General features: G+C 38.0%; 1 protein-coding gene and 1 long non-coding RNA gene across 8 annotated transcripts; one reads left to right on the top strand and one right to left on the bottom strand.

Moving 5' to 3' along the window:
• Positions 1-27,896: 27,896 nt before the first annotated feature.
• ADGRG6 (adhesion G protein-coupled receptor G6) lies at positions 27,897-141,873 on the top strand. 5 transcript variants are annotated; one of them, XM_064708286.1, is made up of 25 exons: positions 27,897-27,950; positions 34,475-34,554; positions 35,162-35,262; positions 71,648-71,989; positions 77,496-78,116; positions 84,115-84,183; positions 94,438-94,523; positions 95,903-95,955; positions 96,036-96,089; positions 105,417-105,559; positions 106,258-106,372; positions 109,436-109,497; positions 110,925-111,132; positions 111,596-111,761; positions 115,013-115,153; positions 118,325-118,441; positions 119,543-119,588; positions 121,462-121,568; positions 124,314-124,441; positions 125,726-125,994; positions 127,567-127,681; positions 128,712-128,995; positions 132,897-132,998; positions 134,953-135,105; positions 139,184-141,873. In XM_064708286.1, the coding sequence occupies exons 3-25, from the start codon at positions 35,163-35,165 to the stop codon at positions 139,357-139,359; spliced, it is 3,657 nt and encodes a 1,218-aa protein (XP_064564356.1). In that variant the 5' UTR covers positions 27,897-27,950; positions 34,475-34,554; position 35,162; the 3' UTR covers positions 139,360-141,873. The 5 variants fall into 5 exon arrangements, with proteins under 5 accessions (XP_064564356.1, XP_064564360.1, XP_064564358.1 ...); XM_064708290.1 differs by lacking the exons at positions 27,897-27,950; positions 34,475-34,554 and adding exons at positions 29,380-29,567; positions 87,235-87,318; XM_064708288.1 differs by lacking the exons at positions 27,897-27,950; positions 34,475-34,554 and adding exons at positions 29,380-29,567; positions 137,091-137,137 and having other exon boundaries at positions 139,184-139,310.
• Positions 120,313-125,642, bottom strand: LOC135445594 (uncharacterized). 3 transcript variants are annotated; one of them, XR_010439557.1, is made up of 6 exons: positions 125,534-125,607; positions 125,184-125,298; positions 124,571-124,661; positions 124,380-124,480; positions 121,590-121,627; positions 120,313-121,489 (listed from the first exon to the last, which is right to left on the bottom strand). It is a non-coding gene; the product is annotated as an uncharacterized LOC135445594 (long non-coding RNA). The 3 variants fall into 3 exon arrangements; XR_010439558.1 differs by having other exon boundaries at positions 124,571-124,725; positions 125,534-125,575; XR_010439556.1 differs by lacking the exons at positions 124,571-124,661; positions 125,184-125,298 and having other exon boundaries at positions 125,534-125,642.
• Positions 141,874-144,179: the final 2,306 nt, after the last annotated feature.

Raw genomic sequence — 144,179 nt, 5'->3', positions numbered from 1 at the left:
TTTTGTGAATAATAGTGAGTGTGGGGTAGAATGAAGAGATATTTAGTGATTGTATTGATTCAATACCTAATGTGCGTTTGCTTGTGACTGTGAAAGAATACTTACAGTTAGTATCCTTCTCAATGCAAACACCTTTTCAATTTCAGTATGAAACACCTTTAAAGCTTTTCAAAGATTGATATGTATAGCATATTGTTGAGAAATGGCACTGCTCAAGATTGAATCCATATTTCTTGGTGTGAATTCAGCTTTGCGGGAATGAGCCCATACTGAAATCTCTGTAAACTGTTGTAAAAAGCAGTAATATTTCTTTTGTGCTGAAGTTAATCAAGTGTATCTGCACAGTCCTGGGGAAAATACTTCATTCAGTGTCAATACTAAATCCGTGTTTGTAGAACAGGCATGCAGGTACTCAAAACTGCTGCACTTCAGCTCAACAGCTTTTGGTAACAGAAACCACACAAATCTGTCCTTCATCCCACACTTACTTGCCTGAGTAACTCCATCCATTTGAATGGTCTTAGTGAGGCAGTAAGAGTGCTCATGTTTATAAGTGTTTGCTGTGTTCAGAAAGCTTTGCTTGCTGTTGAGTAAAATACAAGAACAATAGCAATGGCATTAATGAACCCAAGTGTGGTATGCTGATAGCTCTCCAGAGTGGAGGTTCTAATCTCATAATCTTTATACTGGCATTTTTTTCAGCCATTTTTCTAAAACTCTCTATTAAGACTTAGATTTAAAGTAGTTTCTCAAAAATTTGGCATCAAGTGGCAAAAGTACTTTGCAAGGATAGTATGCTTTATCACCCTGTATCTTGGTAGGTTCTTTCATCATCACTCCAAAGCAAAGGTCCTGCTGACCGAATCTCACTGGGTGGCTAGGTTCAAAATACTCAGAAAACCAGGAACTTTGACAAAAAGTACAAAAGAGTGCAGAAGAGGCTTATTTTGTTCATGTGACCAAACACAGTGGCCGCCATGTCTGCTGCTGAACTGAGGGGCTTTGTTTATAGTAGGACCTGTCAACCACTTGGTGACATTTGAAGACTCACTAAGTAATTTCTTCTGGGATTTGGCATAAAGCAATTTTCATGTGATTCCTTGGCTTCCCAGGAGATTACCAGAGCACATGCATTAATGTTTACTCTGTGTGCATCTGATTCCTTATTCCATGAGGAATCTTTAGCATTTGTATAGTGAAGTGGTCATTTTGATAAGGAGAGCTGCTGGACACTTTTTGTCACTAGGGGACTTCACTCTAAAAAATACTAAATCTGATGGTTTTGTTGAATGCAATTCAAATTGTTTATTTTCTGTGTGTTATGACTTTATTGTAATATCATTTTGGATGCCATCTATCTCCAGTGTTTGACACCTGGTAACCTCAGATATGTTTGAAAATATGAAACTGTTTTTTCTTTGCTAGAACTCCTCCCACGAGACTCCCATTCCTCTGTTAGACTTGCTAACAGAAGCACAGGCTCATCATATGTCATTACTAAAACAACCACAGCAGTTTTTCTTGTTCTTGCATCTTCATGTTCAGGAAGATGCAATGTAAATTACAAACTTAAAGTACATGCAAAATATAAAATTATAGAAAATTTAAGGGGACTACTCATAGTCATCCTTTTTTCCAGCTATCCTCTGGCTGTGCCCAGTAAAAGGACTTTATATGGAAAGCACATCTCACATAAGAATTTCCACACAGAAGTGGAAGGAAGAAAGGAAAAATTAGCCTGCATTCTAAAATAAATGTAGAAAAAATAACTGCCTACATCTTTATTGCTGTAAGTGTTTGGGGACACATGTATGTTTATTTCAATACTGTGAGCTTCTGGTTTTATTCTGTGTGGGAATATATGCTTCATTCTTGTAAGTGTAAAGGAAATTAGAATTTTCAATGTAATTAATATTTCTCTCTGGCAAGGTCTACCTGAAAGCTAAATTTTATGTATTTGAAGCCTCACAGTAGTAGATTAAAAGAGAGGCTGAAAGTGGGAGGGGAAACTATATCAACACAATTCACTCATTCTTCAAATAATTTTCATAGTGGATTACACTGTTGATTTATTTGATTGTCCACAATGAGAGATTTGCACATACCTTTTTTATTCAGTGTTTACTAAGTTAATGTGCTCAACTAATTACTGTTGTACTTAACATTGTATTTTTAGATAGAGGCAAAGTAAAAAATTTAGAAAGTGTTGATGCAAATTTGTTATTTGCTTCATAAATATTCAAACATAGTACATCCATTTCTATCTGGCATTTCGTTAAATGCTACACTTGCCATCAAATGCAGGTTCATAACCTGTGTTATGGCATTCACAAACAAGCCAATGGTCATCACACGGAAATTTGTTGCAAGCATTCAGCTGTTAAAGGCAAATAAGTATTTTTTCAGAGATTCCCTTCCCCAGCACCACAGATTTTAATTAGTGTCATCAAAATAGGCAGGGAGAGAAGAAAATTATTTGGTCCGATCTACATGAAAAGAAAACAAATAAAGTTCAGTGTATGAACATTGGTCCCTCTTTTAGTAATGTCTGATTCTATCATATCTAATTTAGGGTCTAGGTATCAAATTTTCTGCATGTGGGAGGAGAAAGCTACAGCCATAGGGATCTTTGACTTAAATTATTAAATTAGCACTTCCATAGGGACAAAATTAGGACTTTCCATAATTCTGTGGACTTCTCTGCAGAGAAGATTATGCAATATGAATATTTATGTGGAATAAAAATTGTTCTTCCTATTCTGTTTACCACTATCTGACTGCTTTCAATTACTGTTCCATGCATGTAGCCAGGGTGTTTGTTGCCATGTGTCATGAACAAGTCATAAACAATTCGAAAGCAACCAAATCCCACCCCTACAATGTGGCAACAGGAATGGCAGGTACTTTAGAGTTGTCAGTAGGGGATTTTTAATAACAGTGAGTTGTAGCAATTTGTGAGTTGGCTGGTGAATAACTGGCTTTGTTCTCTCTAGGTGGAGCACAGTCATACAAATGTGTGCTGCTTTATGAGTTTCTGCAAGCGTGATTTCCTTGAACCCCTGTGACTGCTACAGGAATGGTGGGTTCATGGAGGAGAGATATTCTTTGGTGACATGATTGCAGAGCATGAAAAAGAGAAGAGAGGAAAAGGATGGGGAAGGGGCAGGGGGAGCTATAATTTGGGGATGCTGGAGGACTTCTATCTGGATTGGCTTAATTGGAAGCAAAGGTGATAAAAACATACTATTAAATATCAGTTCAGAGTTTCAAGACAATTTGTTGTGAAGACTTTAGATATAAAACTGTGCTTCCAAATCTTTTAAGACAGGTTCAAAGTCTAGAAAGACCAAATGTCAATGATTGTCATGATTTTGTCCGTTTCCTTTACAATATCAGGGTCTGGTGTCTGTGGAGCACATGGTATAAAAATAACTGTATATATTAAAAAGGTTTTTCTCTGTCATGTTTGTACCTGCACCCATTATTTGCCATTTCTGAAGTTTGCTTGGAAGTTGTAATTGATAGGGGCTGACATAAACTTACTTGGGCACTTGTGGAGAGTGCAGTGTTCTGCTTGTGTCATGACATTGGCATGCTCCAGAATTGCCATTTTTTATTCTCATCGGATACAGGTTTCCACAACTTCTCACTTTGTGTTTCCGGCTGGCATTCTTACTCAAAGCAGCCTAGCTCTTGCTGGAGTGCTTAAAAGTCAGCAGACTAACCAAAGGTGATTTTTCTTTTTTTCCTTTTACTGTATTTTTCTTGGGCATCTTATACAAAACAGGCAATTCATAAACTGCAAAGAGAAAATTGTGGCACTGCGTATGATTTTTTTAATATAATCTTATTCCATGTTGGCCAATACTTTTTTTTCAGTTGTTCCTTCCACTACAATTTTGAGAATATTATTTCTTAACAGGACATGTCATTGTTTATTTTCTCTAATTACAGTTTGGGATGTGAAACTTGACTAGATTTGCCAAAATGACACTCCAGTGAACTAAGACTAGTTTAGGAGGATAGGGCAAGAATTGGTATTTTGCAGTGCAGATTCCATTTTGATTGGGTTCTGCTTTTTTTTAGAAGATTCTTGGACAGCAAAACCTGAGGTTACAAACCCCCATTAACCAAGGAGGAAGTTGAAAGCAGGCCATTGTGTCAAGCAGCATCATAAGCTTTGCATAGCTCTGGCTGTTATTACCCTACATAACTGCAGCCTGCTTTCTAGAGGATTTATCTATCCAACAGATGTGCTGCTTTTATGTTTTGGGATTTTTGGTTTGGTTTTTGTTGGTCTTTTTTTTGTCTTTAGTTTGGACTAATTTCTTTCAAACTAGAGTGCTGTTTGAAAACAAAATAAGATTTGAGTATGTATTAGTTTAATCTTGGAAGTTGCTCTGATGGATATACAATAGCAGCACTTCTGGCCACAGTATGATACATTGCAAAAGAAACAGGATGTAAGCATGCCAGAATTTTACAAAGCTCCCTTTTTTAAAAATGGGAGTGTACAAATGTGTTGAAGTGTATCCAGTGTCAAACTACAAAGGAATGGCCATCCCTTTGCAGACTAATTAGACTTCCTACCCTTGCCGATTTGGAGTCAACAGTTATTCTGTACTGCTTCCTTGGCAAAACTAGGAGGCATGCAGAGAAGAGGATCAGACAGAGCTGTGACTTTCCTGCCTTCATAAAGGATCTGAACTTCTAAAGGGAGAGCTGTGCGTTTTTATATGATTACTTTGCAAATGGTCACTAACATGGAACTAGCACCAAAGGGGAGAAAAGAAAAAATCAACCCATTATTTTGTTGCTATGATGGATCTATATTATAATATTTAAAATGTTTATTTTATTTTACTGGCAAATTCTCATTCATTTTCTGGCCCTTCATCTATTAAGCATGTTTTCTATTTTCTGCAGCAGAAGCTTAATGAAACTGGTAAGTTTCAAGAAAAGTTTTTGTTGAGGGGAACCAAATTCATAAAAGGTTTAACAATCAAGTGCTTCTTGCTTCACCTGATACAATTGATTAATCATAAAATTTATTAACGGTGAAGTTCTAGTATATTTTACTGTATTGCCATAGGAACATGGCATTGGTGTACAAAAGATTATGTTAATGTGTCTCCAAAAAAGAGGAATCACCAAGCATGAGCAAATATTATGTTCTAATATGTTTTATATAAATGCAGGACCGTTGATTCTGCAGTATACTAATGCAGTAATTTAGACACAAATTATGTCAGTGGTGACAAAGGGAAATAAACTGGGAACAATATATTCACTCCAAGTTATTTGAGGGCAGGATATCTGGGTAAATTCTACTTTCCATAACCTGTCATGGGTACTAAACCTTACAGAAACATATGTAAAACCTCATAATCTCTCGGGTACTATACAGAATACACATAGCTTGTTCCACATGGCATTTGATTCTCTTTGAGGAAGAGAATCATAGATCATAGAATCATTAACCTAGCACTGTCCATCACTAAACCATGTCCTTACCATTAGAGCAACAACCATGGCATGAGATTTCTGTCCAGTTAAAAGGTTGCTTTATAAATATCTCTTTTTTAAATTAAACCTGGCACAACTGCATTAGAGACCAAGCAATCAATTCCTGGAATGAAATGAATATGTTTATTTCTCAAAACCTAAACCAACTCTTCATTAGTGTTAGTTCTTCTAATTTCATACTGTGGCTATGCTTGTGTTTTGAATTTTAGATGTGCTTTTGGCCTGGCTGGACACAATGATACAAAATAAGGCTGTGTGCTACCGTACACAGTGGAAATAATCACCGTGAAAAATAAAGAGTATGTAAACAACTAAATGAGTGTAATAGGATCATTTTGGTGTATCTGGACAGATACAATGAAACATAATCTGAGAATGACAACAGGTAGTTTAATAGTTACTTTCAAGCACACCAAAGTGGGGATTTTAATTGTCCTGCAGTTTCTCTCTTCCATGACTAGAGAATTTAATGACTAATTTCACTGGAGAGAATTAGCTTTAGTGACATGTTATAAGGTCAGACTGTATTAAACTTACTACACGTGTAAGAAGAGGATAAATTGTAAGGCCATAATGTGATGGAACACAGTATGGAATTTATGGCACGTTTTCATTTTTGTCAGTGTTCACATCTCCACCTCTTCCTATATCCAAGTAGTAAGAGTTATTTTTTGCATATATGAAAGTGTAATACAATATAGAATAAAACTTTAGAATCATCCTAGTCCATTCTAAAATGTCCACAGAGAAGCAAAACATTTGTGTTTCCGTGGTATGTACTATTAAACCTTCTCTGTTTGCAAAATACCAGGCAGATTCCAGTTCAGTTTAAATTACCTGTCTGCCCAGGTTTTTCTGTGGACCAAATCTCATGTACCCCTACAGTTCTTAGGAAAAAATGAGGAAGCCTCATCTATAGTGGTCTATGAGAACTGGAATTAAAAGTGTGTAGAATTTAGGGAAAGAAATGTATTTCTAAACTCTGGCATCTTTATAGTTTCTGATCAAACATTGTCCATTCCAAAAGTACCCTCCAGGTTTGATATTAACCTTCCTTATCTCAGTGATAGTTTTGGTGGCACTGATAGCTTTCTGTAGATAAATTCCTTGCATAGTGGTATTCTCTGATATCCCTCTTTGCTTGTTTCACCAGAACTGTTGATGTCATCTTGCACCATAATCTTGCACAAGCATGTAGACAATAAAAATCAATTAAGTAAATGAGAACCTGGTCCTTACAGTATTTCTCTACAAATGACTTGAAGTAGATTAATGGCTCTGTTTGTACACATATTTTCCCTGTTTAGTATCAAATATAATAGGACTATCATTTATGAAAAATTATTAAGTGAGTACTTGTCATGTGAATTTACATCCTGTTTCCTTGCCACTTATCACAAAGCTAGAGGCGATACGCTGTTTCTGGTGTTCTGTTCCCAGAGGAGACAGAGGTGCTATAGCTGCGGTAAATGTAAACCTGCCAGACACTGGAGACAAGGAGGGGGAAGGAAGTACGTTAAGTGCTTAAAGGTGGGTAGTGTAAATATCATTTTCCCACTCCCCATGCTGTTGAAATCCCAAATATTTAGACCAACTGATAAAGCCAGAAGAGAGCTCTTTGTTTCCATGCGCAAAGCAAGGGCGTGTTTTGAAGGCTGTTTAGCTTCAAGTAAGGGGCGTTATTGCAGCAAAAGTAGCCATGGTCTAAGTTACTTGAATACTTCTAACATATATCTTTGGCAGCTTGGGTTCCAGCAGGGCTGGTTATCCCTCCTGGCCTGGGGTTATGTGTGTTAGAGCAGCAGCAGCCAGTGTTGGGGTGCCTCGCTGCCAGCAGTACTGCAAGGGGTCACAGCAAGTCATTTGTGGTGCTTCCTCGACCAGGGTTTATGCAAACACTGGTGTCTGTGTGTTTCTGTTTAAGTAGCCAGATTATGCTTAAATCATTAAATTAAATGGGTTTCTCTGAACTGTGAAGTAACAGTGTCCTCAATTACTCCTTTAAGCATTTTGGTGGTGCTCTTTATTGAAGAAAAGCTTATTTTAGGAATATTATTTCGGTTACACTAAATCTGCATTTTCTACTAGCAAAGGAATTTAGTCACTGATCATGCTCTGTTTTTTCCCCTCAGATCAAAATGGCATTTTTACTGCTATGCAATAATTGTTCAATTTTGAAACTAATGTGCACTGAAGCACCTTTGGAGCCATACCAAATCCAATTTAGCTGCCCAAATGTTTCCTGTTTTTCAAAGAGTGTGTGCAAAAACATTTTTAAGAAATCATGTGTAGAGAAGTACTCTGTATCAGATATTCTTCTGTAGTAGATCTCTCTAGCAGAAATGTAGCAAGTGGGGTTTTTTATATTAAGGTATTTCAAAAGTAAAATTATCCTGTGAATTTTCCTGCACTTCAGATAAGGTACTTTTAAAAGAGCTGTGTCTTGAAGGAAGAAGAGAATTTATGAGCTTTTGTGTTTCAATACTGTGTATATGGTAAACCAATAATTATACTAAATGTAATTTCTTTATCATATAGATACACTATAACTAAATGCAAACACAATTTTCAAACACAATGCAGTCAAAATTCCACACAGAATCACTGAAGCCAAGTGAGCCAATGTAGCAAATTTCACACAAAGTATTCCCATCTCAAGCTATGCCATATTTTCCTCACTGCTGCCTTGTTTGCACCTCTGTATAGAGGTAGAAATATGTATCTGTCACAGCTAGCTTTATCTGAGAAAGATGAAACTTCTGAAAGTACATTTCTATTCTTCAGTTCCAGGTAATATGTCTGGAATGAAGTTTGAATCTGGAAATTTTCCTGAAGTTGTATCCAGTCTGAAAGAGGTGCCTGAAATACCAGTTAGGCATAGAACGTAATTAATTCTAGTGCAAAAGATTTTTATTTTCTTTTTTTTAAGTGAGAAAAGGTGGATTTTAATTAATAATAATTTGAATAATAATTTGACTGTTGCCTGAAGAAATGGGGAAGATAGAAGATTTTACCAAAATGAAAACCCCAACAGAACAAACCAACCAAACAAACAAATCAGCCTGCCTATATTTCTGCCAGGTGTTACACTTCTCAGCAATACTTGTTAAGACATGCTTTACTTTTCAGTATAACCTGATTTTCTCAGTTGCACTGTTAGCCTTTATTTGCTGTCCTTGGAACTAAAATTGAGTTTAAACTGGCTTTGTCTAGAGTGCAGTCATCTCTTTAAAACCAGGGCATTAATGCTATAGTTATTAGTTCTAGAGAAGATTAATAACATGTTAGTTTCCGAGGAAACTGTAAAAAGCAGTAAACACAAATACTTTCATTAATGGCCGTGCTCTGACATGAAAGATTTGTAAACAATAACTGGAAATAGTAAATTAGGCAAGAAAAACAAGTCCTTCCTTAAAACTGCCTCTATGCTGCTCCTTAAGCCTCTTCCTATTGTGGGAGTGCCTGTTTGTATTAATTTAATTAAATCTTGGTGCTGAGGGCTCTAACAATCATAGCCTTGTTAACCACTGACAACAGCACAGCCTTCTTTTCAAGTATCCTCGCTTTACATACAGTTTAATATTGGGAGGAACAGTGTATCTGTTGTCCTGGCTCTGGATTTTATTGACTAATTGCTACATCAAATCCAGTAATTCAGTAGCTGATGTGTGTAGTTGAGAGAGTATTAGATAATAGCATTCAGTGACACCTTAGTGTTGTATCCATATGATTACTGGTTTTGGCAAAACTATGGAAGCAGTTACACCAATAACCTTTTAGGAGCATCAATAGGCTTTTTTACTGGATGCATCTGGAGGGAGCCTTCCTCCCAGGTGGACATACACTATTTCAGCATTAGCAGGTGTATGATTCACCTGTTGTCTCAGTTGACAACATGGAACAATCTTTTTTTCTTTTTTTTTTTCCTTCCTTTGAGTATTCTTTATTTCTGGAATTATCCTTATATTTAATTTCCCTCTTTTTTTTTCCATCAAATCTTAATGAATAATACTGTGTAGTATTTTAAATTTGCAGCTGCCAAATAAATGAACTGGTATAGATTGATAGTTGCATCTAGCCAAAATAAATGTCTTTTACAATGAAACAAAGAACTAAATGAAAACCAAGATGCGCACATGGATTCTATGTGTCCTGTGGAGTGCAATGAAATCAATAACATAATTAAATATTGCTCTCTCGTCCATAAATTATATTTCTAATGGAAACCAAGCAGTACATGCATCTATGAAATAGACTGCATGAGGCATTCCCAATAGTGGAAAAATTCTCATGGGCAACAGGGAAAAGAACACCAATACCAGAAGGATTGACTTGGAGCAATAAGGAGAAAGAAAGTCAGAGAAGGCTCCAAACATGCACAGAAAATGACAGCTACTTACTTGAAAAAGTTGTATTTGACAAATATATTTGAATCTATTGCAAAGTTAGATGCTGTCACCTTTAAGAGCTTGATGCTTAACTAATGAAGTGCACTTTATTAATTATTCCACATGACTCTGTAATGTCAGTAAAGAAAAAAATGGCCTATCACATTTTGGCCATTTTAGGGGAGAATTAAAAACTTAAATTCTAGTTCTGAACAGTGATGTATTGGCAATTTTTTTTTTTAAATTTATGTACAGAGGGGTATTTGAAGACTTCAACTTACCAGAAGTCTGCTGGAAATACAACACAGCAGAGAGGAAACAGTCTGGAAGTATCTATCAAAAACAATTAGGTTTATTCTGGCATATTCTCACCCTGTGTTTCAGTGGTATATAGTCCTCAAAGAGGCCTCAAAGACAAACCTTGTCATCTCATCCTTGCTGTATTTCACACATTTTATTAGATGTATGTCTGCTCAGCAGGAAAATGTGGTCTCTAAGTGTTTGCATGTTGGTTCCACCGTCCTTCAGCAGGAAACCTGATTATTAACAGGCTCTTATTTTTCATGATGGAAACCTGAGATATTTCTCTGCTATATCATTAATTTATTTCCAATTAAAGTTGGAGGGAGAGTTCTTGCTGATGTGGCTGGTAAAAGACAAGATAGAAATGCACATCCATACCACGCTCAGATGCATTCTGTCACTCATACTAAGGGGAGGGTTGTGTTGTAAACTTTGGGTCTTGCTGACAAATACATCCAGATAGAAGGCAGAATCTTGGCACACAACAGAGAAAACAGAAACATAATTTCTTGCACTGACAGGATAAAGTCAAGTACATTTTCTGTTCCCATGTGCTAATTTGTCATCTGACAAAGTAAAAAATTTTGAGAGGAAGCCCAGAAGTTCTAGAAGCTCTTCTGCAAGTTACCTAGACTGGAGCAACAGTCAAGAAAATTATTCTCAAGAGAAAGACAATACCAATAGTTTAGCCTAGAAGGAAGGGCAATACAGACTTTCATTGAAAAGAAATAGCTCTATTTTCTTAAACCACAGAGTGGAAGATTGTATGCACATACATGCCTGCCATCCCATTCCCCTGGAAAGACCTGTGGAGAGTAAGGGCAGTGTCCCATTAATGCTTTCAAATACTGAAAATAAAAAAAAAAAAAACAACAAAATAAATCTGAATTTCTGATCATAGAGATGCATATATAAAAGAAAGATGCTCTGATTTCCCAAGAGTGCTTTGTGCCATGGGGTTTCTTGAGGGGGCTGTGGCTGGAAGGCAGAAAAGGGAGCATCTTAGCTTCTTGTCTTGTCCAGGCTATCTCAGGCCTGAAAACCTGGAGGAAGAAATTGAAGACTGCACCATTGCTCAAAGCAAGCAACCTTAGTAAGGGCAAAGAATTTTCAAATACTTTATTCTTTTTCTAATTCATCTACAAGATCCAACAACCTGTCTTCAGAGTCATCAGGTTGTAGGTCGTGTTTGCGAATGCCACTATGGGTAAAAGGTATTATTGGGACATTCAATACACTCATTCCCAGATCCACCATGAAAGTTTGGGCTGTCCTGAGATCCCATCATGGAATCCAACAGCTATGTCCCGTGCAGATTTCAGTAAATATGGTAGGACTGCTGCATGCAGTGAAGAACCTACAACCAACAGGTTTCAAAGGTATTTGGTAAAGATTAAGCAATATGCATTTCAACTGAAGGTATTGAGATTCTGTATCAGAAAGAGAGGTAAGATGAAGAGTTAAGCCCAGTTGCAAACCCTGCCTCATGTCATTGCACCAGCAGACTCTAGTCAGAAAGGTGGACATAATTCCATGAAGGATAGGATGAAAACCCACTTGGCATCAAAGTGAGCTGGTGCTGTGCTAACATGAAAACAAGTGGGTTTGGTCATGACAAAGCAGCTCAGAAAACCATTCAGATTCCTAGGAGCAGTGAGGGGAAAGAAGCCAGAAGAGCTCAGTCTGAACAATGCATAACTTCTTTTAAGGAATAGAGTTCTTGAAGGCTGAGACTTCATCCACTGTTTAGATGGGGAGAGGGAAAGGGACATTGAAAGAGGAAGAGAGAGCATTTGTACCTTGAATTTTGAAGCTGTGTAATAGGAAATTGAGACCAAAGGATGACTGCCAAAGCCATTGTGGAGATGGATGTGTTATTGTCTCTGTAGACGTACTGTTATACTTTCCAAAAATTAAAGCCAGATTCCTTCTCCTCCTCAAATTTTCTTTGTTTAGATGCCAGTATCATTCTTAAGAGAGAAAGGAACTACAGCTATTGTGTGGGGTCTGTTTCCATCCTTTGCTTGCTGTGGTTGAATTAAGTTGTGGTCTAGTCTCTTTTTTGGTAATTCTTTAAAGGAAAGAGTAGAAGTGGATGAGAAACTGAAAAGAAAATATTATAAATGGTCATGACACCCATTACAAGTAGGTTTTCCTTCAATCATTTGGTGGCCATTTGAGAGAAATCTAGTCACTTTATTTCTGTGCAGGCAACATAAACTGCCCTTGGCTACTGAAAGGATCTTCTGAAAAAATACTGGCAAACCATAGACTATCAACCACTTTAGAATAGTTTCTCCTGGAATAAAAGGAACTATGTGACTCTAAGAACAATAAACTCTGTGACTAAGAACAATATCATAATAAGGCTGTACACCCAGAACTTGTGAATCACTGGTTTACGATCATTCTGATTAGATTAAGCTTAAAATAAGTGTTTGCACCAGGAAATTGCATTTTCCTATCTTAAAGCTCCTAACAGGAGCTTTAATGTATGACAAGAGTTATGTGTCAAATTCTTTAGTACTGAATTTAATTATTCACTTCACATTTCACCATCCTATATTAAAGTGCCATACTGGATAAAAATGCTTCTCATTATTTTGAAAAATGGCCAATAAACATGATCATTCCAGTTGCATAATAGGAATTTGGGTTTAGATGCTTTCATATGTATGTACATATAAATGTAACTGGCTTTTTATGAAAATAAGCCTCAGTTTGCATGGAATAAGATTTTGTCTGTGTTTTGAAATTCAATGTTTATCAGTGGCATGCACACAGTTAACAAAAATCAGCAGTGATTTAGTCACTGCTGGAATTTCTATTTAGTAGATTTAGTTAAGGTCACAATTGTGCCTGAAACTTTTTTTAAAATGCTTGGGCTTATTTTGAAATAGGGAGGAGCATTCTTGCATATGATAAGTAGAAGGGTAAGATGGAAGAAAATGCTTACAGTGGCTTATAAATAAAACAAGGGGACTCCAAAGCTGTCGCAGACAAAACAGTGCCAGATTGAAAGCTGCTCCGAGAGGGTCCTTGTTGGTGGATGGGAAGCTCAATGTGACCTGGCAATGTGCACTTGCAGTCCAGAAAACCAATTGTCTCTTGGGCTGCATCCAAAGCTGTGTGGGCAGCAGGGTGAGGGAGGGGATTCTGCTCCTCTGCTCTGCTCTGGTGAGACCCCACCTGCAGGGCTGCATCAGCTCTGGGGCCCTCAGCACAAGCAGGACATGGATGTGTTCACACAAGTCCAAGGAGGATAACGAAGATAATCAAGGAGCTGGAGCACCTCTCCTATGAAGACACTCTGAGAGAGTTGAGGTGAGGCTGTTGTTGATTGCTGATTGCCTGAAGAAGGCTCTCTGGAGACCTTACAGAAACCTTCAAATACTTAAAGGCAGCTACAAGACAGCTGGGGAGTTTTACAAGAGCACAGGATAAGGGGAGATGGCTTTAAAGTGAAAGCAGGTAGATTTAGGTTAGATATTTGGAAGAAATTTTTTACTGAAAGAATGGTGAGGCACTGGGCCAGGTTGCCCAGAGAATCTGTGGATGTCCCATCCCTGTAAGTGCTCAAGGCCAAGCTGGATGGGGTTTTGAGCAACTTGATCTAGGGAAAGGTGTTCCTACCCATGGGAATGGGGCTGGAACTACGCACTCTTTAAGGTCTCTTCTAACCCAAACCATTCAATCATTCAATTTTTTTTTTTTTTTTATTACTTGTTAACATAAGCGTCTAATAATTGATTTAACAATTGATTTTCCTTCCCCTTTCCTAGGTTCACCTTCGGTCAAATACCATTTTTCTACTCTCCCATGTTTCAATTTTCCTTATTTTCACCACCTGATACTGTCCCAGACTCCACAAGGAGGTACTGCATGAAACTGGCATTGGTGAGTAATGGTTACTTTCTGACACTCCTTGTTTGCTCTTTTTCCTCTACTCCACTTGCTGTCCCCTGCCCCAGTGCAAGTCCTTCTAGGGTGTCCCTGCTCTGACATGGGTTTTCCATAGCTAAAATCCTTCAAAGCCATAGCTCCTTCATTGTTGGAGCCCCTGCTCCCAAGAGTGCATCTCCAGCCATGTCCCAGGTAACATCCCCTTCTATTTTTTCCTCTGTTCCTTCCTCTAGCAGCTACTGCTCTTAAATGTCTGAGTATGGGTGCTGAGTGCTCCCTTGCATTGCTGTGAAATAAGTTACCCCACAGATTTTGGAGCCAGAATGAAGGGCTGTCAATGTGGGTTTAATAAACCAGATTAATACAGTTCTCTCTAAGAACAGCCCACAGATTGGTTAAGTTCTGCCAGCTACCTTTCTTTCTGCCAGCTTGCCTCCTGCCTTTAACAGATCTACCTTTGGAGTCTGAGGAGGCAGTGAGGCAGGCTGGGACAGAAAGTGTGTGAAGGAAAATGCTGGGGTCTGGAAAAAAAGAAGAATCAACAGTATGGAAAATCATTTGCTCCAACAAAGAGGAGAGGAGAATGGGGAAACAAAAAAAAGAGGATTTAAGGTTTCATTGCCCTAGACACTGTAGGGAAAAGTGCTGTAAAATGGGGCGTGAAGGAGGCTGCAGGACTGGAGTCTCCACAGCGCAGTGAGGATCATGAGAGGAAGAGGTTTTGTCAAGAGGAGTGTTGGAGATAAGACCATACTGTAGGTATCAAAATTTTTCCTGACTTTTTCTTTCATTGTTGGGTATCAACATGGTGGGGAGCAAGTCTTGCATCCATCAACCAGAAGACAGTTTTGAAATTTCAGTGCTTCATGGCTGTGAGAAGAATGATTAAAAGGCTACATTTTCCATGGTTCAAGCATCTTGAAATACAAGGAGAGATACATAGATAAAGCATTAACTGAGGGAACATAGATTATTGGTTAGTATTACTCTCACTCAGATTCCGTACCTTAACAGTTGTCTTGGTGATTTTATTGACTGGGCTGCGCAAGACTCATTTTTATTACATCTGTAATTTAAATTAGTAATTCCATCATAAGCTAGAACTAAAATAATAAACTAGAATGCATTTATATCCTTACAGACACAAGTGGATTCTTAACTCCTTTATTAAGGTAATATTTTACTTGAGCAACACACATTAACAAGATGATTGTTTTTCCTCATTATTTTTAGAACACAGCACTACTTTTAGAATGTGCATCTGAGTTCTCAGTTTCTTTCAGTCCCTATGCAGACAAAGGATTAAGTAGTTATTATTAGTTATTAATCAATACACACATACATATATATTTGTGTGAGTAGTTAGTACAAAGGAGTTTCTCTTCAGAGAAAATTTGTTTTATGACCAAAATATATTCACATATACCCTATACACACACACATATAATACTCATAAAGTCTTGCTGTTTCTTATGCAAAGCAAGTAGAAAAGGCTCGGTGAGTTGCCAAGGAGTTATTACCTCAAGAGAAAATAAACCCAAAAGCTTGAGCACTCAAATCTACTATGCATTTAAAGTAAAAACCTAATCTGTGCTAAAAGAAACCCAAATCAGAGAACCTTCAGTGTCATCAAGGCTCATTTCATCAAGTAGAATACAAAAATCTGCATCCAACTTACCTGCAACAACTTTTGCATTATTAACTAAAATTGAACTGAATTTGGCCCCATTCTTTAATAATCTAATTGTAGAGACTTTTTTTAAGCATGCCATGATAAGGCAACCCTACTGTATTACCAAGTTATTTTCCTGCTAAGTCTGGGCTTGGGATGTGGCGAATGCATTGCAGTCAAGGGATTTTCTAATTGTACTTGTGATCTGCTTTGAAGTTATTCCCACCAAATGAAAAAAAAAAAAAAAAAAGAAAAAGAAAAAGTTAGTGGGAAGCTGTACTGTATTTTCTGAAGAAGAAAGCCTCAAGGGCCACATTTTTTTCAGAAGCTTAGACAGTAATGTGTAAATTGCACGTATTTGCTGACACTGGGAAAGATGAATGTGCTTTCTGATTCAGAAAAGGACAAATGCCTTCCTCTGCACCAAAAATTCACAGTCTGTAAGAACTTGCTTCCCTGTAACAATTTTTGTTGAAACCTGTTTTTCTGGCAAAAATTATCTATTTTTTTATTTCTTAAAAACACCAGTATGTCACATTTATATAATAAATTTAAATTTAACACAGTGCCCACATTTGCTGGTTTTTACTGCAAATTGACTTGAGCAGAAAATGGTTGAAGACAAAAATTCATTGATGGTCTAAAGAATACAACGTTTACGAGCTTGGAGTGCCTAATATGATGGTTTCAGTACATAGCCAGCCTATAGAATCATAAAAATCATTTTGGCTGGAAAAGATCTCTCAGATCAAGTTTGGCTGTTAAACCAGCACTGCCATGCCCATGACTAGACCATGTCCTTAAGTGCCACATCTCCATGTTTTTGAAAATAACATAAATTTTGAAAATAAATAAATCAGTGTGTTTCATTCTGGTCGGGTATAGAAATTCCTTTCAAGGTGCTGGCCCCCTCTTTGTAACAATTTTTAAGTCTAGTATGATTCAGAAAACATTAACACTTAGATTATTCAAAAATATGAGAACCGGTGGAAAATTAAGAGAAACATTAGTCAATATAAATTGGAAATTTTTTTCTGTGTCCCCACACAAAATCAGCTTTTAGAAGGGAGTCTTACTATAACCTCATTTAAATGGAACATTCAGTAAAGGGATATTCCTTGGCCCTTAATATTCCCAAGCTGAATAAAAGGGAGGGGTAACATTGCATATTGTATTGAAGAGGTTGTCCCAGTACTTATTGTCAGAATATTTCCAAACAAGTACAGACTAGATGCTGATGGGGAAAGGAATATTCCTGTGCACACTCTGACATTTAACCCAAACCTTATTTATCAGAATTGTCCATGGGTTCTAACACCACTGACTAGATCACACCTTCCTATATTTTGATTGTTGTCACTGTTAGTTAAGAGTGTTTAAAACAAAACATTTCTCACAAGTGTACTCACATTCTGTTGAACATTTGAGAGCAAAAAAAAATTCAGTCTTTCCTTCTGTTTCTTTTCTCCTGACCTTTTTTTTGGATGGGGGATAATTAGAGCTAAAAAACAAAGGGTAGAAAGTCTCCTCTCTTCCAGGAACAAAGCATTCTGAAATTCCCCATCTCTTTCTGTGTTTATCTGGCAGAGCCCCAGATTCTGTCACCAGTATTTACCCTGCTCAGATCCTTATTCACAGCTTAATCCAAAGCCTGAAGTTGAAGTCAGTGGGAACCTTTCCCTTAACCTCAGGGGGAATCATTCTGCTTGTGTAGGCAGAGCAGTTTCAAATTATTTCCATTACTGATTGCAATATAAGTACTGTTTGAGATCACTAACCTGTCCTGAGATCCAACGTTACAGCTAAGCTGATGACATCTTAAGGTTCTATTATGCTCTTTTAGCTGTGCTTTCAGAAGCTTAAGTAGTAACAGCTGCCAGAAAAAAAAAATCCCGAATAGATAAATTACATTATGAGAGTAAAGAAATTAAGAACAATGTTACAGCTTCAAGAGCCTGTCATCAATAACCATCACTGGAGACATCATGATGATTCTTCTTGTCTTTTGAAATGTCTATGTCAATAATACAAAGTTATTTAGTTATTACAACTCAGGAAAAAAATCCCAACCTCAGTTTTTGTCTGGAGATGGTTTTTAATGACAGAGGGAGTTCTTCAGATGCAAGATAAAGAGGGAAAAAATGGAGAGCGACTTAAATAGATGCTCTTCTTACTGACTTCATATGAATTTGAGTTGTTCAGACCTTTCTGAATCTGAGCTGGCTATCTATGGAAACTCTACAAAAAGTCCCATTTAAGGTCTTGCTGACTATTGAACTGAGTGGTGTTGGGAGGTGTTGGGAGCCATTCCAGGCAGACTACTGCAAATTCAGCTTCATTTTTCTCATGAGCTTAATGTATGTCTGTATTCAAGTTCATAAAAAAAGAAAGGAATGAGAAATTAAGGAAGGATGTAATGACTGTAAATTCATGGCTTTTAATGATTTGGATAGTTCATCTTTAAAATAGTTACTATACTGGACATTACATAGACATTCTCACATAACATGTGTGATACTGAAGAACAGTGGTCTGAAAAGTGCATTTATAGTTACATTGTAAAAATATTTCCAAAAATCCTTGCTTGCAGTGTATGAACTTCAAGACCAAGTTTTTGCATATCTTTTTCGCACCCATTTTATCTTATTAAAATCTCATAATTTTAATTTTAGTAAACTTAATGCTTTTTTGATATTTTTCAAGTTTTTCTGGTTTTCCAGTTTAATTTATCATTCTCCTTCTGTACCTCCTTCAATCATCTTCCATCCTCTTCTCAGTGCCATGTCCCTTGCCTTTTATTACCCTCTAGCTGTATTTCCACTTATTGTCTCTCCATTACGTGGCCCTGCCTGTGCTTCTTCTGTACCTATTTGTTTTATCCATCCAGTCTTCATCCACCAATTCATTTTCAGCGCTTCTACCACTTTCCCTGTACCTTGTCTCTGAAATTCCTACCTCCTGAGATTTTCTGTATCTTGTCACCCTCAGATGTTTTTCTTGTGCCACCTCATACACTCACCCTTTTTCCTCAGTAGTGGTTAGGGGTTTGCACTCCTCTGTTTACATGTGCCTTAATTGCTAAGATGCTGTGGGAAATTCCAGTGCAGGGTGGAACCTTACCTATTATTGAGCAAGGAGAAGGTGGAGGTGGAGTGCTGCATGCTTAGGGGGTAGAAGGATGATTGGGAAGCCTCTGTGTGGTCTGTGGATGTAGTGCAACTTCCTTTTCCATCCTCTGAAAAGGCGTGGGGAAGGGCAGAGAGGGGGCAGGGAGGAAGCATGTTTCACAAGAAAAGAGGAAGGGCAGCACCCAGAGGAACACCCACTCTCAATATCTAAATGCAGTCTTTTATGGTAGGATCATTTAGTGATACACAGAATAACTCTTCTAATGCATTGATATTTCTAGCTCACTACTTTAAATCCTAAGGGAGTTATTTTAAAGTGGGATTCCAGTGCTGCAGAGCTTTTTATAGGAGTTGGGACAGACACTGGTGCCTTCCCAGTCATAGGGCTAACATGTCTTGTCCCTGAGGTGAGCGGCGTATGCTTCCCATAGGAAAGAGGTTGGCACTTACTGCAACCCATTCACCTCTCCACTGGGACATTTTTAAATAGAGATCCCAAGGCAGATGTTTGGAGCTATGACGTGATGATGGTAAAACCAAGTCATTGGGAGCTGGACTCCAGCAACTGAGGACATAAAAGAACCTGTATATGAAGTCATTGCTTTAGGGACATATTTGAGCTGCTGAGTCATTAACTCAAACTGGTTCACCAAATACCTCTAGATTAATAAATTACTGTCTATACTAGTATTGTGAAATTAATAAGCAGCACTGACATCCAACTGCCTGAATTTCCTTTTCCATTTGAAAAAATAAATAAGTACCTTCAGAATACATTAGACAAAGGTTAGCTGCAGGAAGACATTTCAACATCATAATGAAAATGGTAAACTTCAAAAGAATTACTGTATATTTTTTAATTAATCTTTGTGACTTATCCAAAAAAGATTATTAAAGTAAGTTCAGATAGTTTCATACAAGGCATTTATTTTGAATTTGTTCTTTAACCCTCTGCATTCTCATGATTGCCTACTTCTAATGAAAATAATTTAAAATAGCAAAATGAGAAAGTTAAATGGGAATGATGTTCAAACACCTTTATCTTTGTGAATCTGGAATATTTATACTTGTACCTATATTTACATTATATGTAGCGGTTTCTCTCTGTCAAACTGTTCCTTGTAATAGATTTCAGAGATTAAGAGTGTATATAAGTAATTAGCAATTAATATTATTAAGAGAGATTTTGCTCATTTCTTTTTACCTTTTAAGTACAACAGCCCTGATAAGTGGTACAATATAAGATGTGAAGCATGTAAGAAATAGCAGCTCTCATGATTAGCTAGACCTTACGTCTGAAATGCGAAGCAGTCACAGGAACACCGAAGCATCCCCAGTTCCTGTGCTGTGGGATTTGTCCTCTCCTCTGGTGTCCTGGTCTGTGGGCAAAGCTGGCTCCTCACTTCAGTAAGTAATGGGTGATTTCTTCCACAGGCTGGAGTTTGCTCTGGAAAAGCCTTCATCTCTGTCTGCGTTTGTTTCACTGGTGAGGGCTGTCCTGGGCCTTCCTAACCTCAGTGCTGGGAGAGGGCTGTGGTGTGGGGAGGCTCACACTGCCAGCTGCACCTGAAACTTCTCCTGGCAGTCAGGGCTGCAGCCTGCAGGGTTCTTTTGTGTGTCCATATAATCCTGTATATGGACTATATATATACTGTCATATATCCCAAATGTTTAGGGAAGTAAACAGTCCCCAGGTTCCAGGAAAAGAGTACAGGAGACATCTCTGCTGAGGCTAGTACTGGTCCATATTTCCTAAACAGCACTTAAAAAATAAAAAGTTAGAGTTAATTTGTTTTCTTTTCTTTTTCTTTTCTTTCTTTTTTTTTTTTTTTCACATAGAGGCTTTGACTGACTGTTCTGGAATACAGTTTGTTCTTTCTCTGATGTTTGGAAAGTTTCAGTACAATTCAGGGAAATGACTGAATATACCTAGGTAATACAAGCTTGGAGTTTGTGTTTTCAGTTTTTTTTTTTTCCTCAAACTCATATTAATCTTACTATTTTTCAAAACACATGCAAAATACAGATTTTTGATACTTTAAAAGCTATGTCATATTTTTTCATTTAAATAGGTCTTAATATAGGGTGAAGTTGAATAACATACATTTTGGAATCTCTAATTGAAGATCAACTATTTGCAGAGGAAAGGTGCAGGGAGAAGGGGCAGGGAAGTGGGGGAAGCAGGGTGGAAAAGAAAGAAGGGGGAAAGAGGGCTTGAAAAAAATTATAGTTGTAAGAATAAAGCACCAACATTTCATACAGGTTTAAATGGAAAATATGTTCTTTTCTGTTTGAATAATTTTCCCGTGACTTGTCAAGCCCTAACTTTGAGTTAGGGAAGTAGACATTCTTTATTTCTTTCCCCTTCCCCACAAAATTTTCCAGGACTTATTTATTCCTCATGAAGAAATAGGAATATGAGAAACATGTTCCTCATGAACCTCAACCTTTTCTCATGCACTCTCTCTTAAGTTAAAGAAAAAAGTATTCATATAACCACCTAACACATGCCCCATAGAAACAGCACTATAGTATTACATTAATTCTGTTGCTGAGACTATACTGTATGATGTTTTACTATGTCTTACTATACAGTAAAAACAGAACAAAATGCATAAAATTTCACACAGGATTTAAAATATTTTTAAAATTGGGCTATAACTAGTAAAAAGAACAGCCTACAAACATAGTCTTAATTACCCCTTCCTAAATGAACAATTCAGGGGACTGAACATTGACATTGCAGTACAAATAGATGAAGTCTCGTTTCTATGATGAGACTTACAGCTGTGTTTAAGAAGAAATAAATAAAAACCATGTGTCTAGCTCAATTTTCACAATGAATTGAACATGTTCAGATGCTGGACTAGGTCTTCCATGACAATTCTGAATTAAAGCTGCCCATAAGGCTTTGGTGTCTGTTTTTCCACTGCTGACATCCTTTCCCTGTTTTGCAGCTGGTCTGTGGGACCATTGATAGCTCTCATCCCCCACAATCACAAAAACATACTCCTATTCCAGTAGCACTCTCCTAAAGGGGTTGTGCCTTTGCTTTTCAGGGCTTTTTCATTGACTCTTACCTTTGTTTTCAATTACATTCTGCTTGTGAAAGGAAAAGAGAAGACACAAAGAAGAAATAGCCAGGAGGTCAGCAGAGGTGTGGATTCCTACATCACCATATGGGAAAATTCATGTTTGGGTTTAGAAAAATAAACATTAACCTAGTGACTTTGGGCACATCTCAGTGGTATTCCTTTGAGCAAATAAATTAGAACCTGTTTCAGATTATCTGCTTTCTCCTGTAGTTGCAGAATGTTGTATTTGTGTCCAGTCAACTTTTAGTAAGATATGGTGGCTTAACTGGAGGTTCTGGAGGTGGGAGATCCAGTTTTAAGTGGAGCTCAGTGAGCTGGACATGGTTAAGTAGCCGTATAACAACATATATTGTGATACAACTTTTCCGTTGTCACCACAGCCTCCTCCAGGTTCCAGCTGTGCACACTGATAGGAGTCTATACATGCACCTACAAGAATCACAATTATTTTTAGAATTTGAGATGCCTCTTCATTGCATGCAATACCTGCAACCAGCGAGAAAAGGGGAACAACACATGAGAAAGGAGCTGAAAGCAGAGAAAAAACATTTTAAGGAAGATATGAAGAACTTGTTCCTACTGCTGCCATGGTGTTTTAGATTGAAAAAAAAATCATTACTGATGCACTTCCACTTTCCTATTAATTTTTACTATGAGGAAGACTGAGCTCTACAGGAATGCATTTTAAAAATTTCAGAAATGTTATAAATATAGCAAAAAAACCACAAGGGAAAATATTACCCAAAGACTTTTAGGCTGGACAGTTATTATGGGGGTACTTTTCTGTAATTTTGCCCTTAATCTCTCTGTCTGTCAGTTCCCTTTTTGGAACATGACAGTAAATTCATGTATTCACTCAAGGGTACTGTATAATCAACCATTCATTTATAATGGTGAGGGTAATTCAAAACGTACATTGAAAAGTTCAGGGTCTGGACGGTTTTTCTCAGATCATTCTTTTAATGGAAAACACTTTTTAATTTCAATTAACTGTTCTCAAACTGACTGGGGCCTGTAAGTCCATAGAATTGATTTAATCACTACTCCAAATTCACACTAGAGTCTGTCCTACTTAGTTCAGCTTTTAAAGAATTCCTAATTATTTAGTTTGAGGAGGTGAAGTCTGTCAGACAAAGTGTTACCTGTATCACTCCATCATGTTCTTCAGGCTCAAGAAACTGTCTCATTTCCTTGTCTTGTGGAACATGTAGTACATGCTTCTGTTACTTATCATAATGCATATGCACAGAGATGGAATTTAAGTTCTGAAGGCAGGTCAAATTTTCACATACTTCTGAAAAAATATTGGGTAGTTTTGATTGGGTTTTCTGTATAATTCATTGGAAACTGGAATTGCAAGGACTTTTAATCATATCTCAAAAAAAACCCAACTTCGCAGTAGTGTTTTAAAACATTGGTGTGAAATTCCTGCGGTTTCAGCCTGAACACAGTGAAAAGTTTCAAAAGAGCTGTGGATAGTTAATTAATCAACTAGCTCATTTTTTCTTTCATTTTCTTAAAAGCTAGAAAGGTTTTATGTTTTCTGCTTTCACCCTACAACTCAGCTCTTTGTAACCTTCTTTTAATTTAATGTTGCGTTTAGCATCTAATTTCCATTCTGCGTGGAAATATATTATTTTTTATGACACGGGATATAATTAATTCCTTATGATTTACATGCAATTGTTTCAATTTCTATGTGATCCTATGATTTTTTTCTTGGGATATTATTATAAAGAGTGATGAATGAATTTCGTGCAGTTCCCTCTGGCTTCAGTTCTGATAAGCATCCAAATATTTTGATACTTGCTGAAAACTTATCCAAAGTTTCCCAAGCTTTTGAGTCTGCAAAACTAGTCTGAACACTTAGAGAAGGGCTTTCCTCATGAGGTTTCCAGTTGTTCCACTAGTGGAACCTGATGGAAATACCATGAGGTCAGCTTTTCTTCCAGTTGCTCCAAACATTTAACATCTGGACAGAAAACGGAAGTGAGAAATCCTGCCCAGAAGTTGTATAAAAGGAAAAGTTGGGTTCTTAAAATAGGTGAAGAATGGCTGTTTTTTTAACTCCTCTAAACTGGCCAAGGCATGACTGAAAAAAAGATCAAGAATCTAGAATTAGAGATGAATCAAGTCAGCTGGTACCATAAAAATATAGCCTGCTCAGCTGAAACCTGCTGCTCCTTAGAATTTAGCTATTTGTGAAGTAACGTATGTGGAGAAAAATTTAAATTTGGTGCCATTTTAGAATCTTTCAGTGATGAGTATTTATTCCAGCCAAGTATTTGTTCATTCATGAGTAGGTTGTACACAGGTCTTGGTGGGAAAATAGTCTTGCACAAAATAATCAGTGTGTTTCTTCCCAGTACCAACACTCTGGGAGAGACCCTAGCTATCATTTATTTATTTACCTTTTCTAAATAGTTCTAATTTCAGAGTTGATCTGCTGAGGAGATGAGGCAGTTTAGGAGGTGATGAACTCAGCACAGAAATTACTTGTAGCCACAGAGGCTCATTTTTAGACAAAATAATTGATAGGTAAATAATTTACAAAATTTTTTTGTTGGTTGGTGTCTATTAAGTTCAAAGTGTACTTGGCAAAGATGATTTACCTCTTGTTGAAGCTCTTCTTTTCACTACTGAGCCTCTACGCCCTCTGCTTTGTATCACACTCAAATGACAGATTCTTCTTGCATGTCCTCTTATCCTACAAGCTCTTTCTTCCACATTTATCTTCCTGTTTGAACACCAGACACCAGCTCAGATTCAGGCTGTAGATTCCTCTTTACTGATAACATCATCCTACAGAGTTCTTTATAGTGAGAGTGCATCACCATGCAAAGTGAGCACCACTCCCAAGTTCATTCATCTGAAGCTACAAAAATGTTATGAGGTTCCTCTTCCCCTTTATAGAAATGAAAGTTCAGGAAGCTGGGACCTCCAGCATCCTCCCACCCACACAGATCAGAAATGTGTGGAAAAACACCAGTGGCAGCATGCCCCAGCAGGCTAAGGTTCAGGACCCCTGGAGTGCTTGATTAAAAATCAGGAATTGAAATGGGCTCAGAAAACAAGACAGTGATCAAAGACATGAAATGCTTCGTGAAAACCATCCAAATTAATTTGCTGCCTAATCTGTCTCTTGCTTTGTTTGAGGTCACAGACTTTACAGAATTTTATGGAGTGTAATGTGTGCAGGCACTGTATATGCCATGCTCTCAGCACTTCATCAAAGACATCTCATCTGGCACAAAGTAAAGCATTTTAGCTGGTGGTAACCTCCCTGACAGGAAATATTTAGTAGCCTAAGTTTTATGCACATGAAAGCACAAAGAGAAAGCACCAAATGAGATAAACATATGAGTGTATGTTAGCCCTGAAATCCTGCACATGCACTGTAGAAATACATTAGACTTACAATTCACTTTATGCTTGTTTTCAAGAGGCAAATACTTAAATTCAAGAACATATAGGTCAGTGCAGTAATTTACAGGCAGCTTCACCACTTAAGAACATGAACCAATATGTTCCTCACAATTCCCTTGCCTCCCAAGTTCTAGGAAATCATTCCAGCTTGGTACTCGGTTAAGCATAGAACTTGTGTGCTATTTCCCCCTACTTACTGGGTTAGCAGCCTCTAAAACATGCTCACCCACCTAGCACCCAGCTGTCCCTGCCCAGAACTCAGGTGAAACCACTGCATTAAGGCCCACAGTGAAAACTGACTTGACACCTTTTCAGCATCTTACTAACGGGAATGAGCCTTGTCTAGATGGCACTTTAAATTGGAAGGGAAAACATCTCTTCAGAAAAGAAAAGAAAAACAAAACCAACCAAACAAAATAAAATAAAACAAAAAAAAATCGCCAACTAAATAAAGAAAAAGACACTCCTGATGCTCTTTACACCGCATTTACACATAAAACAGAAAGGTAAGGCCCTTACTCTCTCAGATAAGGGAAAATAAAAAAACATGAGCTGCTTAGATACCTTCTGAAAGTAGAAAAGTCAGGTCTGGTCAGATTGTCCTCTGGACTGTGAAAAATGGAGACAGCTGTGGCCCAGCAAGGGGCAAACAAGGCTGATTGGTGCTGGGAAATTTGGGAGCTAGTTAAATTGTTTTTAGAGGGACAAAAGATACTCAGAAAGGAAAAGCTGCAAGAGAGATTACTCTATGTAATTTATGAGATCAGTTTATGTAAAAGCATCATGAAACAGAGCTATACGTCAAAAGTCTGAAGTAATTCTTGGATTGATGTGAATTCTTGAATCCTTTAATTGATGTGAACTCTTGTTACCAACAATTCACATCAATTCTGCTGCTTCACCTTTTATATACTGATGCCCAAATCTCTATCCTCAAAACCAGCATTTGGGAGCTCATCTTTAAACTTTTGGACTCAGCTGTAACATTTTTCTTCAAGATATGAGAATGACCAGAGAGAAAGCCAGGAACAGTTGTAGAATGCAAATCCAATTTTTTTTTTCCTTGGAATGTTTGAGAATGCATATGATCTTGAATTTTCTTCATGAGCTTATAGCACTTTTAATGCACTAATATTTTCAACTTCCTTTTTATTGTTTCAGGTTGTTTTTGCTTTTACACTTTTACAGGCAATAAAGTTTCAGTATTTGCACTTCTCTAGAAAATAAACACAGATTTTCCTAAATGCAATTGATATAATATAGAAGAGACGTTCAAAACAAAAGGTCATTGACAAATCATGTGTCTCAAATATTAAAATGAAATATCCAGATATAAAATATTATTTAATACTATTATTTCATGAAGCATTCTTTAACATTCTTATAAGATATTTAAATGAGTCGATGCAAAGTTGCAAAAAATATCAGGAAATCACACTAACCTAGTAAGTTTACAGAAACACATGAACATAAAAAATCAGGGCCTATAAACTCATGCAAAATATTTCACTAATCATCTCAGAATATTCATGAAACACTCTGCAATATTTGAAGAATATGCTACCCCTGTACCTAGGAATATTCAGACCCCACTTGCTTGAGGTGTAATAAAAATAAATGTCAAGCAACATTGTGACTACAGATGTGGTAAGAAAAGAATAAAAAGCGTTGCTTGACTTTCTGCGGACGCTGCTCACTAGATATCAATATAAAGAACCCTTCTGGTTATAGCACTGCTTCCCAGACTTCTGTAATTTTTTCCCTCTTAATCACATTGTGCAAAAGACAGCCTGCAATGTTAACCTGAGTTGAGTGCTGTAATGTAGCCTGTGGTTTCTCATGCTGAGACACATATCTTAAAATCACTGTGATCTACAGAGAAACTCTTACTCTTGCTAAGCAGCAGCCAGAAATGCAGCCCTCTCCAACTACCCACACCATGCCAAGTTGTTTCACTATTGATTAAAGGCAGATGTGGCACAGTGAGCTGCTGCCAGATAATGATCAGCATTTTCTCATTAGTGATTGGGTTCCCTTCACTGCTGTGCAGCTCTGAGACTGTCTTCAGAAACGTGCTACTTCATTGTCCAGAAAATCTGCACTGCACATTATCCCCACTGGACATCACAGGCATTTCTTGCTGGGCAGAGCTCAGTTTGGGATCCAGAAGCAGCAGTGCTCCTGCTGTGGAGGGGTAAGCAGATTGATGTTTGCAAAAGTGTTTGACAGCAAAATCAGAACAGGAGAATTAACCAAGAAGTACAAAAATATGACAGGGGGAAAATCCCATGAATTCTTTCTTTTTTCCTTTTTTTTCCCTTTTTTTTTTTTTAGCTTGACTGCCAGGTTCTGGAATTGCAGTCACCTCTAATGCCTTCCAAGTAGGAAAGGAAGATGTCAGTTTCCAACGACAGCAGATAAACATTACACATGTATCACTAATCTGGGCATGAATGGCAGATTGATTTCTTCCAGATGCTCTTAATTTACTGTGTACATCTCATACCAGGTGGGTTCAATATGCCCAGGAGATAGTGAGCTCATGTTCAGTGAGTCCAGAGCATTCTAGAAGCACAGACTTTGCTGTTCACAGAAGGTAAATGCAATAATCTGCAGGTGTACAATAAACCCAGCGGCAAGAACTCATGGGTTGACATTGTCCAAGCCTGCACCGTTGCCCAGGTGGATTTTGCTAACCCAGTCCAGCAGATCTTGTGCCCATGTTCAGTGCCAAGAATTTACAATGAAAACAAGCCTATAGATTTGTTTTAAAGACAGAGAATAAAAATTGACCAGAATAAGTGAATATTATTGTTCAGTATAAAGTTCATGAAAAATTTATTGATGTTTTCTTTCTTTTTTTTTTTTTTTAATGGGGACTGTTTGCTTTTAACTGTCATTGCATGCTGATAACTTCACTGAATGATTCACTGTGCCAAGTCTTTTATTTCCCCATCCTTCCTAATCCTGCCTGCTCAGACCCATGGAGTACGTGAAAACTTTGGATTTCTCTGATGGCCTTTTGTTTCTCTCTTTCTATCATTTCAATGCTTTCCTACCTACCTGTAGTGCAGTCCCACGTCCTACAGATTTTAATAGAGCAAAGGAACTCAGGATCATTAGCAAATGGTGCAAACTACCATCCTCCAAGAGCACTACCCAGGACTGAGGTGTGGGCCAGCATTCTGTGGGCGCAGCACACCGCCTCGCACGCTTTAAAGTGGGTCAGAGCCGCGCCACCTCCACCCACCCATCTCGTGTCCCTGGTGTGTTCGGTGCTTCAAAGGAAACTGACACACTTTACGTGCCTCGGAGTTTGTGCCAGCAGCTCTGGGGCACAGTGGGACAGTTTTTTGTCTTAAGGCAAGCAGGTGGGCTGATGTGCGCTTCCCTCTGCAGTGCTCAGTGCGGCGGATGTGCAGCGTGTGCTTGTCCCCAGGGCCCGGCTGCCCTGGGGATGCTGCGAGGTGCTGCTACACGCTCAGGGCGCTGTGACCGGCAAGGGCAGTGTCCCCAGTATGGAATCTTCCCAGAGGAGGCCATGTCCTCCTGCAGCTATCACCTCCTGAGGGGTGCCTGGCCTAGCCCCTCACCAGTGCGTCCTGAGGGGCGCACAGCCTGGCCTAGCCCCTCACCAGTGAGCCGGGTCAGCCAGGAGGCGCCGTGCGGTGCCGCCGGAGGAGCGCCTTTCCCGGGCGGGGGTGGGCATCCCCGTCCCCAGAGCGGCGCTCGGACCCCGCGGAGCTGCTCCTCGGAGGGCTGCTCGGGGCCCCGGCGGCGGCTCCCGGGCCCGTCCTGCCCCCGGAGCGCGGTGGGCCGGGCCAGCCGCGGGGCCGCGCCGGGGCCGCCACCTGACCGCGGGGCGCGGGCGGCGGGCGGGGCGGCCTCGCTCCGCGCCGAAGTTTCTCTGCCTTGAGCAAAGAGAGAGGCAGGTCCCGTCGCGGCGCGGGGTGGGAGAAGCATCGCGGCGGAGGAGGAGCGGATCGGCGCGGGCGTGGAAGAGGTGGGCAAGGAGCGATGACCTTTGCGAGGAGCCGGCGAGGGAGCGGGGCAGAGGCAGAGCGAGCGGCAGCGCGGGGGGATGCTTGCTGAGAGCCAGAGCAGAGCCGCCCCGTAATGTCACCATGTAAGTCCCTTCTCCGGGCTCTGGGGCGAGGGCTGCGGCTGCCGCCCGGGGCGCTGGGCTGCATCGCGGGGCCGGGAGCCTCGGGCGGCTCGGCAGGGCTTCCCACCACCCCCGGCAGGTGGTGAGTAATGTCAGGGCTGAGCCCTAGTGCAGGTAGGTAGGGCTGAAGGAATGGGGAAACGGGGAAGTTTCAAGCCGACAGCTCGGAGGGCAGGGCTGGCAGGGCTCTGCCCCGTCCGGGCTCCGTGTCCGTCGGCGGCTGCCCTGCCGGCTCCCGGGCGGCCGCTGCCTTTCCAGGGCGCCCTAACCCCGTCCTTGGGACCGCTCTAGTGGATTTCCCCGTGCTTGCGGGCGAGTAGCGAAACACTTGGCCCCGCTGGCCGCCTGCCCTGAGCGGCGGTGCCCCCGCATCCTCCCGGCCCCGGCCTCTCGGCTCGGGGCCGCGGCCGCTCACGTCGAGGAGCCCTGGCACCGCAGGCAGCCCTCCAGGTGAGGTGCCAGCACAAGTAGGGAAAAAGTAGGGGAAGGGAGAGGGAGGGCAGGGCGGGCTTCACAAAGCATTCGCATCCGCGCCGCGATTCTCGGCAGCGCACGGAGCGGGGGCAGCGCACGGAGCGGGGGCGAGGGGCGGGCCGGGGCTCCCCCTCCTGCCGGACCGCACCAGCCCTGGGCCGGACACTGCCCTGGACTCCGGACGCCTTCCCCGGGGTATTTCTCCTTTGCTGCCCGTGCCTCGCCGAAGGTAAGGCGAGGTGCTGAGGTTTGGGGCTCGGCGTTCCGCCGGTGCGTTCAGAGGAAACTGAGCGAGATCCTGGGGATGCGCCCGAGGGAATCGGTACAAGTGAAAAGGGCAGTGGGCTCTCACACAGCGCCGTCAAGTTAAGGCACAAATCGGGAGTGCCTGAAGATTTAGTGTTGCGGTGCTACCGGGTTGGAAACAACCAGCAGATTTGTTGCCTGCAACTGGGAAAAGTTCCCTTTGAAAGAAAAGCCAAGGGACTAAGATGGATCTGATAGGGCTGATACTGTTTAAATTAAAAGGCAGCGTCTTATTTTTTTTTCATCTCTTTTGATGAGCATGAGGGTGTTTTCAAAGCTGGCTTTAAGAATAATTAGGAACAAGTAGTGCTTAACAAAATGAAAGTTTTAAGGGGTATTGTGTAATTAATCTTTCAAGACATTAATGTACTACGGTTTAAAGCAATGGTTTCAGAGTTAAAATCAACTTCTCTATTAATCTTGGGGAACTAAGCTGTGAGTTACAATCATCTTTCACTTGCAGTTGTTACAATCATCTTTCACTTGCAGTTCTACTTGGGAGTGATTAAACTTAAAATATTTTTGTTTACAATCTGTGTGAGAAAAAAATTGTGAAATTGATGTTATCTTTCTTTAATTTTAAAGTGTCAGCAACGTTTTTCCTTAATAGCTTTAGACATGTCAAAGACCAAAAAAAAGTCATGTCAGCGTGCCTGTGGCAGAATTCACGTCCTACTCCAGGGAATTTTGACAAAGTTTTGAACACAGAAGATGGTGTATTCGAATTTGTATTGCATATTTTGGGATGGTACAGTCTACAAATGAAATACTCCAACATTATTCATATTTTGTGTATGTTGTCCTGCAGAGCTGTATATTCCCTAAAAGGCAATGCTGTTTTGTCTGCTAGCTGGCTGCTGGCATGTAGAATAAGATTTAGTAGTTGAATGTAGCAAAACTCCCAGTAATTCCATCTTGAACTGTGTCAAGTTACTATCCATTTATGGTTTAGATAATTTACATGTCTATTTTGCTCTTCTGAAATGAATTGTGAATAAGCTCATTGTCTCCCTATGTTATAGGAAATGAAAGTAGCTGTGGAGTAACTGGACTGAAATGGTAGCTGGAGTGCATAGATGGTCATGTCACACAGTGCACTGGGAAATGCAAGTCCATAGAAAAATTAGTACCTCAGACTTTAGAAAAATCAGACTCTGCAGAAGGCCAAAACCCTCAAAAAAACCCCAAAAAGTTGAGAGGAATTCCTGTTTCTAGGCTGTATCCATCTGTAGTAGATGTACTCCTACCATAGGTGTTCTAATAATTCCCAGATATGTTGGGTGAAATGTTTTGGTTCTGCGACCATCTAGAGTGATTTCTTCAGAGTTGCTAGTATGTTACCAGCTGGGGACAGAACACGGCTTTTTCATTTAAACTGATACAAAATACAGAAGAAAACTCACTATGAACAGTGTTCAGCAATTTTTATGTAAGCAAAGACAAAGACTGAAATAATCCATGTCTCCGTGTCTAAGATCTTTGTTACAGATCCATCTCTTTGTTGCAGGGTCCTTCCCTTTGCTTACCTAAACTCCTGGTGTGTTTTACTACATTGCTATTCTGATATCCATCCCCTGTGCTGTTAATGAATATTAAATGACAGAACACATCTTTATAATAGTATTTAAAATAAGAACACAAGACCAAAGATGTCTCTTGGGTCAACAAATCAGTGCTGTCAGGGGACCATATCGTTCCTTGATAAGCTATAAACAAGCTCAGAACTTGCTGATTTTTTCTATTGAATATTATTGAATTATTGTTTGCTGATTTTTCTATTGAGTTATTCATGTGCTGTTTGTATTCACTTCTAGATGTTGATTAACACTAGTAACCAAGAAAATGAACCTTAAAATAAATATGGTGGCTACTAAGAGGTGAATAATATCTGCAAATAAGTTGTTGTTTTTTAAAGCCTCAGAAGTATTTATCGGTTATTGTCTGAAATGTCAAATTATAAAAATACCAGGGATTGATTTTGTTGTGGAAGAAGCCTTTTTGTTGGCAATTATCTGACTTCCATCCCTGGAAGTCTTTCTTGTGTGAACGGGAGTGTTACACATCACAGTGCAAGGCTGTGAGAAGTCAGCTTTCTGAATTTTGACTTTTTGGTTCTGCAAGATCCTAGGAACGTATAAATAACTGTTTTCCTCACTAATTTATAGCACTAGTGGTTATTCTTTGTAAAACAGTTTTTCAGCAATCCTCTCCAAAAGAAACAGATCTGACTCATGGTGCCCACATTAGTGGAGTGTTTTGGTAGTGTGCGCTTCTGTGTTCATTCTTGTCAGAGTTTGATAAACCTTTTTTTTCTTGTCAACTGAGACAATGTGGTATAAAGAGAATTGTTTTGTCCTTCAGTGGTGGAGAAGTGGAGGAGATAGTTTGCTTTTTTTATATATTTGTTTTGTTTTATTTATTTTGGTGGAGAACTGTGTATTTTTAATAGCAGTTATGTAGTTATCTAGCTTTTTACTCTGGGGGAAAGTCTTTATAGCTACTCCTTTCTGCCTTATAGTTTGCACTTATTTATGCTCTGCTCTGTTGTTGCTTATCCATGTTCTTGAAATCTTTCTTGACTAGCACTTTTTACACGGGTGAGGGTGAGGAAACAGACTATAAACTATCATTCCGGAGTACCAGGTAGTACTGGCTTGTGAGCATTGCCACAATGCAAGCAAACAGTAACAAATAGAAATTGGCCAGATTAAATACCTCTTTCAGACTAACATAGAATTTCATTCACACCAGACCTAAGCAGCAGAAACTTGTCATGTCATTTTTCCCTGGGTATCTCAAATGTGTTGTTTTGGATTCTCCCATTATTAAATGAGCAAAATCTTTGTCTGAGCTCACAGAGATATCAAAAGTGACAATATAGACAATTTATCAGTTTGGTGTAATTTAACACAGAATTATTCTGAATTAATAAATAATTGTTTGTTTCCTAGTCTAATAACTGTTTAATGTGCTTGCTCAAAACAAACCTGCAACAAAAAACCAGTAATGCAACCACCTCTACAGGTTTGCATTGGTAGATTAAGCAGCAGGATGCCATGTATCTCATCTGCAAACTCTTCTGTAGGCACAGGAAAATTCTTTTGTATCTCTGGTGTGTCATGCTGTTAGCCCCAACATTTCCATTCCCCCACTCTGTGAGTATATATGTATGCCGTATGTGTTTGGGTGTGTGTGTAACTGTGCTCATGTCTTCAAAGGACTTCTGTTCAAATTCAATTTTCTAAATTAATATTAAAGTTATTGTGCATTTATGAATTATATACATTGGAAAATAACAGCTCCAAAACCTCAGCTTTCTACTGTTGAGATTTTAATAGGGATTTTTGGATCACTAAGTGGAAGGACAATAATTCTATTGTTTGATAATCCAGTTTTGTATGTCTGGCTTCATCAAAGAGATTCTTGTATTTCGGAGCCCCATGTTTTCTGAGCTTGTCTTCAACACTTGTCAAGTGTGACTTTGCAGTATCTCAGAAAAAATAAATCTGCTTCAGATTCCTAATTTGATATAACTACCCGCAAAGAACTGAACTTCTTTTGTAATCAGATACCTGTGCTGTGTAGCACTGCACTCAAGGGAAGCCTAACTGATTGCAGCAGTCTGCTGAAGTGTCATTTACCTGGGCCCATTGGCATCTAGCCCACAGGAGTGCTTTGATGAATTACTACTTTTAAAGCTGAAATATTACTTGTTCCTTTACAGTGGTTTCCACTTGGGGAATAAACAGAAGTTTACACTGGAAAAGGTTTAATATCTGCCCCCAGCTTTTACTGGTGGGTTCACAGCAATATCTATGGAGAAGAAGGAAGAGTTTTGTCCTTATTTACCTCAGTAGAGGGAGATAATATCTTACTGAACAAAAGCCAGTTATCATCACCAAATGGGAGAGGAAGGAATTGGTCAAAATAATGCATGTTGTATTTCGTTACTTGTTACTTCCTTTTGCTTGCTGCTAACTTGTTGAATAAAATGAGACGTGAATGTAGTGGAGCACCATTCATTTTGGGTGCATGGTTAAAGGTGTGAAGAAGTTTATTAAGAGTTTTGCTTTCTTTTTTGCCCACAGTGGAGGAAGCATTTTGGTTTAGCCATTAAATATCCTCTAGCCTGCAAGGGAAAGAAAACTTTAACTTCAAGCTATAACTGGTAAAGACTTTTCTATAACTGCATTTATTTTATGAAATAATCAGTATGTCCCTGACTTCTCTGGCAGCACAGGTGAGCTCCTAGATTTTGGCAAGGAAAGTTTCAGGATTTTATTTTCATAAAAGTTGTCAGCAGAAGATATCATAGCTTTCAAAACACTAGAACTGAAAAATGGAAAGCTTTGTTAAGGGTAGAGGCAAATTATAATCTACCGTCTTTATTTAGTTAATAACAAATATGTATTTATTATGTATAATTAAATAAATGTGTTTATATGTATAAAATTTCATATTTAAAAAAACCTCTACAACTTAACTTTTTCAGACTATGCTTCTTGTTTTTTTCACTGAAATACCACCCACATCTATCTGCTTAGAAGCCCAAGGCTGACCAGTCTTCCATTTTGCTGTCTGCTAAGAACCAGACAGCATAATTTCTGACTCTTTTTAGCAGACTTTTGTCTCCATTTAAGCAATACTGGGGCCATCCATAATTTTCACTACTTTATTTACTGCAGGCTACTAGTTTGACTAACAACAGAGTCTTCCTCATTTTCTTGTCTTGTAAAACTCCCTGAATTCTTGGTTGCTTTTCTTTTTTCCCACAGGATGTCTCATGGAAGTGAAATGTGGTGCTATCACTGGAAATGGAAGCTGCATCACTGTCTCTGCTTGTTTACCACATATATTATATGCATGCAGCAAGCAGGTAAGTCAGCAATTTATCTTCTTGCATAAATAAATGATCCAGAAGGCAAAGATTTAATGACCGAGGATTATGCTTATGTATGGCTGAATTCTGTACAATATTACAATCATCACTTTGATGAAAGTGATGCATTATGATCATTATTTGTGATTTTATAGCTTGGGTCCTGTGTTCTGCTACTGCCGAATTTTATTTTTGCCATTTTTACAGTTGTGCTGTTATTAATTGTCACTATTTTTTTCCTTTGAATTTCTTCTTTGAATTCTTTAATTTTGCTCTTTCTTTGTGTTTACGTTGTTAATGCCTGCCTCTTATGAATTTCTTCTGGTTGTTGAAATTCTGTGGGTAATCATGTAGTTCTTCCATTTTCCACAGTAATGTTTGTGCCTGCAGATTGTGCATTTAATAACCCTTCCCTGTAGTTCAAAGTGGTAAAATACCTGGAGTGTGCTTATTATTTTTAAAAGCTTTTATGATTCAAATAATAGAAACATTCTTCAGAAAAGTATATGCAAGTTATATGTAAGATAACTGTACACTGTAAAAAACCATCAGTTTAAACTTTACATCATCTTGATCTGTGGTGACACTTCAGCACAGCATAATGTAACATTTTGACATGAATGAGAGATTTCATTCAGTAAATGTCTTGTCCTAACCACTGAAGTGCAAAGTATTTTAGGAGATCCAGCTGCTTTGCTGGAAAAAAGATGTCTGGAGTTTATTCTGGAGCATATGAGAATTTTGGAGCAGCTTGTGGTGCCCAGCTAATTCTGTATCAGATGGATAGTTTTGCTTTGACAGGCTTGCCATTGGAAAAAAGATTGTTTATATATAGAAAGGGTTTCTAACTTCTTTGGTAATGTTATTCCTTTTTAAAAAATGCTTTTTTTAATTTTTAAACCTACAATTTTTTTAGAGACAAAACAATGTTGTCAGTGTGCAGTAGCACTTTCCATGTTCATATCACTTTAATAGGTGTTTTCCATTTCCAATAAACTTTAGCCAGAAATGCATTTAGGATCTGCTCTCACCTGTGGTTCCATTGACGGATGGATTTTGTGTCTTCGTGTTCCTGGTCCATACTTGGTCTTGGGCCATGCTGCTGCCATTCTTAGCACAAAGTAAATCAGCAAAACCTCCTCTAATTTACATCTGCTGTGTGCTGTTACCTGGTGGCTAGAACACTAGGATGCCAAAATTGTTATTCTTTGCTAATTCCTCTTCATAAAAAATAATTGATAACTGAAAGTGTAGGTGACACAGAAACCTACACCCTGTGAGCCAGCAGGTCCCAGTCAGTGCTGTGAGGACAGAGAAAGCCAACCACAAACTCACCCTGCATTCAGCTAATTGCACCATGGCTAGCTGTGCTGCTGCTGGACAAGTAAGCTCAAAAGCCCTGTGCCAAACTCCAGGATACACTTCTATAAAATCATATATGTCCCTGGCTAACCTCTTCAGCAATAAAATGATTGGTGCCATTGGATTGTAAAAGCAGCCAAAGTGTTCCAGCCTCGAGTGCATCCCTGTGGGGGCTTTTCCTTTGTTCCCTCCACAGGAATAGATTTGAAATCTTCAAAACTGTCAATAAATGGAAAAAATATTTTCCTGTCAGTCTGAATAATAAGTAGATAAATAAGGTACACTGGAAATGCCCAGGTTCAATAGAAAGATGTTTGCTGCTCAGTAGTGAAAGAGATGATGGGCAGTCTGTTCTCAATACTCAACTGATATGAAAATGAGACATTTACCTTTACAGGAACCTGTCATTTGACAGTACTTGCCTGTAGACCCTCAGGGTTTGTATTTCTTTTTATGTTGATGTAAAAGCATAGATTATGCTGCAAAATGGAATCTTTTCATCTGCCTTTTCTAATAGAGCAAGACAGAGCAGGAAACGCTGCTGCTCCTGCATTTTTTATTTCGTGTTCTTAAAAGGTATTGGTCACTTTGGCTGTGGATTCATATGGTATTCATAATCTCTCTGGCAGCTTAAGCTTGACTGAATTTACAGTAGAAATCTCATAAAAGCCTGACATTCATCCAGATTCTCTAGTGAGCTGTAAGCTTAGGAAGCTATTGGTGCTTATTAAGCTTTGCCCAGAGGAGGTTACATACAAGCAAGGGATTAAGATCATCAGGTCCAGGTTTTATGGATTATTTAAGGGGCTATTCATAAGGATAAAGATATCAGTCACACTGTGACATGGAAAATGCAAAAGTAATAATTTTATAGTTTAGTTTGAGGAAAACTACAATACTGGGCCTGCTTTCAGAAACAAAGCTTAGGAGAGGGATTACACAGCAGAAAACTTAGAACAGAAGTGAGATGGTCTGTGGAAAGAATATTCAGCCACAGATTGGTAAGGTACTGACAAGCAGGTGCACAAGTGGAGTGCAGTTCAAGGATAGGTCTGGTACCTCAAAGGAATCAATGGATGGATAGTGACACTTGAAACAGAAAGAAATTATTAACACCAAAAAAAATGATAAAAATATAGCATGTACTTTAGTTAAGAACTTGGCAGCCCTAAAGTCTGGGCACACTGGCTTCAGTTTATGTATTGTGGGTCAGGGGGAAGTTACTGCACAGCTCAGTTAGTAACTTGTCGTGGTTCCATTCCTGTCTGAGGTAGATGTCCCTGATAGTCTCATGTGGGTCATTTAGCCGTGCCTCAGTTTCCCTGTGATGAGTGTGTCTCACCTCCCTTGTAAACAGCTTGCCTGTCTTCCAGTGAAAGGGATTCATGGCAGCTCAGATGTTGGAATGGGGGTGTTTTAACCAGAATTTTAAAAAACAAATTTAAACAAAGTTACATCTGCTTTTATAGGAGACTCAGATATCCCTAACTTTTTGTTCGTTTGTACATTTCATTCATTTCAGAGAGCCCAGGAGAGAACAAATGGAGTGAACAAAGTTCTAGAAAATGTAACTAATGAAGGCAAACAGAAAGAACTAAGATTTTTTGGTCTTTAATAGACAAAAGAGGGAATGCATAAGAACTGAGAATATTTCAGGAGGTAGGTGCAGTGGGAAGGGATAGACTGATCTTTTCAAGTTGAAAGGGCAAAAAGAAATGGGCTTAAATTACAAGAAGATAAATGAGGGGAGGACATCTCATCAAAAGGTTTAGATAACAGTGAAATAGATGTCAAGAAAGACTGGGAAATCCCAGTCCCTGGAAATGTATAGTAATATCTACCTGAAATGGCTTAAATCTACAGTCCTCTTTCCCTGGGGCTGAGAAATACATTATATAATTTCCTAACTTCCCTAATATCTACAGTTCATTCTGAATCATTGTCCTGTAGAATCTCTTTTGGTTAAAAATCTGGGAAACGAGAAGACCCATTGGAAATTGCACGTCTTGTAGTATGACAGTGCTTTTGCTGTGTCTAAAAAAATTGTTTTGCTGTTAGTCCTGTCACAATGGCTTCAATTTATCTGACATAAAGAAGCTGCAGTTCAGTATGGTAAGGAAAATCAGTTGCTTCAGGTGTGTGTAACCTCACAAAAACGTTCAGTTTATTCCCCCCTTGCTTTTTTGTTTTTCTGCTGTCATAATAAAATGTCTATTGTTTCAATATTGTGCTGTCTTTTGGAGTTGTCTGCACTCTCTATGGTAACTCAGGAGCAGCACTGGAGTTTTCTCAGTGACCTTAAATGCAGATTGCAGTTTGCATAATTATTTTCCAGTCTAGTTATTGAGTGTCTTGTCAGCACTGGAATTCCAGAGTTTTCAACGCTTGAACATTTGAGGAGATAGCAACATCCTCATCAGAGTTTTCACCTTCTTATGTCATTAGTAGACTTCTAGTCAATATGTATATGTATTGACTTATAAGAGTCCATAAATATTTTAAGTTTTGACTGCTGTGCAGCCATAATTAATTTTATTCAGAATGTGAAAAAATTTATTTTAATAAAGCCATGAGGACATCTATAATTCTTACTACACTATTTCTGCATTATGCCCCATGCTGATGTTACCACAAAATTACTGTGGCTGTAGCTAATGCCAGAATGAACCTTTGTCCTTTGGTCATCCATCAGTAAAGTACACTGGTGTCTCATTTCCATGTCCTCAGAGCAGTTTAATCAATTCTCAGCAGCTCACCAAAGTGTAAATTTCAATTCTGTTACAGCCCCTGGAATCTAAATTTTAGTGGTGATTCAAAGAAAAATTTCTGTATTTAATTCATCAAGAAAAAAAAATCTGAAGGCAGGTCCTTCACCCACGTCTGGTGATGATCCACAATATAAGATCATCTTTGTCTGTTATGGTCCTTAATTGTGTCTGCATAGATAAAGGAGGGAATAAAGTCCTCCCTTGTTTATGGGAGGATTTCAGGGTGAATCTGTGGGTCCAGAAGCCTAATGAGAGATGGGAAGTCAGTATGGTGGGAAGTATTGCTCATGCCACCAGTGCTAGCAGCAAGAGTTGGTGACACCGTGAAAATGGATTGGGCTTTATCTGGCACAGCCAAGTCAGGAAGTGTGGTCTTTTCACCACAGATCTCAAGCTGCCTACCCCAGACAGGGGCCAAAGATCCTATCCCTGGGCAAATGATGAAATGGTTGTCAGCGCATTCCCTTGTCTTCTTCCTTACCATGTGCAGAGCAAGAGCCCAGGTGCCAAGGCAGTAACCCAGTCCAATCCTCACGTACAGCAGGGGGTGGTTTGATTAAGTTGTTACTGGTGCTTTGTCAAACTCCTCTCATGGCATCCCAGGGGTGGGAGTGGGTGTGCATTTATTGCTGAGCAGGGTAAATGTGACCGATAGCTATGTCCCTGACTCAGGCATGGAAATTCTTATTTCTGAAAGTTATGGAAAACATCAGGAAGTTTAAAAAGTTTGGAAAAAATATTCAGTCTGGCAGTCTTTCCTTGCAGAGGCATACATAAATCATGAGTAATTGAGAGATTAGTCAGAAGGAATCTATGTATTTAATGAACTGCTCCAAGGTTTTTTTATTCTTTCCTCTTTCTCTGTCAGGGTTTTTTCATATATTTTAATTTAGCTTAAACAAAACATATCATAAGCTATCTCTTTTATGTTCTGTTTAATATCTAAATTTTTGCTGGCTTGAGACATGTGTTTATAATTTCTGTTCATACAAATCTTGCAGAGAAAAAGTTGCTAGTTGTCTTTCTTGTATTTCCCCTAGTTGACTGTTTGTTAATATAAAAGTAAATTACTATTGAAATGAATTTCACAGGAACCTGCCTTTCATTACTTCTGTTTACTTTTTTTAGCAATAATCTTTTGATGGTGTTGATAATTCTTTTCCCTTCCTTAAATGTTTCAACCTCTTTGCATTAACCAAGACAATACTGCCTTAAAAGCACAGTGATTTTTTCCCCCTCCTCTGACGTGCCCTCGCAGCCAAACCGATATGGAATGTGCTCAGGCATTTCTAAGCTGACTACGACCTCATTGTACAGGGTCTCTGCACTCCTTCATTGGAACAAAGGCTAAATAATGTACCTCTCTGTAAACACTATACCTTCAAAGAAGGAGCAACCTGTCACAGAAGGTCCAATCTTTGCAACCTACAGTATTTTAGAATCTGTTTATAAATTATTTTTGCTTCATTTTCTCTGTTCACCATTAGAAATTAAAAATCATAACCAAGAGAAGCTTGAATATTTGTCAATACTGTTCATCACAACACATAATAAAAGTACCTACCTTAGCAGCATCTCCAAAAATAGGCTCAAGATGACTTGTGGCCATCTGGACTGTGCTTTACAAAAGCCTGCCCTGATAGAGGTTATTATGTGAAAAAAATATTTTTTATGGTATTTGTCACTTGCTCTCAATAAAGTGAATGAAAATTTTAGAACAAAAGGTGTTTCTGTCTTATTAAAAAACTGAATCTTTGTGAGTGGCAAAGATTTCTCCTGTGGATTACTAATGTGAGAAGCATTGTATCATGAAGTGAAGGTGTTAACTAGAAATAGAAGTTTTCCAGGTAGAAGTTCCTAACATACAAGTCTAGCAATTGTGTGATGTGCATTTCAATAGGTATCACAATTAATACAGTGTAATTAAATTGGTTGATTTAATATCCTAATGGACTTTTTAGAAGTGAGTAATTACCACTGTAAAGTCAGCATTTCTCAATCAGAAGGGCTGATCTTGCAGATTTTAGATGCCTATTTTAATGTTCTTGATTACTTTTGCTAGAACATAGTATTTGTTTACTTAGTGGGATAGCTTAAGCTTTTTCCACAAGGTGTAACGTAATGCTAACTAGAGCAAGGCCTCAGTTATCACTTTCTGATAAAGAAATGTTCAAATTTGCATTTGCACACAAGCACAATACAGAGATGTCTGAGAAAGATATACAATACTAAAATGAAGAAAAACATATATGATGTTTCTTTTTCAAGAATCTGAAAATAAAGTAAGGGAATTGTGACTGTGTATGAAAAACATCTGATTAAATTATTCGCATGTACTAAGTCTGAATTTCTTTCTCTCATCATGGAAGAGAAAAATATCTCTGCTGTGGAAGGAAAAAAAAAAGTTTTAGCTATGGAGTGAACATTTTCTACAAAGTTAACAAAAATATTAAAGTAATAATGATAAGTTGCATCAGAGAAGTACATCCCTTGCTGTGATACATTGAACCAAAACTACTTGTCTTGCCCTAGATATGACAATATAATTTATTTTAATAAAGCCATGAGGACATCTATAATTCTATAAGCATGCATATCAAGGGAAGGGAGTTGTTTTGTCTGGGTTCAGTGCTTGCTGGTCTTCTCAGTTCCTGTAAATGACAGACTAAGCTCCAACTCTTGCTGCAGTGCAGGAAAATTAAGTGTATATAATTTAGAGTTAGAAGTCTGCCTGTGTAGTCTGGCCTCCAGATATCTTTCACAGAAGTCTATTTTAATTGCTGTCTCTGAAAAGATCAAGCCACTTTCCACTTTAAACCCAACTCCACTCCTATGTTTTTCGTACCGCTATTAACTTGTGCTCTTCTTTTATCATCTTTCATGTTGTAGGTTTTGTGGAGTTTTTTGGTTTATTTTCCCCCCTGTTCTCTGGGGCTACAGCTGCTTGAACAGTATGTTAACTGTTTTCAGTTTGTTAGTTGGCAACGATTTTGCTAATTGTTCCCAAGATTTCAGCTCCCAAAGATATTTACCAATTCCCATTCTGTAAATTTCCTTTTCAGTAATTTCCGAACATCTTTTCGATTATTTACTGGCTTGTCCAAATTCCAGTGTAGCAAATAGTCAATTTTGACAATAGAGGCCACTACAGTGGTCACTCAGATTGCATAATCCTCTAAAACTACTGCTGTATTAATTAAGATGTTAAGACAGTTAATATTGTATGGAAGTGTCAGCGTGGCACATTTTCAAAGAAATTAATGTTTGAAAAGTTCTTCTAGATTGAAAAAGTGTGTATTGTAAAATAATTTACTCAAAGAGTGACAAAAAGTTCCTGTTTTTAAAACCATTTTTCTTTTGGATTTTCCCAAAGCAGGCCAACTGTCTCCCAGTACAGTTTTTTTCCAGAGCTAAATATCTGCAAGAGCTTGCAGGGTAGATCCATGAACACAGGGTAGATCCATGAAAAGATTGTCACACAGCTAATGTAATTTTTGAAAGGCTACAATGCAATCAGATTTTTTTCTATTTCCATCTTTTTTCACTCATGAATATGCTTCTTAGCGGGTGTCAGACAGAAAGCTGCAACTCCCTGCCTCGAACAGAGTTTGTCTTGTTCAGATGCATGCTCTGACTTCTCAGAGCTCTCTTAATTAAGAACTGTGCAGTGACAAATCCATACTATGAAAGTCAAGGCATTTTTTAATCAGAACTTGCCTTTTAGGTGGAGAGAAAGACCTCATGGTTGAAGTTATCACAGAGGCATTTGTACAAGTGACCCAGTCCTCTGTGCTTTTTTTTTAAGTGTGAGGGCAACTGTTTTTTCTCATTGTCTTGAATTTACAGGAAAAGTCTATAAATGGGTTTAAATTTTGAATTTTTTTTCTTCTGATTCTATCTAAATATCTTCCCTATCCAAAGTATGATAGTTACATATTATACTGCATTTTATAGAAACTGTAAGTGTACAGAGAATCCTGAAATCACTTGTCTGATGGGTTGTTAAAAGTACAGAAAGGAACAGTCTTTTGCAATGAAATCTAAAATAACAGATTTTATTCTGCTATGGGTGACCACCCATCCAATATTTTGAATAACAAATCACCCAAGTGGTGTTAACTTATATTGGGCTTTAACTTTGTTTAAAGAACCATTATATTTCATGTATGTATGTAATATACACACAAAAATAAAAGGGCAAAATGCTGGTGCTGAAAAACTACATCATTTGTACAGTGGGTTAGAAGTTGTGAGGTTTTAAAAAAATGTTTGACTGAAAAAGGAACTCAAAGGAAGCAGAGCAATACCAATAATGTGCCCCCTCTCTCACATGGGGTAAGCCTGGTACATCAGATGTGCACTAGCTGCTCTGGTGACAGTTTATTTTATAACTGGTTTATAAAGTGTATTTTTTTTTCTTTGACCAGTCAGATTTTGGCCATTTACTATTTCTGTGATGTCTAGTATTTTGATCATATTTTGAATTGGCTATGCTTCTGCTAAAATCTTGCCATTGGACCTGGCAAAGGCATTGTATATCAGAGATGCCACCAGTCAGGCCTTCCCTTTGTCGGTCTCTGCATATGAGGAACTGCTCTACTGATGAGTAATTATTTCACTACTATACAAATGAATTGCATTTAGCACTTCTTCATTCCTGGAAAGGTCTCTGGGGAACTCGAAAAGGCAGAAATAGCATGGGTAGAAAGATAAATTTCTCCTTCCAGTAGCACATGGCAATCAAAAGATACGACTGAGGATTAAAAAGGCAACATCTTTCTGTGTACACACACCCTCCCTCTAATAAAATATACACATATTTTTCATGTGAGTAATAACAAACAGTAAGTTTCTAAATCTCCAGCCAAGATCTAGTAACTTAGAAGTTACCTGCAAATAATATCTGTTGTCTTTATTTTTGGGTGGGTTTCTTTCCTTATTTATTGGCAATGTTGATATATGTGATACAAGTATTCTGTTTTACACAACTCCTGTGCTTACTGACTCCTTTGGCTATTGCCTTTAACAAAAGTATTTGCAGTTGTTCCTTTTTTTAGAGCTTAATAAAATTTAATTACTTGCCATTTAATCATAGAATCAATAGCTGAACTCAAGATCTTAGGAAAAAAATGCTTGGCTGCATAATTCTTTTCTGAATAGCACATCATAGCAATGGAATGTAGCAGATGCCAGAAATGTAGCTGAGAAGAGTCCAGTTTTTAAAGCTATTGTTTTCAAAACATTTATCTTGCCTTATCATCCTAATAATTTCTCTGGTATAATAAGTATTCTGAATCTGAAGGAGAAAATTACAACATTAATTTAAAAATTTTGCCATGTTCTCTTAAAAGCATAATTTTTCTTAAATAGTATTCTTTTCAAGAAAGTAAAGGAAAATAACTTACTAGTAATATGATTGAGAAAATATTTTCATAGAAAGTCTGTGCTGTGCTTTTTTATGCTTAGGAGTGGGGAAATTGAGACAAATCTGTTTTAATCTTCAAATAGTTTTTACACAACTTCTGGACTAAAATATAAGGAAATTCTTAAGTGGATGTTCAGCTGTATATGTTCTGGTGGTTCCTCCATGGATTGTGTGACATTCATTTTACTGGGTCCCACCAAAGTCTGTGCAGGTTTGACTATCCCTGAATAAGAGCAGAGTTACATCACTGTGGAGCCCTTTGGAAAACCCCTCCCCAAATATCCAAACAGAAACTATGTGGAAGTTGGTGTCTTGGCCAAGCAGTGCTCCTCTGTCAGAGGAAGCCAAAGTTCTGCCCCATGGCTTTAAAAGGTTTCATTTGCATGGTGCTGCACTGCTGTTCAGTGTTCAGAAAGGAAAAAGGCTTAAAGAAGGAAAGAAAAGTTGCTGTGTACACTTGGCAATGATTATATGTTGTAACTTGTGGGTTTTGTCTGCAGATTACTGTGATCTCACCCAGTGAAATGGAAGAGGGTTTTGTATTCTGTTTTTTGTCTGTGTAATCCCCATGTCATGTGAATCCTTTCTTGGTACTTAAGAATTTACTTGAGCTCCAGAAAAAAAATTCAGATGCACAAACTCTTCTGGAAGGATTGCTACTGAAAGACTTTTTCTTCCATCAATGTTACTGCTTTTTCTGGAGACATGGTACCATTTGTGGGAGTCAGAGCACCTCAGATTCCCTGAGATTCAGTGTTGAATGAATATTCTCAGCACTGTCAAAAACTGAGCAAAGGAGAAGCCAGCATTTTTGCTCTATCACTCTCTTTTTCAGCTAGGTTTAATACATCAAACTGGGGATTGTTCAGTAACTGTCAGAGTCAGTTAAAATATAAGAATCCAGACATCCACTCTGGTGTTTAATCGTAATGCACAGAAGAAAGCTTTGTTTTTCCTTTTGAAGTGAATTGCTTTTGGTTATAGTGGCATGATTTTTTCAGCTATCCCCTTATTTTACTTTATTGCATGTGTTTCTAGTGAGAAGACAGCTCAGCCTGGCCAGAGTTTTAATCTTTAGAGTGAGGTCTACAATGCCTCTTATCTTAATTAGCTACTGTGTTTATTCATTTGAAATATGTGAAAATCCAAAGAAACATCTCTTTTATTAGCAGGGATCAAGCCAAACTTAAAAAAAAAAAAGGAAAATCAGGTCTACAAGCAATTTGTGGTATTTCACATTAGATTTTGATTAGTTTCCCTTTGCAGAATTCTATATAAGAAATTATACAAGGACAGCAGAATGGAAAAATAATGTCTTATACTGTAATAACAAAAAGGTCTTAAACAAGAATCAGGTCATCAAAATGTGACCATTGTGAGTCACAAACATAAATTACTTAAAAGCTGTTGATGAAACCTTTTTTTTCTTGCCAGGAAGCTCTTCTGTGGTACTTGCAATTTGCTCTTTATACTTTGTCATAATTTAATTCTCTTCATGTTTGTGGTTCAGTTTTTTCTTCTGGCCCTCACAACAGTCCCTGTTTATCCCTCTTATATCATTCCTGATAGTAACTATGGTGTTGATGTGTAAACAGAGAAGTGTGCCTGCAAAAACTGATGCCAACAAATATGACAGTCAAATACTGTGCAAGTAGACTTTGTATGGCCAAGGTGCTGTATACATTCAGGAACCAGTTACTTGGGAAGCAGGGAGATATTCTGCACTGTTATCTACCACTGTTGGGCTGTACTTAACAATTTGTCAACAATTATGAAACCCACCAAAGACCAATATTCCCAGTCTAAACAATGATCTGGGAAATACATTCCCTTATGGACCTTTCTTGGGGTTATGCTATGTATTACACATATGAAGCCTTCAGTAAGATTGACAATTTGCCTGTTATATTCTTCAAGCTATAATACAAATATAACTCAAAGAGGATTGCCCACCTACAGTCATAAGATAAATATGAAATAATAATAATTATGGTATTTTATTACTTTTCTCCATGTAACACGAGCTTTCTTAAGTAAATAAGTACTAATTGGCATTATCACTGCTGGAGATACATAGTCTGGAGGTAGCATCAGCCATTACCCTGTGCTTGTGTATTGCTGTAAATAAAGCTACTTATTCTTTGATGTTACTTTAAAATATGCAGTTACTATAAATTATAAAAATTACTTATAAAATTATCCTAGAACATTATGTTTATGATACAACTTAAACTTTAACAGAAGCACATATTGAACTAACATTTTGTATAAGTTTAAGGACAAATGTCCATACAGAAACATGGTATTATGTTTGTTTGGACTGGGCAGGTGGATCTCCTGTGTGCGCTGACAGATTTGTAAATCCAGCCACAGAGCACAAAGACTTTGTCCACACTTTAAGTAAATTATGTTATTGAGTATAGGCTGCTTTGGTCATGGAAAAATATATCTTATGAGACTTGAATGAATAATGGCTTTCATTGTGAGCAACTCTTTATCAGCAGCAATAAGAGAGGTTTGAGTAAATATCCAGGCTCCCAGTCATAGGTAGGTAATGACATATCCTTGTAATCTATCTTTTCTAATTATGACACAGTATGTTTATTTCTGAAATGCCACATGCTATTAAATGGCTCTTACTTGTCTGTTGCTGCTTTAAAGTAACGCAACCTTTTAATCACACCAATTCTGACAAAGTGTAAGACATTAATATATTTTTATTTTGCAGTAATTTCCTGTCTTATGTGGAGGTGAGGAAAAGCTTGGAATTCAGCTAGTGAAATAGACAATTATAATGTAGAATCAGCAGTTGCTAGTTTAGTTGATATGTCAGAAACCTGTGTGGTAGACCAGCAGGGAAGGTTTCCTTTGATTGTCACAAAATTGTAGTTTTCAAATTATTTACTTACTTATTGTAAATAATAGAATAAAGCTTTAGTAAGAAAATAGATAAAAGAAAGTACTAAGTCTAGAAAGTTGTCAACCCAGTAATTAGGAAACAACAGACTTAAAGAATTGAGCTTGCCTATGGATTTTTCCATTTTCACATCCATGGTGATCATGCAGAGTGTATTACAAAGCCACGTGCTTTTTGTGTCAGGCCATCAGTTTTGTACAAAATAAACGTGCCAGGAGGTAAAAAAAAAAAATATGGTTTTTGAGGTCTTTGCCTAAAGTGTGGCCAGAGGTAAAATACATATGCTGAATGAGGAACTGGATTGCAAAGAGATCTCATGGCAAGGGTGGCTGAAGGCTGTGCTAGAAAACTGAAGTCTGTCTCTATTTTCTATTATGGGTGGCTCAGCAAATGAATTTCATGTCTGTCTTTAATGTGTCTCAGTTTCTGTCACTAATTTGCACCTATAGAATGATTTGCATCTCTGATTGCAGCTGAGGTGGATAGGAACTGTCTTTGACTATATTAACATCTATAAAATGCTGCAAATCACAAGTAAGTTAGATCTTGCATGTCTGAAACACCTAACATCAGAAGATTTTTCTGAACTTGATATTCCCCAGATATACTTCTGTAAAATGAGTTTAAGAATACTTCTTCCATCACAGCCATATTGTAAGTTTTTTTAATAAAATAACTGTTGGAGAAAGGTTCAGATGTTGCATTAATGAACACCACAGAAGAGCTCATGAGGAAGTCAGTGATAATGCCTCAGGACAGAACTGGAATCACTTCAAGGTTGAGGGTAACACATTGAAGAACAGAAGTAAAGCAGGATACTGCAGAGTTGCTTATTTCATGGGGTTTGTCCTTCCTGTGCACTGAATGAGATCCTGCAAAAACAGTAGTATGTGATTATGTAATTGAAGATTTTTTTCAATTATCTGTGCTCAAGGGCCAGAGGAAGGTTAACTCTGGCATTTCCTAACTTCAGTTGTCCTTGATTGTGCAACCCTAATGGTGTCTGTTTCTGGGAGGGGTTTATATTGTTGAGATGTCTGTGTATATGTAGATAAAACTATAATTACTTTTAGAGATATTTAGTTAGAATTCTAATGCATCCCATATGAAGAGCAGAAAGTCCTCTTAAAAAAATGTAACTTACTTATTTTTCTTGTTTCATGCATTCCCACTTAATCAAGATGTTCTACACTATATTTTTGTGACGTTTTAAGGAAGCTGAAGATGACAGTGTTTGGAGTACTCAAACTATTTCCCTGTGAAGCAATTTGCTTAGGTCTAGAACTTCCTTTTTCTTTTAATTATTTACTGCAGCCTTGTTAAAACAACTGCAACCTGGTTCGGTACAACCTAGGTAACACCAAAACACAGTATTTCATAATAAAAAGGAAAAAAGGAACAGAGAGATATTTTATTGTTGTATCTCCAGCATGCTTCTATCACCTGAATGATTTCTTTTTCACTTTATTTTTGTATTCTATATATAACTTCAGGGGAATTGGTTACACACTTAAAAAATATAATTTCTTAATCTTCCATGGTATTTTTTCTAGGGTGATACATGGGTGCAGTTTGGTTTGGATTTGCGGTGGGGGGGGGGTAAACTTGCTTGTTTGCTTTTTGTGTTTGTTTTTAAGGCAATGTAATTTTAGATTATTGGTGAGTTGTCCTGTTGGAAATAGGAAAAAAAAAACACTTGGCATTAGGAATAGAGGATTCAATATTACCCTTTAGTAAAAGAGTGACAAGAGAATATCTATCTAGGGAAAAGATGTTAAGGCTTTTATTTCTGCAGTGTTAAATTCTGAAGGAGCACCTGGGGAGTGTTTTAGCCTGGATGAGCAGGTTCAGTGAGGACTGAGGTTTGAGGGGAGGTGGCATTTTTCTAGGAAATGGGGTTCTCTGAAATGCATACAATCTTTCTGTGTATCTGTGTTAATGGCAGGGTGCCCAGAGCTTTGTGGAGAGATTCCTACTTCTTCAGCAATAAATAAAGTAAATAAAGAAATACAGTTAGTAAAGGGTAGGATACCTTTGATGTTAAGATAGTCTGTTAGATGAAAGACTGGAACTGGCATGCAGTGCCAAGCACCCCCTGCTTCCTTAGTGCCTTTGGTGCCAACATCATCAAAAAGAACAGGGATCCTAATCCTTAAGACACCAGATTGAAAAAGGATTTCCTTTAGAGCTGAGGTTGTTTTTCTTACTCCCCAGACATGTAGCTAGTTGTAAGACAAATGAGTCTTCTAGAAATTATGAAATGTCTAATAACTGTGTCAGTTTTCAGATTACAGATTGTATGAAATAATTTTTTTCCTATAACTGTGGACAAGTTTTGATACCCATCTGCCCTTGGAAGAGATGTAGGTCTGTTACTTTAAGATGGGGTCAAACCAGCCTGGTGTTCGTACCTGGGCATCTGGAATAGAAGAGTTAAAGCAAAGCCTGTGTACTTGATACTTTTCCTCAAAACTCCCAGTCTCCAACTCTTTCTATTTTGGGAATGCAAATCTAACTGAGGCTGGTGTGGCTTGCTTGTTTGGTCTGCAATGGATTTCTGCCAGCTAGTTGCCCACTTCCTTTGAACTCACCCATCCACAGCTGTCCTCAGGCAGGGAGTGCCAAGTGTCCATTTCCTGCTGTATGGAGGACCACCTTGTTCTCCTTACTTTGAATGTGGCTTCTATTACAAAGGGTCACTAAGTGATGACAGTGAGCAGGTGCTCCTTATCTCTCTTTTCCCTGTCACCTACAGACCTTTGTAGATCTTTGTCTGTTCTCCATCACATTGCCTCTTTCCCAGCTTGAGAGTAGCTGAATACTCCCTCTTTTGCCCTGGCCATCTCCACCCAGAACCCACACCCATGCATCCTCTTCCTGTGGCTCAGCAGCTTCACTAAACTCAGGCTGGGACATCCACATGTGCCCTGGGCTGTCACCTGGCTGGGAGCAGTGGGTGCTTGGTTGTCCATGGTGGAGGAGGATCTGGAAGCCAGGCTGACCCAGCACAGACAGGGTTCTCACTGCCTGGATGCAGTCTCACCATGTCTGGGCTGGGTTTATAGACAGGCTAAGGTGAAGAAGCAGGTCCAGGCTGCATCCAGAGAGTCCTGTTAGGAGCAGCCAGAGACAAAGGCCAGAGACAGATACACCTACAGTATGTGTCCAGCAAGAACTGAAAGCCAATTAAGGGCTTTTAGTGCACTCAGGGCACTGTCATGCTTATCTATGTTGAATTTTATTTGTCATTTTATTGCCTAGTCCCTCTGTCTTACAGAAGACTCCTTTTTCTCTTCTTTACAGCTTGCCTCCAAGGTATCTGCTGTCTGGAGCAGCTTTCCATCATCAGCAAACTTTGTCTGTACTCCTCTACTGCTTTTCCAGATGCTTTCTGGATATGCCAATTAGTGTAGATTCCAGCAAAGACCACTGTGGGACTCTGCTGTTGATGTTTTGTGTTTTTATGCCTTCCCATTTGCACCAATGCCCTACTTCTTAGCAAGTTACTTATCCGTGCCAAAACTTTCCTTTTTACACAATGCCTTCTTAATGGCTCTTAAAGCTTATGGTGAAAGTCTTTGCCAGAAATTTTCTGGATATCCAAGGGAAATATGTCAACTGGGTCATATTTGCCCACATAGCCCAACTGAAGCCTGCAGAGAACTCCAAGAAGTTTATAACACAAAATGTCACTTTACAGAAGTCATGTTGACTCCCCAAATAGATTTTATTTATCCAGGTGTCCACTAATTCTAGCATTTCTTGTACCACAGCTCCTTTGTGGTAGCCAAGGCACTGGTCTGGTCAGAGGGAAAAATTGTGGTAAGCTGGTTTTACTTGACTGCCTGTTACCAGCAAACTGTACAGGTGTTAACATTATTAGCAAATATTTAGGATGTATGACTTGTAATAACACTCCTGTTGCAGTGCTCTAGACTAAGACTGCATCTGGTAAAAATGGGCTCGAAAATAATAACATGCGTTTGATCATGTTGACAAGCAGTGGAAAGGACTGATTGGTACTTCAGGTCTTCTATTAAAATGTAATGAAAGCTTCGAGCAGCTCACTGGAGTGATAATCCCTCACAACTGTGAACACTAGCTGAACAACCTTTTGAGTTGCAACGAATAGCTAGACTACCCTCTCACTCCCTGTTGAAAGTGTCAAATGACTGTTTTTCCCTCAGACTGTGAAGGGGAGAAAAGCGCAATCACTGCAGAAGGAATGGATTAATTTCTTCTTTCTCCTGAAATGCAGAAGAGACAGAAAGAAACTGTGATGCAGAAGGAACCAAGATAGTTTGCAATCCACTATTTATGCTATAAGTTCTTTCTCACAAATGAGGGAACAAGCCTGTTATTGTGCACAGTGCAGAGCTGGTAGCCCTAGGAATAATGTCCTACCTCTCCCTAAAAGGACAGAGCACTTCCTCATATCCTTGTATATGAGGATAGATTATTTCTTATTGGTGGGGAGTTCAGCGATCAGCTGGTTCTGACACCGAGGTTTTTAGACCCCTCTGTTTGAAAGACCATGCAGATGTCAGCTCTAAGCAGAAGATAACACTGTTGTGCTAGTTTTGGTTTTTTAGCAATCCAAATGGCAAGAAACTTCTGATGCTATTACTTCCTGTAAAGCAGCTTTCTCAAAACAGGGCGGCTTGTTGCTTGTAAATGAAGTAGCAACATTTTCGTGTGCAGGGAAAACCAAAATTGACTTAAAGGAGATTTAACTATGAGACAAAGTAAAGTTAAGTATTTGTACACTGGAAATGGGATTTTTTATTGTCATCATTTTTCATTAAATAATAATATTTCACATTGCATCTGCACTAAGAGTCACAGATTACAACCAGAATAAGGTGATTTCCCATTATAGCTGCAGCTTTGGCTTTTGAAATGAAACTGGACCTTTGGTTAGTGGCGGGAATACAGTCCTTGAAGAAGGATGATCTTCAGGCAGAGCAGAGAGTTGCTTTGAGCAGAATTCTGCTGTAGGTAGCAGACCTGCTGCAGTCCTGCTACATAAGGTGTAGGGTTGCCTTGCTGCCATTAGGTAAGGGATGTGAATATATGGTTCACACTTTTATCACCTTGTAGTGCTAAAAGCAGTAGGTGCTGCAAGGCTGGCTTTCCAGAGCTCTGGTGATAACTCTGCGTCATGCCTGTATCACTCAGCCCGCTCTTCCCTTATACTTTGCTGAAGCACCTTCCTCACAACCCTTTTTCTATAGACAGGCAAAGTGAGACCATTCTTACTCTATTGATAAGGTTTGAATGTAAGCATGGTGGCATTTATTTTTGTTGATTTATCCTACTTGGAAGGTTTTGTATGATGAGCTCTTTTAGGCTGAATTATTTATATTTTTGCCTCTGTTATTATTTTGCATTTGTTTCATCAGTTGCCTCAGAGGTAGCACTTCTGTAGTGTCAGGAAGCTTGAAAGAAAAGGTGCAATTCTCTGTGTAGTTATAAATGAAAGCACTTCTGGAAATGTTTGCAAGTCATAGTTGATGAAGAATCTAGGACTTGCCTGATTACTTACAAACAATCCTCTGCCATTTCCATAACTAAAAACTGCTTAAAATTGCTGCTGGCACTACATTGTAGTTATGTTTAGAGTTCAGGCTGGAGCAGACATATCAGACGATCTGAAAAGAGTTGTAAGACTGCCACCATTGCTACTCAGTAGTGCAGTGTAGTATCCTCAGTGGTGGAACAGTAACCACAGTTTCAGAGGCGTTTAGACCAGGCTGACATCACCTTTTTGTTTATGTGGCCTTGCAGACACGCAGGTGGTACCCAATTGGTTCTGTCGGAAGGAATGCATTCCAGCCGACCATTAAGCTCTGCTCTGCAGTTTTCATAACTGATCTAGACTGAAGAAAATATGTAAGCAGTTACCATCAGAGCTATTATAAGAACTTTTCCTTCATGTAGTTGTTGCAGCCTGATCATAATGACTCAATTACCACATGCTACAAAATGTTGTAATTGCTGTTAGTCCTGCATACTGTCAGAGCCTGTTTTGGCTGTTCTGGCTGAATAGTTTTGAGTCTGACTACAGGAGGTGATCCGAACTGCCTGGATGGAGAAAAGCCAGCAGTCATGGGAGTCACAGGAGAGCTGTCTAGCACACCCAAAAGCTCTTCATACTACAAATGGATCTCCAGCACTCTGTCTCACCGCAGAATGTGCTGCATAATAACACTTAAGAAAACTACTAAGAAGATGTCAGAGTTACTGAAAAGCTATTTGGATGAGGAATTGAGTTGCTGTTATTAAATAAGATTGATTTTTCTCCCAAAAATATATTGTTTTTGTTGAAACTTGAAGTTGTATTAATTTTAAAGAAAAGCAACAGGATAAAAATTCTGACTTCAGTGTTTTAATGATGGAGAAAAAAATTGCTCTGAAAATCAATATTTTGAATCAAATGAAAATCAAAATTTTAAATGATTGTTTTGAATTTTCTTCAGTATTTTAAAAAAACGTTTTCCAAAAGTTTTAAAGGCAATAACAATCAAATGTTTTGACACTTATCAGAAATTACTTTGCAGAATATTTTTTCTACTACTTTTTTTCAGAAGGCTGATTACACCTATTATTTTTTTAGTTTTTTCAGTTTTTCTTTGCTGCACCAAATTAATATCTGGAGCAGATGACTAAGTATAAGATTCATATTAGGCTTAACACTTGCAGGTATTAAAACATTTTTCAGCTTTTCCATGCACACTGTGGGAGAGCTGTACTGAAACTACCCTGAACCATACTGAAGAGTTCCCTGTTGGTTTGCACGCACTGCTCAGCAACTTTTGCTGAAAAACTTGCAATGATTGATGCTAGTACCAACCATGCAGCTACTAAAATAGAATTAATAGATTTCATAAGAACTAGAAGATCTGGAATAGCCTGTCTCTTAAGGAAGTAGGTACAATAAGTTTTTAACTCTAGACAAGCAGTTTTGCAGACCTCAGCACTAGGGTCAACTGAAGTAATGAGAATAAGAAGGAATACTTTCCCCAAGGAGCTCTTTACATTGACTGTAGCGTAATTGACCTAACAGCTGAGAGGCCTTAATAGAAAAACCCTGAAGAGAGCAATCAGTAAGTTTTATTGACTGAACTTCTGACCAAAGTCAGATGACCTGCCTAAAAGTTTTACCATTGTTACCATGGGAGTCTACCATAGTTCTGGGCTTAGTGATTGGCTTTTGTGGAAGAAATAATGCTATTACAGGACAATAGCAAGGCGGATTTAGATGAACATGACTGTAGAGTAAAATGACTATTTGGTTATACACATACATAGTGTGAAAGGAATTTTTTAGTTTTTCTTATCCATAGCAATTAGACACCATGGTCAGGTTGAAATGCAAGACTTCCTTTATTTCCTGTTTATGCAGGCTTTATCCTTTTTACTCTGTACTTCTTGCTCGTGGTTTTTGACTCTTTCTCCTTGTTCCTCTGTGCTTTGACAGTCTGTCCAGCTTAGTTCTCCTACAGCCATGGCATTGGACTAATTTCTGCAGAGCTGTTATGAAATCACTCATGACTCATTCTTCTCTTGCTTCCATGAGTAAAATATACCCTGTAAAAAAACCCTCATGGTATGGCAAGGAACACTTACCAACTTGTTAAGTATGCTGAGCTGTGTTTAAGCAGGTCTATAAAGCAGGTTCCAACCTACACAGTGCAGCATTAATCTGCTTCTTCCTAATTCCTATCAGGACATAGTATGTCATGTTCAGAAGGAAACACTATTAGGAGACAGGGAGAGTCAGATACAGCCCACACTTTTTTCCCTACTAGGGAATAAAGTCCGCTTTTGTCTGCTTTTTTTCTGATCCATTCTTCTGTGAGTACCATGATACAATGACTTAGCAAGTAGAGTGGTGTTTTGCTGCAGTCTTTTCAGTGTCTGTAGTTTTCCTTTTGGGACTCTGTGTTAGAGCCAAAACTCACTAAACAACAGTTATATGTTTTTAGACCACATCTGGGCTTTTCTGACACTATCTCTATAAAGGTAACACGCTGCCCAAAAGAAGCCTTGTACTAATGTTTTTCTTCCCCTCTATAAAAATACTGTGATCTGCTTCATTGTCTTACAGTTTTTATTACTTCCTGCATTCAAATATATGTTAGAGGGACACAGGGCACTGATGTTGGAACAATTTTTCAGATTACTTCTTGTTTCTGCAGGTTTTTTCTTCATTGTGTATGCCTGGTAGGGACCGCCTTGAATAATGATTCAAAACCAACACTGTAGGTTTATTAATGCAGAGGACTAAACACAGCTTTCTCCACTCTGTTTCTGCTGTTTTCTGGTCAGATATTGTAGTCACTCAAGTCACTCATAGGTAGTATGCTTTCCATATAAAACTTGCTAAACCCATGCTTTAGGTGTTCACTTTAAGCAACTTTTATATTTCTGTTGAACTTTGTGTGTCAGGATCCTAAGGTAGGTAATTTGTTTCTGTGACAGAAACTATGTAGTACCAGCACTCAGGTCACTTGGTGAGGTTTTGTTATTGTCAATTATTTTTTTTCATGTTTGAGTCTAAAGGCTGTGGTCCAAATCCTGCTGTGAGAGCATTTCTATTGAGTTTTGAATGAAGCCTAAAACTAGATGGTCTGGCCAAGGATGATGAAAGGAAAAAAGCTTTTATTAAGCATTAAATGTTGAACTAAAATAAGAAGAATTAGATGTATTTGATGTGTTATTTGTTTAATATGTTTAAACAAACCTGCTTCTTCAGAACTTCTAAACTTATTGCCCCTAGTTCCTATTTTTAAGTGTTCCTCTTCACTTCTGATAAAATATCTAAAATCTGGGTGAACAACAGTGAATGGTGTTCACGGTAACTTTCTACTTCACAGTCTGATTGGATGCAGATGTGGGAGATAGCCACTGTTCCCACCACTCTCCTCAGACCACTTTTGAAAACTGCACTGATGTGCTTCAATAGCCGCAGAAGTAAATCTTCAATACAGGGAAGTGGTCACTGAGATAAACACTAAAAGAGCGGAGATAGAAGTCATGGATGGGTTCATTTATGAACTCAAGTTTACAGTTTGCAGTTTAATTGTTTACACAGCAAGTGTGTAGGCAAAATTAGGAAAAAAAAATAATAAAAAGAGAACCCCAAGAACACTGCTTTATTCTATTCTCCCAGGAGGTGAGTTAAACACCTTGCAGCTCTACTTGGTGCATTTTGAAGAGTCATACTGGTAGCAAAATGACATGTACCATAGCAATGGACATATGCTTTATATTTTGCTGCATTTTTATTGTCACACATGGCAAATTGCTTTTCTGTTAATCACTTTGTTCTGTAACACTGAAATATTTCTCTCTGATTGTCCCTCCAAACCTTTCAGTTAACTCTTCATAATAATCAACCTCTGGTCATGGGTAAAAATATACTCACTTTTAACTATTTGCTCCTTACTTTTGTTATTGACTGTTGTTGCCAAGTAAATGCACATTCAGGGGACAAAACCCCCACCCTCTTTAAGAGAAGTAGGCTTATATTCTCCATGCTGTTTTGTTTCCATCTTTGGGCTTGCAACATTGTTTGTTCAAATGATAGGTCAAAAACTACAGTATTGTGGATGTTAAAGTTTTCAGTATCTGCAGAATCAGAGTAATTGTGCTTAAAAACTATAGTAAAAGGTAAATAATGTGAAAGCAGTGGGAATTCTAAGGTCTCTTGGGACTTCAGAGTCACATTTTCAATATTTGAATTTGATTGGTGTCTCTTCCATATTTACTCCTTTTATTAGGTCCAGTTTAGTTTTGATCTCTGCCAGGCTTCATCACTGGAAGACCCAGGGCTTATTATCCTGAAGGAGTAAATCTCTGTGGGTTTGAGAATTTCAGCAATAGAAAACTTGCAGTCAAAGTCAGCTTCAATTCTCAGAGGTGTCCAGATAATCTGTCTAGATAATCAAATTATTTTCATATTGTTATTAGTTCATATTTAGGGTGCAGAGACAGAAAATTGATAAATGGACTCCAACTCTAAATAAGAAGGTATCTTTTTCATTGTGGCTTTGAAATAGGCTTTCCTTGAAAACAGTTGAAATGTAATATTAAGTGGTTTTGGAAATGGTGTTAAGCAGTGCCACAGCTGCTGGTGTGTGTGGAGGTGGGTTTTGCTAGAGAGATAGATGAAAAGTTGCACAGTGAGGATGTTAAGTTTTGAGATGATGACACATGTTGGCTTGCTTGAACTTCAGAGCTTTGTTGAACACAAAAAACCAGCAGAGTTTAAATATTTTGGGAGAATATTTTAAAAAATAACCTCACACAGAAGGAATATGGAAGCTACCCAGTACTTGGCTTACTTTATTGAATAGTTAAGGCAATTAATGCAGTACAATGTGTTAAAGGTCAAGTGAAGGGACAATACTTGGTTGTGAATGTGAGTGTATAGTCATTTTTAAGAGAGAACAGTTTGTTCACTTAGTGTTATAGAAGGATGATGCCATAAAATTTTCTCATACTCACTTCCCGTCTCATTTTAAGGAACAGTGTGCACCTGTCATTATACTTCCTAATCTTTTAAAACCTCCTTAAACAGTGTCTCCAGAGCTAACAAAATACCTTTTTCCTGTCTGCTTTATATGTAAATAACAGATTCATGAAAGAAGTTTCCTTTGCTTGATTGGCTTGGTTTGGTTTCAGAAATTGCAGAGCAAGTAAATTGTAAAACTGCAGTTTCCATTAAATGGCAAGTGCTTTGGATGTTGTTTTCAAATAATGCTGATGACTGCAGAACAATTACAGAAAATAAATTCCTTCCCATGAAGCAAGTTTTCTTAAGACTAAGAAAACACTCCTGGTCTTATATTAAGCCGAATAACTTGCTGATTTTGATTTGGTGAAACAAGAAGTTTCCCCAAACAAACAAGAAATCTATTTTCAGAATTCCTCTTTCAGTTAAGAATTGATTTCTCATGGTATTTGAGATTGAAGCTGTAGAGTATTGTGTAACTAAGTGCTGTACATGTTTTTAACACAGAGACCAGTTTAACATTTTGTAGACATGTTTAAAAAACATCACACCAATAGCTGTAAACCTCTTCTTTAAGACAAATACTAAAAACAAGGCAAAGCATTTTAGGAACTAGCAGAGAGATTTTAAAGCCAAACTTAGTCAAGCTTATTGTAGTTTTTCTTGATTAAGGAGAGAATATTTTCAGGTTTTATGTGGTAAGCAGTAATAGTTGAAAAAAAAAGGACACCGTTAATAATTTCTTTCTGATCTGATCCCTGTAAATTTGGGAGTTTCTTTCAGTAAAGAAGCAAGATGCAAAAAGGAAATGAGGCACATAGTATCCATACTCAAGGAGTTAAATGTATGCAGTTTGATCAGAATCAAATTCCAAATTTTGAAGACCATTCATCCGTGGAATATTTTTCTTTAGGGAACTTGTAGAAAAAGGCTTTAGTGTTGGAAAAAGCGCTGGAATGTGTGGGGAGAATTTTTGATTGATTGCAGTGGGAGTTCAGTGTCTAGAGCAGTTGCAGTACTGGATGGAGGTTAGAAAAATAAATCACATAGCCCAGACTGGTGAAAAATAAAAGGTTCAGGTATAGTCACACAAAGATCAGTCGCTGTAAGCTTAATGGAAGCAGTAAGGAGACACTTGGCTGGTCAGCACAAGACTTTGCAGTCTGTATTCATAAAGTTTTCTTTTCAACTGTTATGTGAGGAGAAATACACCAACATACCAGGGGTGGAAACTAATAATACATCATTGAAGGAATTACTGTTTTGACTTAGGTATGCCAATCCCTTCCATCTTTACATCTGATAAAAACACTATGACAAGAAAGCAGTTTTAGATACTGTATAACTGAAATTATTCAAAATTATGATGAATGGCTTGCTTGAGAATATAGAGCAAAAAACAGCATTAGAGATATCAGAGTAGCATTAAATGTCCAAAATGCACACACTTCCCTACCACAATAGATATTAGTCTGCCATATTGTACGTGGCATTATTGTGTTCTCATCAATGAAAAATACTGAGAGGTAAATTCTGATCTCACTTTTACTTGTGTAGCTGGACTAACTTCCAGAAAACTCCCTAAATGAGGTAGAAAAGTTGAAATCTTGGCTTAACAAAGAGGCTCTAACCTTTTCCAGTCTCCTCACACTTCCATTGAAAGTGTACAAGAAAATACCTGATGTCCTTATTCGGGATATCTTTTCAGTTTGGTCTGGGCAGAACTCATTGTGTTAACTTGGAATGTTATTGTCTGTGGAGTGTGAAAGAATGGCTGATTTTCTATGATGGAGTAGAACAGAATATTTCTGTGTGTAATAGGAAAAACTCTTTATAAATTTGTAATGTTAAAAAATCCCCAAGTTTTTGACTTAGATTGCTACATCTTGCAGATCAGATGAGACAAATATATCACCAATAGTATCTATTTTTAATAACTTTATAAAAGGACCCAGAAAACACTAAAGTACTGAAATATAAGTAGCCCAAATAATACCAAAATAGTTACTTTGAAAATTCACAGAGAGGACAAGTAATAAAATGCCTAAAGTCTTTCAAAGACTCTGTATAAAATCAGTTTTGAGTTGGTGTTTCCCAGTATGTCTAGAATGCCTTGGTATTTTATTATAATAGTGAATTCCAGTGTAAAGTAATTTTTCATAGTTTCTATAATTTTTTAAACAACAGCAAAATGTAGTTTCAACATCTACTGAAAGAGATCCATGTAACCAATACCAGATTTTCTGGAATAGCTAAAAAAATAATTTTAAAAATCTGGACACAAAATTTGACCTGTAAGCAGACAAAGCTTGAAGAATATAATTGACAAACCATACAATAACCCTACTACCATATATTTTCTAGAGGTCTTCATAGGACTTAAAAAAGATGACTATTCAAAATACTGATAGTAGCAGCCAGAAAAGACATTCCATCACTGAAGCCTTAGAAAGAAAATTCTGCAATTGACCTATCCTCTTATAAACAATAAAAGATTTTGAATGTATCATGGATCAAATGGAAACTGCTTTGGATATTGGGTGTGTTGGATTTGCTGGGTAAAGCACCCGGTGAAAATGCAGTATTTTCTACTTTCACTGCACAGAATATTCTGTTACCCAAAAATTTAATCCTAACAACTTCTTTAGTCTGTTTCCAGTGAATGTGTACAAGAAATGTGTGCATCTGTATGACCAGAGTTTACCAAGATCACCTGTGCCTAGTTGTAACATTATTTTAACCCATGTCTGTGCAGTTTGGTGGGAAGTCAAGCTCCTACAAACCACTCTTTCTCATTAAGATTGTCAACTATTTTCCCACTAATTTTTTAACTACTTCCCAAAGAAGTGTGATGTGTTTGCACAAGTGATGCCTGCGAATATATTTAGCCATACAGCTCTTCAATTTGCGCAGCCTGGTATTAGATCTAACTGCACCCAGTGCTTTACTCCAGCTGAGGATGTGATCCTCATCGTAGCACTGCAGCAGCAGAGCAGCTAGGAGCCAGCAGCCAGATCATCTGGCTGGAGCAGACAAAAGTACAACATTCTTGATCACCATTCCTCCTGTAAATCTTAGCACGTTTTGTGATGGAGTGTGATATGTGGATCCCAGAATGACAAACATTAGGTTACATGCAGCAACCTCACAAAATACCTCTCACTTGTTCCTAGCCTATTCCTTCCCTGACTTAATTTTCTTTTTACTTACATATATTCTAGCTTATGTGCTTAATGCACTCACCTGTATACTTACTAGTTAATGCCTTTTAAACCAGCATATCTAAACTGAACTGTCAATACCTTTCTTTGTCCCAAACTTCTGTTACTCTGTGGAAAAAAATGTCCAGCTCAAGCCAAAACTAGCAAGTCAATTCTGTTATTTTTATAAGATTATCACAGGAATGCCAATGAAAATATTCTTAAGTTACAATGGGTGTAACACAGGATTTTCACATTACCCCCTCCCTCTGGGGGAAATCCATAACTTTGTCTACACTGTGAACTCCACTCATATGGGTCAGGGCTGATTTACCCAGTCAGTGTGTTTGTTTCCACTTCCATTTTCATTGGCACAAACCCAAACAACTAAGGGGAAACAGGCAGTGCAGGGCCCCCACCCTGGCTCTGAACGTATTTTCTTCTATTGTAACTGGTTCCCTCAATTTCCCAGATCAATCAAAACCTGCTGGAGTCACTGCTGTGATAAAGTCAGCTGCTGTCAGGGAGTAGGATATCTGTGCTAGAGTGATCAAGAGGGGTCAGAGCTTTTTACTGGCAATGATAACCCTACAGAAATAAATACCTACTGAATTCCAGCATAAAATGGGGCCTGGGGGCAATACAGAATATCTTGAAACACACTGAATCTCTAATAATCTCTGTATTGTGCTGGCATCCCACTCCAGAGCTTCAGCTCTTACCTCTTCAAGACTTTCATAAAGTTTTAGAGATCCAGCACATAACAAATACTGATAATGTCAGTACTTGGATGACTCCTTTGAGGACTGGATAGGATGCTAATCTTGAGAAGTCAAGATGTCAGTTCCCTGAAATGTCCTATCTAAAGTGTCAACAGCCTGCATATAAATGAATGATACACCTTAAACCTGTGTAAAGTTCCAGTCCATCTGTGTGGTTAATGAAAAGATTAGAAGTCAAGCTGTTGCTTACATATTTATTTATAAAAATACTAAATAACATAATCTCTCTCCATGTAGGACGATGTTACACAGTTGTGTCAAGAGGAAGTGCAAATCAGCTTCTGCTGATTTCTGGTTTTAGTGAAAAACCCATTCCTGGATTTAGTAGTAGCTAGTACTGCCTGTGTTCATGATAAATGCTTCCTAAGTCAGTAATTTACTATTCTCTTGTCTGCTTTTCTAATCTTAACCTGATTTGAAAATTAAGCTTTGCTCTTCCTGATTTTTTGGTTACATTATTACTGCTACTGACCTCAAGTGTATCCTGAAAGATAATTTTGATTGTCATGTTAGAAACAGGATGTAATACCACCTGTTTCTCCCAGATTTCTGTGTAGTGTTGGAACATCAAAACTAATGAGAACTGCTCAATTGGCTCCTATGAAAGATACACAAGATAGAGCCTTGTGCTCAGCCTCACATGGCTTTGTCTGCTATCCCTCAGTGCCATGGCCACTTTTACTCCAGTGAAAGGGACACGCCCAGGGCTGCTCTCTGCCTCAGAGCCAAGCTCATGTTGTGTATCAAGTGCACACAGTTCCAAAAACTGGGGGTAGCTGCATCCAGGTTGCATGCTGGCAATGGCCTCTGACCTGTGCTGGCTGCTCAGCCGTACCCTGGAAGGGTTTGGAGAAGACCTGGGCTGGCCTTGAGCTGCAGCCATATGGGCAGGAGACTGGAACTGTGTCCACAACCAAGGTGGAGCTATTAATGCTGTTCCTGGGTAGTTAGTTAAGATTAACTTCAAACATAAGCCATGAGGTTTACAATTTCTTACAGTTATGTCTCATCAATTATTTTACGTCTGGAGGGATTCAGAGATCCTATGAGATACTTGGGAAAATGTCTGTTCACTTTCTGAGTTTTAGGTTCCCTGCTTTCATAGTTTTCAGGTCCAAGTTTCACAGGCTGGCATTGTTACGTAAGAGAAAACACTGTCTTTTATCAGTTTTCAATTTGCCACATACCATTTCATTAATTAAGTGCTTTGTTCTTGTCTTACAAAAGAGATAAAATAATCAGTTCTAATTCCATGTGATGACAAATATAATTTGCTAATAACCTGATAAACAATATGGGCTAGAGCAACAGGAAGCAGAAATAATAAGTGAATTCATAGACAACAATTACACTTTCATATAAGACTCTATACTAGCCTGTTAGAAGATTTTTTTTTTGCTTACATTTTATTATTCCTAGGTGTGCCAACCAGTTCATCCATTCAATGCATATGTTGCAGGACATAATGCATCAGCAAATGATGATGCAAGGCAAGCTGATAGGACTGGCCAGGGCATAGTACGCTCTTTGTCTCCTGGCTTCAGTGGCCAAAACCAAATTGTTGAATTATTTTGTGAGAGCACAATCTTGTCTTTCATTGAATTATAAAAGACTCTGCCAGGGTTATGTGCTATTTCCAGTCAGGAATATGGAGGCTTTAAATTCTTGCTGGGTACAAGGAGTACTGTGAAGATGAGGCAATGGGAATGATGCAGGATGAGAGTCTGGACTGAGTTTTTAATAGTGCTTAAAATAGTGATTCCTTACAAATCAACCAAAAGAGTCACATTTGCAAATGAAGACTAACACAGATTCAAAAGATTCTTGCTAACTACAACTTTATTGTACTTGTGCTCTGCAAAATATATCTGATTATGTGTTGCAGAAGAACAATATAAAGTTTCACTTATTTAAGGCTTATAAAATTATATTTTATAAAATATGCTGGTTATATTACTGATGAGTCTATGCAGATGATTTCACAGAAAAACTTGTAATATTTATCCTGTTGGGAATTCTTTGTATTCTACAGCTCTTACTAATAATAAAGAAATATATTTTAAAATTATTTAAAAATTATTTTTAAATATTATTTTTAAATTATTTAAATAATTTTTTAAATAATTTTAATTTTTTAATTTAAAAAAATCTTAAAATTTAAATTTTAAGTTTTAATAATTATTTAAATTTTACTGAGTTCCATTTTTTGATGACCCACACTACACTGCCTGGGATTTTTATGACCTGCAGTTTGACCGTTCAGTGTTTGGAGAAATTAAAAAAAACTCAAGGATGAATTGAAATATATTTCTCCACACGCAATCTGTCCAGCATCAAAGCCTGCTACCGATGCCTTTGCAGAGCTGAAAGTTAGCATAACGTCCTACTAACAAAGGGTGGTGGGATGGGTTTGAGCCCTACACAGAGGAATAATGCTTATAACTTTAAGTGGGGAAGCCAGGGAATAAAAGGACATTATTAGGAAGTTCATCGCTGACTTAGAATTAAACCTTGCCTTTTCGATCTTTAGGCATAAAGTAATGGTAAGGAAATTCAAAGTCTGGAAGGAACTATTTTATTGCAGTTTGGTGTAAAAAAATCAACCTCCTTCTCCCACCAAATTCAATCCACATTACTTAGTTACATGGAAACCACATTTCCCTAAGCATCCTCTGTGTTTGAGAGTGGATCTCTCTCCCTGAATGGATATTTACCAATGTTGGTCCAGTGGTTATTCCTTTCATTGAAAGGAAAAGAAAATGATCAGACCTAGGGAGGATGGCACAGCCTTCCTTGCTGCTCGGGTCTGTGCGGTGCCTCCCGTGTGGTTTTCAGACAGAGCAGTCAGGGACTCATGCTCCCCCATTCAGCCTTGAGGGGGCTGCAAGGCTGAAGACCGGACTGCAAAGCTTCAGATACGGAACTCAAAGACACCATTGTGCAGAAAAAGACTTTAAACAGTTGCTGAATTTTAAGTCCGTGCTTAAATTCAAAGCATATCTGTGAGATTATAGGATTTGCCCAAAACTTTTGGAAATTTAGAGCTGTTGTAGGAATGTTTTAGAAACTTTAGAAATGTTGTAGAAATGCTATAGTAGATATTGTTCCATATGATTATTACAAATCCGGGGGTATCTGCATTTATACACAATCATAGTCATATTTCTAAGCAGTAGACCTCAACCTGGTAACATTGTTTGTGAAGGGACAAAATTTTGTACACATCAGAGTGAGTCCTACTTCCTTTCTGTTTATTGCAGAGATAATCCTTTATTTTATTTTTAAATCTGAATGTTTAAATACAATTAGGATTTTCTGTTTAATTTGACAATTACAGTAGCTGCAAACATTAAGTTAGGTGTGGTGCATAGTAATTTTTATCAGCATAGTGTAGCAGAATAAAGATCTTTTTGAGAGATCATACAGCTTCTACAATTCGGAAAGTAAATAAAGAAGCAAAAATAAACCTGCCACATCTCCTCATTTGAACTTTCCCAGACTGAGCTCAATCAAAGTGTGGGTTGCACAGAGAGCAGAGTACATGGTTTGGTCTGCAGAGGCTCCAGAAGAGTGCTAGGCTTCCTGTTTTGCATAAACAAATTGAAAAGGTTTTATCTCATTACTAGCTTAAATGTGAGTAAGCAGAGCAGAATATTACTTTATGTTCAGAGTGAATAATGGGACATTTCTTTGCAGGTAATATGCTCTCACTTTGCATATGGACATTTTTCTAGATCTACAGATTGCCTTTACATTCAAAATTATTTTTGAGGTGAAGATAAGCTACTGTCCAAGCCTATGCCATAGGATAGCTGTTTTTGGTTTGGTGTTTGTGTCTTGCTGGAATAACACGGGTTTGTTTGTTCTGTAGCCATTCCAGCCCACCCACATCTTGGTGGTTTGGCCCTTCTGCTTGTCTGCAGGTGTGCCCATTGCTGACCTCATTCACCCATCTATTTGCAGTCATAAATACATCTAACCTAATGTTTGGCCATATTTGTGTTGTGATATCCTTGAAATAGAAAAAACCCTGAACAATTAATTGCTTCTTACAAAGGAAAACTTTTTCCCACCCAGTGTTCATCGAACTAGGTGTTTTTTTATGCTGTGACACAAAATGATTGTAAATTTTCTCTTTTATTTTGGGCATCACCACACACTTGGAAGTATCTCTGCTGTGTCACCTGCCTGTTCTTTCTCAGTTCAAATTGCTATCTTTGTTAGTACTGTCTTTTAAAATATATGTAAAGTGCTTAAAAGTTCCAAGATGTCAACATGAAAGCAAATTATAATTAATTCTGTACTGCTTTTTTATGTCTAAAGTGCTAGGCACTCTAGCTAAGATTTTCTGTGGCTTAGAATTGGCCTAATTCTGTCAGGCAGGAGAGATTTTGTTGCTCACTTGAATATGACTAGACTTAACACAAAATATTTGGGGTTTTTTTCTGAAAATTCAATTCCAGAGCTACATAGATTTATTTCAGGATGTTTTCCTATAAAAATTGTATCATCCACAGAGAGAAGTAGACTTAATTTTATGCCAGAATGAAATCCAGAAGCATTTTGTTTTATGAGGGAACCCTTTATCGTATTTTAAAAAAATACTCATAGTGTTAATACAACCCACCCCAGTTGTCAGTGGTATCCTGTGCTACCGCCTAAGCATGTGGAGTCATTTGCACTCCTCTCAGGTGGGAAACTCTGTGTGCTTCAGCTGTGAAAAGAAAGTTCCAGTGCAAAGTGTAACTCAGTGTAAAAAAAACCTGGATAATGCACAAACTGCAAGTACAGGCTTTTTTCCCCACAGTGACCTTGTTTTCATTTGATCCTAACCTTCACAAAATTTGGGTCTTTAAGGCTGAAATAGACAGTGTTCTAAACTGGATTGCTTTTGCACTCTTGTAAAAATTCTTGGCTGAACAAAATTTGTTGTCCAGCGCTTCACCAAGGCTGGATAAGTGGAGAAATGAAAGCAGATGGAGAGGTAGAGGTCAAAACTCATGCCTGAGAAAGAAATGCTAAGTATAATAGGACAAAATACAGGTTTTAGGGGTAAACTATGACAATGGAGAGAAGTGGGAGAAATTAGAGAAAAATATGAATGAATATTAGCACAGATTTTGGAGGCAAATGCTGGAATGTGTTAGTCATTCAAGAAAAAAATTTTAAAAGAGAAGTACGTACGTATGGGATAAGACTACATCAAGACTGTTTCCTTCCCAAATCCACAGTTAGGCATTGTAGCTCTGTGTCTGACTGTGGCTTTAGCTTCCCAAAAATGACTCATGAAAGTCGCTTTTGAAATTGTGTATATCAGTACTTGCAGTTGTCTTGATGAGTTCATATGGTGGAATTCAGTGCTGGGACTCTAAAGAGGCAAAATCAGTGGACAGAACAAGCTGGGCAATTAATTTTGTTTCATAGGATATGAGGTTTGCACATACACGTGACTGTTTGTGTGGTGCAGTCATTAATGAGTCTGATATGATTTCCTTAGCCCCTGAGTTTTAGGGCAGTTGTCAGATGATTGAGCATGGTGTAGGAAAGACTAGGATAGGGTATTTCTCACACAAGTTAAAAGATATATATGTAAAATAGTCAGGAAAATACTAGAAGAGAGGGAATGGTTTCATGGTTAGGAGAATTGGCAATTGTGAAAATGGGATTCTATTCCTGCTTTTACTGATAAGTTCTTATTAAAAGTGGTCGAATTGCTTTCACCCAAATTTTCTGTTGGACACTAAATACTCATTTTTGGATTTTCTACAGTGGGCCAGATTGTCAAGGTGCTCTCCCAGCTACAGTTTAAAGTCATTGTTCGTGTGCTTTGCACATATAAAACCCTGTACAAATACAAAGTAGTTAAGGAAAATCAGTAGTTTTATTTCATTTGTGAGGAACCAAAAATCTGTGGAAAGTTTTTCCATTTTTGCCCATTATCTCCATGCCATGATAGGAAAAAGCCATTTCCCCTACAGTCTATTCCACTTCTGAAGTCAGTTAGCATTTTTGAAACACTTAGATAACTTTGGTGTAAGCTCTAACTAGCTCCAGAGGAATTTTTTAATTTCCCTTTTCAGTTTAGTGTTGAAGTATCACACTAAATAGTTCAATATTCTTTACTATGGGAGATATGAGTATGATGCAGAAAAAAAATTGATGCCATACTCCAGTGTATTCTTATGATGGAAACAAATGAATTGCCCAGTGAAGCTTTCATTTTAGGAAATGTTGAAATTAAGTGCTTGATTTCACTATTTGAAAGGGGTGTTCATTTTGATTTCGGAAAGAATGGAGGGGGAGAAAGAGAAAGGCTTTTATTGTATAAACTATATTTAGAGAGGGAGTTTCCTTTGGTCTATGGTGGTGAAAATTACTTGACAGGCAGATTATGGATATGTGGGGTTCCTAACCAGGAGTATCATAGCTGAATTTGTTCCCATTAAAATCAATAAAATATCTTGGATTGCTTCTAGAAATGTTTGTGGTGTGTATTGCAACAAGTATTCATTCTCCACAGCTCTGGGCCAATGGGATTGCAAAATATCTGTCAGCTTTGGCTGACAGCCTAACGTTGCCACAGCAATTTTTCTCTTTAATGAGTAAAATAGGTGATGTTTATAGAAAAATAACTGTCTCATGAGAAGCTGTGCAGAACGTTCCATTTTAAGCCATTCTGTTTATATATAGTTTTGTTGTTTGTTTTCTTTTCTTTTTACTTACTACTGTGGACATTTGCATGAAAACAGGATATTTCTCCTTCAAATTGCAGTCATGGACAGAATAGCTACTATACCAAAATGGAGCCAACCCACTTAAAACAAAAACCCAACCATTTTACTTACCAAATCTGTTTCTTCTGTGCATGCAAAGTTTCGAGCACTTGTTTTCCTACCTAAATTTAGGGTAGGAAAATACCTGGTTTTTTTCTGTAAAATCAACCAAACAATATGGATGTAATAAAGTGAGAATACATTTCTGCAAAAATTAAGTTATTAAAAATAATAAATAACATTTATGTTTTAATATTTACAGTGACATCAGGGATAAGAGTATTTTTTCTTTTTACACAGCCCAGAAACAATGATAAATACTCAGGAGAGAGAGATAAATAGAAAAGCTGAGTCCTGGTTTTGGTTGCTGATGATCAATAGAATTAATAAACACAAAGAACATCAGAGTTCTCTGATGGACAAATTTGACTTTTCCAGTCTCAGGCTGAGTGTAATATTCTACCAATTAGGGACATACACTTTTACTGACAAGTAGCATATTTTCTCTGGTTTGGCAATGTCTTATAATGCCCTTAAGGTTACTTTAGGTGTCCTGGGATGAACCAGTGTGCATTAACACAAGTGTACATTAACCAGTGTACATTAACACCTATGTTCCTGTATGTATTTACATCACTTAACACCTTAGTCCCTCGCTTCAGGTCCATCTGAGTGCGCAAGGAAATTTCTCATCTGCCCAGAGAGCTCTGTGTCATTTTTTTCTCTGGCAGGAATGAGAAGGAGAGTGAGTGAGGTGTGCTGCCAAATCCCCAGCCCCTGTAAGCCCTCATCCTGGCAATCAGAATCCTGGATCACGGAGCCTTCCAGCTGGAGACTGCTCCAGCCAGAGCCCTCTTACAGGGATTCTGCCCTGTAGGGGCTCCCTGGCCTGGGCTGGGAGACTGCCTGCAGTGGCTTGTGGCACACAGCATGCTTTTCCTGCCCCTCCTCTTCTCAGTCTAAGGTGCTTCTCTGAAAGCTGATACCTACCTCTGCAAAATCCACGGGATGAAGATGTCATCTGTTTGTACAACTGCAGGATTTATAATCACTAATAAGTAAATATTCCCTCTCTGGTTAATAATTGGAATACCAGGATTGCAGGGCAGGTGAGCCTAGTCCTCTGACTGTAAAGATTTGCAGGGAAATTAAAAATGGATAGGCTCTTGTCTGTACTTCGCAGATCAAGTTTTTGAATTCCAGGACCACCTCTGCTTCCCACTGCTACCTGTAAATCTTTCAGAAAACATTTTTTTCTCACTTGAACAAATTAGTGTCCCACTGAGCTTTCCTAGTGTAACGAGCCTGCATTTGGCTCTGAGAGCCCAGACAATCTCTTTACCTCATTGGGGCCATATGAATTTGCAAATAAAAATTATAAAAACTATTTAAAATATACCTCTAAATTCTAACTGCAGATGTAAACTGCATTTTTGGCATGCAACTTCACAGAGTCAGGATCCATTTGTTCAGGCCAAACACCGTTTAAATGTGACTGAAAAATATAAGGACCCTCCCTGGAAAGAAACATCAAAGGCTCTTTGGACAAATTAGTTGCATTTATTCCTATTTTATAACTATTCTGTATGTAATTTACACCCAACAACTTTTTAGGTTGTTTTTAGTTTGAGCAACTAATAATTCATGTTTTTTCATCCTTGTAGGATTTGACACGGGGTTGTGGCTTGATGAAATGTTTGCAAAGTAATTCAACATAAATAGCCCAGTTAGTTTCCTTGGTTATCTCTTGGTGATATTCAGCTCCCACCTATTTTGCTCAGTGCTGCTTTGGCAAACTGTTACAGATTTCAGCAGCAGGCAGTTCACGGTAATTATATCATATAATACACTAAGTAAATATATGATAAATGAGCAAATGTTAACCAAACAAGAAATCCAACCCTGGGCACTAACTGGGCTTGAAATTCTCATGAGTAAACACAGCAGGTGAGCAAAAGAGTATGACAAATAGGGTAAGAATTTCTTGAAGCCTGACTGCCACAAGTATGTCAATGGAGCTGAGTCAGCATGGGAAGGACACAGTAATTTACTGTTGATTCAAAAGCCAGTAGCTCACTGCTACCCTTCTGGGTGATGTGGAATGCATCAGCTGGAAATGCAGATGACTAACCTTCAGGGACTGCTGCTTCTGCTGCTCTTCAGCCCAACTCTTGTGCTGCTCCTTTCCAGGGACACTTCTCTGGAAACAACAGCATGTCATAGAACTGTTGGGATAACCTACACTCAGACCAGCAGCCAAAAATGTGAATGATACCAATCATCTTTTTAGAGGTTGCAGTTTTACTATTTGCCTTTCTGAATTGAAAAACATTGATTTTACTTGGCCTTTATCAGGCCAATATGCATGGTAAATATATATATGTGTCATGTGTACAAATTATTGTTTAGCAATATAATTTATATTTCTTTGCTGTAGGATTTCTTACATAAAATATGCTTTTCCTATGCTATTCCTCCAACATTTTCCCCACTAGAAACAAGGCCTTTTTCTGCCCTTCTTCCTCCCACCTCTATTTTTATGTACAGACATACATTTAGTTCTTGTGTTGATGGTTACTTTACTCTTAAGTTACATCTCTGCCTGACCTCCAGCTTTTCTCTGTTTTCGTTGTCAGCTCATGGATGCTATGACTGTAGGACTGTGCTGACTGACCCCTCTGGGGTTTTCACTTCGCCATGCTTCCCCAGTGACTATCCCAACAGCCAAGCGTGCAGGTGGATCATCCGAGCGCCTCATGGATTTATCATCCAGCTAACATTTATTGATTTCGACATTGAAGAAGCTCCGGGCTGCATTTATGATTCACTGACATTAGACAATGGAGAAAGCCCAATGAACCTTTGTGGCATCACTGCCAAAGGATTATCCTATAATTCTACCGGAAATGAAATGATTGTGTCATTTAAAAGCGACTTCAGTATCCAAAAGAAAGGTTTTAATGCCAGCTATGTACGAAGTAAGTAAGTCCAAAGCATTTCATCCCATTATAGATGTTATAAGGAAATGTGCTGTAAGGATTAGAATGACTTCCCAAAGAAATCAAGTCCTCCATAAGAAGAGAACGGGTGAGGCTGCACTTTACAGGGTTATCTTGTATCTTTTATTAGCTAATTTATTTTTCTGTGGATCAAAATTATTTTATTCCAGGACACGACAAGAAGTGTGTTAGAAAAACCTTTCACATTTTAGGCCTGACAGTTCTCTCCCTGCCAAGTGATGCTGGAGGATTTGGAAGCAGGATAGGTCTTTCAGGTCAGCACACCTGCAGAGGGACAGAGAAACCTAAAGGAGAGCATGAGAGGTGACTTAGTTGAGCCAGAAAGATCAGCCTGGTCCTGTGGCCCAGTGTAACTCCCAGCAGTGGGGAGAAGTTTGTGCAGAAAGCAGAACTTCTCAGAGTTCATCCAGCCTCTGGAACCAACTCCCTGGGATTAACTGGCCTTGCAAAATGGCTACCTGTCATCCCAGTTCCTTGACCTTTCTTTCCCTTCCCTAAAATGTAACAATGGTTTTAAAGGTTTTAAAAAGACACTCATGCTTTTTTCCCAAGATAAGTCTACAAATAATTTCTGGTTGGAGCATTAATTAGAATTAACTAGACAGTAAAGGGCAGTGAGGTAATGAAGGGCATTAGGACAGTCACTGCCAGGCCCCATGTGTGGCTCACTGTTCATTCCACTTCAAGGTTATGGTGAATTAGTTTGTTCTGCTTGTTCTCTCTTCAGTCACAAGCACATCTTCCTCATGATTATTTAAAAATATTTATTACACATTTCATATAATTAAGATAGTAAATCCCAGGAATCATAAGACAAAAGTAGGCATGATTATGTCATCAAAATCTGTGTGCAGTCCTGAAAAGAAAAAAGGTAACTTCACAGGGAAGCTAAAAATACTTCTCTCTACTAGGTCCTTTCATGCTGACAAAATGGGTCTACTTATCTCTAGGTCCTTTCATGCTGACAAAATAATGTAGTAATAACTGTAGGAGCACCTGTTTTCTTATGAAAGTCAAAGCAAATTTTCTGAAAGGCTTCTATTTGAAAAGGCTTTCTATTTGAAATTAACAAAACTCTTGCTGTATTGTAAGAAGTTGTAAAATCAAGTGGATCATAAAAAAAATTTGTATGCAGTCAGATTATGCAAAATATTTAATACTTTAATGTTTAAGTATCACTGTAAGAGATGAGTTACAATTGGAATTAAAAGATGCAATGTTGACCTCAGCTGTGTTTAATAAGAAGAAAAGTCCACTAATATAGGCAGAGAGCCCTTTGTGTATATATACATACAATAATGTATGTAATGGAAGCAAGACTATTACCTCCAAATTGAGTAGTACCTTATACTCATGAATATCACCATCAAAATTAAATAGTCTTGGAACATAGCCTTTTATGTTGAAAACGAAGGCTATTCTACAGTGTCAGTAAAAGTATCAAAGACCTTCGCCAGTGGCTTATATTTTAATGTTTCATATATATATTAGTTCAGAAGCTCTGTGTTAAGGCTTGCTGTTAAGCACCTAGGTTGAGACTGGCTTCATTTGGTTTCATAACTCCAAATGTGTAACTTTCACCTGACATCTTGATTTTGACTCTGGATGCTGGGAGAGCTGTCTGCATTCTTCTACTGCAAATTATAACTTTATTCTACTGATTGCTCACAGTTGTGCAATTGTGTTACTTTCAGAACATAGCTACAGACAAAGATCATAGTAAAACTTAATCTGGAAATGGATACAGAAAAGAGTCTGGGGAAAGGGATCATAATGTACTGCGTTCCTTTCAAGTTATAAATGCATGTGGAAAATAGCACATCAATGTGCACACACACTGAAATGACAATGCATCCGCATGGCAGATGCCTGTGCTATGCTCTGCTGTGCTTGCAAAGAGTTTCCAAAGCCATCCAAAAGATTGCACACCCCTTCCCTTCACGTCATGTGAAAAATTGCACACCCCCTCACTTCACATGGAGTTTCAAAGCTTGTAGTTCAAGCCGACACCATCTTTAACTACTAAAAATATGACATGGCAGCAAAAGCATTCATTTCTCCCAGAACTAGGGGAACGCTGTTATATTTGTTTCCATTTCTAAGAAACGATATTTTATATATAATAATAAAATTAGTTTGTTCTGCTTTGAAGTTCGGAAAGTAATGCAAAATTGGAAAGAAAAGGCCATTCAAAGACACACGATTTGCTATCTAGAAATGAAGTTTTAAATTACATTAGTAATACAAACATCCTAATATGTGGCATTTACACAAGACAAAATACATGTGGGGAAAGACAGACATAAGAGTGAATTGTGGGAGGGTATTAGTTGGGGAATAGAACAAGTTTTGTGTGACTGCTCAGTTTTATTTAAGTTTCAAACAGAGTTTTCCAGAGTTCTGTTGTATGTATCAAATTGGCCACCCCCACAGTGTTTCCTGCCTGCCACCTCCTGCAACACACCAATAGCAGATGGACGGGCCATATCCTCCGCTGCAGTGAACTAATCTAGCTGTGCCAGTCTTAGGGGAATTATCTCAATTTACACCAGCTGAAGAGCTGTCATGGTAAATCATTTCCTAGTAACACTTAACTGTAAGTAATAACTCCATCAGTAAGTAGAAGTCAGTCACCAAAAGGTGAGGAAGGAGAGCCAACAGACCTGTGTTAGTACAGAAATGCTCAAGGCAATTTAGCATACAGTTAAACAGGACTGCAGTGGCCCAAAGTAAAAGTACAATTCACTGAGGTAGTATCAAAACACCCCCAAACATACTTTGTATGTGGACTCTTGCAGACCTCATTAAAGTTTGACACATTTCTTCCAGCCTCAGAGACAGGGAAGATGAAAGCTGGGGAGCTAGAAACAGCAGAAGGCTCCTTTTAAGCAACAAACTGTACTGAAAAGTCCATCAGCTGGCAGGAGACCATGTGTTCCCTGCAAGGGATTATAAGATGGAGCCAGAAGACTCCTGGCTTGCTTGGGTGTGAAGGGGTGTATGAGATGTGAGACAGTGAGATGCAAGTAAGGTAGATGTTTGCATGTTCCTCATAAGGGAATGTGTCAAAAACCCCCATACCCATTGTAATCCAATTATCACAGAACAGTTTGAGTTGGAAGGCACCCAGAAGAATCACCAAGTCCAGCTGTGGTGTGAATGGCCCATACAGGGATCAAATCCACAACCCTGGCATTATTCACACCATCCTCTACCCAGCTGAGCTCATCTCAGGATCTTCCTAAGAGAAAAAATTTAGCATTATTCTGAAAGCATTCTGAAACACCTGGATGAGTATTCCAAGAATATATGTATATTCTTCCTCAGAGAATAACCAGTTTCTCTGATACTAATATTTAAATTCCTTGGTGTAATGACTGACTGTGCCACAGCAACCAGGAAAGTGATCTGCTCTTAATATTGATAGCAGGATTCGGTTTTCTCCATGTGGACAAAATACTTGTCAGTTTTGTCTTTTCAGTATATGGGGAAGCTGCCCGTGGTTAAATCTGTACGATGAATTCAGCAGAACGGAGTAAACGTCTTCAGTACGGGAGCAAAGTCCGTCCCATTTATTTCTCTTTCTGCACTGTTTAAATGTGACCAGGTGGTCCATAACTTTTCTGACCACCTGGTCTGGATAGTGCCCATGTGAATAAGCTTTCTTCTTTTTCGAGTCTTGAATCCTTATGCTTCTTCTGGAACACTTTCCATGTTACGTAAAGGAGCTTTTACGGTATAATTAACCCGCTAAAAAAATGCCCCTGTTTTCAATGGAGAGTTGAACGCATTTTCTATCTATAAAATTGTTACAGCATGTTTTTTCCCTTGGGAAGAAAAATAAATCTATGAAGTAAATCCAGTAACTATAAAAGCCCAGTATTTTTCTCTCTTCCCTCCTATTATGTAGTTGCTGGGTTGGCAGATAATGTGCAATGCTTTATGTTATTTTACTATGTAATATATTGGTCAAATTATGTTCTTGTGTATATCCGAATATGGTAGTTTGGAGCTCAGAGTGACTGAGGCAAGCAGCTGGCAAAGGGAATTTGCAGTACCTCAGACAACACAGAATCCTTATATACCATGTATCTGTGTCTTTTCCTGGGTTTGGTGTGACAGTCACCCTTCCCTCAGGTCTCACACTCTCATGTTTGAAAGTGTTTTGTTTCAATCTGAGAAGAGAATAGGTGTAGTAATTAGTGTAAGTGTCGTGACATCACTGACAAATCCCAGAGGAGACTGGGAATTAACTACTGTGGCAGTTATTTTTCACCTTCTGCAAGAAAGAGTTTCATTTCCAGCATATACACTGTGAAAATGTGTAAGAGGTAGCAGACATTTGCAGGAGATATGGGTCTGAGGCAGAACTGAGGAGCCAGAATAAAACCAAGGGCTGTTGCAATCCGTACCAAACACCTTTGCACGTCTGGTAGCCAGAAACTTCTCTGTGGAGAAATTTGCTGTAAGAATTGTGCTGCCATAAATGTGACAATAAAACTGAGCACACTGACACTCTCTTTTGAAAAATAGTGTTCTCTGAAATACAGTGAACAGAATTTTCATTCATGTACTTATGGAGAAAAAGTATGTGTCATGTGATACTTTCTCATTTAGTGGTTGTTATTTTGCCCATGCAAATGAGCATACTTAACAACAATTAAAGCAATTCTGCCTAAATATCCTAACAGAAATATATAAATTGCTGTAGGACTAGAAATTTCTAGATACTTGTGCAAAGTCCAAAACTGCTGACCCAGCTGTTAGTAAATAGGGAACAGCTTGGATAGAAATACTCATGAGCACACAATTGCAGTATTCGACCAGAAAGCTGCTGGAGACAAAATGAGAAGATGCCTAATGCTATGCAGAAATACCCATTAGCTGAATTCAGCAACAAATGGCTTCAGTTTGCCAAGGAATGTAATGGGGCCTTTCTTCTACTGCGATATTTAAAAGAAGAAAGACTCGAAATTCACTGGTGTAATGCAGCCGTGCAGACAAGTAATTTAAATAATATATCTTAAAAGCATGTCATACTGTGTTTTTCAAATAACTGGTTTATTCCATTGCTTAATGCATCCTTACTAGATGAATGAGAAGTGTAATTTCTATTTTTTTATTTTTATTTTATTAAGTAATTTTTATTAAGTGAGCTGAAGCAGAGTTGGAGGTCAATAGGTAATATGTCCTAATATTACTCTTAACACAACTTAGGGGGTTGTTAGCTGGGTGTCACACAGCCTTCTCTGTGCCATTGAAAGGACCACTGCATATTTTCAGCTGAGTTCACTTCCAAGTCAAATTCCCCTTGGTGAGTGCTGCTGGTGTATTACAGTGATAAAAACGACCTGATGAATGTGTGATTTAATGAATGTTACTTTAACCCCTGCTGCCAGTCTGCCTTTATTCCTATATGATGAATTTTTTCTTTGATAGTTTATGTGTCTGCTCTTGGTTCTAGTTGCCGTGGCTCTGAGGAATCAGAAAGTCATCATTCCCCAGGTTCCTGACATCGATGCTGTGTCTGTGGCAGAGACCGTCTCAGTGCCAGAGCTTAGACAGTTTACACTGTGCTTTGAGGCAACCAAGGGCAACAGCGATGACAACGACGACTGGAAGGTTTTCTCCTACACTGATGCATTGTTAAGAGAGCTCTTCAGCTTTGGGAAGACCACAAAAGGCCATTTTCTGTCCATCTCAGGCACACAGTGCATCCTTAAGAATGCACTGCCCCGAAATGCGGAGTTTTTCACAGGAACCTTTCAACAGCTGTGTGTTGTATGGGACAGCTTCTCAGGCACTGTAGGTATATATGCCAAAAACATCTATCATGTGGTGGACTGTCCAGAGATCTATGACAAAGTTATCCCTGGAAATGGGAGGCTGGTGCTGGGCTCTAACAGCAATGAAGTGAGCTCTCTAAATGGGGACATTTACAACTTCCGCCTCTGGAATTTCACCATGAATGCGCAAACACTGGCCAACCTCAGCTGCAATGTGAAAGGGAACATTGTAGACTGGGAAAATGAATTCTGGAGTATTCCAACTTCAGCACTGAAAGCAGAAAACAATTTGAGTTGTGGTGAGTATGCCTTGCCAAAACTTTTTTGCTTATCCCCCCCCATTCTTCTGTATTGTGCTGGATACACCACATACCAAGATGGGAAAAAAATGAGAGCATTCCCAGGAAAGAAAAATAGCAAGGTCTTACCTTTATTGGAGCTTAGCACAACTCTTACCACAAACAGAGGCTTTGAAAGAGTATGGAGTTGATTCCTTAAAGGCAAAGGACAAATCCCCTAAGTTTATTGAGCTGCTGCTTGAAATGATCTGCAGATCAAAGATTTCCTAAACACTCCGTATTGGCTCACACAAAAGGGGAATAATGGTGAGTGCCTACTAGCCTCAAATAAGATTACTGTGGTCTCTGGAGAAAAAAATGTATGTTAGCTAATTAATTACTAAATGGTTTTGTACCTGCCCTTTGGCCCTTTGATTAGCCAGAGGAGCCCATGCTAGCCTCGTGCTGTATATGCAGAGCCAGCAAAAGCATTGACAAAAGCAGTGCGTAGGTGACAGGGAAATAGAATAAAATATTAAATTAGAAGAGATGGACAGGAAGGAAGAGTTAGAGATAAAAATCATAAGATTTTTTTCTTCATGACGACATATTATCAGTCCTTTCTTAACTGGTACTTACTGAAGATGTTTTTTTCTGGAGATTACTCCAGAAGATAAATTTCAATACATTTACCAACCTATTCTCATTTTATGTCTCAGACGCTTGATTCACATAAATGTTCTGGAGTGTTTTTTGTACATTTGACAGAGCACCTGTCAGCATTCTGAGAATCCTTAGTTTAGAAGAGAAGCTGACATCACTAAGGGATTCTAGCTTTTGTATCTAGTAGTTCCTGAGGGATTAGGGTGACTAAAAAAGCTGCTTTGCTTGCTTTATTGTACTCATATCAAAGCGTGTGATGCTCAATCACAGCTAGAACTACTAAGAAAGATCTCAACATGCCACTGCTAAAAAAAATTAAGCAACACCTGTATGAAACCCCAAGCAACTAGGGACCTTTGCTTTTCTACCAGAACAAAGAAAAGTGAACAAAAACATTTTTTCTGGATAATGTTGGTTTGTTGTTTTTTTTTTTGTTTTGACAAAAAAAGAGCTGTTTCTATTTCATTGGTATAAACTGATCTGATAGAGAATAACTTCCCAGAAAATCGTGCTCTTCTTACTCTGTTTCACCATGATGTCTATCATACCATAGGTTGTTTACCAAACAACTTATCTCTGTAAAAGCTGTGATATCATTTAATTTTGTCTAGAGTAGGAGTCTTGTTCTTCTTTCTGCTAAAGACTGTACAATCCTAAGACACAAATATAATATCACAGCTGTGATATTGTAGATAGAATTTTTTTCATTCTACAACCTTATTCCCTGGGATGTGAGTTATCAGCAGTTTTCCTGCAGCAGAACATGGTTTTAGAAAAAGTATATTAGTGTTCCTGCTTTAGGCCCAGTATCTATTCAAGTAATTTAAAGTGTATCTACATATAAACATTGTTGTTGCCTCTAAATAAGCCTGTGAGAAAACTGACTCACTAGACAGTCTTTTTCTTTCCTTGTCATGGTTTGAGCCTGGCACAGAGCCAGTGCCCCCCATGAAAATGCCTCACCCTGGTGTCTGCTGTGAGATGTGACCAGGAATAAGCAAAACAGGCTCTAACTTAAACATAAAGAACACTTTATTACCTAAACTACAGGAAAATAGGGAAAGAAAAAAAAAGAAATTGAAAACCTTACAAAAAAAAACTTTCCTCCTCCCCACTCCCTGACTTTCCCAATCCGATACATTCTCCCAAAAAACACCAACTGCCCAGCCCTGGCACGACACTTTAGTATACTCAAACTTCAGTTCATGAAGAGGAAAGGAGTCTTTCTCGTTCCATAGGCTTCTCGTGGAAACACACTGAAAACCTCGTGTGCTTCCCTGTCACTTCGGCACCGCCCGGAAAGTCCATTTGCCGCTTGTGACATCTTCCTTCCATGCTCAGTGCTCTCACCACCGAGACATGGCCAGAGCTGCTTTTAGGGTTGTCTTTCAAGGATGCCTTGTCTCACTCCAAAAAGGCACAGTCTCTGCTTTTGGGACATCTGTCCCCCCCATATTTTTCCAACCCCCTGGGGCCAGGGGGTCCTCACGAAGAACCTTCCTGGTTTTGAGGCACTGCCTCCCCTAAATGCAGTCTGTGTCACAGGAACAACTGAGTCCATAGCCACGAGAAAAGTCCAGCCAAAAGGCCACTCCAAATCATCTCTCCCCATCCAATCATCTCCACATTCTTCGGGCCAAAGTCCTTGTCTCATCTCATCTCTCATCTCCCTTCTTATTCAGCTTCGAGGAGGATTAGCATTTTTGCAAGGCCCCAATCATGCAAGAAAGGGTTAAAAGTTTTCAGTCTCTGCTGTCGGTCCCGGAGCGACTCCCACGCACGCTGCCCACACGCTGCCGCTCCGGCCGGGCAGTCTTCCTCCCCCTTCTCCTTCTGGCTGGCTGCTCTCCTGGGGGGTGGGGGGGGGGTGGGGTGGGGGGGGGCTGCCCGAGGGCTGACTCTCTGGGACCTTCCACCCTTCCATCCTCGAAGCCCCCTCAACCCCCACCTCTGTCCAGGCCCCAGGCCTACCGCATGGCGGCCCTCCCCCGCCCAGCAGCAACAGGCTGGGCGGGGGAGAGAGATCTGAACTCTTCGCCGCGATGTCCAAAAGAGGAAGTGCCAAGGGCAGTGCCTTGCTTTTAACCCCTGTGTATTCTCGGAGGTGTGTCCAAACCCCACTGGCCACACCGGACGCCAGTCTCAAACCCAAAACCTTCATTGGTTTGACCACAGCTTCCCAGAATTCCCACTCCTTCCTGGTCAAACCACCACATTCCTTGACACGAAATCACCCTCTGTGATACAGGTTTCCTGAGCCGTAGTATTCCTAAAAGAAAATTCTGGGTGCAGTGCCATTTCAGAGATCATTACTAATCCCAGAGATGAAATTGCTAGAATTGTCTTCCCTTCCTCCTCTCAAGTAAAAGACTTCTTTGTAAAATCAGCCTTCAACAGGAGAGTTGATGAGTCAGGCTATCAACCATGAATAAACCACTGACATTGGGGAGCTGACTCTGATTAGGCTTCATTTAACAGCAGTGAAAGGATTTATGCAGAAAAGAGTTTTTCACACAGCTCAAATAATGCTTCACCAGGAAGTGGCCTGTAACTTAAAAAAGCAAACCAACCATTTAGCAGTGATCTCAACATATCTTTGCCTGAACAGTGCTTACATTTTCAAGGGGTATTATTTTTGTAGTTTCTCAGACAAAGCTTTTACAAGTAGATTTATGGGGCATAAAACATGGGCAAATTGTTTCAGATAATTTTTTCATAGTTTTACCTTTTATTAGTTTATTCCTTAGACTAATGTTTTTACAGCTGTCCAGTTGTGGTGGGGTGTTTGCATAAGACTTGACAGAATTCTGGTTTTATTGCCATACCTTTGTGCAGATTGCATGTAAAGGTAGGCAGACACAGCCTAGGCATCCAGACTTATTTGAAAACAAGTAACCTAGGTAATGATAGAAGTATGGCTACTGCCCACCAGTTCAGAGTCCAGTGCCAGCAAACTGAGGAGCATTTACTCAACTTCTGGTTCTGATTCTGAAGCCTGCATTGGCTACAGCTATAGCAGGATAGGATCTACTCATTTGAAGGGTAACTTGGCCTCATATCTGTCCATGCCTACAATTATTTGTCTTTTCATGTGCATTTCATGCGTCTTCATTCCCAAAGGCCAAAGGAATCCTTAATTTCGCTCTCAGATTTAACTCAGTGTGGGATGCGTCTGCCTTAGGCAGCTGGCCAGTGTTTCAGGTTAAGATAATTGCCCTCAGTGCTGTTTATGAATAGTAGAATCAAAAAGGCTATTCCACAGGTCAGTGCATCTCATCCTGGAAAAGATGTCTCAGTGAAGTCAAAGTCCTTTTGCTGTGGGAGTGCATGTTCCTCTCCACTGGCTATAAAGCCTAGCAGATAAGGATGTCTGAGTTTTAGACATTTGAAGATGGGTGTATCACACAACGTGTCTGTAATACAGGTTCTTGGGGTCACAAATCCTGTCAGCTAATCTGCTCCAGAATGGGTTCCTGTCTTCATGGGTCCACAGCTCCTGCCGGGAGTATTCTCCAGTGCCAATTGTCCATGGAGCAGCAGCCTCCTTCAGGCATCCCCCTGCTGTAGCATGTGGTGGCTGCAGGTGGGTCTCTGCTCCACCATGGACCCCATGGGCTGCAGGGGCACAGCTGCTTCCCCATGGTTGCACCAGGGGCTGCAGGGGAATCTGAGCTCAGGCACCTGGAGCACCTCCTGCCCCTCCTTCCTCACTGGCCCTGGTGCCTGTGGGATTTTGCTCTCACACATCCTCACTCCTCTCTTGGCTGCAATTGCTGATGTGCAGTAACTTTTCCCCCTTTTAAAATCCGTTATCCCAGAGACACTACCACTGCTGCTTACAGGCTCAGCCTTGGCCAACGCATCCATCTTGGAGCTGGCTGGCCTTGGCTCCACTGGACATAGGGAAAGCTTCTGTGAGAGGCTTCTCAGAGAACTGTCTCTGGTACCTCCTTGCTGCCAGACACTTGCCATGCAAAATCAATGCAATAGTCTTCTGACAAATGTTTTGTAGATTTGGATTTGATATTTTTTTTTAGTTTCACCAAATAAAATCACAGTCTTGTTTAAAATACTCAGTGAAGCAAATATGAACACCCACAGTGTTTCTGGCCAAATCCCAGGTCATCTTTCCATGTTTCACAACAGAGGTGAAACAGAGTAGGTTCTGATATTGATTGTTCAATATTAACATATTCTGGGAGAAAAACCCACCTCATGAAGGGGACAGTATGCTCACTTAGAACATTGTTCCTGGAGTTCATAAGAATTGTACCAAGAAAGTAAATTTGCCTCTCTTTGTCTCTTAATCCACAAAAAAAATTCAGTGAAATTTAATATTTGTTGAGGATCATTTAATATTTGTTGTTTTAATTACACCCTATATTTGTTGGCAACACACGTAGTGGTATCTGTGTCATGATACAATTTCTGTGTCAAAGCTCCATGCTTCATTTGTTCTTGCATCATAGGAAATATTTTCTTAGCTATCTTTACAAGCTGATGGGTGGTGGCTATATAATTTTGTGGAAGGAGAGTGAGTTTCATGAGAGAACCTCATTGACTCAATATGATTCTGAAGTGGTAAAGCAAAAGCCAAAAGGGCAAAACTCCTAGCGGGTTCACATTTTGCCAGAACTCTATGGTCCCATTGTGTTTAACACAGTGTGCAAAGGCAGCTGTGTCTGCAGCTGAACCTCTGAGATATGTGAAGTGTAATTAATGCAGTTGCACCAGTTCTTTTTCTGTAGCCATTCTTGGGTGCCTTGGCTTTGTCTCCAGATCATCAAAGTGTAATAATGCTTGTCGTCATGAATAATTCTGTAGAGGTACAGACTTATAACATTATCTGTTTATAAGTCATGCATACCAGCATATTAATCACACCCTTGCCCAGGGCAGAGGAGCAAGTTTAATCACCTTTTATCTGGCTGGTGTCTGTCCCAGGCAGATTACTCACGAGTGTGTGCTGGGTAGCCTGTGCTGCAGCAGCCGAGCATGGTCACTCCTCCAAGGCACACGTTGTTATGAAAATCACATAAATCCCGTGGCCATACTGACCCCTTTGCTTAAACCCATTTCACAGAGCACACACAAGCTGAATTCCTTTAATGTGATGTTATTCAGTGAAAGCTGAGAAAACTGCGGGAGGATACGTGAGTGACTTGCGAGTCAGCAGGGTTTTCAAGGATTCCTGAGCTGCAACAGATACTGAAAACTTGTAAGTTTTATAGGCAAATTGCAGTGTCAGTTTTGCAACTGAGAGAAATTAGGAAGAGGAATGTGTCGCTGTGTGATATAATGTGTTTTAGGCCCAGTAACTAACCCTTTCTAAATGATTTGATTTCTCCTTTTAAAGGCTCATATCTAATTCCCTCTTCTTCAATTGAACCAACCAGTTGTGCAAACCTAGGAAGCCTTTGCCAAGGTAAGAAACCCAGATCCTTTTCACAGTTTCATCTTTGGGAAATCTTTATTTGCCTCGGGGTTTTTTCCATTTCTTTTTTATTATTGTTTATAAGAGGGTGAGTGGCAATAAAAAATAGCAAGGAAAGGAATTCTTTAGTCTCATCAAGTATGTGGGTGTCCTGTTCGTATAATATGTGGAAAAAATGTGATCCCTCCCTTGATAATACATTTTCCAAATAGTCTCAATTATTTCAAAGCTAAATTAACTGACTGCTTTCATTTCTTTCTCCACCTCTTTTCCTCTTGCACATTTTCACAGCAAAATATTAACCACTATAAGTAGTAGGTAAATCTGTAAAAAAAAAAAAACCAAAACAATCCAAGAGGTAAATAAAGAAAGTAACTTTTATTCAGGGCTTTTTTTCAATAAGACTTTTTTTTTGAGGCTAGATACTTTGAGATTAGCAAGTATAAAATAATTGCCATCAGACTGCAAAATTCAGCAACTTTTAAAGAAAGAAGCACATGCTACATCACTTAGTGATGGATTAATAATGTAAAAATGACCACATATGAAAATTCACTACGTGTTTTTAAGGTCAGCTCAGTTGAATGCAAGGAATAGGTGAATCCTACAGATTTCCATGTCACATGAATCAATGGGCATGCAAGGATGGTTCTGTTCTGCTCAGATGCTGAATTTCCATAGAACATTAATCCATTTCCATGATGCCTTCATGAACCCCAGCCTTACAATGTGTTGGCATGCTATGTTAAACTTTAATTACAGCAGCAACTGCACCAAAAATATCTAGCTTTCTAACCTCTTTCCAGATATGGTCTAAGAAAGAGACAGGAGAAAATAAAATATAAGAGGAGAACAAGAAGTCTTAGAACTCTTTCAAAATCTATATTTTAAAGTAAATCAGATTTGGCTTAAAAATAAAAGGGGAAATGCGATCTACTTGGAAAGCCAGTAAGACATCGATGTCAGTTTTCAGTGTACTTTTCCCAGATTTTCCTGAGGTAATTTGGTTCAGGTTCTTGGAGCATATTGTACTTGTCTCCTTGGGGAAAGTGAAATGCCATTAACGTCCATAATCAGATTTTAAACAGTAATTTTCAGGCATCATATTCACAAAGCAGAGTACAATCTAAATACTGCAACTAAAATAGTTTGGGTAAATGAGGCATCCACAATTATTCAATATTAGTCTTTTTATATGTAAAGGGTCTCGCTGTATAAATATCTTTGTCCATTCTTTTGGAAGATCTCTGAGTGTTTTCCTCCATTAAATAGTATGGTATGGAAGGGAGAAAATATCCTTCATGACATCAGTGAATATGACTACAGAAATGGACACATTTTCTGCTGAACAAGCCTGCTTTTCTAAAAACCTTATCCTTTGTCCCAGCTTTATTAACTTGTCTGGTAGATATTGCCTCTGATAAAAGATGCTGCCTTTCAAACTTGCCTTCGTAACTTCCTAGACCATCAACAAAGACTTCAATAAAGATTATGAGTATTTTCATGAAGGTAATACTCTTTCCTTCTCTAAAAAGTATTTGGTAAAGCGTCCCTTGTGTTCAGTTTGTCACTTTGGAATAAGATGCCAGATCAGATTTATCCCATTCAGCATCATCATAATGATTGTCATAATAATGAAAATCATAAAAGTATGTCTGTCTATTTTCTGTCAATACCACAGACTTTGTCTAAACTGAGAGGCCAGTTTGGATTCCTTTGTTTGTTGAGTCTTGTGCAATAACAACATTAAAATAGTTTGTGGATGCCAGGTTATGTCAGCTATGTCTGATGAAAGAACAGATTTCTCCATTATGCTTAGTAAACATTTTTGTTCATTAGATGCTTCCTTTAGCAGCACTGGCTGTAAGACACAATCTGTAAGAAACTTTGTAAATAATTCCTCAGACAATGTAGCTCTGAAGTTTCATGGAAGAGCTTTTCTTTATATTTCAAGGTTTCATTTCATATGCTCACTTTCCCAGTTAGAATCTGTTTGTTCCAATGTCCAGCTTTTCCTTCTCTTTCCCTAATTTTTTTTTAAAACCTGAACATGAACCTGGTCCCTAAGCTGTGACAAGTTTGTGACTTTTGGACTCAAAAGACTAGATAAATCAACCTAGCAAAACATAAAAAAATGTGATTTCTTGTCCAAAATATAACGGCTTAAACTTCCTAGGTTGATTCTTCCAAAATCTTCCAAAGCCATATAACACTGGGAGATTTTACCATACCAACCTTCAGATTTTAAATAAGGGTTTTCAGGAAAAAAATCTATCAGTGAATGGATTAGCATTCCCTGGGAGTTACTGAACAAAACTAAATTGTTTTCCAAACCATTATTTGAAAATTTAGTGGCGTGATCTTTGAATTCTTCTAGCACATATACCCTCTGAGTCCATCGTGAGGGAAATTTGCAGGTTTGGCTCTTCCTTCTAATTTTGAAAAGTGTTCAGCTGGTTCTCCAGGATTTTGTGGAGTGGCTCCTGTTGGTGTCAGTGGGAAGAGTGGAGCTGAGATTCTACATAAAGCTTTCAAAATAGGTATTTTACTTCACCTGTTCCAAGCCTGATCTCAATTCTCTTCATTGTTTTGAGTTCAGTGGAGTTAATTGAATCCTTACATGAATGTTTTAGTTTTTCATTTGTTTGTCATATTCAGTCTTTGAGGAAGGACAAAGATTCTTTTCACAAGCAGCATTCTAAGTGCACGCATCTTAGAACTTCCCAATTTTCTGGTCTTCACACAACCAAGGCTCTCATGAGAGGATTTTGAGTTTATGAAAGGAGTGCAGGACTGATCCTGCAAAATTTACACTGGCAAAATTCCCACTGAAGTGAGTGCAAGTGAGGATTGCAGGACTGGGGCCTCAGTTCTTATCTATTCATCACTTTGTACAGAAAAAAATAATGTGTTTTTTTAACATTTATGGCATTGTGTGTAGATGGTTTCATTTTACATTGTCATGCATTGTTCCCATTTTGTCTTACCTTATTAACATTCATATTTCATTCAAGTTCACCTCTTTCTCATCTTTATTACCAGCTACTGTAAATGCTACTACTCCTACACCACCCACTGTCACCACTAACATGCCCGATACTAATAGAAACGATAAGCCAAACAATGGTAAGAAATCCTGTGTTACATTTTTCCTTGTACTGTGTCTAAAGCAAATTTGTTGTATTTTTAGGTGTGTTTTTCCTACCATCATAATGTCAAGGGTCACATCTCAGTTCTGATCTCATTTTCACGGAATAACTCAGGATTAAATCTCTGGACCATGTCAGAATGGTGTAAATGAGAACAGAACCAAACTCAGTGTTTATTTGTTTCGTGTTTACCTGGCTCTTCTGTGAAAGGGACTAACTTTGTGTCACCCATTGCATTTAAGGATGCAAAGAACAAGGGAAGGGAGAGGGATGTTTGGAAAGGGTTGGAAAAGAACTGTGCTGTGGAAGGCTTTCAAGGCTGCAGATTGTCAGACATTGTGCAGCTCCTGCCTGTGCAGCCAGGGTGGGAGTAGGCTCAGATTGTCTGCTCCTCACTAGTTCCTCGCCGTTCCTCAGGCGCAGGAGCCAAGTGGAACCATTCCTATGGAGCAAAGCCACTTCCACTGAGTCAACAGAAATCTTTCCACTGACTTAAAGAAGAGCTGGATCGGACTTTACTAGGAAAAATGTTGACAGTATCAGATATCGTTTACTTTTCATTTAGAAAGATTAAGGGAAAAAATAAGGTAGTAAATGAACCTATTATTAGCACAGGAATAAAGCCAGGATTTCTTTTGAGGCTTTCTCAAATTCTGTGATATCACTGTCTCCTAAAGACTGAGCATCATTTTGTGAAGTGCTGCTAAAATATTTATTAGTTTGTTAAAGCTGGTTGTTAAACACAGAGATAGATTTTGCCAATTTTCATCACAGGCTTAAATGTATATTTTTTTAAGATTTATTTTTTCAGTGCACTCCACAGAAATAAATTTGAATCTGGGTGGGGTTTGTGGTTTGGTTTTTGGGTTGCTTTTTTTTTTTGGTTGGGTGTTTTTTTTTCCCCAATCCATCAGTTGTTACTGCCGGACTTAAACCTCTTGAAGTATTTTTTCTCTTGGCAGATATTTATTGTACACTGGCAATCAGGCAGTACAGTGCATAATGTGAAAGAATTTATCTGAATCCAGACTGTTTGGTTTTAATAAGCTGTAGAAGTAAGAAGAAAATACGGAAAATTTCTTCCAAGTAGTGTTTACTTCTTTTTTGTGGAGCCACTCACAAGTGTTCACCATGAGCAGTTAATTCTGCTTTTTTTAATGACAGAATGAACTCAATCTTATTAATAGTATGAATAAAAAGTTGACAATTAAGTCCTTTGTCTAGCTTTGAAAATCCAGAGAAAAAGTAGGAAGACTGGGAAAATAAGCCAAGTTCACTTATGGTAGATGCAAATTAAATTTTCACTCAGCTAACAAGCATCATTTTCCACTCTTGGTAAGTTGATTTTTAGACCAAGAACAGAGAGTTAAGTTACCTATATTTTTTTTAATCCATTAACTATGTGGCTTGCTACACACAGACCTGCAGGAATTCAGACTTCCTGCTACAGTTATCTTCAGAATGAAGAGAAATTCACCTGAATTTTCCCATTCACGACCACAGAGGCAGCAAGAATCTAAGATAGAAGGGATCAAAACAATAGGAATTATCTCAACCCCAATTATTTGGCCAGTGAAGCAAAGGCCCCAGCATTTCAGTAAAAATTCAGCAGATGATAACCCAGAGAGAAAAAGCCCACACAGCTTGTTCCTTCCAGCTTTGTCCACACCAGCTTCTTCTGAGGAGAACGGCAACGAAACCTTGTCTGCTTATACAGAAAACAACAACCTAGATTATACTGTAATGAATCAGTTGCCAAACAAAAATATTTTGAATTATTCTAGAAGTCCATTGCGTGGTACTTCTGGTGCAGCCGATGCAGCTACAGAGCTGCCTGTGAATGCAGCATTTCCTCTTCTTCAGAGCAGAAATCCCAGCGCAGAGCTAGCAAGGACTTTGGCAAGTAGGCTCCATCTCTCTGACTCTGAGCCATCGTTCCACTCTCCTGTTAGCAGCAGCAGCAGCACTGCTTATGAACACAAAAAAGAAACTCTGTGGATTTCATCCTCCAGCAGCGACACAAACAATTTCAGGCATACAAGCAATGTCTTGGAGCCTGTGAACTGGTGGAACGAGCCTGTATTTCTTCATCAAATCACCTCTGATATTCAAGAAGACAGACATTTTCTTTCTAGCTTGTCTGTACCACCTACAGATGAGAAGCCACCATTCCAAAAAAATAGGTTAGATTTGCTAGACTTGGCACCTGAAAATTTTTACCTGGAAATGATAGAAGGAAGTGCTGACAGGAAAATGTTTTCTACTCTATCAGCAAACAGTGAATTTCAGTTTAGAAAATCTGTGCACATTAAAGACTATCACTCAGGAAGCATTACAAATTTAACCTCTGTGGAGATTCTACAGGGCAAACCAACAAGTTTTTTTCAGAACATGAAAAAATCATACACAAAATTTATGCATGACAGCCAACTGACAAATTCAGTCCAAGGACACAGTAGAGAATTATTAACATTTTCATCATTTCTAGTAGAACCAGGCTGGACAAGCTCAGTATTTAAGCATGTTGCAACACCCCTGCCTGTTTATCAACAGCTGTTGACTGACACATATTTGAAAAGTGACAGCATATTTATATCGAGTAGTAATTACTGGTCTCATTATTTACAGCATTCATTATACTTTCAAAATCCAAGTGAGACCCTCAGAAATGGAGCACTGGAGAACAATTTGGATGCACTTCATGATAGTAATGAAAATGAAGAATCAGTTTTTTCCATATTAGAGCCAGAGAACATTAATCCAGTTGCTGACTCCTGGGAATCAGAGTACTTGGATTTTCCAATCCAAATCCAACTTGGATTATCCCCCTCTTTAAGACCAAGTTTCTGGACTGTTTCCCACCATTTGAAAGAATCATCTCAATTGTTTTCTGAGGAGCCATCAGAAAATTTCTGGCTCTCATTTAATAAACTGCTTCCTTCCCCAACAGAGAGACTGCTGTCGATTAATTTATATGCTAACTCTGACAATATCTCTGAACAAACATCTGCCATTAAATTTTTAGATCACCGAGCTGAAGAAATAAATTTTTCCAGTCATGTATCAGCATTGGAAACACAAATGTTTAGTTCATTTATTCCAGGCATTTCAAAGAGAATTTCAGAAAGTAATGGCCGGTCAATATCACAATTGCAGTCAACAATGAGCTTTGCAAACCTAACTGTGACTTCCAACAGTGAATTTTATTTTTATTTTCTTTTTCCTTCTCTGGAAGCACCTTCCATTCAATCCTCTGTATGGGCACAGGTAAGCCCTTTTGATCAGGTGCTTGAAAACTCTGCAGATAGTGTGCACATGCAAATTCAAACTGACATAGTAAGTGATCAAACTGACATGACTTTCCTAAACAATAGGCATCAGCCTGTTTCTGTCTTGCCACCACATTCAGGAACTCAGCCTTCTGGTTCAATGGATAGCCAAGCTCCTTTCTTGATCAGTACATCTGGGACTCAGGTTGCTTGGAGAGTTACGAGTTCAACAAACAGTACAAGAACGCACAAAACACAGCAGTCTCAAAGTCTTCTGGAGAATGATGCTATGACAAATAGCATAGATAAACCAAGAAGTAAAGTTCAAAAAGATGCAGGTATTTTTTTAAAAAGCATCAGTTCAATGAGTTCTGACTTTTTTCCAGTGTCTTTGGAATTAAGGCAGTTTCTTCATTCAGAGTCCAAGTTCAGAGACAGTGTAACTCCTAACACCTATTCCACACCTCCACTCCCACAAAGTTTTCAGAATCATCTTGACACAATTTCTCCAAGCTTGCTCCCTCAGTGGGATGTAGAAGAGTTAAACTTGCCAACAGCAGAAACACCAAGAAATTATCTAACTGTTTTAGGACAAAACTCCATTGAAAATCAAGCGGACAGTCCAAGATACTCTCTCTGGGCAGTAGAACAAGAAATCATTGACAATGCTAAAAACATAAGGGATTTTCCTATTCTGACATCAACAAACATACTGAAGCTTTCTGAATGGAATTCAGAGGGGGAGGTGTACAGACCCTTTAGCAGGAACAGAGAAGAAATATCTGTCATTACTGCGAATGCCTTGGATTTTGAAAATGCTGATTATGGAAAACTTGCAAATCTCTCTTCTGTTCTGGAGTCATCAAGAACTGCAGTAATGAATGATGTGATACCCTTGCCGTCTTCCTATAGCACAGTTTTTATTCAGCACAAAGAGACCATCTTGACAGGCACTCTGACGAGAGCTGCAGCAGCCATCCATCACTCTCTCGTGCAGATCCAAACATCACTTTCTTCTGTGACGTACCATGAGTCATCAGTTTCAGCCCATGTTTATTCCTTGGCCAATTTGCCATCTGGGACAAGCCAAAGCAGCACCTCTTACCCACCACTGAAACAACTTACTAGCTCTGCTGCAGTCCTTTTGCCTTGTTTGTGCAACTTCTTCACTGAGCTGGGCTGCCTCTGTCGACCTGAGTTCCACTACAGTATGTCAAGCTGCTAAGTTAGATGTAGAAAAACCCCCAGATCATCTTATCTATTAGATATTCAGTTTGTAGACTGAATGTAGAAGTAGCTGTCTTTCATCCTTTAGATGTAGGACCATTTAGCATATGAAGATGTTTTGGAATAATAATATAATTACCGTAGAAGGGAATTTGTAACATCTTAGTGGTAGTAAATGTCATTAATATGTGATTTCTCATATTTTTGTACTTCTTTAAGACAGCTCTCATGAGACTGTGAGGATAATATAGTGGTTTCTATGTATTTTATATGATTTAATGACAATTTGTTTTTTGGGAGTATATGAATGGTTTTTACTGACATATTTTTGAGGATTTCACTTTCAAAAATAGAAGATTTTTCAAAACTAAGTGTTTGAATAATTTTCCTATTAGAATTCTTTAAAATACATTTGATAGATCATTATATTTTTGTAGTTGGTGGTGGGTGTAGGAGCATTGTTTTCCAGGCTATTTTTTCCTTTTTTTTCAAATTTTCTTTTGCTACTTTTCACCAATTTTTTTTTTTATTCAACATTTTGTGGAGGGATTTCAACTGTTTAACTTGAAGAGGAATAAATAAGTCTTAGTTTTTACTATCTACTTTACAGTCTCCTGAGAGTATTTTAAAATGCAGATTAGTTCTTGTTTGGTTTTTTTTTATGCCTCATTAAAAAGTGCTTTGGGTCACCATCTGGTGGAGATCTTGAATCTATTGCCTAGTTTGTAGTTACTGTGTATGATTTTTAAAATACTTTGCATATTCCTATATTAAGGTGATTTTGTCACTATACATAATTATCTAAGTAAGGTTATAATTAGATATATAATTACATATGCGTTTTAACATAGAGTATCTAATGCACACTTTCTGTATGTGTGTATCTGTATGGCACATATAAAAGGTGCATTATAGATTTAAAATTGAATGTGTGTTTATACAGAGATATATACATACAAAGGACATCAAGGCATTGCAAGTGTTTTCAATTTGCCCAAAGTCCAGATTTATACTTCCAAAGATATAATATTTAATCCTTTTTTTTACACCATTGCAGTAATAATAAACTAAAGCACATTTTCAGATTAAACTATGCACCAAATTTGTGTGTCTCCTCAGGAGAGTTAAAGTAAATCAAAACAAAGTTCATTCTGCTCATATCAAAACTTTAATCATAGCATACCAAAGAAAGTGTCTAGTAAACCATCTTCTTTACTGTTTTATCATAAAGGAATTTTTTTACCAATCTTACTATTAATGTAATTAATTCCATATTGCAAAGAAAGAACAATTCTCCAACCATTTCATGAATAGTAACCAATGCATGCACACCTAACTTGGAAAATACTCATATCAAATTTTTTCCAGGTGCTTTTACTTCAAGATCTTGTACAGTAATTATCTATGAAGTTGTAAAATTATGACATTTGCTCTACTTAGAATAAAAGGTCTTTTATTTTATTTCCAAAAGATAGAGCAGTTCCTTTCCAATCTGAGACAGAAAGAGATTTCTGTATAATTATTTCCTGTCCTGCTCTGTCCTATGTAGTGTCTCTGTAAGATTTACATAAGATTATATAAATGCATGTGTCTGTGATCAAGACCCACAGCCTTGGTAACAGCCCAAAACCAAGAAATGCCACAAATTCACATAAGTGCAAGTGAATTGATCCAGAAGTTCTTAAACCTCCCCCACATCCTGGGAACTTTCACCCAGCTAGAGCTGACAGAATATTTGGTAGCTTAATGAAAAAAATAGGCTTGTGGAAAGTACAGACTTTTAACACAGAGCATAACTATGAAATGAATTGATGTTATTTATTAGATGTGAAATCTTGTAATGCTGCCTACCCACTCATGAGCTTAAAGAGAATTTATATTTACACTGTGCCATTTCAAAACAGTTTTCTGAATATAAAATTGCACCAAGCCAAGTGTTACACATTTTGTGACTGAAAGATGGTTTGTTCAGCTGCCAGTTTTGTAAAACTAATATGGGTTCTTCTACTGTCTGGCCATTGCCAGGCTCAGAGCAAGCCTGTACTTTGGAAACAAGAGCTCTATATCCCGTTCTCATACCTAATTCTGTCCTCAGTTACCTTGCTACATTTAATTGATGAGCTTTATTTGCTCTCACAATATTTAAACTTTAATCTGCAGTGGTTCAATTCTGGAACATACAACAATATTATAACAATATGCCTAGGAGAAGAATTTATCTGTGTTTACAGACTTCATTAAATATAATAGTTTTTAAAATTCCTGACACTGTCATGAACTTGATTTTACACACCACGTTAGGAGCATATGCAAAATACTATTTAGGTGTATGTTGTCTGTGAGTTTCCATGTCACATTTCAAGTGCCTCTGAAAATATGGAGGGGGAGGGAATTCTTGTCAAAATCAACAGAATTAGAGAGAATGGGCCCAGACCTGCAGGGATAATTCATTTCAGAGATTAAATGCCAACGAGAGTGTGAGGTGGCCTTGTATCTGGGGTTCAGCACAATTTTTATATTAATCGTGAAGCTAAAATCTCATTATCAAAAAGCTAAATTTGCTCAGTTTCTAACATTATGATGCTGTTTTTAATGGACAGGTGGGCTATTCTACAGGATATCAATAGTTGTCTCTAGTTCCAACTCCAACTCGGTGTCAAAAGTACATGATGTCATTGCAGAATGGGTAAGTTAAGTTTTCTTTCCTATGTGATTACCTATATGAATGTCCCATCACTGTTATCGATTGGAAAATAAAAAAAAAAATGAGACTACTAAGAAAATGCTTCACATGTGTTCTCCAAATATCTTTCTTTTATTTATTTATGCAGTAATAAATTCAGGTCTAGCTTGGGCTCTTCAGCATTATGGATTAAATTTAAAATGTCTGCACTATACTAGCTAGCTTCCTAAGAAATGTAGGTAGTAAGTGAGATTTTGGAAAGCATGGAGAAATCAGAATTGTCCACAAAAAGAGGTACATGTCTGGGTCCAAACATCACTGTACAGGACAAAAACTTTCTCCCCAAGTGCTAATATGGTTTTGAAGCTATATTATGGCAGAAATCATAGAAACACCTGGCAGTGTTGATTTGTGTGAAGCAATAAACTTTTCCAATTTATCCTAATGAGTGCTACTTCAAAAGGTTTTCTGCCATAGGTCAGCTGCTGAGGTTTCTAGTAGTCCCTGGTTCTTCAGCCCCTTTTAGCAAATATAAGCTTGTCTCTGGGTGAGGAATTTTTGATGTTGTTGCCTCTAGAAGTTCTTCGTGTCTGGATATTCTCTGTCCTTTTTGGCAGTTCACATAGTCCCACTCACACAATTTGTAAAACCTTTATACCAACTACTTATGTGAATATACAACATCACGAAATATAACAACTATTCTTTTTTTATTTTCATTTAAAAAACCTGGAGATTTCAGTTATCAGAAGCTAAGGAACCCATAAACTCGAATATTTTATATATATATATATATATATATATATATATATATATATAAAATCTACAGAACAGGATTGCAGTCATGCACACCTTCCAAGGCTGTTCCCTTCGCAGCAGTATCCAGGCAAAGTACATAGATGCCTGAGCCAAAGAAACTAGAAAGGTGCAAGAGTATGCAAAGGTGTCTCTTGGAGGAACACTGAGCAGCTGTTGAACACTCAGAATAAAGAGTACAAAGGTCTGCAAAGAAGATCATTGTAAGTTTGAAGGCTTTCAGGTGAAAATTTAGCCAATAGCTTTTTCAGTAAGTCTGTTCAAAGTGTATCTGAGGATTTAAGATGTGGAAGAGAGGGAGAAAAGAAAAGTCAGGATCCTGTGCACTCACCTGTTCACTCTGTCGTGACCTCATACAGATTTCCTTCTGTCCACAAAAAAGCCACATCTCTCACTACCAGTTGTACAACAGTCACTTTACTGAAAAGTGAGTGTTTTCTTTGCTTTGCAAAACTGAAGGGGATTTCTCAAGGGGCTGAAGGGTGAAATTCTAACACAGCTTTAAGCAACAAAGAGCCCCATTAACATCTCGCCATTCATGTGATCAATGTCTTCCTGTTTTTCAGCTGAACCGTACTTTCCAGAACTGGAATTACACTGTGTATGTGGTCAATATCAGGTAAATTAAAGAGAAAGATATTAATGTTGTATTCCTTTGGGGGATTAATCCACCCTAATTAATGTCTGTTTCTTTTATAGCATCCACCCTGCCTCCATAAGAGAGGGAGCAAGACAAAAAAGAAGTATTAAAAGGTAATATTTTGAAAGACATTTTCTCAATAGAGGCAAGTGGCTTTACAACAGGCTTTATTGTCTATTATTGGATTTGTTGCCTATTATTTGGCAGACGCTGCAGGTCTCTAAATACATGACTGCTGACAATCTCAGTGTTCTGAATGTTCTTAAAAACCTAATAGTGGTTATCATGTTTGTTTTGGTTTAAACCTATCACACTTTAAACCCTAACAGATAATTTGTTCAGAACTCAGGTTTCATCTGTTGCAAAACTGAATAGATTCAGGATATTTAAGTTGTACAACACACCCAGCTTTCCTTAGCAACAAGCTTTGGTACATTGGTATTTGTCCACTCTCTCTGCATTTGTTCTCTTGAACCAGACACTCTTGAGTTAATAGACATCTTACTAGATGGAAAACACTGAAAAATCATGCTAGAATTGAAAGCTAAACGAGTGTGAGTTAAACTATTTACCATATGCTCTCATTTCCTGACTACTGCTGGGCTTGGAGGCGCTGGAGTTGGAACGACCTCAAAGGCAGCCAGAGAAAGTTAGATGGGTCAGCCCCCTGAAAATCTGGCCTCTATGGGCTTCTTTGAAAGCAGCAGGCTGATTTCTGAGGGATGTCTGGAGAGGGAGGGAATCTTAGGACCAAATTAAGGAGAGGAAACCAAAGTATAATTAGTCTACTGAGGATGGGGCAATAAGTAGGTATGGGATGTATGTGTTTGAAGTGTAGGCAAAAATCCTGTTAAGAATTTTAACTGCTGACTCTTGAGAACTGCCATGATAATATCATTTTAATATCAGACCAATATTCCCCATTTACCATCAGGAAGTAGTTAGTGGTGCTTCCAGTTTTCAAGAGTTTGCCTAGACATGAAAAGATCTGTAGAAAGGTAGTATCTCCTTCCCACATAGCCACAGCAGAAAGACAGCTTTTATTGGCAAAACCTTTTAACTGGTACACTGTAAGCCCAGTCTCTGAATGGGCTATTTTGCTGCTTGACCTACATTTACAGTAGGGTGTAGTGATGTGGGTAGGATTTTTTTTCACACTTCTAAATGATATGGTTATGCCAGCAAGGCCTTTCAAGTGGAGACCACACCTTGGGTCTTACCAACAGTCCAAGATTGCTGAGGAATGTAAAGCTTTCCCCATCCTTATTTCTGTATCTTTTTATGAGTCTAGCAGCTGAGCTGTACACCTGATTTCTTCTTGTCTCACCTTCCCACCATCCTGACCTCTGTTTTTTTATTCTCCCTAGTCTGCTCAAAAAACAGTTGAAGAGGCAGAAACTATTTTAGTAATTTCCCTTTCCCTTTCCTTTCCTTTGCCACCCTTTTTGACATACAGTGGATATGCCACTAAATTACTTCTCATAATGTTTTACTCTTATGGGGAAGTAACCCCATCTCTATTTCTTTTGTTCATTATATGTAATTTTAGAGGCAATGGAATTACATATTCATAATAGGTTATTTTCCAAGGAAGGCCTCGTCTTATGAGAAACTAGTCTTCTCATGGGCTCTAGTGCACTTTGTGTCAAGGTCAAATGGCATTTTTTCATCATTTTGAATAATTTAGTATAAATGCTGGTCATGTCACACCAAATTTTAATGTTCTCTAAATAATCAGGAGTGTCATGCTGTGAATGTTTTCTTAAGAAAAGAAAACAAAACAAAATCAAACAAAGCAAAAGGACAAATCAGGATCCTGCTCAACCTAGAAATGCAGATGGGATAAAGCAAGGATAGTTAAAAATTTAAGTGAGGTACTTGATACATGACTAACAAAAATTATGCTTTTTACACACTGTGTATGTACATACACATATATAGAAATATATGCACACATGATTTTCTGCCTTTTTTCATATAGCTTTCATGTCTTGAATACATTTTCATGCATCATTTACCTCTTACAGAAGAAACATTTGAAAAAAATTGGTTGAAGCATCTTTAGGTTTTCTGTGTATATATCTATGATTGTACATCCCTCCCTTCTGAAACCAAAAAAGGATTAGCTTCCCAGTAGTCTTCAGTGTTCCTGGGTTTAGTTCCCAGTTCCTTGCTTCTCTGAGGCTCACACATCTGTTTCTGAATTTTGTGGGGAAGAAATCTGTGGAATTTTTGAAGATCCATAAAGCAAACCATTTTTACTACTGGTTCCAGATAATTGTTATCAAGATTCTTTGTTAGACTTTCCTTGGATGTTTCCTGGATAGGATTCTTAGGAAATCCTACAAGATGCTAGGGTAACACTAGAGAGTATAGAAGATTAGCAGTATAGAGGGTAGAAATTCTAAATACCTGGTGGAAGTAATGGTAATTGCTGGCTGCCTAGGGGATTCACTGAAATGTTGTGGCTGAATTCTTGAATGTAACTCACTCACAGTGTGATTTTATGCAGTTATTATTAATTTAATGTTTCTATAAATTGTTTCTGTGGAAAGTTGCCCAAGTATTTTCTTATTTCTTCATTTTGGATAGTCAAGGATAAGTCTGTTGCAGTCTTAGACATTCTACTATTTCCCTTAGTTTTTAAGTACTTCTTGTTCTATTTACCTTCATGTTCAACTAAACAGAAATTCACTCCACAGTTAAAATTTAAGACTTGCCATTGAAATATTATGGCCTTAACTTTATCTTTTACAGAAGTGAATATTTTAGTTTTAACTCTTAACTCACTAAGCCTTATTTCTCTTTTCTGAATTTTCTACAAGATCATAGCCTTCTTTTTTCCAAAGTAGTATAATAATTCTTAAAATTGTTCTTTGAGAAGGTTTCTTTACATGAATTCGTATTCTTGTAATTCAGATAACATATTTTTGCATTCCTTTTGGATTAGTATTTTATACAGTAGTTAAAAAAAAAACCCAAAACCAACAAAACAACAACCCCAAGCTTGTTCTATGCATTTTGCTTTGCTCCACACGTATTTACCACACTGCTTCCTCATCAAGGAGGATCCATAAAGCTGAGAGAGCTGAGATCCATAAAGCTGGGACAGCTGTCACTCTCCCCACCTAGTGTTCTTGCATACGAAAGAGGAAAAATCATTAGAGAGAATGATTCAGAGAAGAAATAGTAGCTGGAAGTGGGAGGTAGGAAGCTGGCTTTTTTTGTCACATTAAAAATAGGTGTTTTCCAAAAAAATATTTTAAACTACTGCATTCTGGAGAAGAGCAAAACAAAACAAAATTATTGAAGTGGATTGTTGCTCTTTCATTGCTGTGTTGTATGAGCTGCAGAAATCCAAAGTACACCATGCTTGCTAGGCATTTATGTACCCAGTGATGAGAGACAGAGTGCCAAGTCCAAAAGTGCATATTATTATCAGCACCTCTAATACTGTGACATCTCTGGATGACAGCAGTATGTACCAAGCTAATACTTTGGTAGATTATTAACTATTTTAATAGACAGAGTCTTATAAAAGCTATATTTGACTTTATGTCAATGTTCATGTTTTCCCCTGGTTGTACAGTTTTTGCCTCTTAATGAAAGGGCAGCTGTTCCAAATAGACAGGAGTTCAGCAAGAGCTATGGATATAGCTGTTTCTTTGTCCCCATTATTTTTGCACAAACCTTTGAAAATTAAGCCAATTTGTGGATTTTATGCATGTGAACCAATTTTGTAGATAAACTATAAATGTGTTTGTTTCTTTCATTAATTCTTTGCCTTTTATGACTCTGCAGCTTTGTCAAAACTTCCTGTGACTGCTGCTGCTGCTGCCTTTCTCAGAAAAGTCCTACTGATCCTAGGTTTTATCAGATGACTACATAGGGCTGCCTCACAGTAGGGGAAATGGTCTTTATTAAAGAGTTCAGCTCCCTTGCTTCCCCTTTCTTCTCTTATTTTGCAAGCAGTTTTGAGAATTCAGGCCCTAATTAATTTATGAATTTTTCTCCACTTAACATACAGTAAGTTTATGCTTGTTCCAATATCACTGCTTGATTGTCATAATTTTGGCCTATTTCCAGTGTTGGGCTGCTCCTTCTATGGGAAACGTTATTAATGTTAGCACTGTTAAACATCTCATCCAAATTAAAAACCACAGTAGTAGCCATCTGCGTAAAAACTACTAAATCTAAACAGAAATCCCTTGTCTTGGAAATAAAAATAGAGAGGAAAGCAGTTAATCAGAGCTACCCATGCCCAGTCTTGCTCTTTTGAAGTCTGTGGAGTTTTGCCACCAGTGTTAGTGAGGCATATTCAGGCTCCTGCATGCTGTGTGTCTTGGGTCTTGTTTTGCTTAATGGAAAGTGTAATGCACTTGGATAAAATGTTAATTAGATTGTGTAATAGTTTTAGACAAGAGGTAGCAACATTAGAACAGCATAACTTTTGGGTTTCTAGTCCTAAGTAAAGTATTGGGCTTTTTACATTCTTTGTCGATTACTTCAATTTATTTTTTATTAAATAACTTTGCTATTCTTGTTATAAATGAACAAATCTGTGATGTCTGTTCCTATTTCAAAAGTTTTCTGGGTTTCTACCAGTGAGGTTTTGCGAAGGATTTGGACCTGGCCCTCCTCTACTACACACAACTTCAATTTCAGTTTTACTGAAGGTAGTAAGGGACAGCCTTAACTCAGGCTGAGAAATATTTCAAAATGCTGCATAACATGTGCATTATATGTAATATTTCTGTCTCAAAAACCAATCAAAAAAGAACAAGTGAAAATCCTCAAGTTTCTCCACAGTGCCCCGTTGGCATCTTTTGTCCATGACCTGTGAAGAAAGCCTTCATCACAGATTCAAGAATTTGAGATTTCCTTTTGAGTGACTGAAGGATGATCCCTTCTTAGTCTCCTGCTGAAGCTTCCTGCCCTTTTCCAGCTTCCAATGACTTATTTTGTCTTTCCGCTGACTTTAACTAGATTTAGTGAAGATCTGACATTGTTAGATGCCATTTTTAGAAAAGCAATGTATTGGGGAATAGGGAATGGGGGTTTTCTTCATTGTTCCAGATCATAGTGCAAGTGTAGCCAAAAACCCATTTCAGCAAAGACCAGCTGTTCCATGTGAGGGATTCCAGTCCTTTCTGGTTTGACTTTGCAACACTCTCTAGTAATGAATAGCCTTCATACCAAATTATCACATATTAAAAGTGCTTTCTGTTGAAAGGCTGTAGTTGATTGTATTCCCACACCAGATCTGCAAGGAGGAGCAAGACCCAGAGACACAAGCCAAGGCATGAGACGTGACCATGGTGCTTGCAAAAATTCTTCTGCTACAAGGGTCATTGACTTAAAAGGAAGGCTTAGGATGCTTTTATTTCTAGTAGTCCAAAAAGTAGCTGCAATTTTTAGTTTTGTGTCATGAAGTCTCAGATTTTATATTCTAACTATAACATCACCTTCGCCAGGGAAAGGAAACTCTTCATCCTTGACATTTCTTTGAATGTGTCTGTTAAGTCATATCTTTTTGCTCTCTGTTTTGAAAACTTTAATATGTTGCAGTCAAAATCACCTCAAGTAAAAGATTATTCGCAACTCAGATGCTTCTGTGGAATTCTTTTAGTTTTCCTCTGCTTTCAAACTAATTTCTGTCTTACTCTGTGAGTTTTCTAACATTTCGTCTGCTCTTTGTATTGCATCTTCACTGAGTGACTTATGGAACAGTCAGCTCTTTTTTGTCTGTCCAGTTAACGTGAAGCAGTTAAAACTGTTACTGTCATATTTTCTGGAAAAATCCCTTTGCTCGGGATTTCTCTCCTGGGAAGCTGAGAAGGCTCAGATAAAAAAGAAAACAATAATTGTTTCATTGCTTCGCCTGTGTTTTGCTGCTTTAAAATGTATTTGGAGATTGTTTATCCAACAGGTGGTTGTTTCATTAGTTTCATGTGAATTGTTTTAACTTAGTAACCAATCACAGTCAAGCTGTGTCAAAACTCTAGAAAGAGTCATGAGTTTTCATTATTGTCTTTTAACCTTCTGTAAATATCCTTTCTGTATTTAGTATAGTTTATTATAATATTCTTTAATATAATATAGTATCATAAAATAATAAATTGACCTTCTAAAAACATGAAGTCAAATTCATAATTTCCTTTCTCTATCTAAAAAACCCTGCAAATATGAAATAAAACCTCACAAGTGACTCTGCAAGCCTACCTGTGTGGCCAGTCTTCAGTTATTGCTATCCATCACCACTTATCTTCAGAGAAAACAAAACCATGAGATTAGTAAAGAATTTAATGTTGACATTTGAAAACTATTTAAAATATGCCAGTATGGTAGTCAGCTCTGAAATTCCCAGGACTTTTAGTGGAAATTAAGATTCCGCAAGTATTTCAGTTCTTTAAAAATAGTTGTTTATATTCTTTAAATCAAGTTATACTAACTGTGAAGGAAATTAATAGTGACTTGCGAAGCAGTTCACCAACAGTAATTCAGTATTAGTTCAGCCTGTGTAGTACAACAGAAAGGAGACATGTGCATTGCTAATTACCAGCTGCATCTCTCCAGGTGCAGGGCAGCCTGTGCTGCAGGGCTCCGTGGTTTGTTAATCCTTCCTCCGGGCTGCTCGCAGGGCGCAGCAGCGCGACCACAGCCCGCGTGTAGGCACACTGTCCTGGAATAGCTCTGAGTCACGCTGCCGGAGAAGAAAGCTGGCTTTGTGGTCCGGGCCGTGGCAGCACAGGCTCCACCACCTCCTCCTGTGCCTCTGATGAGGATGCAGCTTCGTAAATTCCTCTCTCTGAGCCAGCTTAGCTCAACAGACCACGACAAAGTGGGATAGACACTGGTCTTCCCAAGCTGTCCTGCTTGCTCCAGCTGTCACCATTTCAGTCAAAGAAAAGAGAAACATACTAATCCCTGTTGTGTTTACCTACACCACTGTCCATTTTTTTAAATTATATTGATGGCAGTAATGTTGGCAGTACAGGTTACTATAGATGATGTGGAATTTGTAATTGATTACTGCTGTGAGAATCTATCTGCCTTTATTTGCCACACAATAAAAGATTTAAAGTTGGATGTAGCAAATCCAGTGACACCAGCAGAGCATGGCAGCATTGCCATTTATTTGAATGCAGGCATACTGTTTCCCAAAATGAGAATTTGCTCTTCACCATTATAATGTTTTCTTTCTGGGATCTGAGTGTGACAAAAGTGGAAGGAAGCACTGAACTTCATATTGCGTCAGCTGTCAAGTTAAAAGGTATTTATTTAGTCTGGGAAGCTAGCATGAGTCATTCTGACAAGTTTGTGGAAATTGTTTTCATCGTATTATGGAGTAGGCTCTTATTATACAGTATACATGACCTGTGCTTTAGGAGTTTCTCAGAAAACAACAGATTGGTTTAAGGGATTCTTTTTGCCAGTGCTTCGCAATCAATACTTTTCTCTGTAATTTTTCAATATAACTGCAACCAGTTCTACCTCATCTATCATTATCCCTTCTCTTTTGTTGGCATTGTCCTTCCTCACAGGTATGGATACTAAATATCAGTTTGGTTAGTTGGGAATCCTGAAACAGGCAGCTAAGCAGTAGTGGTGGCTGTTCAGGATGTCTGTTCTGCAGCCAGAGTGCTGAGGTAGGGAGTGGCATCAGTATATTAAGTTTTCCTCTTCTGAAGTAAAGGGAATGGATGACTGAAGCCAGAATCTTTTAGGAAAGATGGTTAAATGCCAGGAGACTCTGGAGCTGAAGTACTGGAGGGCTGAAGGAATTGGCAGTACTGTAGGCAATTTCCATACTTCTGCTAAAAATAAATGCTGTAATAAATTTGTGCTTGTAACATATCTGAGGTATACAGAAAAAGCCTGCTAATGCATATCCACCCTACTGAGGCTATTTGCCATATAGATGTTAAACACCCCACAGAGACCAAAGGAATGTTAGGAGGAACTCAGTATCTCTGGGAGCAGGGAAGGAGAGACCTGGCCTGAGATAGCTGGAATTTCTCTGCTAAAATACATCCAGTGGGAAAGGAGAAAGCCAAGCCTGCAGGTGGTCACATTTTTATCTTTCTTCTCCAGTAACATGTAATCAGTAAAGCAGTGAATATGTCAAGAAAATTAGACACATCTGGAAAGTGCAGCTCTGAGCTGTCATCATGGGGATGACTTTCTGAAAGACTTTTTTAGTTGAAGTCTTGGTCTGTCTAGAAAGGACTACCTGAGAACCCTACTGGCCCTCTTCAGCACCCCTACAGATTTTTTCTGCTACTCTTCTTCCTGTAGTCCACAAGCCCCTTTAGCTCACTGTTGCTTTCTTGTGGCACAGGGGGCCACAGGTGGAAGCACCCTGATGGGTGTGTGCCCTGCTCACTGTATGTGTGCTGGCAGTGCCACCGCTCCCCAGGCTGCCAGGAACAGCTCACACGCCCCAAAGGTCTGTCTTTATTCAGGCTGATGGGTATCCAAGGGCACGGCTAAGATGAAGACAGCCCAAAGCATGTTTGCTTTTTCCTTTTTTCCACATTTTGGCTTCCATGGACATCCAATGTTCCATGCTTTAGAGGCTTACCTCCTACTAGCCAGAGCCAAGCAATGCTCTTGGGTAACAACATATTCTCATCTCCAACATTTCCTTTTGTCCCAGGAGGAAATTTCTGTGCCTTCCACTCTGGGCTTATTTCCTGTGTCCTGCTAGAACTGGTTTGCTGTTCATGATTTCCCTTCCAGAAAAGCAATGTTTTGGGACAAGGGTGGGGCCTGTTTTATTTTGTTCACAGGAAAGAGTCTTGGGCACTTTGAACTACTTCTGATGTCCAAGAAAGTAGCAGTGGGCTACAATACAGAAACAGCTATTAGTGCTCAAACTTCGATTAGTCATCTGAGGAACTCGACTTTCCTAATTATGACTAAAAGCTTCAGAAGTATGTCAGGGTGTTTTTCACTCCATAAAAAAAAACTTAAGAGATTTAAATGTTAGGCATCTGTTCTTTGTTAATCTCCTAGTCTTTCTCTGTATTCCAGAGGTGGATCCTTTGGAGGATGACTTGTCCCACCCTGACAAGTTTTGTGAGGTGGGATGAATCAGCTCTTAAGTTCCTAAGCCATTAGCAACCAGATGTTTAAAATTAATTAGGGCTCATTTAGAATTTACAACTCTATGGTTTCATCTTCTGAACTCTTCTGAGAACATTTTTTAGCTCTTTTGATGAGATGCTTTTTAAAGGTAACTAGGAGATGAAATTTCCCAGCCATATTTTCTTTTCATGGTCCTATATATACTAAAATATTAATTTACAGATAATGAGCAACACTGTTTTGGTGACACTGTTCCATACTCAGAAAACCAGGGTTTGTCAGATATTTTTATTTCCACACATTTGGCCTCTGCTCTCCTGACTGAAACACTTGGATAATTTTCTTTGCAGTTTCAGTGCTTTGGCTCTTCTGGTTTATAATTCTACCAACAACATCAATTTAGAAGAGGAAGACATCCGACAGAAGCTCATAAGTAACAATCGAACCATGGAAGAGGGATATCAACTTCATACTGTGGATGTTGATCCAGTGGGTAAGTAGTGTTCAGCTTTGTTACACAACAAATTTTTTTTTCTTGTTCATAAATAAGCATCTTCTGTGTTAAAATAATCACATATTTCCAAACAGTATGATGTTTTCAGATTTTAAATTGTCCCTATAAACCTAGTTGTTCCACTAATCTCAAAGAGCCATGCTCAAAATACCACTTTTAGTGCAAACAAAGTTGTTAAAATTGCTTTAGTCAATGTCTTGCTGTCTGGTTGAAAGAGGCTTGGAGGTTCCTGACAGCTCCTCTGGTGGTTTGAGGATAACAAAATATGCATTACAGCCAGAGCTAAAATGAGACATTTTGGACCTCCAAGGCCCCTCATCCCCACTTCTCAATGGTGTTTGTGTTTCTGACAACAATTGCCCTTAATCAATCTTCTTTTAGCTTTAATTTCTTCCCATTCAGCTTCTAGCAAAGATTGCCCTTCCTTTGGAAGGGAGGAGGTGGAGGCTGCTGGAGTGCATGGATGCAGCAGACACATTCAGGTCTTACCTTTGAGCAGCAGCAGCATGGATGATTCCCTGTTGTGCACCCCTCTATTGCCAGTCTATTGCAAACAATCAAGCATTTCATTTTAAGACAATTTTGTGCTGTAGGCTGGTTGATGAGCTGTGGACAACAAATGGAAGATGATTAGGGGAAGAAATTAATTATTAACACTGATATACTCATTTTTACAGAAAAATGTTTAGCTGAAGAAAACCCTCCAAACTATTTTTGGCCAGATACCAGGCCTACTGTGACAAACTTCACGTTTTGCCACGGGAGCTCAGTTCAGACTGCGTCAAGAACCTGGTAGGTTTTCAAATATCCGAGAAGATGAGTTGTTTCTGATGCAACCTTCTGGTTATATATAGTTATTATTTAGTTATATATAATGGCTGCCGTTGTCTAGTATTGTATTTCAGGAAGATTTTTTCTATACCGTGAGAGAGTAGGGAAGTGCAGTAATATTTTCTATTTCATTGATAAGAAAAAAACTCATCTACCACTTCTGTAGGGCATATTGAGGCCCACAGTTAATACGTGTTTAATGGGACTATAAAAATAAAATCTTCTTACAGAATAAACTGTATTACTCAAGTCACAGAATCATAGAATGGGTTTGTGTTGGAAGGGAGGCTAAAGATCATCCCCCTGCCTTGGGCGGGGATACTTCCCAGTAGACCAAGTTGCTCAGAGCCCCATCCACCCTTGCCTGGAACCCTTCCAAGCATGGGGCTTCCACAACCTCTCTGGGCAACCTGTGCCAGTGCCTCACTACCCTAAAACTAAAAAAAAATTCTTTCTAATATCTAACTGAAGCCTAATCTCTTTCAGTTTTAAACCATTTGCCATTGTCCTATCACTACATGCTCTTGTAAAAAGTCCCTGTTCAGATCTCTCGTAGCCCCCTTTAGGTGCTGGAAACTCCCCAGAGCTTTCTCTTCTCCAGGATGAACAACCCCAACTCTCTCAGGTTCTTTAGAGGAGCGGTGCTCCAGCCCTCTGATTGTTTTTGTGGGCCTCCTTTGTAGGAAAAAGGAAATAGAAAGTAGGGGGAGAACTGGGAGTTGTAAGTCCATAGTTTTCTTATCTTGCAGGCCCCAGAGATGGATGCAGCTGGATGCATCCAGCATTTCTGGGCTGCATCTTCCACCAACATCCCCAAATCCTTCTTTTCAGGGCTGCTTTTAATCCCTTTTCCTCCCAGGTCTCCAATTGTGCTTGAGATTGCCCTGACTCGTGTGCAGGACCTTGCACTTGGCCGTGACCTTTATGTCATCGTACCCAAAGCTTCAAATTTGCTACTACTCCACCACTACTATCTAACTTGTGTAAGAATTAGAATAAAATTCTATGAAGATGAGCTGTGTATTTGGTTTAATGCAAAACACCTCATCTCATTAGGGGAAGAGTAAAAGAAATTGTGTAACAAATATTTTGCCAGTAGTTAGTCATAATTGAAGGTGGGGATAATCTTATGCTTAAAGATTTGAACTTGAGTTTTTAAGGTTTAAGAAATTTTCCCTAATGTAAGGGTTTTTTTGCAAACAAAAGACTGACTCTGTATGTCCATTTCCCATTTGTAAAAGGGGAATATTATCACTTCTGTTTATATATTACCAAAACATTATGGCTTTGATCTCCTTTGAGTGCCTAAAACATGGTTATGATGATGCAATATTAATTAATTGCTTCAGTATTTAGGAAGATTACTATTAAATGCAATATATTAGTCTTATCCACCCACATTGCATCTGGAACATGTTCTGAGAAGACCAGATCTCTTACTTTTTCCAAATAGTATGGTAACATGGATATGAATCAGCTTTGAGTTTCAATGCCAAACAGGAAAGCAACCCGCATTATACTTAAATAACTCACTTCCTCAGCCTCCTAATCTTGTACAAGAACTGATTCTGACTGACCAACTTTTGTTGTAGAGTGAGTAATGCAGAAATCAAGTTGTCTTTATGTCAGAGCCTCAGAATATTAAAAATTAAGGTTTCTGGCCTTTGCTGTTCAAGTGTTGTTTATCTTTATTATTCATTTGTGGTCCACAAATGATTGTGTACAGCACTTCTCATTTAAAAAAAAAATTCCTGTGTTCTGCCCTGTGTTGTGTCTTCCTGTGCCTCCGCTAGCTTTTGCCAATATGGAACACTGGTGGGATTTGTTTGGAGAGAAGAGGAAGCTCTTCTAAAAGTCTCTTCTTGTCATCTGCATTCCACAGTAGATGATTACCTGTGCTGTTACAATAAATGTGATCAGCTGAGGAATAATGTTGTTTTATCATGTGCTGAGTAAAGGGATAAATTTTTCCCCTTTACCATCCTTCCTCTTTCCATGCTGTGATAGCATGATTGTATTTAAAGAAAACTGAGGCAAAAGTGTTTAATTTTGGAGCCATTTTTATAGGGTGACAAAGGCTGAGGGAGCTGGGCCTGTTCAGCCTTGAGAAGAGAGGACTGAGGGGACCTCATCAATGTCTATGAGTATCTGAAGGGAGGGTGCCAAGAGGATGGGTCCAGGCTCTGTTCAGTGGTGCCCAGCAATAGGACAAGGGGCAGTGAGCAGAAAATGATGCACAGGAAGTTCCACCTGAATGTGAGGAAGATCTTATTTATTGTGTGGGTTACCAAGGACCAGAATAGATTATCCAGAGAAGGTGTGGAATATCCCTCACTGGAGTTACTCAGGAACAGTCTGGACACAATCCTGTGCTGTGTGCTCTGGAATGACCCTGCTTGAGTTGGGCAGTTGGACCAGATGCCCACTGTGATCCCTTCCAACCTGACCCATTCTGTGATTCTCTATTTTGCTATGGTAAGGCTTTAAAAAAAAAAAACATTCTGTGATTCTCTATTTTGCTATGGTAAGGCTTTAAAAAAAAAAACACATAAAGGAATCTTTATATCAGCCCCTACCTTTGGACCTGCATCCAATAGTTACTTACCCTAGTTTTCACTGGTGGAATAAATTTATACTTTCACATGGCTCCTGTGCATGTTCTTATGAGAGGCAGTATGCCTTGCTATGGGCTAGATCAAAGCCATTAATATCAAGGAGAAATTACAGAAACAGCATATGCCTAGACCATAATAGGGGCATAATAGTTTGTGTCAATATTTGGGTCTTTCCTGAAACACAAAACCAGAATTTCCACTGAAAAACTGGGATTTGTCTCAGCACTATCTTGTAATCAATCATATACTTTCACTGTCAAGTGTATATATTGTGTTTCACTAGGGGCCATGTTGCTATGAATTTTGGTAATTGAGAAGAGTGGACCACTGTGAAACCTACATAAGAATTATGAAATATTTATGTAATTTTATGTTATTTCATGTGAATTTTCTCATTTTCCCTCTTTAGCTATTTGGGTCTGCAGAATTATACATCCTACTGGGGTCAACCTGATCTTAGAAATTGCACAGGTGGGTGTATTAGTGTTGGTCTTTGGAGGAATATATTTTCTCCTTATGCTAAGTTCTTTAAAAATATTTCTCAAAAAATCAGTGCAAAGTAAATAATTAAACTCCGCAGAAGTGCACCCAAGTTCAATTCAGCTCACCCATTTGGAGCTCTAGAAAGCAATTACTGAATTAAATCAAACTCTTCAGGCAATTTAATCAAGAGAAAAGGAAGGTGGTATATTATCGCTGTTTGATATTCAAGTTAGGAAAATTTTTAAATATTTTGAATGCCTGCTAGGGGAAAGGCTCCTGCTCTCTTCACTGGACTTACAATCAGATATTTGTAGATTTATTCTCTGTTTCTAAAATACCCTTTTATGTCAGTTTGGCCATGAAAGAGTAATAAAATAAAAGGACAACAATGTTATAGTCCCTTTTTTTAGTGCCAAAGCTAGTGAAGAGAATTATACAGTCATATGTATAATATGCAGAGCACCTACAGTAAGCTCTTGTTCTGAACTGCTGTCTTGGAGAAGCCTCTTTTGGTGTCCTAGGGAGCCTGGCTGCCTCACTCAGTCAATTGGGTACTTGCACTCAAATTATGTGAAAAACATCATGTCATGTAAGATGTAAAATGAACATTCCAAAGTAAATATATCACAAAAATGTATTATAAAAAACAACCCATAGTCAGTTGAGAAACTAAAAAGGATGATCTTTCAAAATGTTATTGGCAAATTAAAGAAGGATGATCTTTCAAAATGTTATTTGCAAATTCCATTAAATCTTAAATATTCTGATGTTGTTAAAGGTTAGTGTTTATATTAGTTTTCTATCAAGGTGGCATTGAAATTACAGTTTAGCATGTTTTGCCATTGGACATGCTATCAAACTTTCCTTATCAGGAAGATTCTTGTAATGAAATTTGCTTGTGTGTTGTGCTTGCCAGGCCTCTGACAAGTAAGAGTAGCATCCTCTGAAAGAAGAGAAACATTTGCAAGGGGGTCAGGCTTTCTTCAGAAAGCTTAAAAGAGTGAACACTTTTTCAGTAATAGAGACTTTGGATGCATTTGTTTCACTTCAAGAGTGAAACATTTTCCCAGTGAAAAAGAAAGGATAGCATAAGGAGGAAAAAAAAAGAGATACTATTCATTGTATTTCTTTCTTTTTCATTCAGTCCCCCCTTTTATAATAGTTCTGATTTACAAACTCAAATCAAAACAAAGAAAAGAAAGACACAGCCAATGAGGATAGTATATAATCAGCACATCCTATATGCTTTTTTAAAAAAAATTATGTTTGACAAAATGATGAAATCCTATGTTCGTTGCATATACCATAGAAAATACCCCAGCTTTCAATAGTGATGATAAAAATTTGTATTTCTGAACTACTTCAGGACTGTAATGCATTATTTTTGCTTTTTGCTTGATTCTATATGCTCACAGAAAATGCGGCAGATATTGCCAATCAGCTTCTGAATCTCACTGGTGAGGGGCAGCAGCTGACCTCAGACAAAGTAAATGATGTTGTGCAGAAGCTCAAAAAAATTGTGAACGATGAAGAAATTGATGAATCTCTGGGTTCTACCGTGGTGACAATTTTTTCCAATATTCTGGCCAGTTCAGACAGTGTATTGGCAGCCTCATCTTCAGAGTAAGTATTTCTGCATTTGAGAAAAGCTTTTGAGAGCAACCTGCAAGGCTGTAAAGATTCATTCTTACATGTATAGACAAACAAGAAAATAAAAGTTTTCTGATTTCCATCAAAAACAATTTCCCAAAACAGATACACAAATATTGCTTCTTTTAGTGTGCATGAAAAAGTATTTGGATGGAAAACAAGTATTTTGATGCATGACACAGCATAGATAGAGGTATTGTTGGAAAATTATCTCAGGACCAGTAATGTGTAGTCATACAGTTTCTGTCAGTCAAAAGCTTTTGTTTTCAAGAAACATGCATAAATTTACAGTCCATCACTCTCGTTGTGAATACACAGATGGGTAATAGAAGCATAGTAACAAGAGGATCATGTTGTTAAATGAGGGGCATGCAGAGCATAGGTGGGATTTTTTCCTGTATTCAGTTTTCAGAGTAATTTTTATTTCTGTTTTTAGAGCTCTAAAAACTATTGATGCCTTGGCTTTAAAGATCCATTTTGCTGGACCATCCATGAGTATTTCAACACGAAATCTCGCACTTGGAGTGTCTTCTATAAATTCAACTTCATTCAAAGGTGGTGCTTTCAGCGTCAGTCCACAGAATAATGCATCTGATTTCCAGGTACAGAACAAGCAGCTGTATTTGAACATGAAATGTGCCTCTTGTTCCAAGTGTGTTTACTGTGGTTCCTATAAATCCACTTACAACTCCCAGCTCTCCCCCTACTTTCTATTTCCTTTTTCCTACAACCATCCAAACAGATAACAGATTAATGTAGTATTTCCTTGAGTGACAGGAAACACAGATAAACTCACATTCCATGCAGATAAAAAGTAATTTGGCTTATAAATCCACAACACACTTGACCTTTTTTTTAGTATTGTGCGGGTTTTTTACTCGTGAAAAAGGAAAATAACCTTTAACAATCCGTGGTACTGACCACTGTGCAATATCTAACAAATCTTTTGATGTCTTTCAGCTTTAAAATAAAACACCTATATATAGGTATCTACATACAGATTTCTGCAGATATAAAAGTTCTTCAGTTTTTCAGTACGGTTTAAATATTAAGTGCTAAAAGAAACCTAAGTCTAATCCAGTTGTCCACATATAGGTTGATTGGCTTGCACCATTTAGGATATCTGAGGCATTCAAGTCATTCATGTGGAGCTTTATCAGCCTAGACATGAAAAATAAAATGAAAAGAGATCACACAAAATTTAGGAAGGTCTCCAGTGCTACAGGATCTAGACAGCATACTATAGTTAAGATATTTATCATCACCTCAAAAATATTTTTTCTTTGCTTTTTTTCCCACAAATAGAAAAAAAACAGACATCTTAAAATTTGAAATACTGCTTGAGAAGCACATGAGCACCAACAGGATTTTCCAAAGGTCCTTTTGAAATCAGTAGTGATGAGGTGCCAAAAATTTATAAATTTCACTACATCTTAAGACACCTAAACACTTTTAAAAATGCAGTGCATTTTAATTTTTTTCAGTGTAATAGAAAATCTGTGACTGAGGTAATGTAATCTCAGTTTCCTGGGTGTTTAACCATTCAAGTACAATGAGTCTTACTTGGAGAAACACACAGAAAATATTACACAGAAAGAGAAAAAAATCTGCTATCATTTGGGCCAGAGGAACTAAAACTTAATTCAGCAAATTATGGCATTATATAAACAGTTAAAGACTAATCACTAAAGTATAAGTATTGTATGGAAACAAAATAATTCCTGCTGCAAACTGGCAACACAACAATCCTAATAAATTTCTGATCATTTTATAAAATACGATATACTGTAAAAATCAAAACAAGAATGAAGACAGAAAAATGTCTACTTCCTAGAAGAAGTAGTAGTAATATAATAGTCTTTAAGACTTGTGCATATATGTAAACTTTGGATCAAAACTCAAATGCTTTTTTAAATAGATAAAAATAGATTTAATGTACTTGAGTTTTCACATATCTATATTCCTAGATATTTTAGTTAAAATTCCTTTGAATCAATTTTATCAGAAATTTTTGGTGATTGTAATTTCACTTTTGTTTAGCTCTCATGTCAATGAAGCTCAATAGCTGTTTGTGAAGCTGAATAGTTCTTTGTTATCAAAGGAATGTTTCTCCTGCAGATTTCATCCTTTATTTATGGAAAGAGGAAAGGAAAATTCTGAAGCCAGGTTTTAGATGATCATACATAGAACAGGAATTACCATCTGTGGCTTGAGGACATCCAGGAATTTTCTCGTCCAGGAATCATTTATTACAGCACTGTCTAAATAATCATAAAATCCAAACTTCGTCAAATTATTTATACTGTTCCTATTGGAACATGAGCTTCTTTTCAGACTTTCACATTTCCAACAGCTGATTGAGAATTCTTAGCATCCTTCCTACCAGAAATGTTGCAGCAGCTGTGGGCACCGTTTATATTTTCCATGCCTGTCAGAAAGATACTTTCTGTCCCTGCTGAAGGGAGATTCCCTTGTGAAAGCCCACATTTTTCACCACTGTAGTGATGATCTATCCTGGGCTCATCAGGGAACATTAAACTCTTCAAGCTGTATGTCAGAATATTTCCAGATATTTTTTTTTCTTGTATTTTTTTCTTAAAGTAGATACCAAGCAAATTTATCCGTGGCAATTTGGAAAGATTCTATTTCAGTCCCCTGTGTCTTTATGTTTCTTGCCAAAACTTTGACTAAGTTAGGTTTTGGTGATTCATATTATTAAATTGTTCCTGTAATATATCCATGCTGCTTTGGAGAAGCCTCTTCTACTCTATTTGCAGACAGTGCCTAATGGGACATCTTTATCACGTACACACTCTCTGTTTACTGTGGCAGACTCAACCTCTGAAAACCTGGTTTTGAACTGCATTTATCCCTGTCAGGGGATATCTGTGGGCTGCTTCTTACTGATTTCCAAGGGTGAATAATCCATCAATAGCCTGTGACTTTTAACTTTCTATTAGCTAATGGTGCTTTTAGAACGACACAATTGTCCATGAGAGGCATAAGTACATGGCCAGGATGGCTCTGGGGAAGTCACTAGTGGGAGTTCCCATACCTCACAGTAAATTCTGAAGTGCTTTTTCTGTAGAGTGAGCTGACTTTACTGTGAGCTGGCCTGTTCCCCTTCCTTCAATGGATATGGTGGCACACCTTGAGTAGGCCATGGTGGAAAGTGGTCAGTCACAGAATTGCTAATAAAATGCAGGGTTGCATCCTCTTTTATTTCCTACTCACTTGTTATATTCCTGGGCCACAGAGGGCTTTTAGATTTCTGATACATTGCCAATAAAGATTAAATTTATATGATGTCAGAAAGTGTCTTTTTTTGTGTTACAGAGCACAATAAATATGGAAAACTGACATTAATAATTTTTAAATCTGCTTTCCAGAGAAACTATAAAAGCTCATAAGAAAATTATTCCAGATGTGCAGATGAGGGCAACTAATACAATTTAATAAACAAAGATTCAGAACATATCTTTTAGTTCTCAACATTGTTTGCTAGGAGGAAAAATATTTTGAATGCTGCTGACAATGGTTATGACTGTCATAATTACCATTCATTGTATCCAAATCATCATTATAGCAGTGGAGGAGTTTGTTTCTTTGTTGGTTTTATCTAATATCTTTTTGTAGCAGAAGGCTGATCTCATGCTGGAAAAGTGGGAAACCTCCCTAGCCTTTAAAAAGTTTATTTATTGCATCAACTCTAATATAGACACAAGTCATTTTAGTGTTGATTAGTTTTAGTCCCATATCTACATATTTCTGTTTAAGAGTGTGAACCCAGTTGTGGACAACAGGTGGTTTCTTTATTGTTTGAAGATGTTCTCCTGTTGTTTTTATTTAACAGATAGATTTTGACAAGAATCAGACAAGTGCCATCGCTTCTGTTGTTCTGCCACCAAGTTTACTGAAGAATTTAAGTCAAGATGAGTTTGAAGTTATATCCAGGGCTCAGTTTACTTTCTTCAATAAAAATGGTCTTTTTCAGGTAAGCATTAATGTACTTGAAGTCATTACAGATAAAGTGAATCAAAGCCAGCTGCTAAAAGTTTCCTGTAGTGTAATCCTTTCACAGTATTTAATAAGTTTCAGGAATTAAAAGATGACAGCAAATGTAGACACTAAAGACAGTCTTATGTTCAGAGCAGCAAAATAGTTAAAGTGCCCAAGTTGAGTTAAGTCAGTGGTTTAACTGCAAATTACTCTCACGTGTGAAATAAACCTTTTTTCAGGGTAATCTATGGAAAACTGTATCCCAACTGCTTAAAATCAGAGGAAAGCAGCAAAAGCCTTTTAAAAAGCCTTTAATTCTGTTAAAATGCATTAATATAACTCCTTGATTTTCAAGGAGTTGTATTAATGGAGACAGTGGAGACTGGTTCTTTTCTATCAGGAGGTAATTTGGCATATAACACTGCCAAGTACTCTCCTTTCCTTTTAAGACTGGTTAGCTGTCATATCCAGCTGACTGCTCTATATTCAGTTGGGAATCCCAGGCTGATGGTTAGGAACCAGAGGATTTTTGTTCATATATATATATATATATATATTTATTTATTTATTTATTTATTTATATTTATATATATTTATACATTTATATATTTATATATATATGTATGTATACACACTGTTCTTTTCATATCTGTGTTCTCATAAGCATACCATATTTTAATAGGAATAAGGAGAACAATAGTTGTACCTGAAACCTAAACATGCTCAGGTAGATATGATGTTTTATTTTTTGTGTCTTATCAAATGGCAATTGTAAATAGTGCCTGCATGGTAGGTGCCAAAATGTTAGGAAGACTTTGCAGCTTGGAAAAAGAAAACCAAAACCACAGTTATTTGAAAAAAAAAAAAAAGAGTTAATTAAGAAGGAAACATTGTTTCATGGTGAACTGTAGAATGTGTCTCAGAAGACTTGAGTTTGTTTTCTCATCAGTATTTCAAGTGACCTTTGGCTCTTGTGCATCCGCAGAACTCCGTAGTATTGTATTGTCCCTATATTATCGTTTTTATTGGCAGCGTATCCAGATTCTTCAGATAATCTAGGCAAGAAAATACCCATGACCCACAGTTGCCTTCTGAAATACACCCCAAAGTATTTTTATTTTAAATTGTATTCGTTTTAAGCCTGCTTTTGAGAAAAACAGGATGAATATCTTTAATAAAAAAAACCCAGAAGAATACAGATGGAGGCTGGTCATAATGGCATAAAATCATATGAAGTCAGAATGTGTCCCTTAATGGTGCCAGAATGCGTTTCTAAGTGGTACTTAATAAGCCATTAAAAAACAAAAACCATAAAAATTGCACCTTAATTTGCAACTAAAATGCCTTTCATTTTTTATGTGTTTTTCAAAGTCTTTGTGGGTGATGTGTTTAACACAATGAATTTAAAATGTGCAATCCTCACATTTTTAGGAAGTCTAAAGATAAAGGAAGTTAAAGAAAAAGGGGATTAAAATAAGGCCTACAAATAAACTCAATTTGCCATCTCAAACCAAATAACTTTATCCCTTAGTATAAGAGTATTTTATTTGTATTGTATTTCATATTTCTTCCATGTGCAATTACAAATATCTGAATGCTATTAAATGTCTTCCTTAAAAGAATTCAACATAACAGCGAAACATACTTTGCACTATTGGAAGTGGGGGGTTATTGTATTGCGACTGAGAGAATTAATGTAAGTTTTGGCTTGTAATTCATTATAGATGGTTCCCTTAGTTAGAGGGCTATATAAAAGCTGTTCAGGGTGGGATTCACTTCACCAAACACAGGTGTGTTCAGTGTAAACATCTGTACCTGAACTGTTGAACTCCAGCTGAACACAGCCTTATGGCTAAATAAGTAGAAATCTGTATTTTTCTTTAAAGCACACATAAGAATACATTAAATTGCCTTCACTAAAGAGACCAACTGTGCCTCGTTTTTCTTATCTGCTACAGACAGAATCCACTGAAACCTGTGGAAATATGTCCAAGGACTTTCATAGACTTTGTTGAATGCTCAAATTTAGGTGGTAGCCAAGAGACTTTTTCTTGTCTGAATACTAAAGAACTGCCTAGAGATTTGCATTTTCTTTCCTCTTCAATTTTTAAGGTTTTAGGGAAATTTGCCACAAAGCTCCAGTATAATCTGAAATACTGTGTCTGAAAATTCTTGAATGTGGCTCTTAAGAAATAAAATATTCTTCTCAGGATAATAACCACCTAATAACAGAAGCTTTTGAGTCTCTCATGAGTAGTGGGATCTCACAAGCCCAGTGCTGAACTGAAACCTGACATCTTGTTATGTTAACAAATCTCCTAAATGGAAGGAATCAACGGTTCAGGAGTTCGGCAGAGCAGATTTTGGGAGGGAAAGTGAGTGGCAATAGAAGACTTTATTTTACTTAAGATCTGCCACAGGCAGTAACCAAGCTTTCAAACCAGGCATGTAAATATGCAGGTTCCAGTAGAAGGCTATCAAAAGAAAATAGCACTGCTACTGCACTCCCATTTCAATAAATGACTCGTTTCCAAGGAAACCACCTCTTCTGGAAAATTGTCAGCTGCAGGTTAAAAATCCTACTGGTCAGTGATAATGTCAGAACTCTATTTCAATGCCTATCGAATAAGACTTTACAGAAAATGCTATCCCCTTCAGTATATAGCATTGCTTTGAATGTTTGTTTACTACTTCATTTGTTTACTACTAGCATTTGTTTACTACTTCATAGTCATTCATTGTAAGATTGAGGGTGATTTAGCAACTATATCCAGAAAACAGTTTATTCACTAAAGTCTTTGCGTTTACTAAAGGACAGTGTCAACAATAAGATAAGTGAGCTCGTTCATGCTTGTTTAGGGAAATGAGCTAATCATATCATGGGTTGTTATCTGCCACATTGTTTGAGTTATAATTTTGTTTGCCTTCTAACCTCTCTCTGTAATTGTGCCTATGCTTTATGGCTACAAGAAAAATAGGAAAGCTTCCATAAGACAAACCCATAATTTGATTTTATAAACATAACACTCTTATACTGTGTGATGAAAAGTACAGAAATGCTGACAACTTACTTATTCTGGCACGCTGCAAAAATGAAACTGTGTACTCTGGCTTTTATGTTATGTGCCATGTAAGCACTTACTACATTTTTCTTAATCTCTTGAAGGATGCAGAAAATCCTGCCAATTTGACCAGTTTCGTGGTAGCATGCAGTATTGGAAACTTAACCATTCAGGATCTTCAGGATTATGTGAAGATTACAATCAAGCATACCAAAATTCAGGTAAAACAAGACTGATTATTCAGAGGAAGAGGAATGCACGTTATATATGGTAAAGGCTAAGATTATAACCTGATTTATATAGATGGATTTTGAGTAAGATCAAACTCAAATCAAAATTAAGAAGTCTAGAACAAAAGCATGCAAGCACAACATGGAAACAAATAATCCCTCCTATCCTCATGCATTCGCACTCCATTCATGACCTAACATTTATCTGCAAAACAATTGATTCTGCCCCTCAGCAGTAATTTTGTGCCCATTTCTGTTGGTGAAACCTGTGTTAATGACCATATTCATGACATAATTTATTACACTGTAACTTCATGATTACTTAAATTCTTTGACCAAACATTATTTGCTTTGTTAATAGTTCCCAGAATGATTTTGTTGTTATGTGGTTTTCATCAGAGGAATGGACAGAAACATACTTATAAAAAGATCACTACAGTAAATTTAGGGAAATACAGACCAAATACAGCCTTTTGGCACATACTGTTCCAGTTAGAAAATGTGTGAGTTTAACTCCATTCTCAGTATCTAATCCAAAAGAGGAACTAGCACTTGAAACATTAAAGAAAATGTTAAAATGCAATACCTAAGTAAATTGTTTATGTAATGAGAACCTGGTTTGTAGTTGTCACAGCTCAATTGACTTGGTCTTGCATTGCATTATAATGAATATTTTAAGGTGAGGCAAAACAACCTACACATGGGTTCAGCAGTCATTTGTACATTTTCAAGCTTTATGTAGAGGATTCATGGAGAAGCCCTAAGGCAGTAAACAGGTAAAAGTATTCAGATTATATAAAGACACCATATTCATGGATAACTTCAGTAATGAGAAAAGTTCAGTATCCTGAGGATTGCAAAAGGAACCGTTGAACAGTACATAGAAGCAGTGCTCTAGATTTTGCAATTTGGACAAATCTGTTTTTCTAGCAGAAAAAAACTCTAATTTGACACTAGGCAAATTTTCAACTATCTAATTATATGGATTCTTCAGCTCATTAAATGAAAATATATGCATTGCAACATCTGTTGTAAATGATGAGATTTATGTCTGAAGAGATATACAAAGTCTACTTTTACATCTGTTCTTAGGAAGATCCTAAACCTACCTGTGTCTTCTGGGATATGAACAAAAATGGTAAGTTGAAAATACTGTAATTTATTTGATGAGGGGGATAAATATGTCTGAGTCTTAAAATTGGTTGCAGTATTGGCTGTTTTGCTCCTAAATCAATCCTTTCAGGATTCAATAAAGTCCCATCAATGAAGTGTATAATTTCTTCTGGGTAACAAAGTTACTTGTAACAGCAAATTTTAAGTACTCCTTTAAAAAGTTTGTTTTTAATGTAAATGTTTTTAACATTTACATTTTTTCCATTAAGTTCTTCCAATTTTTCCCATATCTGCAGTTTTTCTCTGATCTGTCTGTATGAGCAAATTAAATTCTAATGCTACTCAGACACATGAATGGTTCTTAGCCATACTTTTAACTGTTCATTTTTTTTAAGAACTGGGTTATATAGGTGTAAGATTGTGACTGTTACAGATTATAAGCTTTTTTGGTCACATACAGAGACTCATGTTAATAAAGCAACATTTTAGAACATTCTTCATCAAAGAATGGTCACTAGTGCCAAACCTGTGTGTGATGTTTTACTCAGGCTCTTAATCCTTTGCGCAAAGTTGTCCTCTGGGATGAATTTCCAGATGTCTCTGTTTTAGAGATCACTGCTGAGAAGTTTCTCTTCCTTACAATGAAACAGACAGAGCTGAGGATTTCGGGTGGAGAGGTTCAGTACACAGAGTCTTGCAAGAAATAAAATTTAACATCCAAATTTGTATTTCAAAGTAGGAAATACAGACAGAGCAACTGAGAAGAATTTGTGAGGGTTAAAATGAGCAAAAAATCATAGAAACTAGTTAGGAAGCTGAACTTAAGAATCACATTAAAGGAGAAACACACAGGGAGAGAAGAAACTATTCACAGTGGCTACTTGAGTGGAGAATAGTTTTAAGTGGTTTTGGAACATCTTCACAGCATTTTGGGAAAATGTTTTGAATTTGAGTGTTTGATTGTCTTGAAGTTACAAAGCAAATTAGGCTGGATTTTGTCAAGAGCCATGAGAAAATGTCTTTAAGAGTCAGAGAATAAGAATGATTTCAGGAAACTAGCTCATATTTTGGCAGGGAAAAAATGAATAAAGAAACACTTTTTACTTTTCAACATTTAATTTTTAAAACCAAAATCTTTCTACTTGTTTTTCAGAATGGCCTTTTCATGTGGAGTGGGTTGGGAATAGCTCACTTCATGTTTTTTTTTAAGGCCACCAGAGATCATTGGGATTACCCATTCTGGGCTTCTGCATTACATGCTGCAGAGAAAAAATGAATAAAGAAACACTTTTTACTTTTCAACATTTAATTTTTAAAACCAAAATCTTTCTACTTGTTTTTCAGAATGGCCTTTTCATGTGGAGTGGGTTGGGAATAGCTCACTTCATGTTTTTTTTTAAGGCCACCAGAGATCATTGGGATTACCCATTCTGGGCTTCTGCATTACATGCTGCAGAGAGGAAGGGTGGGACCCTGTGCTCCTGGGCCATAAAAGCCTTCATGTGCCTGAGGATAGATGAGTGGGAGGCAGACAGGTGTAGACATCACATCAGTGGGGGGAAAAGGAGTTCTAAAACCATCTTATTACTGGGTAAAACTAAGGTGTGTCTTAATGCGCGACCCACGTCTTACTCACCAACCAAAAAGCTCCCTAACTTTATTACACATCTCCATCTCTTGCTTCTGCTCATTAGTCCATTTCTGGGCACTCATCTGGGGTGATTCTTTGCAGAAACTAGGAAATCTGACACCTGCTTCTCTTGCAGTTGTTTTTAATGCTGGCTCATTCAATTTGAGAAAGCACTTCTGCATTTGCACAGGATGAAGTGAGAAATCTTCTAAAAGAGAGGTTGACATGTGTTTGTTGGACACCAGTTTCTCATGTTTCATTTCCACAGGTGGCAGTGGTGGCTGGAATCCTGCAGGCTGCCAGGTGGATGCAGAGTCCAATGAAAATGAAACTGTGTGCTTATGCAACCACCTCACACATTTTGGGGTGCTAATGGTAGGCAAGCTCACTACTCACCATGTTACTTTTCCCAGGAACAGCAACAGAATTTTTATCTGGTGGGAAACAGATAAACATCACATTTTTGTTACTTGGGTTCTTTCTTTTGCAGATAATTTATAATAAAAATAATACATTATTTCCCCCATATTATCATAAGTTATCTTGTCATAACAAAGTAGCTAGCAATAAGGATTCAGGAATGAGATAACGAATAAAGTTAGCAGTGGAAGAATAGTATTGTTGTTGTTATTATTATCATTATTAAATTCTTTAAAAGTGGCTAAATATTATTTTTTAAATAATTAAAACATACCCATGAGATTTTTCTGTGTTTTAAAAATACTGTCCCACAAAAGACCTGAGGTTGAGACTTCTGAATGATACCAAAATACAAATAACATATTATAACATCCAACTTAATACAACTAAGGCCTATTTCTACTAGAGAGACAGGAGAAAAAAGTGATCTTAATGAGTCCTAAGTTTTAGGGTATCTCTGACATATCCCTTAACAGTATAATCTGACAAAAATGACCTGCAACTGAGGAAGGAGGTGTGGAACATGAGGGAAGTGAATAAGAAAGTCTATTTGAAATTTCCAGATTGAGAAAATGAGAAGTTGCTTGCAGGGGAAAAAGGGAAAAAAAAAAAAAAAGCACGAGAAATAGTTAGAAATGTTGTTTTCAGAACAAAAAGAAAAGCGAATCATTGTAGGGAAAAACAGGGAAAGAAAAACATCCTCCAGACAGCAGAAATAGTAATGAGGATGAAAAGTCAAGGGAGCACAATAATTCTCTTTCATCCTTAGATAGAAAGGCTGACTTGTCCCTTGCAAATCTAGTTCTCAAACTTGACAAGATTTATCTAATGTCATAAACTATGAAGCAGCACCTTTTGCACAATGTGTAAACCCATATTGGCTGTTTTCTTACTTGGCTTTACTCAGTTTTGGGGATGCCTTATGTTACAGGCCTTCTCTTGGAAAAAGGGTGCTCACGGAGCGCTGGTACAGAGCACGTAGCCCACTCTGTCAGAGCCTTAAGCAAAGTCTCCAGACAGGGTGGCTGGCAGAGCAGTGTCTGTCCAGGAGATGAAAAAGGGAACCATATGGGGCACTTCAGCCTCAGCAGCATGGCCTCCAGCCTTCAGCTGCCTCCAGCAATTTGCACTTGTGAAGTGTTTTCCAGAAGAAAAAAAATCCCAACAGGAAAAAATGGAATAGTGCTATCTTTTCTGAACTTTTGGTGGTTGTTTATGCTCAATAATGGGCTGATACATTTTTTTCCAGCTGAAATTAACATTCTTTGGCCTGTAAAACATAGCTGCAGAAAAGATGTTGGCTCCTGGTCGCAGCAGGAATAATTCCTAAGTGGAAGTACTTGGGGTTTGAAGTAACTTGTGGCCGTGTCAAATAGGACTTAAACCACACAAGGGAGCCACATACGCTGACTTTTTCAGCTTTGGCCTTCCAGACCCTTCTTAATAGAACTGCTCTCGTCACAGCATGCTGAGATGTAGATATGGGAAAGCCACAAACTTTCTGTCTTCTTGCAAGCTAAATGATGGTCTTGTTTCCCTTTTCATCCCCAAAGGGATTAAGAAAAGGCTTTCTTTAGGATATATTCAATGAGCCCCTTCTCTTCTCTGAATGCTTCAGTGGCAGTAGGAAATAAGGCAGAAGGTCTTTGAATTTGGGCTGCATTCCAATAGATTTTTACATAGTTTTGACCATTCTAGTTGCTTTTCCATTTTAATAATTTTTTCTGACTTTAATTTAAATACTAAGTTCTTTCCAAAAAACAATCTCCTTACATATAAATAAACTGTCATATAAGGCTGGTATGGATAGTAAGAAAAACCTGCTCCTGCCTTTTCCTACAAAACATGCAAAGTTTTGTAGCATTTAATGTTTCTTTTTGCTAGCTAGTTTTGCTAGGGACAGCAATGAAAATGACTGTAAAATTGACATAACCATATCTTAGTGTTTGCACACATTTTCTCCACTGTGATATAAATCTGAACACTCTTAAAAAAAGGAAATAACACTGACATTCATTCTCAGAGGGTACTATGTGTCAGTTACAGTTAGACAGAAAAAAAAAGAAAATCCCTAGAATTTTGTGAAGCAGAATCCTGCTTCATTTCCAATTTTTTTTCCTGTTGTCTTTATCACTGCTTTTCTGACCAATTATATTTAAAAGTGTAGTTCTTATATCAAAACAGACCCTAAATCCAAAATGCAATCGCTTGCCCTTGGTTTCACCTGTACATGATTAGTTGCATTGACTCCTATGGACTTTAAATAACAAAAAGGCCAAAAATTCCCTACAATGTTGCACATTTCAGTATAAGTACTTTTAAATTACATTTTTCAAAATCTTACATCTGAAAAAGAGTTGTATACAAGCAACAGAATTAAAAAGTTTGGACACTGGAGACTTTTCCAGAGAAGGACATTTCAATTCCTAGTACTGAATTATAAGGATCAGAATCAGGCTCTGTCTGCTGTTCCCAGAAGTTATAATACTTACAGCACAATGTTTTGGAGAGCTGTGGGAAGGAAGTGAGAGGTGTAACAACTGCAGACCGAGAACACGCAGCAAAAATGAACCCCAGTGTCAAGGTTACAGTGGTATTGTCAGAATGCTTTTCTGTTTTACTCGACCCATTACCAAGAAAGAGTGCTGTGCTCCCAGCAGAAGTGCTGCCTACAGCCAATGTCTCTTCCTTCTCTCACAGGACCTGCAGAGAGCCGTGACGCAAATCGACCCACAGAACACCAAGGTCCTGACCTTTATCACTTACATAGGCTGTGGGATATCTGCTATATTTTCAGCTGCAACTCTTCTGACATACATTGCGTTCGAGTAAGTGCTAATTCCGTGAAGAACATCACAAAGAAGTACCTGTATGTGCAGAATAAAATAAGTTAGTTACGTGGTCAGTGTGGTTTATTTCCCTAGGAGGGGAAGTCCATGGCTGAAAAAAAATCAAACCTGCAAAACCAGGGTCACAGTGTTGTAAAGTGGAAACTTTTTCCAGGGGACAGAAGTTCAGAGTCTTTCTTCCAGTTTCTAATGTGTTGTGCTGCTCAGACCGGGGAATAAGAGGAATGTGTATCAAAATGTTCCTTCTGGCAAGACAGAATCCTCTAGATTTTGAACAGATGGATATTATTCTAAAATTGTCAAACAGGCTTTTTATTACAAAAAAACCCCAAAGCTTGCCTATGTGAGCATAACAATTTCCAAATTTAAGAAGAGAAATTTCCAACTAGAGCAATTACATTCTATAGCCCTTAAGACAGAAGTGGAAAGAGATAAAATGAACATAAATTTCAACTGTTAGAATATTTTCGACAGAAGTCCTGCTGAAGTGTGAAAGTGACTCAAGAGAAAGCAAAAATTTTGCAGTAGTACAGTTCTGTGAACAGTAAAAAGAGAAAATGAAGTCATGTCAGCACAAAGAAAGCATTATGCCAGTAACAGGGCAGGACATAGTAACTGCTAAAGAAGGATAATTTTCTGGGGACAGGAGGGGGAAGGGGGGCTGAAGAAGGGACTTTTCAATTTTTAAATATCTTCAATGATTGCGTTCCTATTACATTACCTATGGTGTAGTGTTCTGGTTCAAGTTGGTAGAAATTGTTTGCTGCCTCTTATTATGCACATTTCAGTGGGGATCAGTTCAAAAAAATTACATGTTTTTCGCTCTTCCTAAGACACTATTAAAAAAAAAAAAACAGAAAACCACATCCACTGGACAATATATTCCAAAAACTAAGCTAACATATAAGGTCACATATGAATAGAACATAGAGGACCTTCTGGTCAGCTATACTTATTTTTGTTTTCATTTAAAATAAAAAGTACTGGTTTATATTTAATTTAAAGTTTTGGGGTTTTTTTAATAAAAAAAATCAGTTAGCTCATCATGGAACCAAAGAACTGGTAGCTTACCCTCACCACACGCAGCTGAAACCTTCCACTATCCCACACAGAAATACACTCCACTATGTCTTACTGCACAAACCGAGTTGGAAGGGGTTCCTTGTGCTTTTATTGACTTTGTGAACGGGTAAGCCCAGCTGCAGGAGGTGGTTTTTGTGATTGCAGCAAGTTAATCATGTGCACCTGTGCTTCTCTCATTAGGAAGCTACGACGAGATTATCCATCCAAAATCCTGATGAATCTGAGCACAGCCCTGCTCTTTCTTAACCTGATTTTTTTGCTTGATGGCTGGATTGCATCCTTTGATATTGATGGCCTCTGCATAGCTGTGGCTGCACTTTTGCACTTTTTTCTTCTGGCCACCTTTACATGGATGGGACTGGAAGCTGTTCACATGTACATTGCTCTAGTGAAGGTGTTCAACACGTACATACGGCGATACATACTGAAGTTTTGCATCATTGGCTGGGGTGAGTTCACTAGATGCAATATTTACATAGGATGGAAGCTGCTGTATAAAATGCTTTTTGTAAATGCTGCTATATAAAAGCTCTCTATCAGAAATACAGAGTAGAATTTATATCAGTGTGTGGTTTCCTTCCCCAGCCTGCAGCAGTGCCGGCAAGCAGCCAGCCCTCTCTGTCACCGAGTTCCCCTGTGTGCTTCTGTGTAAATACACTCTCACTGGCACTCCCCACCCAGGGCAGCTCCCAGCCCCAGAATGAGTGGAGAGACCAGATAAACTGGTCTTGTTTTCCAAAGAGGCCAGAGTGGGAGAGGGGAAATGTGAGTGCTGTGTCAGAGTTGGAGGGCTGTGTCACACAATGAATGCAGAAACTTTTGCAGTTACTGCAAAGCCTATGGAGGTTTTGCATTGACTTTCAAAAACTTAAATTCCAGCTTAAATTTTCTTGCCAACAAGCACAAAGCCTATTGTGGAATGACAAACAACCAAAATTTTCTGAGATTCAGCACAGCATTTAAACCACCAAGAGATCCTGGCTGCCCTAAGCAATGTACACAGCAGGACAGAAATGGAAAAAGTAATACTGAAAAATAACTGCAAGGCTCAGGCAGCAAGACTTTTATTCTTCATTTTTGTCTGTATCAGGAATCTGTGGTTTCTCCCTGAATGCGCATATTGTGTTTGAAATCATACAACACAATGCAAAGCCATTAACCTTAGGCTAGAGCACTGACCTCAGTGCAGCTGATAATTGATGTCTTTCCATTGGCAACTAGCATCCTCTTTGGCAACCTCAGCAGAGGACAAGGACTGAGTGGTCGGAAAAGCAAATTAACCTCTTCCCCTTTGAATCTGTTCTGTTATAGCAAGGATAAGACATGTAAATAAGGCATATCAGGAAACATGCATTTCTTTTGTGTGAGCTGTACCTTTCTGCAGAGTTTTCTTCTGCATAGTTGTCCATTTTCCCAAATACTCCCTCTGCTTTTATATTAAAAAATACATAGTTTGCTTTATGGAAGCAAGGGGACCACATATAATATGTATAGTGCTGTAGAAGATATATAATATGGTGCAGATAATATAATGTGGTTGAGAGAAACAGTGGAGAAATTACAGATTTAAGTTCATGCTCCCCAGTTACGCAACTTTATGAATTCACATTAGCATAAAAAAATACCTCAAAAAATTCCTCTACTAGATCCCATTTTAATAATTTGTTAATCTTTTCACTGTATAATGAGAGCCTGTGTGCAGCTGCAAATTTAACTTTGGGTAATTAAGGGATATTATTTTACTTTAGTTAATTATTTTATTTTAATTTCCTTATCACATACCAAACTTCTTCTGCCTTACAGCACATTACAAGGCTTATTCATTAATGCCTGTTAATTGTTTTGATAGTTCTGTATATTTGTACTGTTTGGAAAATTGTTTCCTTCTACCTTCTCAGTGCAGTTTTCTCAGGATGCTGTGCACTAAAGTAATAGGGATAGAGATATCAGTAATTCAGCTTAGCCTGGTGAATTTGAAAGTTTAGGAGATTTGACAGCTCACGAGTTTTCTTGTGTTACAGGTTTGCCAGCTCTGGTGATAGCAATTGTTTTAGCAAGTGCTAATACAAATGCAAGTCATATTTATGGCAAACAGTTATATGGCAGAGATGCAAGCGGGCAAGGAGGAGATGACTTGTGAGTATTTCTTTTGATCTCTTGAAATTTAGCATTTGTAGTTGCTTTGGAAAAGTCAATGGTGCATTAAACAAGCAAAAAGAAGCAAAACTCTGAATGATTAAGATCTGTAATGTGAAGAAGGCTGTTAGGAAAATTGGAGGTAAATCTGCATTACCCAATGCCAGGAACAAACATGCCTCTGGCAAAAGTTTTTTTCATGAAAATAAAATAAAAATACTTGTTTTGGTTTGTCTTAAATGAAAAGTATATTTTCTAGGTAAGACCAAAGAAAGAATTTGTATAAAAATAGTTTCCTTTGTAAGTCAAGCAGCCTTTTGCCAATGTAGTTCAATAGTCCTCTATGTTCTTCTCTTGAAGTCCAGATAATAACCCCAAATGCCAAAATTTTTATGTGAGTGCTCTTTTCCTTGCCTGGCAAAGCCTCATTGTGATAAATAAAACTTCAATTTTTTAAATTTTATTATAGTATCATGCTGAGCATTCAGGCCATTTGCTGCAAGAGGAATTAGTTAGAGCTCTCCTATGGCTGTCTGTCAAATGGCTACCTCAAAAGTCCTGCTTCTTCTACAGTCATGTTCAAGTTCTTCTTTAGCTCCAGTGGTAGAAACTTGAGATTTTGACAGTGAAGATCCAAGTTTGCCCATTCCGTTTCTAAAGCACTCAATGCTTCACACAGATGACAGCAGTGAATTTTTGTGTACTGAGTCCGAACTTTGTTCATGATGGGATTGCAGTTCCCACCATTTCCCGCTTTTTCTAACTAGTTTTAACTAAAATGTGATACAACCCTCAGATTTCTCATATTTTAGTACTGTGGGCCGTAGTCACTTAAGATGCCTCTGGGCTTCATCCTGTTTCCAAACAGAAAATGGACAAATGTTTCATTCTACACTATATTTCTGCATCGGTGGTATCAGAAATCAGCTCATTTTCCTTTAGTTGTATGATTAATGGAAGGACAGTTTCCATTAACCAAAAATGCTCCTTTATTTTATTTTATTTTATTTTATTTTAAATTTTTTTACAGCTGCTGGATCAAGAACGAAGTTGTCTTTTACGTGACTTGTGCCGGCTACTTTGGAATCATGTTTCTAATGAATGTTGCCATGTTTATTGTGGTGATGGTGCAAATCTGCGGGAGGAATGGGAAAAGAACCAACCGGAGCCTCAAGGAAGAGATCCTGAGGAATCTCCGCAGTGTGGTCAGCCTGACCTTCCTCCTGGGCATGACATGGGGCTTTGCCTTTTTTGCCTGGGGTCCCTTAACTCTTGCTTTCCTGTACCTCTTCTCAATTTTCAATTCATTGCAAGGTAAGCTGAATTTTTGTGCTGTGAATGAATAATATTTGATCCATTACTGTTCTGGGGCATGCTATGCCCAATGATTGGACCAGGGAAACTCATATCCAGGCTCTCCAGGTTTTCCTTTGATATTTAATCATCATTAGTTTCCCCTTATGTGGAATAATAATATCAACTACAGCTGGTTTGAATATCTTATGTAAATTAATTATGGTTTCAATGTCTTTTTCCATAAAATGAGCTATATTCTAAATAGAGCTCTTCCTAGCTAACAGTCTGTAGTGTTCTCTGTTGAGATACATGCTGTATGACCTTCACCATTTCCTTTCACTGATTATAACAAATATAGGAAGCCTTTTTCCTTACTTTATTTCTGTAGGGAATCTGTGAAAATCATAAATATTTTATTAAGGTATGAGAAACTCATAAAATAAAATTCAGTCCTGTCTCATTGTGGAGAGATAGCAGAGACATATGGAATAGTCTTTGCTTAAGAAAAATCCAGTGACAGTTACAGTCAGATTATTTTTCTTTCTGTTATTCAAGTTTTCAATATTTCACTTTTTCCAGCATAGCTTGTCTTTCTGAAAAATGCTGTAAATTGTAATCACATGGTTATAAATTACAGAATGATATCGCTGATATTTATAAAAATTTAACTCAGAGCTAAAATTTGCATATGTCTCAATTGCCATAAAATTCTCTACTAGTGCTTGCCCTATCCACCTATAAAGAACAACTAAATATGCAATGAAGAGAAAACCTGGAGGATATTGGAAGTCAGTGTGTTATGCCATACACATATTGACATAAAAATTAAACTTGCCAGGGGGAAGGGAATGGGAACCCAGAAAACCCCAAAAAGCAAACTCAAGAATGTCATTGAAAGAAACACATGTTATGCAACACAAATATTGAGATAAAAATGAAATTTTCTTAGGGTCAGCAAAATATCTTCTCTTTACGGAAAAAGTACTTAATATCTCTCTGTGCCGATTTTATCTGATACAGTTGAGATGCATTTACTGTGCTGAAAGATTTAGTGAGCTTTCATGGAAAGAAAATCATGTTGTGGGTTTTTGTTTGGGTCAGTTTCAAACTAAAATGCTAAGCAAAATGACAAAAAATATTTGGATGTGGTGTTCTTACTAGAGACTGTTTTTTCCAAAGGACACATTCTGATACTCCCCTAGCAGCCTAATGAAGTATTTACAGCATTGTGTCTGCGTTAGAAATTCACACAGGCCTAGAGAGATCAGAAGTATGGGAAGAACATGAAAAAAGACTTAAATTCCGAAAACCTTGCCGAGGGTCAAATTGAACAAGTTCTCTGTAACCAAAATTTCCACTGCAATCAATTAAGCTTGTATGTGCAGAGTGCATACAAGGTTGATCAACACTGCCTAAGTGGGGTAATGGCACTATTTAATGGAAGATGAATATTTGGAACACAGCTAAGTCAGAAGATGAAACTGAAAAAGATGAGAAGTAAATGTAGAAAAAAGAGGGATGAGATTTTCATGGATTGTGGTAGCAATGATGATGCAGTCCATGCTCAGGCACGTCAGATCAAGCAATAGGAGATAAAAATCTACTCTCTGAAGGTACTTATTGCTGTGTCAGAAAGAGCTAGGCAAAGCTAAAGAATAAAGGAAGAGGATGTTTAACATCCTATATAACTGGTGCAGTGTTCGTGTAGCAGTAAGGGGATGGAATGGGCCAAATCTGTATCAGAGAGCATTCCCTGGCAGCAGAAAGCATTTCAATATGGCAAGCCTTTCATCAGTATTAGCAGCTTAATTATGGAGATGTTGGTAAATACATCTGTTCTCTCTCATGCTTTTGAAAGCTGTATGAGTATTTCAAGCCATACCAGCAGCCTCCAGCAGCAGTTTTCTGTGCACTGGCAATGAAAAAGCAAATTGCAGCAACTGTTAGTGTTACTGTACTTTGCTGTTTCATCTACAAAGGAAATTCTTGACGCTCTCTCCTTGACGCTCAGAGTAAAAAATATGGGAACATTTCTTTTTTGGCTGCTCGTTTTATATATATGCCTGGACAAGCCAAATACTTTCAAGTCAGAGCCAAGTTAGAACCAAGCCTAGAATCTGATTTGTCTCTGGGAACCAAAACCAAAGCCGTACTACTAAAAGCACATTGTAAACTTAATGAATAATGAAATACAGAGAAAAAAATTCTGGAGACCAAGCCCAGACAGGGCAAAGGCAAAGTACTTAATGCAGTACATTTGTTTTGCATTACTATGGAATATGCATTTTCTTTTCAAATATTCAGAACATTCACTGTAATTTAATTAAACATCGATTTACTAAGTTTGTAAGCTGTGTAAAAACCCTAAGAAGAACTCTGGGTCATAAACAGCTTCATATCTCCAGCCCTATAAGAACTGATAGTGGTTGCACATTGGACTTGCTCTGTGCTTTAAACAAATCACATAGAAAAATATTTTACCAAATGCAAATACAGTAACCATAATCCAAGAAAGGTCACATTTGAGATGCATTAGGTCATGCCTTTTTTAAAATGTGCTTTTCCTTTTTTTTTCCCCATCAGCTCTTGAAAAACTTTGGAAATATTGTGTCTCATGACCCAGCCCCTACCTGAAGTTATCTTATTCCAGAGGTCTCAACGTGGCCTGATAAGCAAATACAAGTTCAATTCAATGACATGCATTACTGCAAAATTAGGCCTCAGCAGTTTGGAGGAGACAAGATAATTTGATTCTCCAAAACATTATAATCCAAGGATACTCTGCCATTGTGTTATGACAGTTGAAACATAGTAGACATTAGTATTCAGAACTAGTCATGATAATCATAAAGAAATGGTTTTAGAGGAAGCTACTTGACCATGTTTGCACACATTATGTAGCATTTATTCACATCTAAGATAAAATCATGAGGAATCTTGCAATAGCATTTTGCTGTCAGGTGTTCAGCCTCGGGTTGGCTCTCTCACAGACAGTACAAGTAAAACAAGAAATAGGCTAAGCCACAGAACAATAAAAGATTCCACAGCCAGTGCCAGCCTGAGAAGATTCAGGAGCATTTCCAACTACTATATTTAGCTCCAAAGTACATCTGTAGGTGATGAAAACATATCATATGCCCTGTTAAGACCTACCTTATCACATGGTAGGAAGCTTATCTCCTGTCTTGAAAATAAAAACTTTAAAATTCCATGAGAAAAATCAGCTCCACAAAAACATTCTTAAACACATTTGTTACAATTGAGTATGAAAATCTGTTAGTTTTTTTGGGAGCAAGAAGCTGGACTCCTAATCAGAACTTGTGAGCATATTCATTTTCATAATCATTCAGGTTCGTGCATGTGATGTACATAAATCCATGTGTGCTTTTTCAGCACTTGGCCAGCACTCAACCCACTACATTAGGACACCCCTAAGTGCTATTTACAAGATGTCTGGTTTTAAAAGAATACAGCCCACATTTCTGTACATACAGAACCATATCCAGGGGATAAAATATCTCCTTGCTAATATAATAATATTGGTATTTATTTTGCAGTTTCTCTCTTACACTCCTGTTGGGTGCAGAATAGTCATTTGCCTCAAAGAAAAGACCTTTCAATCATTTTCCTATAAGAAAAAAAAAAAGGAAAGAAAAATATGAACACTGAGCAATGTCAATAAAAGGCATCCTAATCTCTGTATTCTGATATACAGAGTATATTTACACATACTTACATGGCAACTAGAGGATGGGAAAACTTTAGTTAATTTCCATACCTCTTAAATGATGCATGGATAGCAATAACAAAATATTAAGAGGATTTTTTTGTTTGTATTTCATTGTCTTCTGATTACAAATTTCAGTTAATCTGTTTATAAGTACATGCTTCATTTGGTGTTCATTTTCTTTTGTCACAGGTTTGTTTATATTTGTATTCCATTGTGCTATGAAAGAAAATGTGCAGAAACAGTGGAGGAGACATCTCTGTTGTGGCAGATTCCGACTGGCAGACAATTCAGGTAAAGGCAGTTCACAACTCCCCTCCTTAGGTGCTGCAGTTGTCTATAAAAGTCCAGGCAAACAGCTTGCTATGTTATTTTAATATAATACAAGGTAAGCCAGAGATGTGGGTGATGGTTTTGGAAGGCTCATCAGATCCTAAAAGTAAAATTAAAAATAAAAAAATCCAGAGATTCAAACTTTGTCATTCCAAGCCCAGTCTTACTCATTTTCTCCTATAATAAAGTATGTTGACTTTGAATTGCGTGGATGGTTAAGCTGATGTACGAGCAATTCTAAAAAGTAGCATCGAAATGTTACAACTTCTTTTGCTTTTATCTTTGCCTTTTTTAAACTGTCCTGTCCTTAGCCATTGAACTCAGAGACTATTAGAGACTCAGAAATGTAGAAAATTCCCTTAACAGAAGCCTGATTAGGTTCTAGGAATGAAGTTCACCTTCATCTGGAACAGTCAGAGTGAAAGGAGAGACGTTGGTTTGGACACATGAGAAGTGCAATGCTTGGGCCACTATACTTATAGTTTCCTGCACCTTTGGCCATCTTGGATGGTATGAGACTGCTTTGTTCAGGCAACTGGCTCTTCCTTTGCTGTCTGATGTGGTGATTTGGACCATATAATTCTTTCTCATATGGTTCTTGTTCAATGACCAGTGTTCAAATCTACAGCTGGTGTAAGGTGACATAAGGTCATTGCTTTCTATGGTAAGCTTTCATTTTGTAGTAAGAAAACTTCATTCATTATTTCAAAGGGTTAATACAAACTAGGAAAATCATTTTCATTCTGATCACCCATCCAATTTATTTCATATGTTCAGTTTCTATGTGATTAATCCTGTAACTCCTGAACTGATAAACAAAGATAGATCAAATTATTTCTTTTTTTTTTTTTTTTACTGCTGTTGGGCAGCTTGTAAATATGGTAGAAATAAATATGAATATGGTAGAAATAAAAACATTAAGGATTTGAATATTTCAGTGGTATGGTTAATGTGATGTCATTATGTCTGGCATAAACCAGTTTATCTCCATGGGTTGGTTTTAATCTCCATAAACCTGACACTGTTTTCAGGCAGAACAGTGAGATAGAAATCAAATGTGAACTTGCAAACCTGAACACTCTAGCAACAATTTACTATAATTTGGTTTGATTTAAATCAAGACTAAAATGGCCCACGTGTCTTTGGCTTGGACTTCTCTTTCATTTTGTGAATTTAATTGAAGTGAAATAACAGTGAATAACAGCAAGATGACTAAATTGTGAAACCTCCTGCACTTACCAAAATTGTATGGTACAAAACTAGTTAGCTACTTTTATTCTACTGGTATTGGGACATTTGTGGTGAGTTTTTAAGTGTTAGTTTTCTTCAGTCAGTTTATTGGTATTAGCTATTTAATTTCATTTTAGAAGTTGCTCCAGCATAGGAGCCTATTGTGTTAATGTTTGGATCAAATTCTTTAAATGTGAACTACTGAACAAACTTTATTATGTAAATTGTGCACCAATATGCCAAACAACAAGCTAGTTGGTAGTATGTAGTATGTTCTGCAGCAGCAGCTGCAGATCAAACCCTCAGATGATGAGATCGTTGTAAATGATCTTATCACCTTTGGATTTTGCTCTTCAGGTCAGGAAAGTTTGGTATCCCTATACTGCTACAGAGCTCCTCTGCTCTTCCGCATTCTGGAAAGCTAGGTCATACTTGCAGTTCAGCTGTCCAGACAAACTATTGTTAGAATGTCAGAACCACCAATTTCAACTGTTTTAGTAGAGTAAATCAAGTTGGAATACTTTTATCATTCTTAAGAAACAAGAGGATACCTAACAGGAAAAGGATGGAGTATTTGTTATAAGCAATGCTAAGAAGTGCATCAGATATTTGAAATAATGATAATTGAATAAATTAGGTATTCATTACGGTAGTTATTAATGTAAAACTTCTCAATCATTTTTAGATTGGAGCAAAACAGCAACCAATATTATAAAGAAGAGTTCCGATAATCTTGGGAAATCCTTATCCTCTAGTTCCATCGGCTCCAATTCAACCTACCTAACATCCAAATCAAAATCTACGACGAATACATATTGCAAACGAAACAGCCATACAGGTGAGTTCTTGCACTGCAACCCAGTGCATCTGTGAGCACACAGATTTGTGTTAAAGGCACAGCAAGCATTTCTACCCCAAGGTAAAAGAGAGAAAATTTCATCAATTCATATAGTGCCAGTATTTTTTAAATGTATGTTACTCTTTAATAAGAACCATTACCTAATGTGCAATACATCCAATATATAGATCTGATCTCCATATGTTCCCGTACTAAATGAAATAGGCTTGATGAAAGCAAATTTTGCTTATTATCCTATTGTAAACACAGGGTAGCCAAAGCACAGAGAGATGGCGTTCTTCACCCAAGGTAACATGAAAGCTGGCAATACAGCTGGAAATAGGAATCAAGTCTTCAGAGTTCAAGTCCACAGCTGATTGTCTTGGTTAAACTCCTTTCATCTAACTGTAAAACATTTATGGGTAAAACGACAAATGGAGCCTACTCGGAAATGGATACTGTGTTCCCAGAGTATGCATTGTCTTGCCCTTCTGCAAATAGCCATATCTACTGCTTATTTATTTAGATATCAATGGCATATGTAATAAAAGGCATCATCTGTATTCCACTCATACCGTGAAAATGTGCTAAATTTAAGACTTTAAGGGAGCAAAGAAAGAGAGCAGCTGGAATGATTTGCAAGTTTGGTTGTGTCTGAGATAATATTTCAGAAATTCACTTATATAGTTCAGATTTTTTTTGTTACTCTGGTTTTGTGACTGCATGTTTTTGTCCTGTGTAAAGTCACATAGCATTATTATACAATACTATTTTATAAATATAGTGGAAATAAAATCTGCGACCATATTTAACTCAAAGGTGTGTTTACTTGTTTTAAAATATTTTCAGAAAAAAATGTTCAGATATGAAGTAGATGATTCCATTAGAATGCAAGTTATGTTCTTTCTGAAGTATTAATTAATTTGTTAAGCCCCCAATGTCTCATTTATGATGGGACATTTCTTGATGCATGGCATAGTTTCCAGGAAATACCTTCTGTTATTTTAATTGATGATCATTACCTGCTCCAGTTAGGCACAAACACTCCTTTTTTTAAAATTAATTACACTGTTGTTTTCTCACTGACCAAGATTCAGTGCATCCATTAGCATGAGGGATTGTGCATCAGGCATTTTAAGGGCTTAAAACTTTATTGAGAACATACAGGAAGTACATCGGCTTTGAATACAGTAAAAATGAGAAGTATCTTAGAAATTCCTGATGACTGATAGCACCTGAGCTTGCTCTCAGGACTGCTATTCACAGCTGCACTGGGAGCGCAGGGCTGGTGCCTGCCTCCCTGGGCTGCCTGCTGTCCCTGCTGCCAGGTCAGGTTCGGTGTGCAGTGCACCCAGCTGCCCTGTTCATTCATCTCTTCCCTGCAGGAGCACTTCTGCCAGCAGTCTTCCACAAACAGCATCTTTAATATGTGGCTATCAATTAAGAAGACTTAGTGCTGGAGTTTTTGCAAGGTGTTCTTGAAGTAAAACAAAGAAACTGTTCCAGATAAGAAGTAGTAAAGTTAAAAGAAACTTGCTCATATATATTTTTCAAAAATTATTAGCTTAATCCCATGCATAAATTTTTCCTTAAAAGGATTGCAGTTCTTAATGCAATCAAAGTTTTAACATGAAGATTTTTTTGGACATTAAGAGAATACAACAGTTTTCTTTTTATTTTTTGGAATTTTAATATGTTTCACTTTGTTCTCCAAAATACACGTTATTGTGATACTCCACGGGAATTTTTGATAACACTAGGTTTTTAAATACTGACATATCTTCTCATGTGTAAAAATAATAAAAGTAATATAAAATAATATTCGGATTCTGATTGTTAATACAGCTGAACTTCTCAGTTTGCCAACTTAGCTAAACTGCAGGCAAAGAATGCCATAGCTACATGTCTTGGCAAGTCTTGTTGATACATACGGTAATAATGTGCTCCCTGGAATTGACACAAGCATTCATGTGTTTGTGGTGTAGATAATGTCTTCTAAGGCCCTTTCCGCATCAGTGGTGGAGCATTACAGGTAAAGTGAGAATTGCTTTTGTTGAATGCATGGTTGGAACAGGGTGGAGGGATGCTTCTTGCATGATGTCCTCATTGACGCAGAGGATTTTGCTAATCAGAAACGCTGCTTATTTCTATTACATCTTGCACCACTGATGCTCAATCAAAGGACAAGCATGCTTCAAACTCTGGGTGTCTGCACTCTGCATGGGGCACACAGCATTTAGAGGAGACCATTTTAGAAAACAGACATCATTGTCCTGAAATTAATGCCTGTGAGCAGTAGTATGGGGAAAGGAGATTATCCTGAAATTACCCATACACAAAGCATACATTAAAAAGCAAAAACAATCTGATTGGGTTCCAGAAGATTCTTTAGTATTTATCAAAGTTATTACAGAAAATTTAATATACTTATATTTGGTCTGTGGCCATTACTGGATTAGTCTTCTAGACACTGAGATTTTTATATCCATTAGCACCCAAAATTACTCCTAATGATGAATTATATATGCCTGAAAGCCGACCTATGAACTGCTGCTTGAATACAGAATGCATCAACCCTCATGGGTGAACAAAAGAGGTCACTACGGCATCTTGTGCCCCAGCTGTCTACAGACCCAAACCAAACTACTTGTAGAAAGTACTTAAATATCCTCTGTAACACTTCAGTGAATCAGAACTTAAGACGATCTCTGCAGAGAATTTGGTCATACAGCTCACACTTTAGGGATACATGATTTTGACCCTGTACTTAGATGTGAAGCCATTGGTTAGTAAATGCATACATTTGAAAGGCTCTCAGTACTCAGAAATTTGCCATTGGACATGGAGTTACTCACTGTAATTCATGAACATTCTTGCGTGCTTTGAAAATTCATCCTGATAAGCCTCAACATGCCTGTTTCTGTTTTAATGAGTGAAACTGGTTTGATTTCTCTGTCTGCAATCCATTTCTCCTTTGTGCTCTTTTATGGCTTGGCATCATGACTTTTCCAGGGATGGGTTACTTTTCTTTTCATTTCTAGTTGGTTTATTTCTAAGAAAAGTTTTTTATGAAGTCATGGTTCAAGTAGTATGCTTAATTCTTAAATGATCCTTTAACAATGAATTTTAGGAGATGACTTCACCGAGGTCCAGTAAACAGCCATCAAAAATATCACTTGTAGAAGACATTTCTTCCCAGGGTGCTCCACCTTACTGCTGGCTTGCAGTGGTACAGATCTTGCCCAGGCTCAGGGAATTTATTCCAGCTTCACTACGTGGAAGAGATAAGAAAGAGAGCTCGGTTAGGACAGCATGCTTGAGAAAATGAGAGACAAGCTCTCTCCTTCTCATTTCTCGCTGCGTTAGCTCTACCTACTGACCGTTCTCTGAACAGCAGGAATGCGAGCCGCTGAAGCGGACTTTCCCAGTCTGGCTGGGAATTGCCTTGCTTCTTTACCTCTTCAGTTCACCCTTGGCCTCTAGCTGATGGACTCTGAAGGGAGACCCCGTTTTACATCCTTTCCTCCTTAGTTTTCAGCCTGCACGTTATGGAAAAAACAAGGTGAGGCTAGGCAATCACAAAGTTTTGGCTCTGGTTATCTGCATTAGGAGGAAAGACATCCTCTGCTGCATTCAGCGCAGATTATATTATTTCTGTGCCTAGCTCAAAGCATCCACTGTTGAAATAATTAAATCTGTTCACCGTCATTCTACAGTACTTTATTATGTGAAGATACTATTTATGGAGATCCAGTGCTATCAAAATATTTTTAGTTTGTAAGATTCAGAGCATCAGCAGTAAATTAATATGTTAAAAGGTCATAGGAGTCAGTAACACTTTAGGCAAAATAATAGAGGGATAATTTCAAGAGATACCTGAAAGGTCTGCCCACAAAACCAAATATCTCAAAAGAATTTATAAGAAGCAATCTTAAGTCAAAAACTTATTTTAGGGCAGTAATTTAGTTCAGCAGTAGTGACAATTGAAGGCATATCAGTGTGGGAGTGACACATCTTTTGAACTGTGAATTTGCTTAAGAGGCCCTAACTACTTCTTGTTGCTTTTTCTTCCTCTTAGAGAATGTTTTTCTTGACAAGCCATCTTCAAAATTTGCCCAGGAGGATGGAGAACAGACATCAATCATCCCTGTCCATCAGGTTATAGACAAAGTCAAAGGATACTGCAATCCCCACTCCGACAGCTTCTATAAAAATATCATGTCCGACACATTTAGTCGCAGCACAAAGTTCTAACTGGGTTTCTGATTTGCTGGTTTTTTAATCAGAGGAATACAAAATGTCTGCCTGGAATTGAGACTATTGAATGTCATAAAATGTGATCTGTTCAGTTATTTTTTCCCAGTTTATAGTGTTCTTCTGCAAACAGCTTCCACTTAAGGACTGATTTTTTTTAAGTTTTTACTGTTGCGGAAAACGACAGTTTTTTACCATGATATTGAGCTGTTTTTAAATGTGTGCCAGCCAGCATGATGCCTGGACAGCTAATTATAATCTTGTAAGACTGAAGAACCACAAGCCTAACTTAAAATAATATAATCCAAACAGAAGCAAGTCTTGACTCCTGAAGAAAATAGCAGACATATCATGCAGTACAGGCAAGCTTTTATTGAGCAGTTTTATGATGGTCTTTTTTGTTTTGAAAAATATGGATTTTCCCAATGGCACTAGTGAGATTCTTGCTTCTTGAATGTCTAGTGCTCTTTATTCATAAGTGAATAAAACCCCACCACCCCTTAAAGGGTTATTTTAAAACATTTTTGCCTAAATATACCTGGTCATGCAAACCTTACTCACCAAAACAGCATATGCTGTAAATGCAGGCAAATTTGTATCCATATACATAGAAAAACAGTTTACACAGAGTTGTGTTTCAGCATTTATTGATTGGTATGCATGAAATGCAGTGTCTTCCATCTCAAGTCTGTGTTTAGTGTTTTTTTTTCACAAAACAAAATAACAAAAAGGCATTCAACTATATATAGTTATATAAATATATACCTAGAACTCTCTCTACACATATTTTTTATAACAATACACACAGTAAATATGACAGCATATACCAGAGACAATCTAAAAACTATGGACGGTGCTAAAATTTAAGTCTAAATATTTAAAATGCAAGATGAATTCTTTGTAAACCCATGAGTGTCAATCTCTGTATTTCACATATACTGTATGTGTAGACACCTCCATCAGATGGCATTGCAACATTAGGATAACCTGGAACATGTTTACCAAAAATAAATAACATTTTTCTGGGCACATAACAGTATCAGTATCCCTTTGTTGTCCTTTTGGATGACATGACTGAGGTTGTTGGATGCTCAGAGTTTAAATGTTCAGGCAATGTTAAGGGATTTCATATTGCTATGCTGTGTCCATGGCACTGAGGGCTGTGGGGGGGTGTGTGCAGAAAACAGACAAGAGCCTAAAATGCTTACTTGTTTTACTCTCTATAAATGTGTGACATATTAGCAAGTGACCTTGAGTGCCAAAAGGGCATCTCTCCTTATGAACCATGTTTCACCCCATGGCGAGCTTTATAAAAATTGTAGCTGCACGTGTTTCTGAAGGCATGTGCTGAAACATAAAGGGTTTTTCAAGTACGGCATTCAGAGGAGAATGTCTCCTAATGGAGGTTTTAATTTTTTCAATTATCCCTTTTTTTAACCAAAATATTTTTAGCCACGTATTTAATTATTTGCATTCAGAGAGCATAAAGTTGTGCTGAGATTTTTTGATTGCCAAGCAGGTGGATGCTCAGTGATGAGGGATGTGTGTTTGTGCTTTCTCTGCTCTTTGCATGTGCCTTTGTGTGCAGAGATCATTTAATGCTGTGACCGCACAAACGGCACATTTCCCGTGGCTGCAAACACCTGGTGGGACGAGGATGTCCCGATGGATCCCACCTGGGAGCACCGCTGTCACTACACAGACCTGAGCAACACCTCTGTCTCATAACTGCAAATACATTTGTGGTGTGTGAATGGAGGTCAGCCTCATTCACTCAAACTGTAATTAATAACAGGGAGGAGTGTTGTCCGATATCTTTAATAATTGAAATAATTTACAGAGAGATTATGTACAAGCATTTACTGAACTTATATTTTATCTTCCCACTTGCTTAACTACTGTAGGTAATAGTGTTCACATAGCAGCTTACTGTGAGATTTCTACCTGATTAAGATGTTCAAAAGTGAAGGAGAAGCAAACATTCCTGAAAAAAATGAGGAATCAATAAAATATAACAGATGAAAAATATATAAATAAAAAACCCACAGCATCCTGGATGAAGCTGAGCTGTAACCTATCAGTTTAATGTACATCTACCTGTATTTTTGCTGAATTAAGATTTTTTTCTCTTTTTTTACTACCATGTAGTAATCATAAACTGTCTGTGTCACTTAGCTGCTCTTGAATGCTCTCAATTCTACAATGTAAAGCTTTCTGTTTTGTAGTTGACATGCTGTAACCTCCCTTGTACATATTTATTTATTTGTGAGGTTAAATATGTCAAATATACTTAGCACTATAATGACTGTTCTTGTTACTTTAATGCTAAGTTTCTGCTTCATCATAGAAGAAGAGGGAATGAATAATTTCTTATATGTTTTTTCTAAGTAACTTGTGAAACAGTTTACTGTAGCTCTACCTTTTGCAACTTTGAGGAAACTTGTCAGTGTAATTTGTGATACTAGTCAGTGAAATATAGTGTAACAGGTTTGAAGATGGACTAAAATGGAAAGAAACCTTTTCAAGTAAACATTTTTATGTTAGTGTTCCAAATAATTAAAGTCTTTTAATAGTGAATGGTTGACTTTTATTTTTCCTTTTTAGTGTTTAATGGCAAAAATTACACAGTGGAACTCTGGAAAATAGTCTTGTGGTTTTTTAAGTACTTGAGACACGTACATGCCTAGCCAAAATGTTGGAAATAAATGTGCAAGACTAACTCCATCTCATCAGGGGAACACATTTTGCAGAATATGCCTTTCCCTTTTGTAATTTATTCAATGCCACATTCAGTGAATGACCTGGAAGTTATGCAATCTCTTTTATTTACGGTGGCAGTCACGGCATAGAAATTAAAAGAAAATCATGGCAACTGACAATACGCTGCGATGATATTTTAAAGTAATACAAATGAATAATTTAAATCTCAGGAGTTATTCCTTTCTATTTGTTTCTCTGCAGCTGAATGTAGTCCCTCATTATCAATATTTTCATTCAACCTATAATACTTTGATCACCACTGAAAATTTTGATTCAGCCAGTCACGTGATAAATACACACTACTGTATAAACAACAAATGTAACAACAGACAGAACAAGAGGACACAGTCTCAAGCTGCGCCAAGGGAGATGCAAGCTAGAATTAAGGAGGAAGTATTTTACAGAAAGAGTGGTCAAATACTGGAATCATCTACCCAGGGAGGTGGTGGAGTCACCATCCCTCGAAGAGTTTAAAAAAAGACTGGATGTGGCACTTGGTGCCATGATCTAGTTGAGGTGTTAGAACATGGGTTGGACTCGATGATCTTACAGGTCTCTTCCAGCCTAGAATTTCTGTGATTCTGTGAAATGTCACACACTAATGGCCTACCCTTACTTGCTTACCTCTAAAAAAGACAGGAATATGCTGAAATGTGTCAGATCTGCTCCCCTGCATTTAAGTCTCGTCACAGAAAATGCACAGAATACGAGGATTGATATAAGTGGTATCTTTTAGAAAGCATTTAAAAAACCCTGTGGGAAAAGGGGCATTTCATAATGAGGCTGCTGGGTGCACCTGTGTACATACAGTCTGTCTGTGTGTGTCAGTGGACAGTGAACACTGCCCTTGGGCTTTATGCCTCAAAGAGTGTGGGAGGACCCTCTGAGGGAAGGAGCCTGGGTTTTTTTTCCCAAGTAGAATCTTGGCAGATGCCAAACTTGTAAGGAGTGATTTGCAGCATTTGGGGGTGGATTTATTTTTCTCCTCATTTCATCACTTTTTAAATACCAAGAACAATTTTATTTTAATCCTCTACTGTTAACAGCTTCCTACTGTAACCCATTGAGTTACATAAAATGCCACTTCATTTTATTACTTTTGAAAGGCTGAGCTATAATCAGACACATCTATGTAACTTCAGGGACAGCTACCGAGTTACAGGGCAGCAATGTGTCATTCATGGAGTCATTATAAAAAGTTTTTGTGCATTTGCTGTATATAAAGATGCAAACCCACATAGGGGTCAACAACTTAGGCAAAGGGTTTGGAAGTTAATGCCAGGGAAGTCAATCATGCAAACCAGTCTGTGGAGCAGACTTTTCACGCTTTCATGCCCAGCACTCCAGCTACTGATGTGCTAAGGAGGCTTTCCCCTTCACCTTCCACTTAGCTGGTCTTTGGTTACTCGGTCCATTTATTTGTCAGAGCTCCAGGAACCATGGTGACACTTCCATCCTCGGGACAACCATTTACTGTAATGCTAGAGAAAGGAAGAGAGGGACAAAAAGAAGAGAAAGGGAAACTGAAACTGAAAGAAGGGAAAAGGTAGTTGTCAAGGCCTTCTTTGCATCTTACACTTTTCACATGATTTTTTGCCCCTTGCCCAGGTTGTGTCGCCCTGGCCAACTATGGGATCAAGGCCATTGGAGTAGGTAGGACACACCACCATGGCTATTGGTGCATTTGTCACTGTAAACTACTGGTTTTGATTCTCCAGCTTTAAGTTGAAAATCTTTCATGGTTCTTCAAGGGAACAATTCCAGCATTTCTATGAAGACTTATCTAGAATAATATTTCTGTTGTTCACAAAGAAGCTAATTCTTCTCAGGATGAGAAATCAGACTGATAAGCACCACACCAGAAATGGCTAAATAAATCCCATGGAAATGTTTTCTGGAAGGATAACCCTTCCCCAGAGGCATCTGCTCACTCAAAGCCAATTCTGCTGTTGTTCTCACTAGGGAACAGTTTTAGTACTCATGATGAGTGCACATTGTGGTACTGTCCTTATGGATTGCTTAACCACAACCATCTGTGCTTAACCACAGCCCTTTGAGTG

This window comes from Zonotrichia leucophrys, chromosome 3 (assembly GCF_028769735.1).
Source record: "Zonotrichia leucophrys gambelii isolate GWCS_2022_RI chromosome 3, RI_Zleu_2.0, whole genome shotgun sequence".
NCBI lineage: Eukaryota > Metazoa > Chordata > Aves > Passeriformes > Passerellidae > Zonotrichia > Zonotrichia leucophrys.
This window is presented reverse-complemented; position numbering and strand designations above follow the sequence as displayed.

Coding starts and splice junctions, on each gene's coding strand:
- ADGRG6 (XM_064708290.1), top strand. Junction 96,090..105,416: donor CAAAAAAGAAGTATTAAAAG/GTAATATTTTGA, acceptor TTTTCTTTGCAG/TTTCAGTGCTTTGGCTCTTC. Junction 135,106..139,183: donor CAAACGAAACAGCCATACAG/GTGAGTTCTTGC, acceptor TCTTCCTCTTAG/AGAATGTTTTTCTTGACAAG.